This window comes from Ambystoma mexicanum, chromosome 5p, assembly GCF_040938575.1.
Source record: "Ambystoma mexicanum isolate Mex_15411 chromosome 5p, UKY_AmexF1_1, whole genome shotgun sequence".
NCBI lineage: Eukaryota > Metazoa > Chordata > Amphibia > Caudata > Ambystomatidae > Ambystoma > Ambystoma mexicanum.
In genome coordinates, this window is record NC_090930.1 from 1,217,853,525 (window position 1) to 1,217,997,703 (window position 144,179).

Here is a 144,179-nt window from a genome sequence, read left to right on the forward strand (position 1 = left end):
GAGATGTTCACTACTTGGTCTTACAACAATGTGTTGCTATGAATATTTGTGATTTGTCCCACGGATATTGGTCCACATAGTCACTTAGTGTTGAAGATGTCATGAACCAAGGCATGATGTCATGTATACACTAATAGGAGGTACATGTAGTGACTGTGCTTGGACCTTTGCCACATTGTCATGATCCTTGTTTCTGACATATATGTGTGTGTGTGTGTCTGTATGTTCATGGTGCACAAAGCTTTGTCAAGCAATGTTTGAAAGGGCTTGAAAGATGTATTAATTTGGGGTATCCATGGGAGGTGGCCATGAGTGCCAGAATAGGTTTTGTGAGGGTCTGTGTGCACCAACATTTCACCTTGTTATCAATGACAGATAAATGGCAGATTTCCCTGCAGCACCAAAACCCTAGCAAGCTAAGGTGAAATTGCTATTCCGTTGCTCTTGCGACACTGTTCCCAGCTAAATGTGGCAGTTGTGGTGCCACTGGTAGCTGTGACCTTAGGTCAGGAACTGTGGAATGCTTTGGCCCCTGCTTACTGAAGTCTTCTGCAAGACCCAACAAGACTCAATGATGTCCCAAATGAAGGTTGGGCTGCACAGTAGTACATCCGCTTAGTGGCCAAGACATCTGAAGTGGGAAATGGGAATGCCAAAACTACACGCAATGCTGCTCCAGTGGCTCTTTGTGTGGAGTTGTAATTCTGAGTCATTTTGCTAGAGCGGTCGAGAATAATGGTAATAGGGTGGTACTTGGGCATCATCATACGTTTGTGGATATCACGCCTGTAATTGCAGCAGGATACCGGCAAACAGTGATACCGTTACCAGACCCTGGTCTGACGGAATTACCTGCAGATTACAGGTGCTGTAATGCTGGTAATTCCCCTTTCCGTGGAGTCTCATAGGACCGCATGGGGGGAATTCGCCGGTATTACTGGCAATGGTATTGCAGGGCCTGTAATACCGGCAGTTTTTAGCTTGTAGGGGTCAGATTTACCTCCAGTGGCGGTAGTGGACAAATGGCGGTAGCGGAATTCTCACAACTTTTTTCTTACACCACAAAACTTTAAAGTATGAAAGGAGGTTGTTGCACATAGGTAGACAAAACTTACTCCATACTACACGTTTGAAATGTGTGTCTCATCTTGCTGTATGACACTGCCAATACATGTCTTTCCCATGGGTAGATTCTTTCTGTGACTGTGTGCATGCATTTACTTTGCTTTGCCATGACGGTATGTTCTGCGCTTTCCTAGTAATCATAGATCGCAATGGTGGCTCAATGGTCCGCAGCCGTCCTCACACAGGCCAATAGTAAAACATGTGCCTGCTATTTGTCGATAAAGGGAAACTGCCAAACACATCAGTGTGGACTCACCTGTCATTACATTGCCTCTGTGCATTGATGGAGTGCAGGGATGCCAGTTGTGGTATGCATATTATGACTGGTGGTCCGATCCGGGTCCCGCGATGGGAAGCTTGTAATCAGCCCTGATGGAATGAAGGGGGCCGGTGACGGTCCCGTACCGGCCCCCTTCATTCCGTCAGCCCAAGCCTCGTAATGCGGCCCAATGTGTTTTATTTGCTTGCTTTTCAGGGAGCTTTTGCAAACTTGGCAAATTCGGATTACTGACATATAACCCCTTCAAAAATGTTGTTGGGGGCCTAGGGAACTAGACATAAGGGCTTTGCCACATGTGTTTTCTTTTCCATGAATAAAACTTTCCCAGGCCCAACATGCTTTGAGTGATTTCAAGACATACTCTCCTTGCGCAGAGAACACTTCCTCTCCAGCTATCGCTCTTCTTGGCGCTGCGCCCCAATACAGTTGAGTCCCATGATAAATGTGGTCCAATTGTACACATAGTTCCGCTAAACTTTTCCTTCTCATGCCTTTCTGTGCACCTTATCTATTCCTTGCCCTCATCCCAACTATCTACTCGACTTTGCTTCTCCATACCACTCTCTGACAGGCAGAATTCAGCACCTCGATGCCTTTGGGCTGCTAGTGCTCTCTATAAATTCAAATAAATAAATACATAAAAGCACATTGAAGCCATAAACTATGGCAGGAGGCGCTATGCAAATGCGAGATAACATAACATACTTCATTTGTATTTAAGTGTTAGTCTTTTGGTCAGATGTGAATTCGACATATCTGTGACTACCACTCATAGAATGTATGGCATCATGATATGATATGATATGATATGGCATTTGTAACGCGCCTATACACAAGCGTTTCAAGTGTTTCAAGGCGCGACGAGGCAGGGAGGGGGAAATGGGGGAAGACAGACAATGATCCTACTGGGCCAGGTGTCATTCAGATCGCGCAAGTGCATGGGAAGGGGAAGGGAGAAAGCGCAAGGGGAGGGGAGGGGGTAAGTGCAGTACAAGGTAAGTATATATAATAAAATGAATAGGGCCAGCTGGTGGCAAGTGCAAGGTAAGTGCAGACAAGTGCTGGGAACGGGGGCTGTAGGGATACAGAGACAGTCCCGCAGTGCAGGGGTTGCCAGCGAGGCAGTGCAAGTGCAGAGTGGCTGGGCCCAGGACCGAGGTCGGCGAGAGTGGCCCAGTTGCAGATTCGGTGCAGATTCAGTGAAGAATTAGCAGGGGAGAGGGAAAGAGAAAGCAGAAGCAAAGAGGAAGGTTTTGAGGTGCTTCCGGAACCGTAGATGGTTCTCCTCAAGTTTCAGGGAGGCAGGAAGGCTGTTCCAGAGGGAGGCCCCTGCCGCGGAGAGAGATCTACCACCAGCTCGTTGCTTCGAGAAGCAGCTGACCCTGAGGGAGTTGGAGACGGATGAGCGAAGGGCTCGGGAAGGAAGATATTTAGGAAGAGAGAGTTGAAGGTATTTAGGCCCCAGGCCCCAGAAGGCCTTGTGGACAATGCAGAGGGTTTTGAACTTTATCCTCGCAGCCACTGGGAGCCAGTGTAGAGACTTCAGTCCTGGAGAGATACGGTCCCTGGGCTTAAGGCCAAGGACAAGTCTCGCAGTTCTGTTCTGGATGAGTTGCAGAGGGTGGAGAGTGGAGGCAGGCAGATTAAGATAGAGGCTGTTACAGTAGTCCAGCTTTGAGAGAACCAGGGCTCGTGAGACAGTGAGCTTCTGGGGGAAGGAGAGGAAGGGAATGAAAGAAATACTTTGCTATGCAGGTCCACTGCAACAAGACTAGTTTCTTCAGAGCAAGTGCTGCCATGTCATTGTTCGCTTCACATGCATGGGTGTTAAAAAATGGTGAGGTGTAGCCTCTTACTGTGGTATCCTGGTGCTTGACATCAGACGCCGGCATTGATGGATGGGTCTGTGTCTTTTGTTTCTACAGTCATAGCTGTTCCTTCTGTGGGAAGGATGGTAATGACATGGCACTCATCTTTCATTTACATTACACCCAATTGTACAGAACTTGCCGAGTGTGAAGCATCTATAGATCACTGTCCTTATCGCACACCCTATCACTTTGTAGAACAGCTCCATATGTATCATGTACATTTTCCAGTGAGGAGCACATGCAGTGATTGTGTTGTTATGTGGTGTGTTTGTCATATGTTCAATCACATGATGGTGTAGAAATTAGATCATGGTGTGCCCGGTTGAACCATTGATGTGTGTTATAGCTGAGCCACATGTTATCTGGCAGACCTCAGTGGGTCTGCAAACAGTCTGCATCTATGCATTAGATCGAATATTATCCTGGGCTGGCGGTACTCTGTGACTTAGACATTTCATCGCTTCCTTCAGTGGGTAAAGGTAGCCAGGGACTTGACAAATGCCAACAAATGAGTATTGGCATTTTAAAGAAATGGCAGGGAGCCAGGCCCACTTGCTTGTGCTCATCATGAACCTCCACCTTGGTATGAACAGCTGCATTCATTAGCTCGCTTTTGTTTACAGTCGACCAACACGGCCCCACGTCATGTGTGTTGGTTTTCATACAGATAAGCGTAGGGATCTCTCCTATAATTTCAGCAGATTGCCATCAGTAGGGTGTAGAGACATATTCAGAGACCGTGATGTATGTGTAGGTTGTGTAGGGAAAAAAAGTAGTTCCACCAGCCCCAGGTTATCTGATGTAATGGGGTATTTTCTTGACAACATTCATTTACTCATGAGGGCACACTTGAGGCGGTATGTTGACATGTGCAGAAGGGCCAATCCCTCGGTGTGGCTGTGTGCTATGATGTTAGGGAGGCAGTGGAACCCTGACATCTTTCTTCTACGCTGTTATGTAAGGAAAGGGGATTTCCGCAGATGTATTATCTGTGTTTTAGTATTTCTTTCATGTTTTCTACGTGCCTTTTAGGATTGGCGTAAGGCCAGCTAATATCCCTTACAAATTTTTGGTCAGTTGATAAATCAGACTTACTTCCACTTTCCATCGTGTAAGCCATATTTAGTTAGACAAGATCCGTGGGGAATTGGGGCGGCCATATTGGTTAAAATGTCATATATAAAGATCCAAACAAAAAAAAGTCTCGAATTTCTTAATGCAGAATGAACAAAAACGTTGAACCTCAATCCATGAGGTTGCTTGAAGGGAGGAGAAGGGGAAGCCAGAATCAGGCTTGTTGGGTGGGAGACTGGTGACAGTAAGGATTGGCATGGGGGTGATGGATACTCCTGCCTAATAAAAGGATAGTTCAAAAAAGTTCAGAAAGTGCAGCGGAGCGCAAGGCATGCGCCAGGTACGGAATATAAACAGATAAGCTTAGATTAGAAAGCACTGAGGCATACTAGTAACAGCGCTTAGAAGCAACAACCCAAGCAGAAGCTCTACAACATCAAGTCATATTTCTTTTCTACGTATCTTCTTATTATTATCTTTAAAAAATGTGACGTCATCCTATTTCAATAATTGTTCAATCTATACAACAATCGTCCCTACTTCATCCGTTTAATAAATGCCACATATCTACATGATACATATATGTTTTTAAATTATAAGTGCATACGTATCAAACTGTAATGCACATTTATTGAATGCACATTTCTTTCACGGCAACAGCCTGCCAATATTTAATAATGTCAGAATTTACTGTTTCGCTTAGCTTTCATGCATTTCTGGAAGAAACAAAAAGATTATTCTGAATATTACCATATCATGTGACAAATGGGATGAGGCCAGTGCTGGACTGGCCTATAGGGATCTCTGGAGAGGCCTCTGCACCCCGGGCCTCTTTTGTGTGGTAACCTATATTATTTCCACATTTTCTCATAGGAATAGGGTTGGGTTTGCTGAACATGTGTTATATGGGGCCACTATGAACATTATTTCCAAGGCCTCATTTGGTTCCCAGTCCACCCCTGGATGAGGATCACAGAAAGTATTGCAACAACATGTTCTGATGAACACCCAAGTTTACATACTCTGGCATTATAATGATGACGCGTATGCATTTTCACTTCCACATAGCCTTCATAAAACTATCACTTGTCAAATTGTGTCTGGAAAATTGCAGCTCAGCTAAACGTGTGCAATGTTCAGTATTGTGCTAGTTGCCCGAGGCAATGCCTGTTTTAATTGAAACATATACAGCGGCGCTGTCCGACTGCCTACAGCTCTCTCAAGACAATTTGATGTCTGCCCAGGAGCGCCAAATAGTGATTTATTTGTGCAAGCAATTATCTATCAGGGACAGGGACTTGTGTTTCAAAACTGTGTGCATTTGTTCATTTGTGACTCGTGAAGCAATTCCTTATGATTTGTGAAATTATTGCATGCTTTTCTCTAGTAAAATTAAACAATGATATGGCCAGTCCTAATGCATGTAGCCACACACCCTCTGACAAATTGATCCATTATGTGGAATATGCTGTATGTGTCAATTTGCTGTGGGCTTTCTACACATTTGCATTCTGTTCACACTTTTAAAACGCTAGGACATTTAAAAGATAGGCGCACTTGGATTTCATGCCAAAACCATGGCGCAAAAGTAACATGTTCATCCCCTAACTTTGTTCCAGCAGTGCTTAATTTGTGGGGGTGTTTGCCAGGGATCAGACCTGGCACGTATTTCAGAACCCCAGCACTTATTGTATCAGACTCAGTTCGATTGTGATGTGGTGTTTTGGCAACTTTATTATTTTAACTGTCAGTCACCTAAGAAGCACCTATAACATCAGAACAAAATGTTAACAATGATTGTGTTTGAAGACACATTTAAACATTTGACTCATATAAACAATTGACTCTTATCAAGGCACACCAAGAATGTTATTTTATGTTATGTTGATTGGAATTTGTAAATCACAAACCCGCCATAGTGAGTAAATCCAACAACGCCAATGAGCCAGTGGGAGATGCAACTTTAGAGCCCGTTTCATGGAATATTTACACGGTTCAAAGTGACTTTGCACTGTTGAAAAGTGACTTTGCACTGCTGACACAAACCCAGATTCATGGAACTGTGCAAAGTGTATTTTTGCAGCGCAATGTACGGGCAAAGTCCTTTTGTACTGCAAAAATGACTACGTGCTGACTTTGCCTGGACTTATACACTTATACACTTTGCACGGTTCCATGAGTCAGGGTTTCTATCGGCAGTAAAAAGTCACTTTTCAGCAGTGGAAAGTCACTTTGAACCAGGCAAATATTCCATGAATCGAGCACTTAACCTCAGACCTATTGGCTCTGTGGTTGCCATGGGTGGTGGCAAAAGTGAGCGAGAAGCCACCCGTCCCGATGTGTCATGGGTGTGCTAGAAAGTATTTGAGCCCTGGCACTTATTTGTTCACAAATTAAGCTCTGGTTCAGTGTAGAGGGATCCTGAGTCTAGTAAGGAGGCAAGTACAGCACTTCACTTTACTTCACTGATAGCTTTAAGTGTAAAGGAAAACGCAAGCACTTAACTAAACTACATGCCCAGAAATATATAACCCCATAACATGTGATCACGAAATCTTACACTTGCATGCAGTCTATGATCACATGCCCTCTCTCTGAGCCCTCCCCTTTATTTGTTGTCGAAGAAGAGTAAACTCCTTCTTCTGCAAAAAAAGGACATGATTGGAAGGCGACTCCAGCAGATTGACAAACAGGCGCAAGAGTTACTGTTATTCTCACTCAATCACTGGTCCAGCCATGTAAAGATAGAAAACAGATACAAGCACATTATGAAAGCTTATCTTCAAGTAAGCACTGATGAAAAAGTACATCCAGCTAATCTTGGAATGGCAATGATATGATATGATAGGTTATTTATAACGCGCTTAACACCCAGAGGTTTCTAAGCGCGGAGCCTGGGGATCAAACCTGTGTTGTTCCATGTCGTCTTGCTTCCAAGACGAGCATGTTCCCGCTGAGCTATCCTCCTGGAACAATAACTAACAAACCTACAATCAGATGATAAAGGACATGCTCATTTTCTAAACCCTTTAGTGCAAATGTAAGGTCTTAGCCATTTGCACCTTACTTTTACAATCTCAGGAGCCAGAGAAGGAGCAACATACAGAATCCCAGCCTCATTTTAAATGAATTACAGTGGTAAGCCAGGGTGTAAAAGCGCAGCCTAATAGTTTAACTTCTTAATTTACATCTTTGCTCCACTTCCATGTAGTGAAAAGACAGAGGAGCACAGAGTGGAGATAAGATGTCTGCCGTGCATTCCTCCTCTATCTTGTCAGTGCGTTTAGTTGTACATCTGTATGAGATTGTCATGCAGGCATATGATACGGCATTTATAACGTGCCTGTACACAAGTGTTTCTTGGTGCTGTGATGTCCACGTGACACACGGTCTGACGTGGTCAGAGTAGACCGCGTGTGCATAACAAATAAAGGTGACTGAGAAAGCCTGCAAAGGCAGTCTCCGCTCAGAAACTGTCTCAACCGTCTCTGTGTCCCTCATTGCGCTGCGCCATAGCGTTCCCTGACAGCCAGGCCCTCCCTGCCCCTACTGTGTCCCTCATCACACTGGCAACAAGGTGGAGAAACGAAGCCCACCTGCTGCGGCCCCCATCTGATAAGGCCCAGTGCTGAGTTGGCCCATTCCCATGCTCCAGGCACCCGAAGACCTGCTTTCTCACCGCAGAGTCACACCCTTCCCCCACACAGTGCCTGGGTGTCAGATGAACACGCTGGAGCAAACAGTAAGTGCTGCAATTTTAGGCCAATTGAACACTGGCAAGCGTTGCCTTCAACCCACAGGCCACCCAAGATCGCAGAAGGTACACCTGGCCCCAGAGGTCCTCACAATAACCCCACAATTGTTTAGCCATCCTGCAGCACTGGTCTCCCAGGCCATGGCCATTAACCTGCAAGCAAGCAACCAACTGACAGTGTTGCAGCCAGCTCTGCACCCCACCACTGGCAACGCCCAAGCCACAGGTTTGCTGATGAAGCACCCACCCTACAAGGAAATCCAAAAGCAAGTGCACTGCCCAGCACATGGACAATATGGCCTAAACCCTACCAGGAACAACCCAAGGCACCCAGGGTGGGAAAAGACCCCCCACCAAGCACATGTGCTTCCCTGAGCACCTAGCACCCGACTGCTGCACAAAACCACACTATGGCGGAAGACCCAACTGCGGCACCGCCCAGGCAACAGAACCAAAACCCAGACACCAGCATGTGGTTAGATAGCACGCAGGGCACTTTATGAAGCCATTTGAGCCTTTTGGTCCCCGTGCAGGGCTCTGCGCAGAGCTATGGGTCCAGCAATTCGAATTGAGCCTCAAAGCACTTGACGTCACAGTTGAAGAAAAGAAAAGGACATTTCTCATGCTCAACATCGGAACCATTGCACTCAGACATTTCAACGCACTCCAGAATCGCGGCATAGAAGATGACTATGAGATGGCGAAAGCTGTCCTCACGAGAAAATTAAAGCCCCAACTAAGCCCGGACTTTGAGCGCTTTAAAATGAGCCAGGCCAGACAACACCCACAGGAAAGCATTGCCGACTTCCATGGTCGGCTGCAAGAGGTGACCATTGGCTCCGACTTCCCTGACAACGAATTTGCAGTCAGACAGCAGGTCATACATGGCCTCTCCTACGAGAAGCTCCAGAAAACAGACAAATCTCCCGCTAGACACCATCCTAGCCATGGGGCGACAATGGGAGAGGACGGTTGAACACGTGGTGGAAATGGAGCAGATGCCACTGGACACAGAAACACCACCAAACAGCATGACCACCACCAATGCACTGCGGCAGAACAAACCTCAAAAAGAGCAGTCAGAAAGCAAGCTCAGAGAATGCTTATGGTGTGGCGCCCAACAACATAAAGAGGACCCTGCCCAGCATACAGCACCATGTGTTACAAATGTGTGAAAGTCAACCACTACGTATGCTTAAACTCCCAGAGAACCAAAGAACACTCACACCAGAGGAGATCCCAAGACTGGAAGAGCGACCCAAGGTCCAGGAACGCACAATAATACCACCCAAAGCAACCAGACCGCCGCCAGTGGAGACAGCCCGACCGGACCCATGACACACAAAAAGGATGGGCCTGGGCAATCAAAGGGGAAGACACCGACAGCAGCAGCAGTGATGATGACCAGTCGGGCAGAGAACTCCCCAGACCACGCAAACCGATACCACAATTCAAGATTAGAAAAAGCCCACATGATCTCAGCGGTCAAGCCGGCCCATGGCAAGGAACCCCACAACAGCAGATCACACCGCAGTTGCACAGTCACCGTCAGAGACATCCCGTTGGCGATGATGATTGACACTGGCGCCACAGTGAATATCATGCCGACCACAAGGTTCGACAAGCTGGACCCCAGACCAATCCTGTGGTGGAAACCTCTACTAAAACACAGGTGCATTCCATAGACATCCTCTATAAATGCTGTTAGCAAAGCATACTTTGCATACAACATTTAAATTGCTTTATATAACAGAGAAAAACGAAAGCATGCATTTTACTCTTTCATTTTTCACTCAGTAATGATAACTTGCATTGGACCCAATATCACGTATTTGTTAACGTTAATGGTCCGCTACATGCAAAGTGCACTTTTTACAAACTTAAAGAAATTACAAATACAGTGTGAGCCAATTCTCACCTCTGTGATCCCATAGATCAAGGATTATCTTGCACTAAATTAGAATAATGCATCCACATTCTAGGCCAAGACTGGAAACAAGTAATATAACATTGAGGGAATTTCTCCATCTCTAATGGGAACTGGAGAGAGTGAATAAAACAAAAGCAGGTTCCCAACAGGAATTAGTTAAATGTATTACATCAAATAATTTCATGTAAGAGTAAATCAAACCCTGAGTAATAATAACTTTGCTAATGTATTGCAAACAAATATCATTTTTTTTCACAGATCATTCAAAGAATTTGACAACATTCAAACACAGCAGTTTATATGTTTAAACACACAATGAAAAAAGGAAAATTGAAAGCTCCAGCAAGTATTTGCTGTGTAAGATGAAAGCATACAACACAATAGAAATACACATGTAGCACAGTTGAATTAATATGTATAACGGGTACTATACACAGCTTACCTCCCCAAAGCATTCATCAATGAATAGACTTGGAATAGAGTTGTTGAAACTGGAATTCCAGGCCAATAAACTGCTTTCATGATACTCTCAAATGTAACCGCTATATTTATAAGCAAAAGCTCCAAAGGAGGATCAAGCGTTGAAGAGCAACATATCTCTTGTGACATAATCTCTCTCAACCAGGGTGCCACATTAGGTGAGGATGCCATGATATATGACTTCTATATGCAAATCATTAACTGGGTAATGGCCAAAAACCTCAAACTCACTTGCATCCATTCATAAGATTTAAGACAGTGCACAACTAAATGATATGAGCCCATGCCGTATACACTACTGTTTGTACCCCCGTTTTACTTCAGCTGCAAATGGTAATAGTCACTCTTCATGGAAAAATCTGTGCTCTTTGTTCAATGACCTGACATTAAAATGTCTTCTACAAGAACACACCCACTAGATCATTGTAGGTTTGCTCAGTAGCCCTCAAATCTGAGCTGCTGATTATCGAGCAACTGCTGTACTAAATGGAGAAAAGAATAACGCGGTACAGTGGAAAATAAGGGCACTTCATTAATGAGACAATATTCCAGAGAGTGTTCCCAAATCTGGCTCAGCTAAACCTATCCTTTCCCCTGAAGTACCACGCATCAGCCATTCCAGGCTGACCAAGGTGTGCTTTGCGTCTATGCTATTAGAGAAGCCTACAAAATATATATGAGCACTTCAGCCAGCACTGAAAGGTCAGGCACTCAGTAGAGTTCCCCGATATCACAAACAGCACCTGTTCTGAAGGCCTGTTTCTCCACCGAGGGATGGATCTTGCCTGCTGCGGCTAGGTGGATGATAAAATCATTAGAAAGTTCCAGCGAAAAGCAGAAATAATGCAGGTGACAGCTCATAGAGAGTCACTGGAAACAGCCACAATCTCTCCCTCTTCACTCTGCAGCCAATTTTCCTTTTCTTTTCTTTTCTTTTCTTCTAAAATGTATAAAGCTTAACCTTAAATACTACAATGAAACTGAAATAAAATAACTTGAAAGATGGGAGCAATAAGGAATATAGTTCAGAAAATGTGCAAAACACAACCTACAAGAATAGTCAAGGGCTTTACAAAAGTAAGGGCAATCTGCTCGTAGGTGGAAAGAAAGACGAAATCAAGCAATCACATGGCTGCCAGGGATACTACATGATTAAGGAAGCTCACCTGACTTAAAGTTGGGATCTCCTGGTCAAGAAATGGTGCACTCCTGATGGCCCTGCATCCACCGGCAATCACCAAAATATCTGCCATAAAATTCCACAACTCACCTCACATCGTAAGGAAAATAGAAGAAAGGAAGGGTGATCGGGTTTCAAAAGGCTGTTCATCGAAGAGGTTCTTGGGTAAAGAACAGAGTGAAGGGGGAAGGGAAACGATATGAGGACCAGTGCATGGGACTTTGCTGGCTTCCAGTCTGGATAACACCGGATCCTGGATGCTGGTCCAGAAGTTAGATGAAGGAATCAAATGTTGGATCCAGCAGAATGAGGCTAATGATTGGAGCATGTTTATACATCCTATCAATGTGGAAATTGAAATGCAGCTAGCAATTCACTGGATTTCACAATGAGAACAAATAAAGGACAGCCTCCACGAGATGTCAGAGCAGATGGCCAATTTGGAAAAAACTGATGCAGTGTGGCAGGGTGTGGGTGCAGAAACTCAGTTATCACCTAATTGTCAGAAAATGAAGAAACATCCAATATCACATGGCACTATACTTGTCCATTGATATCTACTATCAGAGTTTTAAAAAAGACCTATGGGCATGTCACAAGGTGGGAGGGGGGTGCCTGATCTGGAGGAAGCTAGCTGGAAGAATTGAGTCTACCTGGATTGGGAAGATGCAAGCCACTACAAACACACAGCTCCTTTCTTCTTTACAAGTTGAGAAACAGAGCAAGGGTTTCCCATGTTATAACATATACAAATATGTTAAGAGATCAGATCGGACGGAGATCATCCAACATCTTCATGACATCATCAGCAACCTGCGCGTAGCTGTCAGAGTACTACACCAAGCAGAAAACTGTATGTCTAGCAGAAACCTTTTTCTAAGTGAGGGGATCCATCTTCATCTTGTATCCTGGCTTGCAACATTATGTGTTACTACTGACTTCTGCAATTGTATTCACTCTCTACTCTTGATTCTCCACTCTTTTTGACTGCTTACTCTCTGTTCTCTGCTCCTTTCCCTTCTCCCTTTTCCTATCTCCACCCCTTACTTCTTCTATGCACTTACTCTATCAGAATTATCCCTGGACCTCATATGATAGCAACCTCATCTGTTTCCTCCACCCTCCCATTACTGTTTTTTCCTCCCCACCCCACTCCAGCACCATCTGAAATGTCGTCAGGCCTAGTATGATAGTCACTTGTTTTGTTCCTCCCCTCCCTTTCTGCACCCCTCTCCCTCACCTTTTGTTTTACTCCAGCTCTACCAGAAATGTCGTCAGGCTTAGTACGGTAGTCGCCTGTCTGTTTCCATTTCCTTCCCACTCTCCCGCTCCCTTCCTTATCTATGTCTTAGCTCTTGCACAATCTGAAATGTCGTCAGGCCGAGTACGATAGTTAATTTCACATCCTTACTGTTCATGGCCTGTAAGAATGTCATTGTATTTTCCCTTGTTCCCTCCCTTGCCTTGAACCGCTTAGAAACACATTGTGTAGGTGCTATATAAATTAACTATCATATATCATATCATTTCGTGATTGGGTAGAGCTGCCCATGAAAATAAGATCATCCATTTGCTAAGCAGGGACTAAACCTGGCAAGCAGTAAACAGGTCTGGACAAGGAAAAGTTAACAAAGGTGTCATGTTGACGTCCCCATGGTAATGGGGGGGGCGGGTCGTGGAGAAGGGAAATGACGCGGGGAAAAGGGGAAATGATGGGGGGCAGAAGGAGGGACCGTTTCACTTGATGCTTGTGTTTAATAAAGAGAAGACTTATACTGCAATCCTCCGTGTCCGACCCCTTTGTGCATGTGTGCTACGTGCATCGCCCGAGGCTCACTCACGCCCTGACACTGGTGACGAGGATGGGATAGCCTCCTGCATAGCACAAGCAGACCGGAGTTTGAGGCGAGGGCATGTGCAAGGCAGCACTATGGCCCGTTGCCCACACTGGGAACAAAGGACACTACCCCAGCTGCATGCGCCAGAGCGCATTTAGAATGTCAGAATCCCGCCGGAAAGAAGCCGTCACAAGTCGCAGATCCGGAACAATCCAAACGTTCCATCCCGGGCCACAGTCGTGAATGCTGGGCAGAAGAGGACGCCATGTTGCAGGCACATGTCCAGAAGAAGAGGGAACAGTCTGCTATACGGTAGGCCGAGGCAACAGACCCACCAGAAGGGGATATCTGAGCAACACCCCAGCCCCACATGAACACTAACAAACAGATGATGCTTGTGCCCGGAGAGGCAGCCATCTTAAGGGACGGGGAGAGCAGACACAGATCTCTCAGAAGGAGTGACATGGAGGGCTGGAAGCCCTACAGGGAGTGGTGCTCGTACCCCAGAGGCAGCCACGTCCTAAAAAGGTCAATGGATAAGATAAAGGAAAGACCAGGAGTTCAGGATGTCCGGTCAGGACAATGATCAAGGCGCACAAGCCCAGGGCTAAGGACAAGGCCTCCATGTGGCAGACCAAGTCCCATATAGATTACCCAATATGCTGGCAGCTCAGATGCCAGGGACATTTGACGTCACCGACACCAGCAATATGGGGCCCAGATGGAGCAAGTGGATCAGGGATTTTAACCTGTACATGGAAGCCACCGGGCCCATAGAAGATGCTCGCCAAATATGTTTACTGAAGTTGGCAGTTGGTTCTGCTACCCAAGACATCATCGATGAAATGCCCCCCAATTCCATCGACTCTATTCAAGACCTGAAGGGCGCACTAGCAGCATACTTCACCCCCCACCAGCCCACACCAATGTGGACTTTGAAAGACACCTATTCCACAGCACCAAACAACAGCACGGAGAGACTATGGATGCCTATGTCATGCGGTTGTGCGCAAAAATGAAACATTGTGACTTTGTAAATTATTCCAACACCGAAGCATTAAGGTCCCAAATGATCGCGTGGTGTGAATCTCAGACATTCAGGCAGAAGTTACTCCAAAAACAATGCACCCTGGAGGAGATACTCGCGTTAGCTCATGCAGAAAGCGCCATAGACTCTCAGGTGGAGAGCTTCAATAATCCCACAACAGGAGAAAGCATCTACAGACTACAACCCGAAAGAAGGTCAGAAGAACTCTTATGTTATAAGTGTGGATTTCAGTATCCCCATGAAGGAGTTTCCCCCACCATCGGTCAACGGTGTGCCACATGTGGCGAGGAAGGGCACTTCAAGTCGGTGTGTAGACTCTTCAGAGACAAAGGAAAGGATTGTATCAGACACTGATGTTTCGAACTCTGAAGGGTCCCAGGAATGTGAGACCGGGGAAAGGTTGGCCAACCCTGTGTGCTCACACACGCAGCGGGCTCGAAACAGACTGTGCCGCTGGATTGAAGAAATAGGCTAAGGAGCCCACCGCAGACGCTCGCCTGTTGCGAACGTCCTGGTAAATGTTTAAAAAGGGGGGAGATGTCATGTTGATGTCTCCGTGGTTATGGGGGGTGCGCCGTGGAGAAGGGAAGTGACGTGGGGAAAAGGGGAAATGACGGGGTCGGGAGGAGGCACAGTTTCACTTGATGCTTGTGCTTAATAAAGTGAAGACGTGTATTGCAATCCTCTGTGTCCGACCCCTTTGTGCACAAGTGCTACGCGCAGTGCCCGAGGCTCACTCACGCCGCGACAAATGGGAAGCCAATGCTATGAACCATTGTGCACATTTGTTTTTTTTAAACTTCATATATTTTACAGGAGCCAAATAGTCACAAAGAGAGGAGAACGACTGGAAAACAGAAACCAATGTAATGGCATCAGAATGAAAAGAGAGATGCGTTTTTGCAGAGGATATCAGTCTCTCCGCTAACACAACCGAGGAACGGTTCCTACAGGAGTGTATGAGAACAGGCGTGAAAAGAAACAAGCAAAAGTCATAGGAAATGGCAGGGACAGTCTAGTGGGACAGTAATCTCGATCTTCACCAGTGGAGGATTTGAAATAAAACATACATCCAACATGGTATGTGTTGCTTGGTCACAGGCCGCCATTGATCAAGTTTGAACATGCTTAGCTGATGGTACAGCAGCTAAGCCAGAGGAATTTCTCGAGATGCACGTTAAAAGCCGTGAGAAAAATGCATACAGCAGAGGAACACATTGTGTGCAACAGAGGCAGGCAAGGACTACAATTGAGAACTTTCTACAGGTGGAAACATTCAAATGGTGAAGCAAGATAAAGCTGGCCAAGAGCCGAATATCGCTTAGAGACCCTGGCCTTTCCCAGTAGGAAAGGAGTGATATACTCGCCAATCCCAGTTTAATTGAAATATGCCTTCCAATCCTCCACCTACCTTACCCAGGCAAACACGTCTAACATCCAGAGACGCACCACACGTGGCAATCATCTAGGTTTCAATATTTAATGAAATGCCCTAAGCGACAGCTGAACATTCTGTTATTGTTAATACGGAGCGCACATGTTTAATATGTGACAAGTTAAAAGCTGAAACACATGCAAGCTCAATAAACGTTTCAAAATAAGAGTAACTTAATGTCAAAACGATGTGTAGGCTGATCAGGAGGTGAGAACTGGCACACAAATATCATGTTTGTTGACAAATGTGATGAAGAATGAAAATATTATAATGGAAAAGTGCTGCTATGATTCACTAAACAGGCACACAACAGATGATTCTCCACTCTTAAACTTGACCCCCTTTGACTGGAAGCCCAAGGCTCGGGTGCCCTGTGGGAGCAGATTAAAAAGAACAACCGGAACTGCATCTAGTGCTGTCATGAGCTGCTAACTCAGCTGTTTGTATGCCTATATATTCTGTTCTGACCCAGAGTGGTACCCACAGTACTTAATTTGGAGCCACATGCTTCAGACTGACCTGGGTCTCGCATCTACAAGCCAAACATCAGAGATTTATTTAACTGAGCAAAGGCCACTCTTCAATAATTATAGCCTCTGGGGAGATATGGATAGTGAGGTGGAACAGAGAAGTTGCCATGTGCTGCCCTCGCCCCTGCAGTTCTGTGTGGCTGCCAATTTCCCACTCAACCGCACCGATTCCTACTGCTGCTTCAGTTACTTCAGCGCAGAGCAGGACGTTTAGGCGCGCCCATTGGGGCGCCTGACATTTTGGTACGGCTGTTTTGCTGCAGGTCTTCTTCCGCGGTACAGGGACCGTTAGGCGCAGGGCCGGCCTAAATAGCGGCCGCGCACTGGGCAGTGAAACAAAAATGGACGGAAAATATTTGGCACGCAAATTCCACCACCCCACCACGCATGCCTCATGTCAATGCCGAGGGGGTAGAGAGGAAATTGGGGCACCAATTATTTTTTAACTCCCCGCTACTGCGACAGAGCACAGAGTTAATCTCTTGAATAGGGTGCCGATGATAATGCAACACTGCCCTGTTCTAATGAAAACCGCCCGCTCCCGCACCAGAGCTGGAGGTAATCACATCAACAGGGAACCGATGCCAAAGCATCAGCGCCTTATTGTTAGTAAATGCGCTCTGCTCCAGTGCTGGTTAGCCTGGTACCCGAAGAAGAGCCGGGCACATTTAATTTCAATAAGGTGCTTGCTGTGCCTTCTCCCACCACGCCAGCCCAGGGGACACCTTGAAAGACTCCCCCGAGCTGGCATGATGGGAGGCTAATGGCGCCCCGGGCAGTCGGTCGGGTGTCCTTGTGTTAAGGCCGGCCCTGTTTAGGTTCCAGTATATTTCGGCACAGAGCACTGCATTCTGACCTCGAACGATCGCTGTCACCTGAGAGCACTCATCCTTAGATCCATGCTGTAAGGAAGCCAGTCTCTTTTGGCGTAGTTAATGCCTTATTTAATACAGAGATGTACATATATCCGAATACGACAGATTAAGTTCTGTGCTTCTCTTTATTACCCTGAGACTCATTAAATTAACACTTTGTAGCTCATTTATATAGCTAATAGTGCTTATAGGTCCAATGGTATTAAATACGCGATGAAGGCACACTATTATTATGTAGTCCGGAATGTAATGTGGCATCATTTCTCTTACTACTATATTTTATACTTTTTCTCTGGTCACAACACTTTTCATTGAGGAGTTAAACTAATGGTTCACTGCGCTGCATCACATTAAGGTGGATACATCATATAACCTTTGCACTTGCTCAAACATGAGATCTCCTCTGCCAACACAGCATTTGCAATGGGAACATTTGGCCGGAGGGCCATTTGCACAATGTCAGCCGCATCTAACCCATCCTCGTGCCAAATGACCAGTGCCACATTGGCTTTAGCACCATTCTGGCCACACTGAAAGAGGCTCTGTGGCCAAGTGGTACACCAAAACGGCTGGCGCCAAAAGGCTTGTGCCAAAATGTGGCATGCTGATGCGAAGGTGTCGCCCTCCGCTCACCCTGGATGCTCAGCTGTTCTCTTTCTTTGCACTGATCACTTACACAGATGCAACGCTTCTGCTGATTTACCTGGATGCGAAACTCCAGCCGCACCTTGTTGAACTCAAAAGAGATGACATGTAGACTTAGCCTTTCCTCCCAGAAAAGAGCATTTCCTTCCACACTGGTCCACCACCTACTAACTTCGGTGGGGATATGGTTTGGTGGAAGGATTGTTTCAGAGGACAGAACCTGTCCCTAGGTCTGCTTGCACCCGCCACCTTTCACCTGTGCGTAAGGTGCCTGACAGCCTCTTCCTAAGGGCGTTATGGACTGTTGTCTGCTCGATTATCGTCCTTATAGCCTGCTTTGCATTATTTTAGAACCTCACCCATAATTTAACTCTCGCATATAGCACGACATTGACTTAGTCACCAGTTCACTACATGTTATGGCCGGTTATAGTATAGGATCTTTCACTATGGTATTTTGCATCAATGCCTAGTGTTCAAGCGCCTTGAAGCAGACATAAGGTGTTTGATAGCACTTACCAAAACATACAAATAAATTAAAAATAGAGAAGTGGCACTGAGTTTATGAAAAGGGTGCCATAAAGTGCAACATTAGGCTTGGGGGTGTAATCATGTTTGCAGACTTCCCACCCCTGTTTTGAACTAAGATGCCTTGTCCTCTATTAACAGTACAAGGTCGCTGCAGGCCTGGTGAAGAAGGATAGACAAAGGTTGGACTATGCAGAATAACCTTCATAATAGCCTCAACACTACCAAGAATGTTTCTTAAGCACAGGCTTTGAGGCCTTCCTGCAAAGGGCAACACAAATCACATAATATGGCATGACATAACGCAATCTATTGTATCATTCTTCTATAACATTCTTGTGTAACTTTGAGGGGTTTCCAGAGGGCCCCAGTACTAGCATGAGTAGTTGTGTGTTTGGTGAAGGAGAGAGGCTTATCTGCCCTCCCACACCCACCTCCATAAACACCCCACCAAAAGCAACATTTACTTCCAGCCAGCAGCAGAGGCTAAACTTTTCATTTCAAGGTGCCATTTCCTGTCCTTAAGTGGAACAGTTTGTAAGAATTTGTACACTGCTATGGTGAGAATGTTCAACTGTCAAATTGCCCTGTAGCTGGCTGGTTCAACATGCTATGGGGAAGAGCAGGAAGACAGAAACAGGGAAAGGAAGCACCAACTACCATTTTGCTTACTTGCATATCCCCTAACACTCTAGAAATAGAAACACAAAATCAAATATCAGATTTTTGCCAGTATATTAATTCAGCTCAATGAAATGTAAAGAAAGATACAAAGTCTAACCTAACAGACTCGTTTTTCGTTGAGTGCTTATCTGGTATGTTGAAATCTGTCAATCCCTCTTCTCCGAATGGATAAGATGTTTCACCAAATATGTTCACAAACAATATTATTGACCTAAAACCAAAATAACAGTCATAGGTTCCCAAATAGAGTCTTGAAGTAATATTCTATGTGTATAATTGGAAACGTGCATTACAATCTGAGTTATATATGTTAAAAGTAATACAATGCACTCCTTTTATAAATACAAGCTTGATATGAATGATAAAACTGTGTTGTATTCATATTCCTCTAATTATGTGAGCATATCGCTTTCCAAAAAGTCTTCCTAGATCAAGGGCCTGCTTCCTTTGAATCTTCAGATGTTAGGGACTGCAACTCCCATCAGCCATAGTCAGCAAAGTCAATAGAGTTGGCCATGGGGTTGTAGTCCAAAACATCTGGAGAGTAACAGTTTTCTGACCCCTGGTCTAGGTCTAGAACTAGATAAAGGTGTGTTTTTAATATGTTTTAGCACCTGTACCATAATACGCAGCTGCTACGTTGCTTGATACAAAAATAATCCATTATGACTAGTTACCCAAAAGCAGTTTTAATGACGGTCCTAGGCACAAAAACACACATCTTGAAATGGCAGATTTTATGTTAGACTGTCAATTTCGCTTAAAAAGCCAAATTCAAAACTGTTAGGAGTTGGATCTGAACAGCAGGGCTCCTTTGATATGTGATCCAAATAAAGTGCAAAAATGTACTCAAGTCGAGTATACACAGTGCAAGAAGGTACACTGCTTCATTTCATAATGCAGCTGGGAGAAGAAATTCAAACAGTACTGTGCTACTGACCTGGGTGAAGGAATTCTCAACTCTACCCCATGCTGAGACACTATTTATACACCATAACATTAATTACATTTTGGGGTAGGTCAAAATAAATGATTGGCCAGTGTCACTGAGCTTCACAAGGGACTATATACATTAGTTAATGCCAATTGGTGAAACCATTTCCTGGAACAAAACCCTCCACCATCCCTTCATGACGTCATGATACCAAAATATCACGACCCTTCGTTACATCACTTAAACAGACAAGCAGGAAAACTCTTAGCTGTAATTCGCTAGTACAACTCGACACACAAATAAATAATAGTTGCAAGCTAATTAAATCCTTTGTTTGGAGATAGCAAGAGCTACCGACATCGTTACACCCCATGGACAACCAAATCACAGCCTCCTGATTCATTCCCCTCCTCCTGCGTCTTTCCCTTGCATTTTGCCAGCTTTAGTTGGAAAAATCTTAGCAGGACACTGTTGATGGATTTATGTTTCTCATATTTAATCCTCTTTTGCTATTGTATTTGCAAGGCCCTCAGTGCCCAGTGCCCTTGACACTTATTGTGTTGGACTGCACCTGGGGTCTGGCTGGAGCTTTCTTCCCATGAGAAATGTTTCCCTTGGCAACAAATAATTAGCTACTGTAGGCTTATTCGTTTCTCAACCTTGGTGAGCTAATCCACTGTTTCTTCGTGTCACCAGAAATTCAGTTGAACTGTGATGTGTCCTTTCAAACACTTCATAATAATGGCTTCTATCAAGTCTGCCCTGGGCCTGCTAAAACATGGCCATACTATAGTTCATTAATACACCTAACACTTAACCTTGTTATACTCCTATTTTACTCCTAATACTTCCTCTAGTTATTTCAATGTATATGTGTTGTTAATACAACCCAGGAGCACAATTCTGCTCCACCTATGCTAATAAAATAAAAGACAGACAAAAAAGATCTATGTGCTCACATAGCAAAGCGTGCATAAGTGTGCTTTAATATATTTCCCTGCACAGCACCCTGCTCCCTGAGGTATGACACACTAGCTGTATTGTGTGTGCATCGTGATCTCACCATCCATGTTACTTTTTGGCGTTACTGCGTTACTTCGTTAGCTTTTACGCACCCTCTCCTCCCCCTCTGACCACCGCTGGATTCCCCCCTCCCCACGTACAGATATGTTATTTGAAGAATAAAGAATCTGTCTGGGAAGTCAGTCTGAATTCAAACCAGGGAATCACAGCAGGCTGGCGGTGAAGCATAGGTCAGCAAACAGAAAATCAACAGAGTGAGTCTACTTAGAGTGCAGGGACCTACAGGCGCACGCAGAAGTGGCATTCAGAAGGTGAAGTGGTCCCTTAGCATAGAACATAACTATTCAGTCACTGAGATCATGAGATGCCAGCTGATAAGCCTAGTGTGTGTGTGATATAAACGCTGATAGAGACTCAATGTGCATTCTTCATAGAGCATGTGGTAGCGACCATAAGTGTAGTGCCATTAAGGAAGCAGCACCAGACTCATGGCAGACTCACTGGAGTGTGAAAGGGCTTTTTTATTTGGAAGGAAGTCACGTCACAGCTCATCGAAGCTCTTCAACCCCTTAAACGGAGGAGGTAGGACCTCAACCAACACTACACTAAAAAGGCTGAGCTTTCCAACCTGAGAATGAAAGTTACAGGCTGGGTCCTTGCTCAGCAGCCATCAGCATTAGAAACAATACATGTATGCACTCAGAGAGACGTGCCAGACGAGGTACAGTTAAAGAAAATACGATCAACAGAATATGTGTAGATTTCATCTAGCTATTCACAAGTTGTTTTTTTAGATTACAACCTAAAATGTTCTTTAATAAGTTGCAAAGCCCGTCACACAAGCCTGCAAAGAGGTTGCAAAAAAATAATATTTTAGTGAGGGAGATATAGGAATCAGTTACATCACGAAAAAGGGGAATCACTACTCTTGAAGGCTTATCAACTGATTTCTATCAAGCATTGAGTGCATATTGAACCTCTCGCGTATGCAGTTTATATCAGGGATACAAGATAAGGCACATCCCAAGAGTGATGTAGTGCTACAACATGATCCTCCTGTTAACCGGGCCACCCACAGACGTGTGGCAGCGCACCCTCAGAATTCCTAAACAACATTGATGCTAAGATTTTAGTGTAACACATGGGCTCCGTGACCCTCAGTGGTGGTGAAGAAAACCTCCACAAAGGTCAAACAGGCTTTCCCACTTAACATCAAGGGAGAAAATAGCATCCAACATGTTCTGGACATCTTGCAACATAAATCAGTGAATGCAACAGGATTCCCTGCTGAGCTTTGGTATAATGGAGCCATTTGGAAATAACAGATCACAATGTTTTTTTTGACATCCGTTGACAAATTACCTTTGACAACCTCTTATGTGATTCACTGAGAGCCGTCTACTCTAAATCGTGCACACCAATAATGCCTACTGTCCTCTGTTGGAAAACGACACACTTCACAAGGGCACTGAGCAGTGTTGACCGCTATCATTGCTGCTCATTAAGATCTCCCTAGAACCACTGGCGACAAAGAGATCAAAACATTCAATATGAGTGTATTGCAGGTTGAAAGTTAAATGCCTCACATTCACGGATGTTTTGCTGTTCATCCTCTCTTCTCTTCATTGTCCTATTCCACCATTGCCACCCTAACACAAGAGTGTGGCTGACTTTCAGGCCATAAAGATAAAGAACGACTCAAATAAAATATTTGCTACCAACCTATCAATAAATATCAGAGGAAATAAAACTAGATTTGGGAAAATGGACTAAAATCAACACCATAATCAATGCTCATCTCGCCCAATGAGCAATGCGAAGCCTTTGAGGGAATGTGAACAAGCCATATAACAGCAAGATCTAACCAGATTCCATCAAGCCCTTCAAGTATTGTTTGCAGGAGAACAATAAAGAATCACTGGGCTGAGTGGTACTGGGGCAGCTCTCATTGAAAAGGAAATAACTAGGAAGGACGCTGCTCACTGATAATGTGAAACAGCTGGCTAGTTCACTAAACTCTATCATCTTTACAAAACCAGATTTTCATAACTATGCAAAACAAAGGAATGTACAAATCCAACTGGGGAACCCAGCCCTTATTTGGGAAAACAGAACATGCAAATGGCAAAACAATATTGTGGAATGACTAGTTTGACACAAGTATGTCAAGCATTCACAGTGTTTATGAAAATGACAGAACAGTTTCCATCTGTACATTGATAACACGTAAGGGTCGTCACAACTGGTCCTAATGAACTATTTCAGGATGCATAATGCCCTGCCCTTTCCATTGGTTCCATGTCATTTCATCGCAGGATGTTTTTTCGCGGGGTTTTTTACTGCAGATTTTTTTCGGAAAAACTCATCACATTTTTTATTTTTTTATTTTTGGGGGGGTTAGTCCCCAAACCCCCATCCCCTTTAATTTTTTTTTATATCTCCGTACACCCACACCCAATTTATATAATTTTTAACCCCATCTTTTTTGATGCTTTTTTCAAAAGAAATCTGCGGTAAAAAAACCAGTGAAAAAACAGCCGGCGATAAAATGACATTGTACCTTGCCATCTATGTTTTTCCACAACCCAAAGAAGATATCCTGGCACAACTTAATGACCCCTCACGCTGAATAAACACCGCCCAACTATTATCAATGGATGGTAGGGGACAGTCTAACCCTCACAGAAAAATATCGGAAACACTGGGAAACGGAGTTCTCAATCTCAATCAATCTGTTTATGTTGGAAAAGAAATCCATACAACCAACACAATTACTTAACAGGAACAAATGTGGTAAGTATATAAGCAGTTTAAAAAGTAAAATGAATCAAAACTTCTACAATACAATTCAATTTTTAAAATAGCATGTGGCATTCAATAAAAACTATACACAGAATGACATATAATCAGTACAATCACGTTACAATGGCCCTCATTACGATACTGGCGCTAAACCATGGCGCTATTAGCACCATGGCTGGTGCTGGTATCGTAACAAGTCCGGCAATGTTCAATGGGGAAGTACCACCCCATTCCAAGGTTGGCAGGGCGGTAATTCCCCATTGAACATTGGCCCTTCCCCATTCCGATTTTTGCCCCACAGGGCTCAATGGGACTGGGGAAGGCGGTAAGTACGGTACCGCAAATTTCAGTACCGTACTTACCTCGAGAGTCCCTTCGCGGGTCCCTATTTTAACGGGTGGTCTAGACCAGCCGTTCAGGTCGGGTCCCGCAAAGGGACCTCGTAGTAAGGCACTAAGTGTTTAACAGCGCTGCAGCCTTTTACGGCTCCGTTAAACACTTAGCGCCAGGGTCCTAATGAGGGCCAATGTATCAGGTTCCATAAAAACTACACACCAACTAACATGTATTATATATATCATAAATTTAAAAAAGACACAGGACAGATTCAGAGAACAAATTAACTGGCATCCACCGTTTCCTTGTGTGTGTGAATTGTTCTATATGACTGTATAATGGCAATTGTCTTGTTTGGTAAAGAGCACACATATCTGTATGCTTCCTTACACTGTTTGACCTTTTCTGCTTTGAGAATGGGAATGAAGTACTTCCTATGTGGAGATGTATTAAGGGGACAGAAAAATAAAATATTTGACTGTTCCTCCACCTTTGTCATTCCTGCACTCAGGACAACTACTTACGAGAGTGCCACTCAGTCTGGAGGCAGCCAAGCCATTGGGGAGGAGGACAGCTTGGCCTCCCAAATGTCCCAAGCTAGCCACAAGCCAAAGGGTCATGTGGGAGCCCCAGGAAGCGGTCCCCGACTCCCACCTCAGACTCACCTTATTCCTCGTCTCCTCCTCCACCCCACCCGCTTACCCCTACAACATGTGCCACAAAATCATGCCCACCCTCCCTAAGCATGACATCAACACATACACCCCATCAAATCCCCCAATGCCCCTTGTACAGTCACTCTCACCTAATAAATGTATGTACTGCATTAATAAAAATAATCTCTACCACAAGCACTTGCTGTCATGACTTGCAAGATGCAGAGACATGGCATGCCTATGTGTGGAGCAAAGTTGTGATTGTGTAAGTGGAGGATTGGGGTGAAACACATTGTAAACACATTACCACATCCAAGCACATACATTGCACATACAATATAACTACACACATCCACATGTACAAAGGCAATGGATCATGTACCCCTCAGATGTTCCAGCAGTTATGCATCCGTTGGACACATCCAAGCATCAGTTCAGTGGCATCAAATGCTGAGCAATATTGCAGTTCCATCCCCATGTGTATTTATTTTGATTGATTTAGTGTGCATTTGTAAGGCACTTATACATCAAGTAAATTGTGTTTCAAAGCACCCAGAGGGCAAAGGGCTCACCAGCACCCTTGTTTCCGCACCGGCAAACTACAAGTCTGCCTGCCATGGCCTCTGTGCCCGACCGGTCTGATCCTGCCGGGCGCAGCAACCACAGTGGGCAGACTCTTCACAGGAGCACCGGCACTGTTGCTAACAGTGCCAGTGCTCCCATGTCACCACTCCCATAGAGTCCCAAAGGACTCTGTGGGAATTAACAAACACACCGGCGCCTGACTTCCTAGCCGCCGGACTCATAATGAGCGGGTGGCACTGGGAGGTCAGGTGCCAGTAAATTATTACGGGTCCGGCGGCAACCTGCCAGTAGCACTGGCTGGGTTACCACTGGACCTGTAATGAAAGTGAGAAAGGGAAGGATTCCTTTGAGGAGGTGGAATTGAAAGTTGGCCTTCTTGGGAAGGTGCTGGATGTGATGGAGGAAGGAAAGGGAGTAGTCGAAGATGACTCCAAGGTTTATGGCTTCAGATGAAGGTGAAGGGGGGAACTCATAGAGGGTGGCCAGAGGAAGAAAGAGGGAGCGGGATTCCCAATGGTAAGGATCTTAGTCTTGCTGGCATTGAGGCAGAGATCATTGGAGGGACACCAGGACTATATGGCAGATAGGCAGTTGGAATGATGGAGAAAGTAAGGAGAGGATCAGAGGGAAGTTTGAAGAAGAGTTGTGTGTCATCTGCATAAAAATGAAAGTCAGGGGAGAGGGTGGACATTAGGTGTGCAAGTGGAGAAAGATAGATGTTAAAGAGCCAGAGAGAAATGTTGGATCCCTGGGGGATGCCACAGGTGGAGATTGAAGTAGGAGAGGAGAAAGAGCCCAGGATAAACTGGGAGGCATGGTCAATGAGGAAGGAGGACAGCCAGTCCATTGCCCGCTCCGAGATATCAAGAGTATTGTGGAGCCAATTCATGATGATAGAGTGGGTCACCATGTCAAATGCAGAGGAGAGATCAAGTAGAATGAGAACAGCAGGAGATTTAGAATCAAGAAATGCAAGCATTTCTTCATGTGTGTTCAGAAGCACAGTTTCCGTGCCTCTGGATGCTCGGAATTCAGATTGATTGTCGTGTAGGCAACCAACAAGCTCAGTATGCTGTGTCAGTTGGGGGAAAGACCATCTTCTCCAAGATTTTCCCAAGGAAGGGGGTGATAGAGATGGGGTGATAGTTAGTCAGACAAGATGGTTATGCAGAAGTTTTTTTCAGAAGGTGGCGCACAAGAGAGTTCTTACGGGAAGAGGGGAAAGACCAGTTAGCAAAAGAGTGGTTGCACAAATCGGCAAGTGCAGGGACAAGAGAGCCAATATTGTCCTTAAGAGTTTTGGAGGAACAGGGGGGGACCTTTTTGGAGGAGACCTTCATAGAGCAGACAACCTCATCAGACATGGTAGCAGAGAAGAAGGAGAGAAAGGCAGAGGGGGTGAGGGATGCCATAGGTGGCAGGTGGTGGGGGAAGGGAAGCAGGAAAGGGAGACGCGGTTGCTGAGGATGTCCTGAGTTTTTGCAGTGAAGTGTGTGGCCAATGCATTCCACAGGGCCTGAGAGGGAAGAGGAGAGGTGGCGGAAGGGTTGGCTAGTTCCTTACAGATTTTAAAGTGTTCAGCTGTGTTGTTGGATGCACCCGAGATGCAAGCCTGGATGTGAGCCCTTTTTATGAAGCGAATGGAGAGTCGTTATTGCCTTTAGAGCAGACGACAGGCCAGTTTGACAGAAATTGAGCCTGATTTCTGCCACTTCCATTCTGCAGCTCTGCACTTCTGTTTAAGAGCTGCAAGTTTAGAGTCGTACCAGGTGTTTTGCTTGGAGGAATGTTTCAGGCAGATCCTCATGACTGGGGCAAGTATGTCAAGAGTATTAGTGATGGCAAGATTGAGGTTGCTGAGCGTGGAGTCAGAGGTAGAGTCTGCTGTGGGAGAAGAGTGGGGATGAAGGTAGATGCAAAGGCAGCCGCTGGCACTAATTTAATTGGACGGATGTTCGTGAACAAGGTTGGCAGGGCTGGGGGAGGTGTGGTCAGATGGCAGGGTGGACCCATGTGGCAGGAGAGGAGAGAATGGTCTGGCTAGGAGAGTGGGATGATGAGTGGGGAGGAGAGCAAAAGATCAGTGTGGATGAAGGCATTGAGGGTGTGTCCAGCCAAGTGGGTAGGATCAGAGGGGAGAATGGAGAGGGAGAGCGAGGTGCAGAGGTCACGTAAGAGAGTGGATATCATGATTGAGGAGTCAAGGTGGACTTTGAAGTCACCCAGGAGAAGGAGTTTAGAGGTGCATGTGAGGAGAGAGGAGGAGAAATCAGCCCATTCAGAGAAAAACAGGGAGGTAGAGTATCAAACAGGTAAGAGTATGAACAGCTCTCGGTGGCTCTAGTTCTAGAATTGTGGTGTCTGGTGTGCAGTGTAGCTGGTACAGTGAAGTCCTACTCTTGAACTAATAAAATACAAAAATTAACAGGTTGTGCTAGTTAAAGGCATGGTCTAGTAAAAATGTTTATTGTCCCTACGGGTCGGCCATGTTTTTTTAAACCTAAGGGGCTCGATTTTAGAAAACATTCCTATGGACCTTACCCGAGTTTTCGTCCATTAAATGCACATGAAAACAGGCACCAGGGAGCTGCCATTTTGTGATAATCCTATCATTTCCCCCATCACCCTGGATGACCTGCTTTTGCGGCACTAAATCATATCCCCCGCCCCTGAGCCTGTCATCAGCAGACTCGTACCGCCCATTTCCCAACGCCAAAGCACGTCTTGTGTCAAAATTCACTGCGCTTCAGCTAATGACGTGTCGCCATGGAAATGGCAGGACGCCTCTTTGCTCAATAAGTATAAACAGACCGTTTCACAACACACAGAAGCAGATTTTCGATTCCATTCCTCTCTCTGTGTTACTTAGAGTATTTTGTGACTCGTTTCTGTGCTCTGGTCAACTACCTTCGCCGCTTGTAGCCGGTGTGAACACTTGTACCATCTCGGTAAATTATTTTACTTTGTATACCACACAATGGCTACAATAATGCCCTAGATGTACGAGCCTGAGTATACCGAGGAGGAACTACTGGAAAGGGAAGCGTGCGAAAACGATGGGGATTCAGACGGCAGTTGGCAGGACGAATCAACAGATGAAGAGCCTGGGCCTAGTCGCATGGACGGCGTCTCCACCTGGTGCACATGCAATCGGTGCGAGCTAATGCCAACCGAGGAGGAGAACTGCTGCTGCCGAGAAAACCCGGGATGCCTGGCCTACATTTCGGAAGGCGAGCCACGACCGCAATGCATCACCGAGCTGCCAGACTTCAGGGCAGCCTGCCTCAAACGGGCCGTGTTGAGAATAAGGATGGTGCTTATGCACGAACTTCGCGCAACTGTTCGTCCTCATAATCCGAGTAACGAGTAAGTATACTCTGCTTGTCATGCCACTCCTATTTCATGTTCTTCTACTATATCCAAAATTACATCTACATATCATTGTAACGCATGTAAGTCGTTCAATAGTGTGCATTGTCTAGATAGCATTTGTCCGTGCAGAATGCCATTAGTTACAAGAATTGTCATTGACAACAAACGTTTATTAAACTTATCTTGGTCATTTAAAAACAGTTTGTTTCATTCCTTTTCACAGGTGGTACAGGCTGGTGGCCTATCGTTCATTTACATGGTGGCTCCACGGGAGGCTTGGACACTGCGTTCAAAGAGTGATACCCGCCTGTGCCGTTCGTGCCATTAGAGAAACGTTCCCAAGTGACAGCGGTCAGTACAGGGGATTTTCTCTCGCTGTGCTGCAACCTGACCTGTATAATCTTTAAAGTCTTGTATTTTTGTGTCATGAAAATAAGATACAAAATAAAACACCACATATATTTTAACAACGGTTGTTTCGATTTTTCAAATGAATCAAGTGTGTCTCCATTCAAGGATGGACGTCAGACATCTGTGCTCCAAATGGGTGAAGGTCTGGTCGCTGTGAAGCAGGGTGGTCACTATCTATCTAAGCTAACATAACATATTCTCGATAATGCATGCACTAAATAACACTTGTTCAAAGTCTTTCAGTAGGTTATGTCTCTATAAAAGTCACACATATATCTATACTAAAAATTACCATTGGATTATACAGGCCTTAGGGTCTTGACCACTATAATACACCGGTTGAAGTGTGGGTCTGTGCTCACAAGAATCTCCGGTATGTGGCATTTGTTATTGATAAGCAACGATATACTATCAAAGGCGGTTCGCGCCAGTGGATGAGCGCTGGCATGGGGGGCTGTCAGGGGCGCGAAAGGCCAAGATGCCAAACTGCATGTACACTTCAAAAGGTATCCCATGCCAATGGGCCATTGCTCACATGGCCTCCTCAGACCCCGTGTCTCCAGCCAGGCCTCCCCTTGAAGCAGGCCGCCCCCCTGCATTCCACATAAGTGTGTCTCCATTCAGCAGTATTCCTGCGCCTTATCTGCACGCCCCAGGCCCATCCATCTCACCCCCCTCTATCAAAGGTCATTCGCACCCGGGGATGAACGCTGGCATGGGGGGCTGTCACGGGCGCGAAAGGCCAAGATGCCAAACAGCATGTACACTTCAAAAGGTATCCCACGCCCAGGGGCCATCGCTCACATGGCCTCCTCAGACCCCGTGTCTCCAGCCAGGCATCCCCTTCAAGCAGGCCGCCCCCCTAAAATCACGACATACATACGTCATTCATTCACAAACACACCCCTGTTTCTAAAACTTTATAAACCACTTGATATGTCTCATGAGAACATCTTTGTTCTTTGCAAGTCAACTCCTGAACGTGCTACCTGGCAACCACTGAGATCTACGTTAATCTGCTCGTAGTCGTGCTATCCGTGAACGTCTGTGACCGCTTAGAGCAAACCCATCAGTGTGCTACCTGTGGCCACCCACCTATTCTCCTGCAACATACTGCTCTGCTTGCTGAATCCAACTGTTTGTTGGTCAAGGTAAGGCCATGTATCCTAGTCATATTTCGCAGATTTTTAAATTTCTATCTATTTGCGAGTAGAGTGCACAATAGTGCTATGTTCATTGGTCTCATTGCTATTGACTTGTGTTTCCATTGCTATGCTATCAATAGATCTATTTATTTTCATCTGTGTCTATTGTCATCGAATTACATCCTTCGGGGGTCCAGTCTATAATGTAAGCATGTTTCCTTCTCGTGCAAGACAGACCATCCAAGGGACGAGTCACATGTTCAGATTTTAGTCACATCATTTATACATTTCTGCAACTTATGCAAATACTAAGCCGCACATAATGAACTGGTATAGTTCCTGCGACCAAAACAAACCTTGCATTGATCATTGTATGATTCATTTACTTTTGTATCAAATCTTTATTCTTGAAGATTGTATAATAATGTCGATATTTACTTTTCAGATTTATCAACAATGCCTGCCTGTTCGATTAGCGGTTGCCCTTCAAAGATCCATGCGAAATCTGAAGGACTACAATGCATGTATTCCCGAAAACTGATGATCGAATAAGAGAATGGGTCAGACATTGGGGATATCCACTGGATGAGCTGGAAAGTAGAGTCCAACAAGTCTTACAGGACAAGAGAGGTTATTGATACCGTATCTGCAGCCGGCACGTTTCCTTGGACATGTACACAACATCTTGGGTAACAAAGAAGAACAAATGGCGAACGACACGGAAATTGCTCGAAAACGCTATTCCCACTCTATTCGTCCACATTCCGCCACCGGTGAGTGTAGTGTCCGGATTTAGCTTTAGGCCTTGCGGTAGTGTGTAGGTAGCCGAATGGATTAATTGATAATGTAGGTGTTCTATCCCTTGTAATAATTTCAATATTGATATGAGTGTATAGTTTTTTGAATAATGACATTTATCAATATATTCTTTTTCATTTTCATAACCCACAAACGCAATGTATATATATGGGAACAGGGAACTGTGCTGTATTGAGCATTTTTCAAGTATTCTGTTGCCTTACATGGCTATTTCTAATATTGGCATTTCATTATCAATCATTAATTTACCTTTACAACTTCTTGACTATCCCTTGAATCTGAAGCAAGAACATTCTACATCCTTGACGTGGTCGCAGTTATCAACCACTTCTAGCGCGTATCAGGTAATCTTACTAGGCTAATCCGCTACAGACTTGTTTTATGCATGTCAAGTAATAGTTTTATTCTATCGTGTAATTATTTTACCAAATGTTTGGTTAGTGCTTTCCAATTGATATACACCTTAGTTATCGTCCACTGGTGTTTGTTTTCAGTTATAATTAGTGTTATCCATACTAATGCAAGTACTGTCTTTCAGGGAGATGCTGAAGCGTCCGCCACATCTACAACATTTCTAGATGTTCTTCACCAGCAGGAGGTATGGATACTGACAGCTCCATCGAGCGTCATCATAAGAGCTGGAATTCTTGTTGTTTGATTGTTCTACACAATGGGCCTCATTACGACCCAGGCGGTAAGTTACCGCCTGGGCCGTGACTTTACCACCATGGCGTAAACTACGTTTACGCCATGGTGGTTGGCGGATTTACCGCCCCATTCCGACCTTGGCGGGGCGGTAAGTCCCCAATCCCCATTTACCCTTCCCCATTCCCATTTTTGCCCCATAGGGCATAATGGGAGTGGGGAAGGCGTTAATTACGCCACCGTAAATTACGGTGGCGTAATTAACTCCATGGTCCCTTAGCGCCATGGATTTTAACACCTGCTAAAAGCAGGTGTTAAATCCGCCATGGCGCTAAGGGACCTCGTACTCAGGCGGTAAGGGTCGGCGCTGTTTACGCTGCCGTAAACCCCTTACCGCCTGGGTCGTAATGAGGCCCAATGTTTCATTTGTGGTTAGCCGTTGATATGTACCTGTGCTGTCGACCCCAGGTGTGTGTTATGTTTTCACTATTGTAATCCTCACTAATGCAAGTACTATGTTTCAGGCAGTTGATGGAGCGTCAACCCCTGCACTTGATGCAGAGCCTGACATTCAAGTAATTCCAGGGGAAGTGGAAGCGGGACCATGCGTATACGAATCGGCGCAACAGCTTTCGAAAGTGCGCACTACATTTGCAACATCCATAGATATTCTTCAGCAGCATGAGGTATGGATACTGACAGCTCCATCATGCATGATCATATAACGTGATTCCATTTGCTATACTTTCTTCCCTATTAACGCCAGTGCTGTGTTTCAGGGAGACGACGAAGCTTCCACTACAATCACAACATCCCATTTAGATGATGCAGATGTAAATAAATCGGAGAAATAAGTCGATGAAATGTGATCATATTTAGATTTTCCTTGATTCTTTTAGACAATGCATCATTTGTGGTTATCTCTTTATATGTACCTGTGCGTTCGACCCCAAGTGTGTGTTATGTTTCCAATATTGAAAACCATACTAATGCAAGTACTGTGTTTCAGGGAGACGGCAGAGCTCCCACTACAATCACAACATCCCATTTAGATGATGCAGATGTAAAGGAATCGGAGAAATAAGTCGATGAAATCTGCATACTTATTTTTCCTTGATTGTTTTAGACAATGCATCATTTGTGGTTATCTCTTTATATGTACCTGTGCCGTCGACCCCAAGTGTGTGTTATGTTTCCAATATTGAAAAGCATACTAATGCAAGTACTGTGTTTCAGGGAGATGCGGATGCCTCCTCTCCAATACAACCATTCATGGCAGTCCATGCAGAGCCAGAGGTATGGATACTGACAGCTCCATCGAAATAGATCATCACTGGTCGAATACTTGTCGTTTGATTATTGCACACAATGTTTAAATCGTGTTTGGCTATTGAGATGTACCCGTGTGTTTGTCCTCACGTGTATTTTATGATAACAATATTTTGATACATAGTAATGAAAGTACTATGTTTCAGGGAGACGATGGAGCCTCATTCCGTGCGCGTATGCGGATACAGAAAATATAGTCATTGCAGCGCAAGAGGAAGGGAGGACATGCAGAAACGAATCGGAGCTACAGCGTGCAGATGTTGAAGGTCGAGTCAAAAAAGTTGCAAAGAAAAAAAACAAAAAAAGGTTAGTTACAAACAGTTCATAACTTTAAAAAAATGTTTGTGCTGGGGACTATTTTATGTTTTTTTCCAGTCAATTGGACTACACTTTATCTTGTGTTTAAACTGAACATCCCTTTTCCAATCTCTCCTCCAGTTACCCGTGGGTGTAAGAACTATACATACACAGACAGTGAAGCGAATGAGAGATGTTGCTTGCCAGACCATGTACTATGGAGGAACTATTAATTGAGGCGAGGCGTGTTCAGGCTCAAGATGCTCATGTCCAATGGCCAGAACATGAATTAACTGTGTTTGGAGACTAAAGCAAAGTTGCATTGGACCATAGCTACAGTGCGACCGCACCACCACAAGAAGATGTTATTGAATGTATTGAAGATAGCTCTGAAGTAGTTGCAGATCAATTCACAGAATCTACACCCGCCAAAAATTTGCCACCCAAAAACCTGTCGACATTGTTGTGTTCTCCCATCAATGTTGAAGTAATAGATGTCGAAATGACAGAGAATGAACCAGCCGCAGCATCCATAGACGCATCAGAACTTGATATCAGCGATATTACTTTCCAATGTGTTGAAATCTCCACAACGTCACAGGCCGAAACAACGTTGACGCAGGAAGACAGTCTAATGAAAGAGAGCAAATACATTGTATTCGACAGTTGTTTGATGGAAATTATAAGTATGCTGAAATGTGTGCATTCCATTAGAGGGAAAGTATGCGGGAAGCCATTGATTAATGTGACACGTCAAATAAAAGGCAGTAACATCAAAATAAATGCCGCCTGTAGATTAAATCATAGGTTCTCATGGTCTGCACAACCGATGCTGGGGAAACTGCCAGCAGGCAATCTACTGTGTGCAGCTGCATCACTTTTTAGTGGCTCCAGTTTTAGAAAGTTAGAGGCTTTCTTTCAGTTTGTGGGACTCCATTTCATTTCTAAAGCGCTGTACTACATATACCAACGTGATTATCTGTTTCCGGCCATTAGTCATGCTTGGAAAATTGAACAATTGTCTCTAGCAAGTACATTCGAAGGTAAACGATTCAGGCTAGCCGGCGATGGACAGTGCGACAGCCCTGGATTTTCTGCCAAGTACGGCACCTACCACTTTCAGGACATGGATAGTAGGAAAATTGTGAGTTCGGTGGTTGTGCAGGTAACACAATGTACATCGTCAGTGGCCATGGAGAAACTAGGATTTAAAAAAATAAGTGGAATATCTACAATCAAGGGGAATGCACATCGACCTCACAGCCACGGACAGACACGTTTCAATTGCCAAGACAATGAGAGAGCAGTTCCCACATATTAATCATCAATTTGACGTATGGCATCTTGCTAAATCAATCAGTAAGAAAATCTCGGCTGCAGGAAAAAAAAAAGGTTTTGAAAGTATTTTGCAGTGGTCCCATTCTATCACCAACCATCTTTGGTGGATCTCAAAAACTTGTGAAGGGTCAGTGGAAATACTACTTGAAAAATGGCGGTCACTGATGCACCACTGTACCAACGTTCACCGCTGGACAGCAAATCAACATTTCCACCAATGTGAAGATGGCCCTTTGTCCCCAGAGGAGGCACGGAAGAAGAAGTGGTTGATTCCATCTTCACCGACACACAAAGCCATTGAGAAGATTGTTTTCGACAAAACTCTATCAAGAGATTTGAGAGGACTGACAGAATTCTGTCACACAGGAGATTTGGAGGTGTTCCACAATATGTGCCTAAAGTACAGGCCAAAGCGCTTGCATTTTAGCTTTCGGGGCATGAAACATCGCACTCTACTAGCGGTCTTGGCCCATAACAGCAATGTCGGACGTGAACAATCTAGGACTAGGGGTAAAGTAAGGATGCCTCGCTACACTAAGGTGTTTTCAAAACGAAGTAAGCAATGGGTGATCAAACCAGTCTATGATGAAATGCAGTTCGACTTTGTGAAAGGCTTTATTGTTGCTGTGTTAGAGAAGCACAGATATGGAATTTTGGACATTTCTGTGCAGAGCAGTGATCCATTGCCACCGAACATTGCGACTGTGCCATGCCCACCCGAAGCACAGCTGGTTGTGAAGTACAAATCCCGGTTTAAATAATTGCAATACTATTGTCTTTTTGTAAATAAATGTTATTGTACAGTGTACCTGTAACCCTAACCCCTAGCTTCACCATCATGGGTGGCGAATAAGCTGGGTGTCATCTTTGAATTCTCTATATTCACCTCATATATGTGTATGTATATATTTTTCTCATGTCTCATCTCATGTAAATGTAAATGCTGCGCACTGTTGCACACTGTTAACGGAGGGGAGGCTTGCGTATTGCAAATAATAAAATAAACAAACAAAAAATAAATCTCACTTTTAACTCAACTCCTGTGGTACTTTATACTTTCCCTGACCTTCCGCCAAAAATTAAATGTCTCAATTTGGGCTGCAAAGCTCGCAGACAACGAGGACAAAATTGGGGCACTTAGAACGCGCCAAGCGGGCCGTGGCATTTGGGAGAGAAGCCAGTTCGCATTTGCACATTGAGGTGCACTACATAGAGGGATTCTAAACTTCAAGTGCTCATAGATGCCTATACTACATGATGTTGCAAATAAAGAATGTGAAGGACAGCGGCTTTGATTTTCAGCTCGCGCCCAGATGAGGCCCACAAATCGCACTGGAAGTATAAGGGTCTATTGTTTTTTGACCTTGAGACAGGGACCATGCCGAAAGAACTACATTTGAAGGGAATGCGCAATAACGTAAGAGACGATAAGGCAGAAAATTCTTAAACTAGACCGAATTTCATTTTAGTTCAGTATACGAAAAATCGTTGTCAAGAGCACGGTCCGTTTTACAGACTGCATTACGAAGAGACACAATGGAAATTTCAAATATAATGTAAGTAAATCTTTACACGCTTTTATACCGGAATGAAGATTTAATGAATGGATGCATGAATAAATGAATGAATGAAGAGCTAGGAAAAGCAAGGAAAACGTGTTCGTAGTGGGCACATGGGCATGCAGGTCCACTGGTCTCACCGATCTCGGTCCTTGGCCCAGCCACTTTTCCCTGCACTGCCTACCTGCACTACGGGACTGTCTCTGTATCCTTCAGCCCCTTCTCCCGGCATTTACCTTGCACTTGCCACCAGCTGGCCCTATTATTTAATTTGTATTCAACTAACCATGTACAGCACTTTTACCCCCCAGCCCCCCTTCCCCATGCGCGATCAGAAAGACACCTGGCCTAGTAGGATCGTTGTCTGTCTGCCCTTGTTCCCCACCTGCCTCATCGCGCCTTGGAACACTTGAGCATAGGCGCGTTACAAATGCCATATCATATATCATATCATTCCTCACGCATGTAGACTAACTGTCGTTTATCATTGTGTGTTGGCCTCGATTTATTTCGTTACTTTTCGCATTGATTTTAGAGCCGAACATACTCCATTGAACTATCCTTGCAAGCACATAGTTTCTGATCGGCTGTAATAAATAAAATGAGTAATATTAATGAAGATCGGCTGGCGAGACTAATTATAATTTTTTTGTTTTCATAACAGGTATTTGCTCCCCTTCTGCTTATTACGAAGAGACACAATGGAAATTTCAAATATAATGTAAGTAAATCTTTACACGCTTTTATACCGGAATGAAGATTTAATGAATGGATGCATGAATAAATGAATGAATGAAGAGCTAGGAAAAGCAAGGAAAACGTGTTCGTAGTGGGCACATGGGCATGCAGGTCCACTGGTCTCACCGATCTCGGTCCTTGGCCCAGCCACTTTTCCCTGCACTGCCTACCTGCACTACGGGACTGTCTCTGTATCCTTCAGCCCCTTCTCCCGGCATTTACCTTGCACTTGCCACCAGCTGGCCCTATTATTTAATTTGTATTCAACTAACCATGTACAGCACTTTTACCCCCCCGCCCCCCTTCCCCATGCGCGATCAGAAAGACACCTGGCCTAGTAGGATCGTTGTCTGTCTGCCCTTGTTCCCCACCTGCCTCGGCGCCTTGAAACACTTGAGCATAGGCGCGTTACAAATGCCATATCATATATCATATCATTCCTCACGCATGTAGACTAACTGTCGTTTATCATTGTGTGTTGGCCTCGATTTATTTCGTTACTTTTCGCATTGATTTTAGAGCCGAACATACTCCATTGAACTATCCTTGCAAGCACATAGTTTCTGATCGGCTGTAATAAATAAAATGAGTAATATTAATGAAGATCGGCTGGCGAGACTAATTATAATTTTTTTGTTTTCATAACAGGTATTTGCTCCACTTCTGCTAATGCCATCGGTTTGAGACACCAGCAGATGGCTTTTACAGTAGACACTTGCAGCTTCGTGTGAACAACTGGGGCACACTGACAATTTTATGGGAGTTGATGCCTAGTTGATGGAACAGCCTTGCGGTTCACCGTGCTTCCAAAGTGCTTTTTTTAACGAAAAGCAACACCCTGTGTACCATGGCGGATACAGATAAAAGAAAATAAATGGCTTTCGGAGTTCATATGGCAATTGCTGAATATTCTCTAAACATTTAATGTCAAATAAATGTACTTTACCAAATGTACCGTGTTGCTGTTTGATTTTAAAGTACAGTTTCATATTCCGAATTGTGGCGCGCTGTGTTGTGAGATGGTCTGTGTTGGTTTCCGGGTTCTGTGTGGAGTCACGTAGAAGACGACTGGGCGCGTTTGCCTACGCAGCACAGTAATGTCACGGAGAGAGGCGGGGAATATGAATGTTTGGATAATGTCAGGCTCAGGAGCGGGGGAATTGATTTAGTGCCGCAGAAGCAGGTCAGCCAGGGTGATGCGGCAAATGATAGGATTATCACAAAATGGCGGCTCCCTGGTGCCTGTTTTCGCGTGCGTTTAATGGACGAAAACTCGGGTAAGGTCCATAGGAAAGTTTTCTAAAATCGAGCCACTTAGGCTTAAAAAAACATGGTCGACCCGTAGGGACAATAAAAAATTTTACTAGACCATGGGCCTCATTACACGGACGGCGTTAAGGGTTAACAGTCACAGTTAATGGCAACGGTGACCGTTAACCCTTACCGCCGTACTACGAGGTCCCTTTGCGGGTTGGAGGATTTAACGCCTGCTTCTTGCAGGCGTTAATATCCAACCCGCTAAGGGACCTCGGAGCTAATTACGGCACCGCAAAATTGTGGTGCCGTAATTAGCGCCTTCCCCATTTCCATAGAGCCCTATGGGGCAGAAATGGGAATGGGGAAGGGCAATGGCGGAAAGGGGATTTACCGCCCCTCCAACCTTGGAATGGGGCGGTAAATCCCCTTTCCGCCAAGGCGGTGCCGGTATTTTACCGGCATGGACCAAGGTGCTAATAGCACCTTGGTCCACCGCCTACCGTGTAATGAGGCCCCATGCCTTTAATCACACTTGCCCAAAAATATGATAGCAAATGATTAACCATTAAATATTCCTGGTTTATTGGAATCCACTCTTAAGAAAAAACAGCCAACATGTGTTTCAACATTAAGGGCCTCATTACGACCCAGGCGGAGGACCATGGTGCTATTAGCACCATGGACCATGGTGCTATTAGCACCATGGTCCATGCCGGTGTCCGCCATGGCGGAATGGGGAATTACCACCCCATTCCGAGGTTGGCGGGGCGGTAATTCCCCATGCCGCCATCGCCCTTCCCCATTCCCATTTTTGCCCCATAGGGCTCAATGGGAATGGGGAAGGCGCTAAGTACGGTGCCGCAAATTGCGGCACCGTACTTAGCACCAAGGTCCCATTGTGGGTCCCTACTTTAACGGCTGGTAAAACCATCCGTTAAGGTCGGGTCCCGCAAAGGGACCGCGTAATTAGGCGCTAATAGGTTAACGGCGCTGCAGCCTTTTACGGCGCCGTTAACCCATTAGCGCCTGGGTCGTAATGAGGCCCTTAGTCTTTCTCAAGGCAATGATCACTAATTGGATGTCCCCATGTGCCTTACCGAATTCTTCTGGTTGAAAGGGCAGTTAAAATTGCCTGAGTTGGTAAGTCGGTTGTCTGCTTATATACTTGGTCTTTCAATTTGTGGTGCTAGTATTTTTGCAGATCAGTAAAAGTGCATGATCCTTGAATGGATTAGGTAACCAGTTAGGGGGTCACTTACAGAAGTTCTGCATGTCTTAGCACAACCTGTTAATTTTTGGTAGAGTATCAACATCAGTATACCGATCTCCGACATACAGAAACGTGCCTTACATACATAGGCTGTACAAGCTCAATGTCAAATAGAGGATTGACCCAACAGTGTCCTCCTTCATCTCAAGCAACACTTTCACATGCAAGCCAGCATGACAAACAGTGAACATTCACATTCCACATCTGCCACACGCACCTGTTACAAGACCATGATCTGTGGGCAGACATGGAGATGCAGGCCATGCCATATATAATATGCACACATCCAACACTTATAGCTGCAAAGTCATACAAACATGTGTGATGCACACAAAGACTGAGCCACAAGGTGTGCAGACCGGACACACAGATATTCAGCAGTCCAGGCCTCAGCAAACACCTAATGGAAATGTCATTATTCTGAACATACATCAGCCTGTCTGTGTCACATAGCTATCATGCACTTGACATTTGTAGTCAAAGCCTACAAACTCAGCCACTCATCAGGGACAGGTGACCCCTGGTGTCACCACTCCAAAGGACTCTTGGAACATGCAGATACATGCGAGATACAGCGTATCACACATATCCCCTGAATGTACACTGCATCACATTCCTGGCTGACAGGGTCAAGCTGTGCTATCTTTTCAATGGGTGTAACATATTCCACTGCCTCCCAGTAGAAGGGGGACATACAGCTGGGGAATCTGCATGTCTGCATATCTTTGTGCATGGGAGAATTAAGTCTCACTGATTGCAGCAGTCCCTGTATATATGTGTAAGCCGTGAAAACACCCAGCCAGAGGTGGATTGCCTGCCAACACATGGCATACCTTCTGGCTCGGTTTAGGTAGATTTTACCGCAAACAAATGGTCGTAATGACAAAAAGTGCAAAAAATGCTACCACCAAAGTTTCGAACACCAAAAGTTTGTACCTTTGGTGGTAGCATTGCAGGTAAGTATAATTTTAAAAAAAGACTGCGGGGGCTGCAGGGTTGTCCCCCGCAACACCCCACTCACTATACAGTGTGGTATAGTGAGCGCGGTGTTGCGAGGGACACCCCCGCAGCACACCCGTAAAAATAAAAAAATATATAAAAAACAGGGGCTGCGGGGGTGTCCCCCGCAACACCCCGCTCCCTATACTTCACAGTATAGTGAGCGGGGGTTGCGGCGGACACACCCTGCAGCCCCCGTAGTATGTGTGCTCGCATGAGAAAGGTGCAAACATTTGGTAGTTTGCACCTTCCTCATGTGAGCGTTCCGACCGTGGCCAAATCAGCCGCGGTCGGATCACTCGGATTCTCTGGCTCAGTCTGGTGTCATGGCAGCAAGGAGCATGCCTAGCAATCATAGCCCTCCCTCATCACATAAAGAGTGACTGTGCCAGTAGACATTGTCGAGAGCTGACATGGAAGGGAATAGGAAACATATAGGAGGCAAGGATGCCACAGACTCATAGGAGGGACCCTCTGGTCTTTGCAGGAGGGTCATGCGGATCAGGGGAATGCAGTCCACTGCTGAGGACACTGGTGCCTCAACCACCAGGGGTGTCCCAGAGGAAGGTGCAAAAACACACGAATGGGGACTCCAAGCAGAATATATCCACGACCGTGCCTGGAAAGAACACGTATAAAAAGCAACTAAGAGGCCGGGATATGGACCTTGTTTAGGTGGAAAGCAAGACTGCGAAGTGTTTAGCATAGCCTAATATAAACATAACCAAGTGACCACATCACTTGACAGGAGGTGAAAGAATTCAATTCACATCCATAGTACATTAGAAAATATATTTATTAATTCATTAAAATATACCATAAGAGTTATAAAATCTCATAATGTATCAGAAACTGAGAACAATAAAAGACAATACAGGAAACATAAGCAAAAACTGCTAATAGTTCATTTGGATATAGTGATTAATAAATACAATTCACCACAGGCCTCATTACACGGAAGGCGGTGAGCCATGGCGCTATTAGCGCCATGGCTCATGCCGGTAAAATACCGGCACCGCCTTGGCGGAAAGGGGATTTACCGCCCCATTCCAAGGTTGGTGGGGCGGTAAATCCCCTTCCGCCATTGCCCTTCCCCATTCCCATTTCTGCCCCATAGGGCTCTATGGGAATGGGGAAGGCGCTAATTACGGCACCGCAATTTTGCGGTGCCGTAATTAGCTCCGAGGTCCCTTAGTGGGTTGGTTTTTAACGCCTGCAAAAAGCAGGCGTTAAAACACCAACCCGCTAAGGGACCTCGTAGTAAGGCGGTAATGGTTAACGGCCACCATTACCATTAACGGTGGCCGTTAACCATTACCGCCTTCCGTGTAATGAGGCCCACAGTGTGCAACAAAACCAGACCCACTCATATCACCAATTACTCCATCCATACTACACTCATACATGCCTAAAATGCATACCTAAAATACAATGGTGATCACAAAAAATACACAAAATGTACATAAACATAAACAAAAGAATTATTGCACAAAATGTTGTAGCACCATTCACACATTCTAGTCAGTAGTAAGCACTATACTGCTAGAAATAAAGTTTCTCAAAGTTAGAAAACTTAATTTGTCAGATTAATTGACAATTAAATCAGAACACGAATCAAAAGACCAATCAAAAAACTGACATGTTTCTTTCCATCTTCATTATTAAGTCAATTGTGTGGAAACTCATCAGGGAAAACGAAGACCTGAAGTCTTCGGGATTGAATGGTACAGGATTGTCACAAAACACTGTATGGCTGTCTTGACCTGCCACCTAAACAAGAAAACAGAAATTACTAATCTCATACCAAATAAATTCTAGAGATCAGTATAATTCTGTAAAGCTTATTAATGGGTGTAATTTCAAGGTCAAATGACCTAGACCGAGAAGATTCACCTAAATGAAGTCACAAACAAAAATGAATGGACCAGCAGGGTTTGGGAATAAAAAAAAAATAATTCTGGCCCAATGTACTATGTAAGAGAGTAGAAAGAAAGAAATACACCTATACTGGTATCATGGTGTCACTAGGTGTAGTATCTTATTCCACCGATCATGAACAAATCACTCAAGGTATAGTAGTGACAAACTACTTAGGATGAAGAAGGTCATAGCACTCTCCTTCTAATATATATAAACAGATACAGCACTGTTGTATTTAGAAAGAACAAAGACAACTGGCAAGAGCCTGGCAAAAATAAGCCACCGCCCACCCTCAATCAAAAATTAGTAAGGGAAAACGGGTAACACTGAAGTAAAACAAAAAAGAGGAAGGTGCACCACGGGTTAGCGGAACACCACAAGGCCCACCGACAGGGCTATACACTGCCAAACGCAAGGTTCCCACTGCCCCTGTCGATGACATCATGGCCACTCCTACAAATGTTCAAAAAGAAATAGGCTGTGGACCCACTTTTTTGGTTATCGTGGGCCTGGCTCATGAGGGTGTAACAGAGATATGGGGAGTAAGTAGAGTCCAAGCTACCTCACCCTTAAAGCTCTATGGTAGTCATTGACACGCATAAACAAGGAACTAGTGTAGCATGATTAGATTACACTAGTGTAGCACACATGTAGTTAAAACCAAGTTTATTCTGAAACAGAAAGTAAAAAATGGTGACAGCATAATATAACAACAAAGTAGTGTATGCAAAACCATATCCAATTACAGTTCGCCATTTTTTACTTTCTGTTTCAGAATAAACTTGGTTTTAACAACATGTGTGCTACACTAGTGTAATCTAATCATGCTACACTAGCGTCTTGTTTATGCGTGTCAACGACTACTATATCGCTTTATGGGTGAGGTAGCTTGGAGTCTACTCACTCCTACAAATGCCATCCCCCAAGTCCGGACCGGGAGGATGAGGAGAATGGGGACCTCCAACCACATGGAACCTGCAGAGAACCCCATTGTGTAGGGAGCCCCTGCCTCACCACCAGTCATGACTGCTCCCATCATGCAGTCAGCACTTGCTAATCTGACCCGACACACCGCAGGACAACTCTTCACCCTCTGGTGATGACTCTTCCTCGTCACCTGCTGGGGTGAGAAACCTCATCTTCACCCAACTAGAGGTAGAGTTCCTGGGGGTAGAGATGCTCAGAAAGTATGGACACCTCACTGGTCACTACTCGCTGCACACCGAAGTGGCAGCTCGAGTCACGTCCAAGCCCAATATTGCAAGGCACTTCAGCATGCTTGGGGTCTCGCAGTGCAATTCCAAGGAGGTGAAGAAGAGCTGAGACGACATCAGGCAGGTCACGAACATCAAAGCACGGAAGCAGCTGGGCCGCGGTCAGATGATCCACCCTGGCCCATGCTGCACGCTGCACGCCCACATCAGCCCCCTGGAACTCCAGGTCCTATGCTGGATTTGCCCGGGGGACTACAAGAGGGTCTCATGCATCGACAGGCCCTTGCATGTGCCTGGCAGGTGTTCTCAGATGATCTGCCACTACGGCCAGTCAATGATTATTGTGACATGCCTAATGTTCCACGGGTTTGTGTGCCACATGCATGTTCTCACAACACTCAACACATGATAGCATTGTCTCAAAATTAGCATGTGCCAATGTGTCTTGTGTCTGTTGCCCATGTAGATGTCTTGTGTGCTGTACGTCCCTTGGTGTGTGCATTTTCTCATGTGTCCGTTTCTCCTCCCTTGCAGCCTCCATTGCCATTGACCCCATAGCACAGGACAATGACCGTGTGTCAGAGCTGTGATTCACCCACAGGATGCACACAAGGAGGAGAATTGAGGCATCAGCGCTAGAGGCCCAGGTGTGGCATTAGGAGGCACAGGAGTAGCAGCAGACAGGGTTTGCAGGGCCATGTAGCCCCCTAGGGACTACAGCAGCACTGTCTAATGCATCTAATATGCCTCCTCCTGCTCCACCTTTCCCCCACCCCTCATCCATGTGTCCCCCACCCTGATGCATGAGGCCATCTCCCCTTCCTAGACTGTCTCACGCTCTTATTCGCCTGTGAGAATAGCCCCCCTTCCGGAGATTGGGGCAGCACTAATGCACAGGGAGTGTACCCATCCTCCTTCCCTGAATCGAGCATGTCCATGTCCTGCAACACCTGCAGGAGAGGGGCCCACCCTTCCCATTGTGCCACCCGGGCCATCAATGCTGGTTGCAGCTCTGCTGCCACCTATGGAGAACACTGTCTCCGCCCCAGCAACTATTTGCACTGCACCTTCATGGGAGCAGCATCATTTTACCAATGCTCAGGTCCCATTGCATGGAGGTACCAGTGCCAACTTATAGAAACAGTTGGTGGGGGTCCTGCATGCGGTGGCAAGGGAGGTGAGGGAATCAGGGGAGAGGCACTTGCACGAACGGAGGGCTTTGAGGGAGGATGTCACAGGGCTGAGGTCCAAATTTCAGACAGACAGAGAGGATTTGAGGGTGATCAAGGATGCTGTCTGTGTCAACCGACATCTATTGCCTCAGCCACTCTGACTCCTCCTATGCTTAGGGGTGGCCAGCGGGGACACAATGAGGGCCCACCCATCTCCTTTTCTTCCATCTCGCCAAGCCAGTGGCCCCTGCATGATAACTGAGGCAAGAGGTGGTGAAGGTGATAGTTGTGGGGGACATTTATTTATTGGGGTCAGAGGTAGACCTGTGATTGAATTTGTTATTGCCTATTGTGTCCATCCCATTTCATTTTCCCTGTGCAGTGTGTCTTCTATATTGTTTATTTTTCTTCATGTTTCTGTTGCCCACTTGTACCACTGATTCCACCTGTGAACTTTACCCTCACTATGAATATTTCAATCGCCTGCATTGAACCTTACATACATTTATTCCCTGGAGATGTTCGTGTGTAAAATGTACCCTATTGATTTCCACACTTGAATACAGTTTCTTCCATGTGCCATACACGAATCCTGTACATTTTGTCACCCTACAGCAAAAGAAAACTTGGAGCATCCTCCTTCTCTCACCAAGCCCCGAAAACCTGGAACGACCTTCCAAAGTACATACGTAACACAAGAAACCACCTAGTATTCAGGAAACTACTAAAACGTGGCTCTTCACGTCATAACTAGAAAGACCGGCCACAGGGGCACACACACAACTAAAACATCGATGAACGAAGAAACAGACCCTGATCCACACCAATCGATCAATGGAAAAACCTTAAGGAAAATATCCCATGACATACCAAACGACTAATCGGGAGACAACCGCAATATGACCAAAGACCGAATACGTAGCAAGACAATGACAGAAACAATAGGACAACCCATCAATAGGACCATGACCCTAAACTATAGCCATTCCCATCAGACCTAATCATGGCAGACAGCAAGGGAACAGGAAACCCGCACCACTAAGCTCCAATCCAGAGGGTGAGAAACAGAATGCTCATCATTACAAAATGTCCATCAATACTCAGTGGAAGCACAACGCGCCATCACACACAAACTACAACTACACAATAGCCCCAAGGAAGTCACCCCACGGAAACCAAAGAACCAACTGAAAGATAGTCATGACAGGAGGAAACTAACAATGGAATACACAGGCTGACCAAAACGGATGCGCTAGGACGCCCCATCAACAGCACTCTGACCCTCAACCATTCAAAGCCTCAACCGACCCGTGTCACACTAGATAACAAGAGAATAGATATTACCTACCCAGTTCCATACCCGAAGAAAAGGTTCATACACACCTGTCATTCCATACAACACCCAATATGACACTGCTGGACCAGCGCAGCACCAGCACAGCAAGACGGCCCACGAGGAACCAGCAACAACCCCACCCACAGGGATACAGCCCTAACAGAACCAGAAGTACCTGAATCAGGATACAGACCCTACCCTCAATCTTCTGCATACTTAACCCACACAAAGCCACACAACCATCTCTCTCCCAGCAATCCGCATGCACTTTACCACACTGCATCAACAACACATAAACATCACCTACATCACACAAGGTCTCGCCCAATCTAATACTTGCACCAAAGCCCAGTACTTGGTGTATACCGAGCTGAAGCTTCCAACAGCACACCACTTCCCCCACTCTCTTTTTCCCCTCCTCCCGACTAACCCTACCCGTTCTCCTTCCGTTTACAGATCCGCCAGAGCGCCTGAGGTCCAATTCCGTTGGTGACGGTGCGCTATATAAGTACCTTTAACATAACATAACATAACATACCATAACATAACATAACATAACATAACATAACATAACATAACATAACATAACATAACATAACGTGTGTGTACTTTGTGACCTTATAGAATGTGTTGAATGGAAGGATGTGGAGCATGATCATGCACATGGTCAAGGCTGGTATGTTATGTGGAATGACAGTGTCTGTGTGATGGTGTCATGATGCCCTTTTGCATCCGTAGGTATTCCCGGTGAGTGGTCCTGTGATGAGGCAGTTGTTCCACTCCATTGATGATGTGTACGTCAGGTCATACAGCTACTGTGGGTAAAATTTGCAGCTATCGAGGTGGGCTGCCCATGAATGGGTGTATACATCTGGACAACATCATCTTGCGTGGGCCAGTCACTACATGCCCATGGTATTCAATAGGGTGGGTGATGGGTGAGTGGGCATGAGATTGTGGAGTCATGCATTCCTGTGTGTATCTGCCATTGCCTGCCTACATCCTGTTGTATCACACTGACCATGGACTTGCCTGCTATGTGGCTAAGGTGAATGGGGCCTTGTTTATGGCACCCTTTTGGATTGTGGGTTGAAATGCTCTTCTGCAACAATGAAGAACACACTGTTTATTGCATCCTACCTGAATTGATTAGTGGAGAGGGGGTCGTACATTCGATAATTCATTAGAATTTGTGTGAGGGTCATGAGTCCTTTGCCGGATGACTATGTATATGGGTGCCCTGCTCTGACATTCTATTATTTTGCATAGAGAGGGTGTGGAAGCGGTGTACCATGGACATCAGGCTGTTGCGCTTCAGGATACATTCAGAGTGCAGCTGTGTGCGTTGTGAGTATGCATGTACCTGTGTCTCCCACGATGAAGGACTGTGTGCATTGTGAGTCCTTGCATGAACATATGCCTGTATGTGATACCGGATCAGCGGCGGACTCGTGCACAGGGCAGAGATGTTGTCACAAGTCTATCCTTCGGGGCCTCTACAGCTGATGTAAGTGCATTTCTTTACTAGCATAGCTCCATGCCTGTGTCTTGCTGCAAGTTGTGGCGAGGGATGGGTCTCATGTCCCCTTTTGGATTCTGACTGTGCCTACCTGGTCCTTGTCCATAGATACATTGTTGCTTTCTGTCACCATAGCTGAATATTTGACCCAGAAAATGGATTTTTCCAAGAAGTGACTGCAATTCATCTGCTGTTTTGCTGCTTATTGTTGATTATGCATAGTTACATGTATGGGCTGATTTGCCCACACACTGTATTATGTATGGTAACTGACAATCATGCTACCTCTGTAATGCGATCTGCGTGATTTGTAATAAAGTGTTCAGTCGTCTGCTGGTGCCATGAACATGGCTGCGTGGTGTACATGGTGGGTTTTGCTCGTGCTGGTGCTCTAGCGCAAACGTGGCTACTTGCTGCTTCTCTCATATGCATGCTAAGTAGTTATGCAGGGGTGGTGGGTGCAAGCGGGTTTGTGAGAGGGTGGCCATTCCTGGGGAATCATGCAGGGGTCTATTTGCAATCTACTGGTTAAATTATTGTGGGGCTTTATAACATGTCGTTTAGAGGGGCGTCTTACATCAGGTAAGTAAGGTGCACTGATGTTCACTCTTGTGCTGTGTTGGTCATCGGCTGTCATGTTGGGTGGAGGGATTTTGGGATCTCACATATGGGTAGGTGTGTTGTAGGCAGTGGGTGGGTGTCGTGCTGCACATCCTTATGCGGGCGTGGTGGAGTAGTTGCAATGGTGTGGGTGGACCTTTCTGGTGTGTCAACTTGGTTCAAAGTAGTGCCCTCTTCCCCTGATCTCTAATGCCAGACGGTGCAGGTATTCAGTGTGCATCAGCATTTTATGTTCACCACCAGCTCTCGCTATCAGTGTCCTTGATGCCAGCCATGTGATGTCATCATGAGTTGTGTGTTCTTTAAGGAAGGTATCAACAGTAAGACAGACACAAGTGACCACAGTTCAAGGGTGTTTATTGAACATCAACAAGGGTATGATAAACTTCTATCTAATCCTAGATCTACAGATGGGAGCAAGCTATGACCATCAAATAATAATAATTCGGTCCTAGTGGTGTCTTGTCAAAATAAAGGGGCATATACTAAAAAACATTGGCAATCCTTACCTCTAAATACAAATAGTGTGGAGTTAGTGTTTATGAAAAATAAAGAAGTGTTCACAAAATGATATGTCAGGATGTTCAGGCTGTTGGCCTTCCTCTCCCATGTTTTCAGCATGGGACAAGGCGATTCACTCGAGCGTAGCACAATCTCTGGCTTCTTTAGCATGAGGATCCTGTTCAATCATCAGCATCAGGGCCTTCTGTGCCCAAGTCTCTTTACCTATCAAAGTCTCTTCATTACAGAGGGCCTGATACGACAATACAAACGCAAAGTTCCTTTCCTCTTACAAGTACTCAATTCAGGTGATTTCCCATTCACCCCTGATCCGCCTGAGCTGGGCTCAGATCCCTTTAATACAACAATCGTCGTTTTTGATCCCCCTCTTCTGGACTCAGATCCTCTTTCACAATGTTCATAGAATATTCTTTCTCGAATGACTCATGGTTCACCCTGGATCCCCCTCAGCCGGGCTCAGATCCCTTTCTTAATGCGATTAGTCTCCCTCAGCCGTGTCCGGACCACTCTGTTTACGGTATCTGTCTTTGCTTCAAAAGCTCAGTCACTTATCTGCTGTTTAATTATAGTTGTTTCACTTGTCACATATACTACATACACTGCTCTATTCAGTTTTACTCTATACAATGTTGCCGCTTGCAACCTTGACTTTAACAGACCGGTCTGGAATCAGTCTCCCCAACTCACTGGTTGTGCTGACTTTGTTGGTGCTGCTTTGTTGTAGGAGCCAAGGACAGTACCACAGCGGCAAACAATCCTCCCCGCCTTGGCTATTGATGCGGGAGAGCCCCGGGTACCTCTGACACATAATGCAGTTTTCTTCAGCTTTGATTCCACGGCTTGTGTTTCATATTGTCTAAGGCTCTTGAAAGTAACAGTCTTTCTCTCAAAAGGTCAAGGGCACTTCCCTCCTTGCAACCCTCTTTGGTCTTGCCATTGTTCTCCTTGTATTAAACTGGCATCTTTGAACTGCTGCTTCCTCGTGTGCTTTGCCTTGCTCAGAGTGTGCTTTTGTGCTCCGCGTTAGTCTGTTTTCTTTTACAGTGAGATGTCCGTGAAAAAGTGTTTGAGTTTGTAAAGGGCAGGGTTGAGTTCCTAAGTATCCTACCTGGTAGGATGAGGAAAAGGTGTCACAGGGAAGGGGATATTGCGTATCGCCGTCCAGTGTCCTACTTCCACTCCCCGGACACCTCTCATCCAGGTGATCTTCCCACGTTGGTCCAGCCCCAGGAACTGGATGCGAAAGCAATGCACGTGTCCTGGCCACCTGGATGACAGATCCCTTGGGACTATCGGGTGAGACACTTTCAGTTGATACATACTGATGTTCAGCTTGTTGTGGCCTGCAGTTACAGAGCCTTATGTCATTATTGCACCCCCTGGCTGTTCCTCAGCAATATACTTTTGGAATCCACACTCTGGTCACTTGTGTTCCCCCACCCTTTCATGCAATGATGTTGTGTCTGCCTTATGACTTTGTACTTGGTGGGACCAGTGCATCTCGTTGGGTGCTTGTTTTCACTTCACCAGGCCTAGGTCCATCATGTGTGCATCCCAAGGTCCAGTCACTCAGTGTTCCAGTTGTTTCTTGTGCAATTTTGGGTGGTGAGATATTTGCTTTGCTCACTCCATGGGGGCACTTTGAGACACATGCTCCGATTGCACGCAGTGTCCTGTCCATTCCATGCTTATGTAGTGTGGGCCAGTAGTAGTCCATGCATGCATGTGATGTCATTGGGGGTCAGGTTCTGGCCGTGCATATTGACAACACAACTATGCAGTATGAAAATGGGGTTTTCCCCATTTGTGCTCTCTGATGTGTCTCAGTGTACCTCTGCCCCTTCTGCACAAGTACCTTGTGAGTAAGTATTGTGTGGTGCTTTCTTGCTATTGCCTGCTTCCGGGTAACTGGTGGATGGCAGACGTTGCACCCAGGGATGGCGTATTCTCTGCTCTATGCATGACTTTTCGAGTAAGTCAATGGGTTTCTGTTGGTCCTCCAGTGTGACGTCTTAGTCACAGGGCTGGGGAGTGTTTAGACTCTATTGGACTGCACTGTAGTTGTGTCACAATGTGCCATGCAAAATCAGTCATTGTTGTGGGTACAACATGCAGATGATTGGTCATGTGTGTCATGTCATGTAGGCTGCATGTGTGATGGTTTGAGTGTAAGTGTGGACAATGATGATGAATCTGGTTGTTCTGAAGGGCACATGGTGGTTTGAGTGCTGCTATGTGCAATGGAGTTGCTGTTGATCCCAGCTTAGTCCATGTCCTTCCCTTATGAGATTTTGGGGATGGGCAGTACTGGTGTGGTGGAATCGTTGTATGTATGTATGTATGTGTCCAATACTTTTTCATACACTGCAGGGCTGTGTGTGTGGAGGCGTGCAAGTTTGCTGTTGGCAGGAGCAGATATCTGTTTCCATAGGTGTCTCGGGGAGGTGATTGTGTGCAGGGTGTGCCTGGCACTTGTCATTCTTTCATCATGGGCACCGTCTTGTGTGCAGTCACTTTTCCTTTCAGGCAACAAGCATGCTAATGTGAAGAAGCTGCTGACCAGCCACTGCCTCACTCGCGCTGTAGTCGCACCAGGCTCCCCTCGCTTATCGGTGACCTGGCTCATGGCTATGGCCTGAGGTGATATACTAGGTCTGAATGTACACCTTTGTGCAGTACGATGTTATGAGGGAGGCAACAGGCATATATGATGTCACCCATGATGTGTGGTTTGTACAAGAGAATACACTCCGAGTGATCGAGGCATCTGAATCGTGACTTCAAGGGGTCTATAGACCACTCAATGATTCCATGCTGGCCGTGGGTGCCATATTTTACCTTTACTGTTGTGTCCTGGTGGGCCGCCTGCTGGGTGTCATGTGGTAGGGGCACAATGAATAACAGGCATCACATGCATGAGGAAGGACATGAATGGTTTCAGTGTGCATTGGCTGTTCCTTTGTGTGTGGTGTTGGATGCAGCTGGTTGACTTTGTCCTGACTGAAGCAGAATTTAATGAATTTATTTATCACCATACCGAAGCATTTCATATTAACGATCATCCCAGGATGCCAGTCATGTACATACTTCCCAAGATTCATAAAAATTTGACAAGCCCACCTGGGCGTCCAATCATCTCAGCAACAAACAGTCTCCTAGAACCTCTCGCTAAATATAGAGATTTTGTAATCCAACCACTAGTTCAAACTACAAGGACCTATCTTATAGATACTAATGCCTTTTTGTTGAAAATTCAGTCAATAGAATTTTTGACAGTGCAAAAAGATATTCTATTTACTTTTGATGTAACCAGCTTATACACTAACATCACACATCAAGCATGAATTGAAGCATTAAATGGTTACAATTGTCAGACCCAAAATGCAGTGCAGATTAGATCACTGTACTGAGCTCCTCAAGATTGCCTTGAGTAACCATTTCTTCATGTTTGAAGACAGATACTTCATACAAATAAGTGGAACATCAAAGTGAGCGGCAATGGCTTCCAGATATGCCAATTCATGAATGGCTTATTTGGAAGAAGAACATATTTTCAATCGGATTTACTAGACCAAATATCTAAAATCTTACTATTGTTTCATCAGTGATATCTTTTGAATTTGGATTGGATCACTGGATCAATACCAGGAGTTTTTTTCACTCCCAGAATTAAATTCACTAGCAAACACAGTACATCTTCACTGGAATTCCTAGACATGGAAGTCTATGTGAAATAATGCATCTTGAATATAACAGTTTACACTAAGCCTACAGACAAGAACAGTGTTTTACTTGCTTTAAGCTTCCATCCAAAAATATAATTGAAAGTATTCCTTTCCAACAATCTTTGAGGTACAAACACATTTTTTCAGAAAATCAACAATATACTCAAAAATCCTGTGAACTGAATGATACATTCTTGAAGAGAGGCTATTCTAAAGTGAATGCTGAACAAGCAGTTCAGAAAGCCAATGAATTCACAAGAGAATCCAGTCTAACAATCAAGGTGAAAGAATCCAAATTGGATGTAGTCTATGTAACAACGTATTCACACCAAAGTCTGCAAATAAAGAAGATTCTGAAAACCCATTGGAAATTACTTCATCTGGATCCAATGATTGCCCAAATGTTTCCGACATTGCCAACTTTTACATATCAGAAAGGTCAATCAATACGTGATTTAGTCATCAGAGCAGACATTGGAGGTCATTACAACCCCGGCGTTAAGGGTTAACGACGGCGTTAACCCTTAACGCCGGATTCCCACTTTAACGCCTGCTTTTGGCAGGCGTTAAAGTCCATGGCGCTAACCCGCCATGGTGCTAATTACGCCGCCGTAATTTATGGCGACGTAATTAGCGCCTTCCCCACTCCCATTATACCCTATGGGGCAAAAATGGGAATGGGGAAGGGAAAATGGGAAATGGGGATTTACCGCCCCACTCACCTTGGAATGGGGCGGTAAATCCGCCATCCACCATGGTGTAAACATAGTTTACACCATGGTGGTAAAGTTGCTGCACTTAGCACCAAGGTTGTAATGACCGCCATTACCACACCCAAAACCAGAGTACAACATTATACACGTAATTGTCAACATTGCAATAACATTATCAAAAGTAACTCAATTAATCATCCATATAAAGGCAAAACTATGTCCCTTCACCATTCCATGACTTGTGATTCCACCAACGTTTTCTGTGTCATTAAGTTCCCATGTGTCATCTTCTATGTAAGTATCACCACAAGTAAGAGCAAGACGCGTTGGACATAAATCAAGTCCAACGTTAGAACTGGATCTGAAAAATCTACGTTATCACAACACTTTATTCAATTACATCATACCGTGGCAGAAATGCAAGAAATCATATTAGATCAAATTAAACCCCAAAGACGTGGGGTGATTTTGTGAGAATGTAACTCCAAAAAGAAATTGTATGGATGGAATACATAGACAGTTTAACACCACAAGGCATGAACATGTGATTCGATCTTAGTTGTTACCATTCGGGTTTGGGTTATCACAGCATGATTAAACAATATCTAAGAATGTAATGGACACAATTTGAATGATCGTCTGATTTAACAACATATGGCGGAAATTGAATCGTAACCTTTGTTGCAAACACATTAGTGAAGAGATGTACATCTGATATTGTGAATGATGTCAATGATATATGTTGTGGCAAAAATGTAGTCATCATAGATGCAAGTCTATTGCAAAATTGATATTGTAATGTATTTGACTTGTATGTGCATATTAATCAAAATTATGGTTACCTGATTATTGGAATTTGTATAAAAAGTAAAAACATGGAAGTGTTACTGATTTGTTCTGTGTTAAATGGGCAGTAAAAGATTTGGGGAAAATGTGTTCACGAAGAGACACCTGTATCTCTCAAGCTCACTTCAGAGTAGTTGCTGGGCTATGTATGCTTTGACTTAGTTTCCTTACTAAGAACATCTTTTTGGTATAATTTGAACCTATATATTCATTTTCACACTATATGGTAAAGATAAATTGTAATGCTCAATGTATTCAATTTGATGAAAACTTGCTATTATGAACACATGTACCATACAAGCACAGTATAGATAGGGCACTTTGGAATAACAACACATTTAGGGCCTGATTCATGGAAGTGTTTTATAATGGCGCAATCGCATAGGAAAGTGTTCCATGAATCAGGCCCTTAGTGTCTATCAAGTCATTACAAAATGGCTGCAGAATTTTGGAGACACATTATTGCAATCATCCCTCACGGCACAATCTCACTACTGCGATTTATAAGACACATGTATTCCAGCGAGATGGTTGTTTTGGTGCACTAGCAGATCACAAAATAATTCAGTATTCAGAAATACTCTTGGATTGACAAATCCTCTTTTTTCAATCACATTCGATCTATTCACAACTACTGAATTGATATACAATATGAGGGCTTAATGGAGTGGATAAAATAATGAATCATATAAATGACTATTATCGGTGATAAGCACACCACTTGAGTAGGTCTGGTACAGAGTAGCATTATGCTACATTCAATTCTATGTCTATTTGGCCATTACAAAATGGCCATCGATTCCTGTAGATGCAAATATGTAACTTTTGCCATCATATCACATGATTATTGCGAAGCACACGCAGTTCATGTGATTCAATTTACTGAATTAAGGGCGGGTTCGGGACTAGAGGTCGCTTGATAGCTTCTTTCCATCCCATGCCCATCCTTTTTAAGGACATTACCAGGTAAGGCGTCTCTTACAAATTCGGGAAAGGCTGTGTAGAGAATACAGACCCAATGGAGACAGGATAATTAATCTAATTCATGAACCTTGTTCTGTTTCAGGACCATGGCTCTTGTTAGCGCCTCATCAGTAGAGGGAGTATGCCTTAAAATGTCACTCCACGCGAGTCAAAGTAAGTTGATCTATATAATCCTAGGATTATATTTACAACATCCATTTTAAGAAATATCATTCTAGTATCTATCAACATCTGATCGTATTTTACATTTCAGTTTGCGTTATTTGACATAGAGAGTGAGAACAGAACTTTGAGTAATTTCTATATCTTGTATGATTAAGACGCATATCAATATACACAATAATTATTTGATAAGTTATTGAATACAATGAGAGGTTATAACAATCTTCTTTACATTATCTCCATTAGTTCATCAACACCGGAGGTTTTCAATCAGTGTAAACTTTTATTGAGATTGTTGTGTTCAAGGCACAACTATGACTCAACACGGTCAGTACATCCTCATGAGATGTTTAGTAATAGCGTGGCGTGTACTAACATCCTTATTAAGAGTGAGGGTCCATTTATTTGTTTAATTCCAGGAAGAGAAAGAGTTCCATTCACCTGAAGAAGGGAGAACACCATCCTGAAACGTGTAGTGAGATCAGGAAACCCATTCTTGTACATAACATCTCAGGGACAAATAAGGGGACCATTCCTATGTGAACTCAATCTATTCACATTGTTTCATAAGATGTTAAATGTTGGTTGTAATATCCTTGTTAAACGTTTTACTATTATGAAGTCATAACAAGCGAATGGAATATTAACCTATGTGCATGATTTGCAAAAATTGCATATTCTCTTTAAATGAAATTGAGAATCTGTCCTCATATAATTGATTCTGCTTTTCCTTAAACATATAAAACACCAGATTTTCTTATTCAAAAGAATGTTGTTAAGTTTTGATTTATCTTTACTTGCTTACTTGATTTATGTAATCACGTACATCCGTTTGTATGAAAATATTAGGGATTGTTCCACAAGAGTGCCTTGATATTTCCTTGATTAATTTCATGCAACAGATTTTTTGTCCTGACTTTATGTGCAGCCAGTGATGACGTGCATGTGCGCGATGGTCATGTGCCTGTGCCCGTGTCTGTGGATGTGTGTGTGTGTGTGTGGTGGAAGGTGGTGAGAGTTGCAGTACTTAACTATCAGCCAGATGTCCCCATTGTGTCCAGCTTCCACCTGCGCACACAAGCCAGAGACTCAGAATATGTGGCTGTCATGGCCGGAATTTGGCATACACATCCATGAACAGCCCATCAGCATTGCAGACCAGTTGAATGTTGATGGAGTGCCAGCGGTGCCGGTTCTGGTACATGCACACTCGCTCCTTGGAGGGGGTGCTACTGCAACATGGGTGCAGTCAATGACACCAATGACCCCATGGAATAAGTTCACCACGTAGGATTCATGAAACACCTGTATTTGTTGAACCTGGGCTAAGTGCATGTGGACATGGTGTTGGCTGCATGATATGATACATGCCATGACCTGGCGCAGGGCGCCTGTCTGTGTTGCCTGGGAGAAGCCTGCAGTGATGCTACTAGTCCTCTTGAGAAGAAATGCAGGGCAGCCAAGAGCTTAACATATTCCCTCATGGCATACAAACGCACAGTAGTGGGGTGCAAATCACCATCCAATTCCTGCAACATGACAATGATGGCATGAGGAGGGAAACAATACCTTGTGTAGAATTCTGTGTCGGCCATGCCTAAGAGGGTGGCTCTGGTGTGGAGAGTCCACTCCCTCCTTCTCCACATCCCTGGCTGGGGTGTAGCAGCAGCTGCAGCAGCATTATCATGCCATTCCTGCACGTAGAAGGCTTTTGCCAAATCGCAGAGATCCATTTCCTGGGATGGAAGGCGTGGAGTGGGGCTGCGTGCCTTTATTTCGGGATGTGTGGCGTCATAATGTGCATGCATCATTGCTGTGGTGATTCGTTTGTTCTTGTTTGTGTGGGATGTTCTGCAGCTGTGTGAATAGGGTTCAGGTGTGTCTTGTTTGCTGGCATTGTCTGTGTGTTTTGGATGGGGGTGTTGTTCCTTTTTTGTGATTGTTGCATTGGTTGCACATATGGTGTTGCATTATGTGTGTTTGATTTGTTCTGTGGTGTGTTACGGGACATGTGTTAGGTTGTTTGTGTACTGTCTCCTCTCTGTTGTCTTAGTGGTGATTGCAGGTGTTGCTGTGTATTTTCTGGTAATTGTTTGGGAGAAATATGAATTTGCATGTGTTCTTGTGGTTATTGACGCCTTTTCATCTTTGTGTAACTTCCACCCTTGAAAGACGTTCTGCTTTGTGGTACGGTCTATTCAAATACTTCCACCTTCCTGTGTTTTTATTGAAGGTCCTTTTAGTAAATTTGTTTACGTTACCACAACATAAGTTACAATGCAATTTTGCCAGAAGTTGGACTTACAACTCGTATGTTGCTTAGTAAATTTAGGCCATATATGTAATTATATAGTATTCATATTTTTTTTAAATACCCATACTTAGAATTCTTATAATATATCACAGTACATAAGTGCATGTACTTTATTTTACATGTGCTTTTTAACACTTTTCATTTAGAAAACAATACTTTTATATGCTGTTTTCATAAACAGCACAACAGAAAATGTAAAACTGTACATTTACCATTTTCCTAACAATCAGAATTCAACATGTTTCTATTTCTATCGATTCCTACCATACCTACTGTATATAAATATTATATTATCTTAAAAATATCTAAAGCACATGTGCCACACTCTTGTACATTCTATGCAATAGACTATTTTAATTGCTTGCTATGAAACAAAATTAAATGTATTTCTAAAATATATACATATTTATATTTTAAATGCCATTGTTTAATAAATACTACCAAATACATGTTCCACAAGTACTCATATCATCCATGTGTACCCATGTATTGTTCTATGTCATGTTCCTATTGTATACGGAAATAACTTATGTATCAAGAGAGTGAGACAAAATATTTTAACATACATAATTAATGATCTCATGTCTAATGTCACCAGTGATTCCATCTATGATGGAATCAGTGATGGCATATATGATGTAATTAGTGATGTTACCAGTGTTGTCACCAGTGATGTGATCTCTGATGTCATAATTGTGGTCATACACTGTGCAACAGAGGGCGGGTAATTAAGGTGGCTTTGCCTGAATTGTCTGCCGAATTGCATGGGTTTTGGTGTGTTACATGTTCACCTTAATGTCTCTTTAACTAAGGTTTTTTGACTGAATTTGAAAGGTTTGTTGCAATGTATTATTCATCTTAACTGTTTTCAAACTAAACGTTTTTTTCAGTGAATTTTAAAGGTTTTGTTGCTATGTATGTTTCACTTAAATCTAGCCACCTTACCTTTCTCTTAATGAACATTTCAAGGGTTTTGTTATACTATAGTTTCTTTGGGGCCCACTAGCCATGACCTTTGGCCATGGCCACTGTAAATGTTGCACCAATATGTTTCTTGCGGGCCACTAGACATGATCACTAATTACATCACACATTACTTTACTGATGGAATGGCTGATGACATTGATGATGGTTTCACTAATTACATCACTGATATCACTGGTTTGATTAATTACATTTTGAAATAGGACAACTCTGTTTTGTTACATACCATATATGTACATATTTCATATTTACACAATACATTGTATTCTTCCCTTGTTTCTTTACATGCCGTGTACAGTGTACATTGTATCTGCATACAGAGATTATTACAGTGAAGAGTAGTATGTAAGCATTACATATATTGGAAGGTAATCGGTTATATTGGAATACAAATTCATAATTTATTTTCAAAAGCAATGACTAAAAATATTACTAATACAACTGCCATGTCTATAATTAAATATTTACTTTCTAATCTTTATTTATTTTCTATAACTGTAATTATGTATTATAAGTAACTCATTTTTATTTTGTATGCTAACCAAACTCTGAATTCTTAGATTGTATTCTATCACAATGCACACAGGCACACCCTTTCTATTACATGTGATCATTTGTTTGTAAAACCTATAATTTTTTCATGTAATGCTATTACAATAAAGAAAATGTTTCATTTAAATTGCTACATTTACTATTTTCATAGCACATTAAACATGTTCCTACTTCCATCAATTCTTATCTTTTTTTACTACTTCATAAATGTATTGTATTATGTTTGAAATGCCTGAAATAGAATTACCTAAATCAGGTACTTTCCCTACATTTAAGTATTGTAATTGATTACTAATACATACATTTTAAACCATTTGTTTAACCTTACATATTTTTCTTTTAAATTGTATACGTTGATAAGTACTACAAATCAATGTTCCACTCATAAAAATATGGTACTTCTTTATTAGAGTATTGTTCCACAGTATGTTGTTATTATTGTGTAGTGCAAAATATAAAATATGCATCGAAAGAGGTGAACAGGGCCAGTGCCTATGTATCTGTCAAATATCTTAAAAACGACTGGATGGATTTACCCAAAACCAGTCAAGGAACTTTAGTCAATGCTTTTTGCTCAAGTTATTTCTTAATTGGTCCTAATCTTCCCAGTGGTTTCTGCGCTATGGCTGTTCAAATACTGCAGCTTTTCTCATTGGGAAAATGAATGGCAGCCATTGAAAACAAAATGTGTTTATTGTTTTTTTAATGATGTTTTCATTATCTTTTTTTACAGAACATTCACAAAACGTTCAGTTTGTTGGGGCACTTGACAGACATTTTACTTAGAAAATTCCATCCAAATCTATCCACAAAGTCAAATGTTATTAGCCTCTCTCAGCCTACCGACTGCAAAGCTCAAAGTCTGATATAAAGGTTTAAAGGGGCAGGGGAATCCCCTTCTCTGTCGAATACTTGAAAAACGACTGCATGATTTTCCCCAAACCATTCAAGGAATTTAAGTCAACACTTTACGCCTAAGTAGTTTCATCTTTGGTCCAATCTACAGTGTAAGCAGCAAAGCAAATCACTTTGGAGCACCAAGAGGGACAAGGATACAAAAGGAGAGAGAGGAAACAGAGGAAGAGAATATCGCATTTACTTCTGTCCTGAGGGCCACAATTCTTCGGAGTCTCTGCCAAAAAGGTACATTAGTGCATATGGCAGTTACATCTTTGAATCACATCATCTTCATAGGCTGTTCAGGAGGGAGGAGAGCCCTTGATTGAGGTCCACCTGATGTCACTGTTAGGCTTACGGTGGAAGGAGTGGAAGGAGCCCTCAAAGGGCAATGGTCCACAATGGGTAGTGGATGTGCAAGGTGCCTCCTTAGACTGGGACGGCAAGAGGTCTGGAAGACCTTCAGATGGGGCACAGGAGGCAGTGGACAGTGTTGACTAATAATTGGAGGGATGTAAATGAGTGTTAATGAGCTCACAAAATGCCTTCTGAAATAGTAGGGACTTGAGGTTTTACCTGAAAAGGCATTCATTTCACCAGACTCTCAAGTCTCTTGCGAGTGTGCTCCATTTAAACCATCCTACTAATTCCAGTCTCATTTGGATTTCAGAACACATGGTAGCCAGTATTAGCTGAAGTGTACAATTTCAGGTCTTTGGTGGTTAGTTTGGGACTAGAGTAAGAGATTGATCTCTGTACTTTCCTCTCCAAAAGCCTCAATGTCTATTATTATCTCTTTTATAACCTCTACTAATTGGAAATACATGCAATGTAAACATTACATAAGCAGACGCTTATCGTCCCCAAACGATGCTTTTCGTCAGGTTGTGCCAATTAGATAGAAATATGTAATAAGGAAATCAACTAATGGATTGTATACACAAGATTCAGTAGTGAACAACCAGTATATTTGTAAAATACAAAAAAGTGGTGCTTACCTAGTGCCCCAATGTTAACTTTTATCTTTTGGGATATGAAACCATTGCCAGTCATCCATATCTACAGCAAATTCCATGTTTTATAAACATCGCCTTTCTATTTAGACATACCCTACATACTGTTTCAAATGTTAAATGTTTCTTGGAATACTTCTGCGCGCCAACCTCTGCTTTCTTATTAAGCCTGCTTTCAAGGTAACACAAATTCTGAGAAAGCTGAAATTGAAACTGATAGGTAATCATACTTACATTTTAATTCCCTAGATTGTTCCTTTATGGGACTGTTTTATGTTGTTTTATCGCCATCAACTTTGACTTTACTCAGTTCTCTGAATCCTTCAGAAGCTGATAACGCTATTCCTGCAAGCTGTGTTTAACAGTACTCAGAATACTATGCTCTGTTTTGTATTAATTATCATTGCATGTTTTTCTCTTAGCAGTTTTCCTGATATCATTAAGCGCATGTTTGTTAATCTACTATTACAGAATCCTGCTCTTAGTGTTTTCCTTTCGAGCTACTAAGTAATATCACCAGCCTACCTTCATTTGGTGAGGTTGCAATCTCATATTGAAACCTTTGATCTTCTTAGATATTATCATCCTGGATTCCATTCAGGCCACAGGACTAAGTCCATACTCTACAGCTGGTGGGGGGACATCCTTGAACCGCTGATGGTGAATGTTAGGCAGCATTATATGCAGTACCCTTTGGGAACACCACAAAAAATGAAAACTACAAGTGGCAGTACAAATTCACCTTTGGTACAAGCCTGTACTACGCAGTAAAAGTGGTAGCGAAGGCTGAGCAGCCAGACCGATCTCAAGAGCAAGTCAGCAGTATCAATTTTTACACAAAGGGCAGCAATTACTATGATTCAAACAAACACTGACTCAAGGTTTCTGAGTAAAAGAATATACATTTATTTACACATCAGTTGTATAACATCTCACTAAAGTAAAGCAGTTGAAAAATCACGTTACTAATACACCACACCACTCCCAATAGATTCTGGACAAGTTGAACTCAAAATGGCATATGAGAAAAAAGGCACTCCAGTAATTTAAAAAGGGAGGGAAAACAAAGTTAGGCTAAAATGAGCAGGACCAACAGGTAAGTAAGCAGGGCAATCTAGAAAGAGGAACTACAGTGATGCAATCAAATCAAAAAGGCTTAGGGCCATAGTCAATAGGACAAAGGTCTTTTGCTCAAGATCACACAGTTCAGGGTAGTTTGCGGTTAAGTCTTTGGCAAATGTTCTGGATGAAGTTGGTCAGCAGAAAAGTTGGTTTAAAGAGAAGAGAAGAACAAGCCCTCGGATTGGTGAAAGATTTCACACACTTTTTCCGCGGCTGGATGAAACGAACAATCGGATTTGCACAGTGCCTTTAAATGGAGAAGACGCTGTAGCTGACGTGGACGTTCCTGGCAGTTCCTGCAGGCTCACGGTTCCTGAAGCGACTGTCGGACTGACACAAAGTAGGAAGACTGGAGGGTCCTGCACTGCCCAGGGAAGAAACCAGCAATAGAGCAAAGCAACAAATAAAAGGTGCACTCTTTAAAACCCAAGCAGGGTCCAACCTTCCTGGCTATCTGGCCCACTGTAGCTCTGTACAGCAAATTCAACCAGAGGAGGGAGTCCTGGCTTGCAGTTTGGGTCAACTGGTTGGTCCCACCAGCTCAGGGAAGAAGATTCCTGGAGGATCCACTCTGTCGTTGGAGTCTGAAGGTTCGGACATGCAGCAGGGCTTCACCGGATGGTTCAGTCATTGTAGGGGTCCTCTTCTGTCATCTGCTCATCAGTTCTTTTGTTCCAGTTGCATCTCTGCCTTTCCAATTCCAGAAACCTGCTTTTTATGCAGTTTACCCCCATTAATACAGCCTGGCTGTCAATCACACAGCAGGGTGGCTTTCCCGCAGGACAGTCACCACAGCCAATCATGTCAGAGTGCGACATGGGTCTCCAAGTAGACACTGTGCAGTGAGTCCTAAACCCCTCCCTCACATCCTGCCCCCCCCCAGACATACAGGCACCTAAGGAGGGCTTCTGCGTGGAAACCTGCGAAAAGACGGTGAACAAAGGAATCAAACCTGGTTTGGCGTGCAGAGTAAAACACGAGAAAGTCTTTTACAACAAGAAATGGCGAATAAACCCAGCTGGAAACCAAATAAAACATGTATGGTCTAGCGGGTTTAAGTTTGAGGCTTGCAAGATAGCCTAAAACAATACTAAGGTTATTTAAGATAATCGCGGTAGGAAAAATAGGGTAATTACCACTGCCACCCGCTGAGTCTTGTTGAAAAGGGAGCGAAACAATGCTCCAAGAGAAACAGACAAAAAGGGATATCTAGTAAGCCTTTCCAGTACTCTATGCAAGATAGGGTGTACTGGGTCTGTGGTTTTACAGAGGATAATAAAGTTAATGGAAACTTTATGTGTTCTGGGAGACAGTAGTCAGTCCCAGAAAATGGAGTCTGAGTTGGGAAGTCTAAAAGACAACCCTGTGTCACTGCACTGAAGGTGCTGTGTAACACACAGTAAAACGATGATGCCTGTGGAGTAGGTGAGGTTCCACAGTCTATGAACACAAACATTTAAACACACCCAGCAAAACACATGTAAGAGCGGGAGAAAAAGGCTCACACTCTTACCAGGTGAAAAAATAACTCCCAGAAATCCAGCAAAGCTTCTGAGGGACTCAGTAGGTAAGGGAAATCAGCAATTCTGGAGAATTCTCCCGAACAGTGAGCAGAGGTGCTGCTAGGGGGAGTATGATATGATATGATATGATATGGCATTTGTAACGCGCCTATAGACAAGTGTTTAAAGGCGCGACGAGTCGGGGGGGGACAAGGGGAGACAGACAACGATCCTACTAGGCCAGGTGTCATTCAGATCGCGCAAGTGCAAGGGTAGAGGGGAAGGGAAAAGTGCAGGGGGGGAAAGCTAGAGGGAAAAGTGCAGTACAAGGTTATAGCATACAGGATAAATTACAAGGGCCAGCTGGTGTCAAGTGCGAGGTAAGTGCAGACAAGTGCTGGGAAGGGGGGCTGTAGGGATACAGACACAGTCCCGCAGTGCAGGGGTTGCCAGGGAGGCAGTGCAGGGGAGAGTGGCTGGGCCAAGGACCGAGAACGGTGAGTGGCCCAGTTGCAGATTCAGTGCAGTTTCAGTAATTTTAGCAGGGGAGAGGGGGAGAGAGGCGGAGGCAAAGAGGAAGGTTTTGAGGTGCTTCCGGAACCGGAGATGGTTCTCCTCAAGTTTCAGGGAGGCAGGAAAGCTGTTCCAGAGGGAGGCCCCTGCAGCGGAGAGAGATCTGCCCCCAACTCGTTGTTTGGAGAAGCGGCTGACCCTGAGGGAGTTGGAGGCGGATGAGCGAAGAGCACGAGAAGGAAGATATTTAGGAAGAGAGAGTTGAAGGTATTTTGGCCCAAGGCCCCAGGCGGCCTTGTGGACAATGCAAAGGGCTTTGAACTTGATCCTCGCAGTCACTGGGAGCCAGTGTAGTGATTTCAGTCCTGGAGAGATACGGTCCCTGGGCTTGAGGACAAGGACAAGTCTCGCAGTCCTGTTCTGGAGGAGTTGGAAAGGGCGGAGGGTAGAGACGGGCAGATTTAGGTAGAGGCTGTTACAGTAGTCCAGCTTCAAGAGAACCAGGGCTCTAGAGACAGTGAGCTTCTGGGCGAAGGAGAGGAAAGGAAGGCTACCTCTGAGGAGATGTAGTTGGTAGTGTGACTTCTTAGAGACTTCGGATATGTGAGGAGAGAAGGAGAGTGTGGAGTCGAAGATGACCCCGAGCTAGAGACAGTGAGCTTCTGGGGAAGGATAGGAAAGGAAGGATACCTCTGAGCAGGTGTAGTTGGTAGTGTGACTTCTTAGAGACATCGGATATGTGAGGAGAGAAGGAGAGTGTGGGGTTATTTCCCAAGGTCTTTTGGTTGTAGCCCTAGATAGAAGCTCAGGGGCAACCAAAAGGCTAGCTAGCCTCAAGTCCTAACAGTCCTGACATTAATGGAGCCCCGGATCTTTCCCAGACCTAGCAATGGTGAGGAATCCTACCTGTTGGTACTGCCGGATCTCTTGCCTGAATGACTTTTGATGTGATGAATCATGAGGAATTGCTTTTCATTTTGGAATTGAAGATTATGTCAGATTTGTTCAATTGCTTCTTTTCTGTTGTATCTCAAACTGTCAAATTATGCCTTTTCAGGTGAGACCTACTGCCTATGAGATGTAATGTGTCTCACAGGTGCTTTCTTTCACCCACTCAGTTTAATTTATAGGTCGAGAAACTGGGTGATCTGACTGGCGATTTTTTGGGTTATCTGTCATTCAATATGCTAATGACACACCAGTTACGCATATGTATCGCCACTGGCTGAATATATGCCACCTGCGGGAATGGCTTCCTGTAATCAGGGCCACAATGGCAAGGGCAAAGCTCATATTCAATTCTTCCACAACAAAGTTTGTACTGTTGGTTCCAATAATTCAACACCTTTGACTCAGTGGTGGCTTAGAACTATACAGACATGGAATAGTTTCTTCATTAGCCAACCCTGCCAGTGCCTGGGTTTTCTCCTTAATCCAAATTTTAATTCGGAGCTCATGTAACAAAGAAAAAATCTCCTGGCTCAATGCCAGTGTGTTCTCCGAGGCGCAGAGGCACTAACACTGCTAAATATCAACAGTACTAATATTTATCCTTTGGAACAACTTACAGAGAGGCACACATTTTGCTAAATATCAGCACTACATCAAAATACATTTTGGAACATTGGAAATATCTGTGATTACACAACAATTATGTAACAAGATGACTTTACAAACTGGAATTGGGCAAATCTATTGGAGCAACAATTACATTGAAAGTTAGGGAACAACTTACAGAAACACACATTTCGCTAAATATCAGCACTACATCAAGCAAAATTTTGGAACATTGGAAATATCTGTGATTACACAACAATTATGTAACTAAGGTGACTTTACAAAATGGAATTGGGCAAGTCTACCGGAGCAACAATTACATTGAAAGTTAGAGCACTGCAATTGGAATCTGATGATCTATCAGTGAAGTAACTGCAAAATAAGTTTACGTTTCTTTTTGATCCAAGCAATTTATGTATACCATTTGTTTCAGTAACCTATGTTACACTAATTAAAATTGCACAAAATACTGACCACATCAAGACTCTTTTTTAGGTATGAGCGCAACAAAGGTCTTGTAGGTTTCTTTCAGTTATTCATGGTCCTGACCAGTCACAGGACATAGCCCAAGTAAGCAGTTCACCAGTAAACTTTACATTACCAATGGGATAGCGCCATAGCTGTTGAAGACTGGACATACAATATTACCCATTGCACTCATGCACGTGGATGGTTGGATCACCATATTGTTCAACATTTGAAATGAGGCTTTATAGCCTCCCAAGGCTGTTTTTCATATAGCTGCTTGATTGATAACAGATGGGTGCAGGTCTAATCGTAAATACCTAGATTCTGGCAGCTCTCAGTTGATTGACTTTAAAATCCAGCTCTTACTAAAGCTGGGCTTTCTTTGACATAAAGTATTAATGCTACACCAATTAGAATATCTGTTGTCTAAACTCCAACTGTTGGCCAATCAAATTCTTCTATGAGTTATCTATACCCAAAGTTGTAAACACTCAGAAATAGCAATAGGTTGTTTTCTATTGCTGCCCCTTTGTTTCAAATTCTTTGCCTATTTCTCTGAAATTGTATCATGTATTGTCTTCTGACATCCTTTAAAACGTTATATTCTGTACTTTTGTTTATTTTAATTATGTGTTGCATGCTTTATCCTGTTGTTCTTATTTCTGATTTGTGTTGTACAGCCTCCATATGCCCTTCAGTCTGGTTTCGAATCATACCAAACAAAAGAAAAGAACTTTGAAATACTAAAACACAAATTGCACCAACATGAAAGAGTTGTTGGTGTTTAAATTCATCAAGGCATATCTTTTGTTTTGACCAAGTATAAATCTCTATATTAACGGCCCAACTGTATAGCAATTCCTTCTTGCCTCAGAAAGTAAATTGTGGACGGAAGACAAGGGTCACAGAGGTTTGGTAGCCATGAAATAATTTATGCTCTAGAAAATGTGGTTCCCCATAGTGGACACAGTAATTGAATCCTTGCTCCAGCATAGTCAGGATTGACAGTGCTTGGGCATGTACCCAAGATCTGAACCCCCAACTAATGTTGCATCTCCCATCGCCATCTGGGAAAATGTCAATGTTGATAATGGTAATCAATGATGAGTATTCAAGATATCCAAGCTACACACAGTATCTTCAACAATGGCGTCTTCAGTCATTCCTTCCCTGGATAAAATCTTCTCTCGCCATGTTGTTCCACACGTCTTGAAGTCTAACAATCGCCTGCTAATTTATTGTGCCAATTTCAAGTCTTTCACTACCTACCTTTGGAAGAGAGTCCCTCTTTCACATCTGGTGAATGGTCTCATCAAACGATTCATGAGCTGTGTCAGAAAAGTTAAAGAAGCAAGCAGACTCAGAGGGAACCCACTCTGTAGAGCACTCTGCCAGCTATTGTGGAACTACCAAACACTACCCATGACATAAGCAACAGTTGCTCTTAAGAACACATGTTCAGATGCATGTTCAGAACGTGGATTACACATGTGACTGACAACATGGAATCCCATTGCTTGTTCCCACTCTGAAAAGAAAGAAGCAACAATATGCAGAACTTTGCTTCATCAAATTCATACTCTCAAAGATATGCCTGTCTTTCATCCCTGTCTGTTGGACATTTTCCTACCATAATCATGGCTTGCAGGACTGGTCAGAATTACCTCAGCGCTCTGCTCATTTCTGAGAGTTTGAACATAAATTTGGGCACACTGTCAGACTATCCTAGAGAGAGAACATCATACTAGGAGAGTTTTAGACAAGTGCACCAATGTATGACACCCCTTTTGCCCTGCCAGAAGACTATGAACCTAAGGTTCAAAGATAAAGTAACAATATTTAACTTCACTATCAGCTGATTGGAAACAATGGACTAAGGATCAATATTCCACGAGGATATCCTGTTGTAATTCTCACTCATTAGCACTCCTGACTGATGGCCCTGATTTGAGATGGTTTATCAGGTGTGATACGGTGACAGAACAAAACTGCAATTATCGATAGATAAGTGCAACCCCTCCAATCATTCATGAACTACTTCACGCCTAAGAGCGCTGACACACATCCTTTCCAAAAGGGGATAGCCCTACTCAAAGGGCATACATTATAGACAAATCACGGTGCGTATATTTAAAGTTCATTTATTGCATTTATTATTCAAATTTCATTATAATTCATATATTAAAAAAACTATTTTAAAGATACACATATCACATCTAGAAAAAACACATATCATATTGAAGCCAGTGAACACATCTCACCCATCCTTACTCACATCCTCTTTCCTCCACATTCATACCGTCCACCATTCGTACTGTGCAAAAAAACACAATTCTAATAACTCTATTCTAAAAGTAGAACACCCATCTATTAAGGCTAGAATTGTGTTGTATATTTACAAAAACATGTTAGACACTGAAATTTTCTTTCACAAATTTAAACAGGGCAAATGTTCAAGAAAGCTTGCTTGCGAACATGTATCAATTGCCATCTTTTTTTCAGAACTCAAGACGGCCCAACTAAGCGCACTGGGCTCTATGGTGTTGTCTACTCGAGTTTTGGACACCAAAATAGACATAGACTACTTCTATCTGGTGCACCTCATGAGGACATACATTTCTTAGATACCAAAAACCAGTTCATATTAACATAGTACCGCTTGATATGTAGTACGTGTCATCCAGGTGTTCAATATACAACTTCTTTCCATTTAAAAGAGGTTCATACTTCTATCAATCAACCTGTGTTACTGTGGAAACCACTTGTTGTTCTGGCTCACTACTTTCGAGTGGGAGGCGGCTTGCCACAGTTGTTCATTGGGTATGATTAACAGCTCCACAGGATGCTAGTCCCGTTCCCCATGTTTCTTCAATCGGGTCTAACCCTCCCGTTTGTGAGTCCTTGTTGCATGTGTCCACAATTGCTCGTCCTTACGGTCCACGCTGCACCCATGTCATGCGTGAAAGGTTCTCCTCCCAATTTCGCCAAAATCGACGACAGGGCACAAACAGAACATAATGGTGTACAGGACAAAATGCAGGTGAGAGCCTCACAATGCGGCTTGAGGAGCAGTCACATTCCCCGCATTCCGTATCTTTCCCTAATAAAGTCTATGGTTAAAGTTTTACTTTTTACGCATGTTTACTGTACACATCGACACATGTCAGTGCATTATTTTAGGCAGAGATGGATTCTTTACAAGTCCCTTTGATAGAAGTCATGTGAAGTAACTGTTGGTAACCTCATTTTTAATGGCTGATTCTGCCGAGATTCAAATTCTTAATCTAAAATCCCAAAATGCAAGAACGGCTAGTTTTAATGAGCTACAAAATCCCTTTCACTCTGCTGGATATCTAGTTAAAATATCATGTGGTGGTGTTGAGGGTGGCAGGTAGAGGAGGGTCTGAATTGACCCTTAGAATAAGTGAGCTATCAATGGGGATTAGAGGGACAGTCACAGGTATGAACATGTCCAACTGAGATCTGCCCTCTCTATGTGCAGTCATTGTAATCAATGGGATAATGAAAGTAAGGGAATGGTGATGTGACACATATCAATGGCAACAGTAGGCAGGTTCAGGTTAGGCTTGGAATCCGTTGGTACGTTCTTACTACTGGAACAAAAGAGTGTTTCAATGTAGTTTATGTTTTTCTTGCATTATTTTTGCATAATCCCAAAGGCTGCTTCTTAAGTCTTTTCCTGACAAAAACTAAGTTGCATGTTACAGGAAAAATAATTAAGAGGCCTCAGGGTGCCTGTCTGCAGTGCGATTATGCTCACTACACATGTGTTCAGTTGGTTTCCACGTTGCCATTGCAGCTGATGTGCATTTTTAATCACTGAAACTGTATCACAAGTTACTCATGCACACAAGTGATGATCCTTCCAATGTGACAAAATTATTACTGTTCAGCAGGAGACTGGGATGTGGAGTGGTTTCTAAACTCTTACTCAGCCACACACCACTACTCAACCAGTGATGATCTCAATCCTAAAGGTGAGGCATGCACACCATGAATAATACACTTCTAATAACTTCTTCAGGTATCACGGGGAGAGGGCAGGCTATACTCTCTAAGAGGGATGTGAGTCAACAAGGAAGAGTTCAAAACAACAACAGTACTGAAGTACCAACATAGAATAAATGTCCAATCAACGTTCTATACAGGTATAAGTTTTAAATTAAACTAAAAATGCAAACAAACAATTGAAAACACTATCATAGCACTCCAATAAAGGATTCAACAGAATATGCTAATTTTTGGATCAAGGGGGCACTCAGGGTAGGGAGACAGGGTATGCATGCAATTGACTTTGTAACAATGTGCACATTTAAGTAAATAGCTGTTAAAAAGTTATGGAGCAGGATATTATTTGTCACCAGAGCCCATAGAACTAGGCTATGGGGACAGCACCATTGTTAGATACCTATGGGAGAGTCCTATGTCTGACCCTATCAAGGGGAACCATGTATCTCAGAGAGCATGTGGGGGAGTGGAGGGGTCCCCTGTCCCCATCTCCATGCTATGTGTGGAGCCAGACACATTGGTACCTCTGCCTCTGTCCCAATGCCTATCAGCCTCTGTCATGGCCAGGTCTCTATTTTTGATTTTCTTAGCTGGTTACCAGAACACTACTGCTACCAGCATTCAGCAAACCCCTCTGAAACTTGGCATGGAATATGGGAAGCTGCACCATTTAAAGAACAACAACTTGCACTACAAGTTCAACAATGCATGTGGGCCGAACTGAAGGGACCCAGCCTGGAACAGGAGGAATGGACTGGCTATCAACACGGGAATGGACTAAACTTTCCCCTTCAGAAGTTGAATAGGGGAATGAACACCTATACCACAAACCCCAGACTGGCTATTGGGAAGCAGCAGTGGAAAAGCTAGAACCAGCAGGGAGTTGCCCAGCATTATAAGAGATGATGGAACCCTCTCCAAAACCTTGAAGGCAAGGACCTACTGGATTCAGGAGGGAAACATTAATCCTGTGTGCCCCATGGACCTCATGACAAAGATGGAGGCTGAAAAGGGGGCTAGGCTAGAGGTATTTTTGAAGACTCGTAGTGAACGCTGCTGCCCTAATGGGATAGCTCAGACAGTGATACACCAAGGATATCAGATGACTAGATAAGCCAATGGGAGCAAAGAGAGGCTTCTATGAAGGAAAGGGAGGGCTTTAAAAAGTAAACAGAGTCAGTTGGGAGTGAAAGGTGAATTGGTGAGATCAAAGAGAAGATGCAGGTGGACCAACAGACCAGAGAAGAAGGTTTAGCAGCTGGAGGCATTCTGAGAGTAGACTTCAAAGTGTTTATAGAGAGAGGAGGTAAGGTGGTGGGGGTGGGAAAGGATTACCAATTGGGTGTGAAAGATAAACAGGCCGATTCATGGAATGAATGTGCGCTGACATTTTTGGCGCAAGCGTGCAAAAGCATGCAAATCGGAGTGCAAGTGCGAAAATTGCAGCAAAACCCACGCACAGCGATTCATGGAAGTCTGTGCGTGTGTAAATCCCTGGATGTGCGCTAAAATTCTGCGTGGCGCACGCTGGCGCACACGTCTCCAAACAGCGTGCACTAAGCGCACAGTGAAAGCGCACATAGCGCAGCGCACACAACAAAAGTAGGCGGAACAGGGGTCGTAACACGCGGAATGGGGAACAACGCGTGAAAATGAGGGCGTCACGGGGGAAGTACAGGAGGCAAATGCGTGGAATGCCCACACGCGCCTCTACAACACGTATTCATGGAATCGAACAGGGCTAATGCGTGCGCCAAAAAAGACGCGCTAATCCGGAAACACGTACGCCAGCAGGAAGCAGACGTACGTGGACCCGCGCAGCATAAAAGTGCACGCAAACAACAAACAAGCTCAGACGCCAAGATGAATATACCATTCCTAGCAGCAGTGGTATGAGTCTATGGGAGGTACATGTTTCCACCTCACATAATACTCGCCCTGGTGAGTGAGTGGGAGGATGACCTTCCATCACCCACCCTGTGTTCCCAAGCACTCAGCCCCCTGGAGAAGGTCCTCAATGTACTGCATTTCTTGGCCACTGGATCATTTCAGCGGACAAGTGCTATAGTGGGGGTGGGGGGGTGTCACAGGCCACACAGTCACGCTGCATACACCAGGTGTTTTCCATCATGACTGCACGCCCATCAGTCCGCAGGCACATATTCCTGCCCAGAACACCTGCAGAAAGGCAGGCTGCCATCCAGGATTTCTATGGGGTGGCACAATTCCCCAAAGTGCTAGGGGCCATTGATTGCACCCATGTGGCTCTACGTCCCCCCAGGGCATCTGAGCACATCTATAGAAACCGCAAGCACTGGCATTCCATCAACGTGCAGGTAATATGTGATGCCAAGGGAATCATCACCTCAGTATATGCCAACTATCCAGGGTCCACCCACGACAGTTTCATTTACAGAATGTCAACTCTAAACCGGGACCTAGAAGCTGGGCGGCATGGCGATACATGGCTGCTTGGTGAGTATAAATGCAACTGCACATGCATGCATGTCAGATACTGAGTAATGTCACAACCCCACTAATGATACCCATCACCACCTCCCCAGGGGACAGTGCGTACCCTCTGAGCACCCACATGATGACGCCAATTCAGAACCCCACCACGCCACCCGAGGTAAGATACAACACAGCCCATATTGCAACCCGGTGCATAGTGGAGCGCACATTAGGAGTGCTCAAGTCACGCTTTCGCTCCCTTTACCGCTCTGGTGGGCAGCTTTTATATGCTCCCCCAGTAGTGTGCAGGATCATAGTGGCAGCATGTGTCCTGCACAATGTTGCAACATGCCGGGGCCTGCCGGTGGACATGGTGGTGCCCCCAAATCCTCAACCACATGCACGCCCGCTGTGCATGGGAGGGGAAAGGGCACGTGGTGAGGCAGCCCGTACACAGCTGACAATCAATGATGATGACATAAGGGACACTCAACTGTCACAACCATACCATCCTGAGATTGGTCATCTGGAAGTGTTACATTTTGTGCATCCCTACCTACCCAAACACCACCAATGCTGTGTTATCAAAAGTCATACATCTATGCTGCTAAATTCATTACATCCTTGCTAAATACAACATGAGAACAGCGCCATGTCACCCAACCCCTCACCAGCTCCACCACCAAACACACCATGGCATGTCATGCAATGTGAAAGCAAAAAAAGCAATGCACAAGACCTGACAAAAGTGTCACAACGTACACTGTCCTTAATGGAAACTACCCCCACACAATATGCTCCCAGTAATGTATAACTAAGAGCACACATTACCAAATACTTACCACCAACACAATGCTGCAACACACCATGGAAAAATGCAAAAACATGACAGTACTAAGTTCAAGTAGTGGTAGTCTTACAACCTGAATACGCCAGCACATCGACCCATTACAACTGTAGAGTGTTGCTGCCACGCAAATGTCTCATGTACTGCATACAACATGAACTGCATCTGCAAAGTAGACGGCCTTGGGAAGACATGAGGAAGGAACCTGCAGATTAGGAGGAAGACATGGATGAACAAGCACATATCAATACACCATGCAGTGTACAATACAACAACAATATCCACTAGGGATGTCTACACAGTATTGACTACAGACTGCCCACACAGATCATGGGAGCCCAACGTCACTGTCACACCCTTTGCAAACCCATGGAAACGGGAAGCAGGAGGGGTGTGTGTCTCAAGAACCCAAGCATCTAACCCAAACTCAAGACAAGCCTGCAGGTGCCCAGCAGGAATACAGTGGATGCCCACAGGAGCCACACAAGGCAACACACTGTAAAAAAAAAAAAAAAAAAATCAAAAATCAAAAATGGCCATGTGAGGGCCAAGGGGGGTGGGGGAGGCCACCCAGGAGGTTCTAGGACAGGGTGCACACCAACACCCACCTGCGTGGATGTTGCGGAAAAAAAATTACCTCCTTGGGCTCATGGCCTGCACGGCTATGCCATTGTGGGAGAACTGCTGTCGCTCTGCTCATCCTCTGCTGCTGCATCAGTAGTGGGTGGCACTATGGGAGGCAGCCCACGCAAAGCCCTGGTATGGTCTTCTATGGCAGCAAGCATGCAGGTCTGGAAGGTCTGATTCTGGAGGATTAAAGTGCGGAGATCCCCATGCAGCACATCACGGGGTGCCTGCATTTCTGCACGCATGGCCTTGCTTGATTCCTGGATGTTGCATGCAGCTCAGCTGAGAGCGAACGTGTGAGCTGCTCCAGCTGCTGTTCTGCCCTTAAATTACTGGAAGCCTCAAGTGCAACCAGAGTCTGCCTGAGGTTATGTAGTTCTACCCTCAGGGCTTCCCTGTGGCCCTGGGACTCTATTGATATGGGATTGTGCAGAGTCTCCAGTGCTGCTCGTCTGTCCCTGTTGGACGCCAACATGTCTTCCCTGTGTGATTGGCAAATGGAGTCTGTTGCCTGCTGTTGTTGCTCCATCTGCCTTTCAGGGGGGATAATGGAAGTGGCCACCCTATCCATTGCCTGAGCCATCATTTCTACTGATGCTGCCTGTTGGGTTGCCATACCGTACATGGAGTTTTCCCATACAGTATTGCCTGGTGGCACACGGCCACCGCGTAGACGGGCACCACACCTGTTTCGGGCAAGGTGATCTGCACCTTGCTGTGCTGGCACTGCCTTAGGCTGCAGGACTGCATTCCCCCTCTGATCTGCTGGCCCAGGAACAGGATCAGATGCTGTGGAGTGTGACCCTGCATCCGTAACCACCAAAGAAGGCAGACATACCAACACTGACATCCCCATAGACGGTTCTACCCCTGGTGCAGGTGGGTTAGACAGAACAGAATCCCTGCCAGAAACACTTACCTGTGACTGCACATAAGTCTCATCATCCAATTCAGCACCTGAATAGAGGTCTGGGGAGGTGCACCCAGAGACACCCCTGGACAGTAGGGTCTGCAGTAACATTGGGTTTTCACCCACCACCACACCACGTCCCCCACTGGTGCCCGGCCGTGCCTGAGATTCCTCCTGGGTCTGCACCAACTCCTCAACCTCAACAGCACCAAGTGCGTCATCACCTGCAAAAACATGAAAGACAACAAATGGAAACAGGCATGAGCACCATAGCACACACATAGGCCGTGACAAGCCAGAGATTCAGTACATGATTTACACATGTCCCACATGACTATAACCCTGCCATGCATGCCCTGTCAAAGAGTTGGAAGTGGAGTCAAAAAGGCAGACACTGGGGAGAGCAAGATGGAAATGCAACACATGTGCAGCATGTTGGGTAGCACTGGCATCACATATCAGGCTGTGAGTGGCATGTGCAATACACATACATGACACATGCCACCACACAGATGTCATGTAGCATAGCCACGGTAAATTACCAAACTACAGCAATATGTCAGTGAATGAGTACTGTCACACATCCATGTCACATTGACATGATGCGAAGATTGATGCTGAATAGTGCTGCAAAATATGCATGTGCCACACACTGAAACACATCCAGTGTCCAATAACACAGTCATTGTGGGCTGATCAATGGTTGGTCACTTTAACATTACAGGAAACATCTGTCATCTTCCACATGCAAACAGGCCCTAATAAAACACTTCTGCAGCCCAAAACTCCATCGGCCTGAATGGTGAAATCATTAACATAACCAGGTAAAAATAGTGGCCCAGTGTGGGCTGTAAACAATGACCGAAGCATATCACATATGTATCACACAGAATAATGCGTAGCAAAAATGGGAGAGTGGAAACAATCAGCCTGAATGAACCCTTACAAAATCTGAACAATGTAGTTGCAAGATGACAGTTCAAGGTAAAGTGCACTAATGTGGGCCTAATTGGCAACTGTGGGTAGAAGGGATACAGTCATACCCAAATCCAAGGCACGTGAATGTATGGGAGGAAGCAAATGGGTGACCCATAACACTCAGGAGTACACACCCTCACCTGGCACTCAATCAGAACCCGTCACCCAAACAACATACACATGGATTACACACACACGCATGGGCACTCACCGGACAATGCGTCGTAATCAGGTAGTTCTCCCACACCTTGGATCTGTTCCTCTGTGATGAAGGTCCCAGCAACAGACTCATGTTCAGTGAGTTTGTTGTCCTCTTGTGGAGACCCACTGCCAGTCACCAGAGTAGCGGCATGATTTGAGGCCAGCTTGTTCTTTGCTCTGTGTTTCAGGTCATTGCACCGCTTGTAGCAATCATCAGCTGTGCGCCTCACAAATCCAAGTGCACTTATTCGGTCCGCGATGGTCTGCCAGTGTGCCCTATGTTGACCAGGTGTGGTCTTGCACCCTGCAGTCACCAGCATTTCGCGGCTATGTGCCGACACATAGCTCACAAGTCCATCAAGTTCGAGGTCATTAAAGCTATGCTTCCTTGACGTGCCGGACTGTGTAGCGGTGTCTGGGGTCTCAGCCTGTAGTGCCAGAGCACCCTTCTTCCTCTTCTTCAAAGGTGGAGCTGAGCCTCAGTGGCTTGCGCCGCTCTGGACAGTAGGGGCAGAAGCGCAGGTGGACTGGGTACTGGGAGTGTGCGAAGGCACAATGACCATAGGTCTTGGTGCAGGCATTGGCTGAAGTGTGATGTTGGCAGGGGCAACGTCAGTTTGATGGGCCAGGACCGACACTGTCCCGGCTGGAAGACTCAGAGCTGGGGTGGATAGAGCTGCAGCTGCCCGTGCAACATCCCCACCCTGCCTACTTGGGGCAGCAGATGACATCGCTGCCCCAGATCCACGTGGCCTGGTGACACCAACTTGCAGCGACACACGTGGCTTAGACTTGCTGACCTGGAAGTCAGCCTGGGGGTCATCCTGTGCCGGCTCAGGTGCCACAATGTGCTGGTCCAACAAGGGCTGAGCTGGGATGGAGTCAGCCACGTTTCCCTCAACCAGGGGGTGGGGGGCATGGGTGTCCCTGATTGGTCCTCCACACATGGAGTCCTAGGGGCACCCTGCAAATCCTGGCCACGCCCCCTACCGCGCCCACCACACCCACCTTTTGGAGGTCGGCCACCTTTGCCTCCCTTACCGCTAGGTCGCCTCCCAACCATCGCACTGATGTTGTTGTGCGTATGGGAGTTGCAGTAAACAATTGTCCTGGGCAATTGGGGGTGAAAGGGGTAGGGTAATAGATGGAATTCGTACCCTAGTGCTCTAGCAAGGCTGTCTGTGATCCTTGGGGGAAGATGACGGGTCACGCAACGCACAGGCACCCCAAAAGCAAAACGTAACGTGCACGCAACCCCTCGTAGACCACGTGTGTGGAAAAATGAACCTGCACTACGCTGTGGCACCCAGAAACACAAAAACAAGCATACGCGTGTTACATGCAGCCTACAATGACCTCTGAAGGGGTACGCGACACACGGGGCAAGCACAGTTGGTAAATGCGTGCGCGACCCTGGAAAAAGAACATGAAAAAAACACGTGTGTGCGCGTAGGCAACACACCCGCCAAAAGAAGAACTGTACGCTGTCTGAGGAGACAGGACAAAAGAAGAAGTGAACGCTGTTTGAGGAAACAGGCCCAAAAAAAATAAAGAACGCTGTCAGAGTTAACAGGGAGTACGAACTTGAAACGCTGTGAAGTAATCGCGTGTGAACCAACAAGAAGTACAGAATTCACCCACTCGCTCTCCATGAAAAGCACGTACAAGGGAATGGGGTCCTACACAACCTTTTAAAGCAGCCCACACATACAGCGTCACTTACGCGTGTACGCGCTAAGGCCCTTTCCTCCAATTACACAAGCTGACACTCGGACGTGCAGTTTTTGGACATGTACAATGAACATGCACCCGTGTTGATGGTAATGACTACGCGCGTCACGTCACTTACGCGCGAAGGCCCTTTCCTCGGATTACACACATCCACACGCGGATGTGCAGTTTTTTCCACACGTGCTGAACCACTATGCCCACGTCACAAGGGAAACGCCTGCGCGAGTCACGTCACAGAAGCGCTTACGTGCTAAGGGCCTTTGGTCCAATGAAACCGCATACGTGTGCTGAGGAGCTTACGCGCGAAGGGCCTTTCCTCGAATTACACGCTGACGTGCAAGATTTTCATGTGCCAAATCACTCCGTATCAAGCTGGCCACACAACAACACACGGAAGACCACGCTCCTGCCCAGAAGGCCGAATTACTGCCCCCCAGAGCCCAGAGCACGCTCCCACCTGCCATCTGCTGCTGCCTGCCTGCCTGCTGCCCACGTGCCCTGCTATTTGGTGCCTGCATGTCAGCCAGGGTTCCAGTTGCTGTGTCCACCCCTGCTGGAACAGAAGACTCCCGACTGGGATACCATCGCTCCACAGCCCAGCCCCAGCACCCAGGTCCCCACCCACGCCATGCCTCAGGGGTCGCCATGTTGGGGCAAACACCATCTGAGACCACTGTCGACCCCCAGCCAGAGAGGCAGAGGGCCACCAGCTTCAGTGTGAAGGAAGTTGGTGTCCTGGTGGAGCATGTCCTGGGGCATTTTGATGCCTTCTTCGGAACATCACGCGCCAACAAGGAAGGACGGGAGAGGATCTGGGTCGAAGTAGTGGTTGCCATCAACGCGGAGGGGGTGGCAACCCGCGACATCAAGCACGTCAAGAAGCGCTGGGAGGACTTGAGGTCCAGGAACCTCTACAAGGCCCGGCGCCTTGCGGAGGGGGGCCGGGTCAGCATGAGTGACATCCAGATGAGGGTCCTAGAATGCGTAGGCCCAGCGCTCCACGCCCAGATCCTGCAGAGGAAGACCCGTCTGGAGTTGAGCGGTAAGTGGCCAAGCATTAGTGTATGAGACAGGGCTTTGAGACAGGGCATGTTGCAGTGTGCTGGTAGTCTGATACTTGCCTGTATGTGTGACATAGGCCATGTATGGATGTGTGTGTGCAGCGACATCATGGTCATGCATGTGAGACCAGTAATGTGTGAACCACATGGTTGGTGCATGAGTTACAATGCAACATGGGTAGCTGTATGGCAAATGCACACTTGAAAGCATGCCAGTGTCTGTTCTTGCACATGGTGGGGGTGTGAGGGATGGGTGCTGCTATCATGTACATGTATGGTGCATATGTGTGTGTGTGTCTGAGAAGTGTGTGTGTGTGACTTAGGTATGCCATGTATTCATGACACATGTCTGTGATGATGTGTACATTCACTCATGCAGTGCGGTCACCGTTGTATGCACTGTGTCTATCCACTGTGTCTGTGGTGTGCAAGGCATGATGCATGACCCTCCAGTGATGTGTGTGCATGGGATCAGTGTGAGCCATGATGCATGTGAGTTTGAAGGCAAGATTTTGGTTAATAGAGGCCCTTGTACATGGATGCTGGTGTTGATTGCAGGCGCCGTGCCTGTTCATGCATGTGTGTTGCATGCATTCACCCATGTGTTGTGGAGGGACAGGATGGAAATGATGTTAGACACTGCCACTCATGTGTTTTTGCTTCCTGTCTAGGAGAATATTGTACTGTACCCTGATGCTTGTGTTCTATGTCTCCCTCTATGCAGCGTCAAGTGAAGAAGAGGGCGGAGACAGCGCTGTGGAGCCAAGCGGCAGGGATGCCTCCAACGGACGGCGACGCAAGGCCCAGCCACCCTCCCAGGACTTGCCATCATACGGGAGCAAGGGGGCTGGTGCCGCGTCTGCCACTACGGCTGTGGGGGAGAGCCGGGTGCTTGCAATGGCGGAAGACGGTACGTAGACATCCAGGTTGGTGGTCTCCACAGAGGAGGAGGAGCCCGCTACTGAGCCGCATCTGGCGCCTGGTGGGGGTAGTACCACTGGTGCAAGTGGTACAGTCCAGGGCCAGGGTCAGGAGGCAGCACAGGTCACCGCGGAGGGGCCTGTGCATGTCCCTGCCCTTGACCCTGTGACTGCACCACCATCCACCAGCAGGGATGCCCCGTCCCAGGCCCGTCCGCAGGTAGGGGAGAGAGCCATGTCATCTGCCTCTCCACTACCTGCGGACGAGGGGTCCCAGGACCGTATGGGCTCCGTCCTGATTGGTGTCGCGTTGCGCACGCCTGACATTCGTGATGACGTGTGCTCGTCCTGGGCAGAGAACACACGCCATCACGAACAGCAGCGTCGCAACGTGGCACTGTTGGGAGGGGCCCTGGTCGGTGGGTTCCTACATGTGTCGCGCACTCTGGTGGACCTCTCCTCCACTGTGAAGACTATGCGCCAGTCGTTCTCCCTGCCGTCTTTCGGCCCAGATTCCACCAGGGCCCTCGTGGACCTGGCCCATCCAACACAGCCAGCTTGGTGGAGCTCACATCCCTGCCACAGTCAGGAGTCGGCGGTCCAGCAGGGGTGGACACCACAACTGGAGACAAGCTGATAGAGGATGTGCAGGCACCATCGGACAGGGCACATGGACAGCAGCAGCAGGAGCAGGCTGTAGGTGGGAGCAATGATGGATCGGGGCCATCAACATCGGAGGGGCAGGCATCGGCCAGAGGGCAGGAGGACCCAGGAATGGGAGTGTCTTCCGTGTGGCAGTGGTTGGGCCAGCGGATAGATGAGGAGCAGCGTCGGCAGGAAGAGGCGCGGCTCACCATGGTCAGGACGGAGTTCTCCATGCGTCGGCGTTGAGGCGGGCAGAGTGCCTCGAGGCAACTCGCAGGGAGTTGGAACAGGCCATGAGTGCCCCCCTGTGAGACCTCGGGCCAGGGCAGAGGCCCGCCTCCGGGACATCGACATGGAGTTCAATGATGCCCTGGCCCGGGACAGCACAGAGTGAGCCGCAGGACTTGCCCGCCGCCATTGTATATAGTTAGATAGTGTTAGGTTTCCTTTCTGTTTTTGTTTATTTTGGGGCGATTGGACAATGCACCACGTTTTTGTATATAGTTCTTTATTAGGTAGTCTTTTTTGTAGGTTTCATTTCATTTGTTGGGCTCATGGACCCTGGATTGGTGATTTGTACATAGTTGAACAGTGGATTTATTATTTTTTTTTCATTTCACCATGGAGCAATGATTTCACTTATTTTTTTCCCTTGGATTTGCTTTGTTGGACTGAGACTTTGGACACATTTTCATTTGGATTTCTTTGGATTCTGATTTCATATTTTTGATTATTTTCTGGACATGCTGCGTTTTATTTCTTCTTCACATTATTGTGTGTTTTCTTTTCATTACATTCATTTTGGGTTCCATACATTTTTGTTTCATACTTTGATATGTGGTATTCTCTCATTGATTTCATGCATGTCATGATGTGGGTTTTCACATTCACTTGCACCCATTGTGTGTGTGTGATGGACATGTGTTCATTTACATACTTGCCATTCGGGTTGTATCATGTAATGGGCATTTCTATGTGGGTGGATGCAATACTTGGTTGGGTATTTGGGCTGGGGTGGCGTGGGGTGTGATGTGGCTGGCCAGTAGGCCCATGACCGAGGATGGTCATGATGTGGGGGCAGGAGGACATGTGTGGGGGCCTGCTGGCAGGTGCCCCTGACTGCTGGGGTGTGGGGGTGCTGGGGGACATGTGTGGGACATGAGTGGCGGCCTGCTGGCAGGTGCCCCTGACTGCTGGAGGGTGGGGGTGCTGGGGGAAATGAGTGGGGGCCTGCTGGCTGGTGCCCCCGACTGCTGGGGGGTGGGGATGCTGGGGGACATGAGTGGGGGCCTGCTGGCAGGTGCCCCTGACTGCTGGGGGGTGGGGGTGCTGGGGGACATAAGTGGGGGCCTGCTGGCAGGTGCACCTGACTGCTGCGGGGTGGGGGTGCTGGGGGACATGAGTGGGACATGAGTGGGGGCCTGCTGGTGGGTGCCCCTGACTGCTGGGGGGTGGGGGTGCTGGGGGACATGTGTGGGACATGAGTGGGGGCCTGCTGGCAGGTGCCCCTGACTGCTGGGGGTGGCGGTGCTGGGGGACATGAGTGGGGGCCTGCTGGCAGGTGCCCCTGACTGCTGGGGGGTGGGGTGCTGGGGGACATGAGTGGGACATTAGTGGGGGCCTGCTGGCAGGTGCCCCTGACTGCTGGGGGGTGCGGGTGCTGGGGGACATGAGTGAGGGCCTGCTGGCAGGTGCCCCTGACTGCTGGGGGTGAGGGTGCTGGGGGACATGAGTGAGGGCCTGCTGGCAGGTGCCATTGTCAGCTGGGGGGTGGGGGTGCAAGGGGACATGAGTGGGACATGAGTGGGGGCCTGCTGGCAGGTGCGCCTGACTGCTGGGGGTGGGGCTGCTGGGGGACATGAGTGGGAGCCTGCTGGCAGGTGCCCCTGTCTGCTGGGGGGTGGGGGTGCTGGGGGACATGAGTGGGGGTCTGCTGGCAGGTGCCCCTGACTGCTGGAGGGTGGGGGTGCTGGGGGACATGAGTGGGGGCCTACTGGCTGGTGCCCCTGACTGCTGGGGGATGGGGATGCTGGGGGACATGAGTGGGGGCCTGCTGGCAGGTGCCCCTGACTGCTGGGGGGTGGGGGTGCTGGGGGACATAAGTGGGGGCCTGCTGGCAGGTGCCCCTGACTGCTGGGGGTGGGGGTGCTGAGGGACATGAGTGGGACATGAGTGGGGGCCTGCTGGCAGGTGCCCCTGACTGCTTGGGGGTGGGGGTGCTGGGGGACATGAGTGGGGGCCTGCTGGCAGGTGCCCCTGACTGCTGGGGGATGGGGATGCTGGGGGACATAAGTGGGGGCCTGCTGGCAGGTGCCCCTGACTGCTGGGGGTGGGGGTGCTGAGGGACATGAGTGGGACATGAGTGGGGGCCTGCTGGCAGGTGCCCCTGACTGCTGGGGGGTGGGGGTGCTGGGGGACATGTGTGGGACATGAGTGGGGGCCTGCTGGCAGGTGCCCCTGACTGCTGGGGGTGGGGGTGCTGGGGGACATGAGTGGGGGCCTGCTGGCAGGTGCCCCTGACTGCTGGGGGGTGGGGTGCTGGGGGACATGTGTGGGACATGAGTGGGGGCCTGCTGGCAGGTGCCCCTGACTGCTGGGGGTGGGGGTGCTGGGGGACATGAGTGGGGGCCTGCTGGCAGGTGCCCCTGACTGCTGGGGGGTGCGGGTGCTGGGGGACATGAGTGAGGGCCTGCTGGCAGGTGCCCCTGACTGCTGGGGGTGAGGGTGCTGGGGGACATGAGTGAGGGCCTGCTGGCAGGTGCCATTGTCAGCTGGGGGGTGGGGGTGTAGGGGGACATGAGTGGGACATGAGTGGGGGCCTGCTGGCAGGTGCGCCTGACTGCTGGGGTGGGGCTGCTGGGGGACATGAGTGGGAGCCTGCTGGCAGGTGCCCCTGTCTGCTGGGGGGTGGGTGTGCTCGGGGACATGAGTGGGGGACTGCTGGCAGGTGTCCCTGACTGCAGGGGTGTGGGGGTGCTGGGGGACATGAGTGGGACATGAGTGGGGGCCTGCTGGCAGGTGCCCCTGACTGCTGGGTGTTGGGGGTTCTGGGGGACATGAGTGGGGGTCTGCTGGCAGGTGCCCCAGACGGCTGGGGGATGGGGGTGCTGGGGGACATGAGTGGGACATGAGTGGGGGCCTGCTGGCAGGTGCCCCTGACTGCTGGGGGGTGGGGGTGCTGGGGGACATGAGTGGGACATGAGTGGGGGCCTGCTGGCAGGTGCCACTGACTGCTGGGGGGAGGGGGTGCTGGGGGACATGAGTTGGTGATCAGTAGTGCTAGGTGACATGTGACTTGGCTGGGGGGGCATGCCCATGGTGGATGGGCTGCCTGCAGGACATGACCAGGGGTGCAGGGTAGTCCCCTTTGGTGTGGGCTGCCTGCAGGGGCCGTGGAGGCTGTAGAGGGAACACCTGGGAGGATCCACACTTCCAATTCACGTGTAGGACTCCACGCGCACCCCCCAAATACACGTTCCCCTCTCCAATCGCGTGTGAAACTTCCTGCGCACCCCAGGAATACACGTACCCCACTCACCTAGGGCCTATCGCATGTGAAACTTCCTGCGCACCCCAGGAATACACATACCTCACTCGCACAGGGCCTATCACGTGTGAAACTTCCCGCGCACCCCAGGAATACACGTACCCCACTCGCACAGGGCCTATCGCGTGTGAAACTTCCCACGCACCCCAGGAATACACGTACCCCACTCGCACAGGGCCTATCGTGTGTGAAACTTCCCGCACACCCCAGGAATACATGTACCCCACTCGCACAGGGCATTTGGCGTGTGATACTTCCCGCGCACCCCAGGAATAAACGTACCCCACTCGCACAGGGCCTATCGCGTGTGAAACTTCCCGCGCACCCCAGGAATACACGTACCCCACTCGCACAGGGACTATCGCATGTGAAACTTCCCGCGCACCCCAGGAATACACATACCCCACTCGCACAGGGCCTATCGCGTATGAAACTTCCCGCAATCCAGGAATACACGTACCCCACTCGCACAGGGCATTTTGCGTGTGAAACTTCCCGCAAACCCCTGTTATACACGTACCCGCTCCAATTGCGTGTGACACTCCCTGTGCAGCGGGGTACGTGTATTCGAAGGGGTGCGCAGGGAGTTTTACAGGCGTTTTCGTGGTTGGGAGCCTGTGCGCCATGTACAGGATTTGTGTGCTGTGCATGGCGCACAGGGAGGGGATGGGGGCGTAACTGGCGCTGCTGCAGGGTCGGAAATGGATTTTAGCGCACACAGCTGGCGCAGAAATTCGCACGCGCACACTGTGCGCCAGCCGCGTGCGCTGAATTCTATGAATTACCCTCAGAGTAGTTGGAGGTAACTTTGGAGGGAGGGTAAGAAGTAGGTTGATAGAAGAATAGAAACAGAAGGGAGACGTGACAGCTATGGGAAGGAGAGAAAAAGCAGGATAATGTTGGAACAACTGAGATTCAGAAGGAAGCGGATAGGGTCAGAAGGGAGTTGGCAGGTGGAGACAGGAGACAAGAGAGAGGGGAACAAACCATGAAATGGAAGGTCGTGAGAAGGGAGAGACCATGCAAGATCATTTGGAAGTGAAGAGGTAGGAGAAGTGGGAGACAGCAGTGGGGCCAGGGAGTCAAGTTTATGGAGAGGGGAGCGATCGGTTGCAGGGTGGTGACAGGAGAACGGGGAAAGAATGGTGGGACCCAGAGATGACAGCGAGAAATAGAGAGAGACAAAGAGGAAGCTAGAAATGGGAATGGATAGGTCAGTAAGTAAAGTGTTAAGTGCCCGCCATCAAGAGAAGATGGGTGCCAAACAGACTAACTCTAGGTGCCATAGGAGGTCCCTCAAGAGGTTATAGAGATAAGGTCATGACCTTTAAGGGACACTTTCAGGACTGAAATTTTAGAAGGCAGATTATTGGGTAACAGTGTTCTTGCAATAGGCAGCCTTTCCAAGCAACAGTGTCCTGTGTGCTGCGAGAGCATGTACTGTGTCTCTGGGGAAGGGTGAGGCCTTTGTTTTCCCTTCCTATCCAGGAAGGTTACCATGGACATGTGCTAGTCTAACCCTTCAGCGGGCTGAGTCCTGGGAACCAGTTTCTACGCAACAGAGGCCCTGTCCAACAGTAGGTAGGTCCAAATGCTCCCCTGAAGTGGATAGGTGGGAGGTCTTTCTCCTTCTTTGGAAATATTTATCTTCACCTCAATGGCTGAAAACCTTGGGCAGACTGAACTACAATAAAGTAACAGTTAAATCCTTATTTTGATTGAGCCCCAATATTAATCAATTACGGAGGGCGCGGAGGTGCCCTTTCATAGTCATTTTGTCACAGAAGATTTGTAAATATCAAGCCTTCTTTAAGATGTCTATCTCAGCTATTGAAACACGACTATTGACTCTTTGAGGTCCGCTCCTAGAGTGCCTTGTCTTTAGGAAGTGTCATAGGAAGGAAGGTGTACGCACAGATCCAAAATGGCAGGACCCTTCCTTAGGAAACAGATCCTCTCCCAATCTCCACTATACCCCACCCCTCTGATGTCTGCCTGATAGAAGAGACTCCAGTCATTATCTCCCTAGTGTGACATCCCCTCTCTGCGGTCAGAGTTTCCTTTGAAGTAGCAGCTCCCACACTGCTCCAGGGCATTCCCTGTTCCCCCGAGGAGCAGTCAGACCTTCCCAGGCAAGGAACAAAGTAATATCTGGAGAGATATCTCAAGCCGTAGACACAGACTCACAAGAGTACTTGAAAATAAAATGGCATCATATGTTTTTGGCAATGTATTTCCACATCGGCCACTATATCAAACCAGGCATAACTTGATATGTATTTAACCAAACTTCGCCCAGGCATAGGTCATACACAGTTAACATTTGAACTGTTTGTTTACTTTCAAAGTGGTTTCCATTTTTACGCTTAAAAAGGCCAATGGCAACATTTAGAATGACTTTTGTTCTAGACCTTCAAGCAAGACAGCTATTGGAGGGCACCTTACTGGAGTAGGCCTGACTGTTACCTCAATTTCCTACACAGCTTTTGTATCTGATTTGTCAACCAAAAACCTGCACACACTTTTTAACATCTCTCACCGGCTAATATTGTATTAACAAAGTGATATTTGTCGACAGAGTACTGAAAGATGTGACCGGATTTCCTTAGTGCCAATTACTCTTTTAAAGGAAAACTACATGAGCAAGGGTTACTAAGTTTCTTTGTGTCCCAATTTCCAGCTGTGCATACATTTATGATTGGCACTATGTGGCCTACCTAGTAATGGCATGCCAATTACTGAATTGAAGCAGCAATTCAACAATGTGGTGTCGTATATATGGATGTCAGTAGGTTCAATTAAGCACCCAATGGCCAATAGAGGGCTCCCTGAAAATTAGACTGTGTAGCAGATCTGACTTTTATCACAGACTCTATTTTCTGGCTATTCCAAAGTTTAAAACAAATCAGGGAGATTCGACCTTGCAGATGGGAATCAGTCACATCCACACTCCTATTTCTTAACTGATTATACAGGAGTCTTCTGACTGAAGTTTTGCTGTACCATTATAACCACAGTTACTGTTTTAATGCCCTTATGTAAACACAGTAATTTAGCCCATGCACTAATTACAAAAACAAACTTCCATTTGTTGATATTACAGAAACCTTTTATTGGCGCACAATTCATTAAACGCACTCTCTACAAAGGCTTTTCGATAAACCGGTTACATATATGTACAGACAATGCACAGATTTGTAGTAGAAGCCGTATTGGCTAGTTGGGCTTTATTGCTTTTATTGTATCCTGGCCACCTGCGCCCAAAAACTCCACCGTGACATCACATAAATCAATATCAGATAGTTGCAAGTAATCAAATGTGCAGATTTTACAAGAAATGACTTTTCATATTTATTGCACATAAGCAGCCAACACGTGTTTCGACCCTGTCACAGTCTTCCTCGGGGCATGTCCTGTTCGTGTATCAATGTGAAAAATCAAACGCCTTTGCAAAAGTAATCTAAAATAAGTCACTCACTCAATATGCGGCTCAAATGCCCATCCAATGTTCACAGCCTCACCTTGTTAATATGAATGCAGGGTAGTTACCCTCTGTTGCATGATACTCGACTTCAAGTACATCACCTGGGGTTGTTACTCCCTGATCCCTAATTGGGTAAAGCAGCGTTCTGTGTCGCACATCAGTAGGTCAAAGATGATCACAGGAGCTCCTGTGCCACGCGGAACTCTGGTTTACCACATTAGTGATCTGGTACTAACAACCCCAGTTGATGAACTTGAAATCGAATATCTTGTAACAGAGAACAAACCTCCCATTCGTTTCAGATTCAAGTTTTTGGTGGATCCTAATATACAGCAATTGTCAATCCTCCTCTATAGAAGAAATGCAATTAATATTATCAATATAATGACTCAATATTAATTTTGTTTGCTGTTTGCGTAAATAAGCTGCTTCTTAACACTAGGTTACACATGCACATGCACAGGGAGAATGTGAGTTAAATGCATTTTTTTTTTCACATATGGTCAAATACATTAACAGCTAATTATGAGAAGCAGACAACTTCCACTAAAAAGAAATGCACTCACTATTAAGTATCCCAGAATCCTTAGGCCTAATGTTCACGTCGTCGAAATTTACACGATTGGGACTTATCATGCTTAAAAGTACTGGAAGTGCAAAAGGAAGGTGCAAACTGCACGCAAAAATCAGCTTTACACCTCTCTTTTATACTCCGCAGTGCAAGTTGAGTAAATGCGGCCTGCAGTTTACGTGTGGCAGGCAGCTTTTACAATGGATTCCTATGGAAACCATCTGCTTTGTGCTGGGGTGAAAACCAGGCAAGCACTTATGCAAGCATGAAAATGTCATGCAGTTGCATTTGTATCACAGAGAGGATGGGGAAGGCCGAACCGGATACTCCACTCTGTGCCCCTCACCGCCATCCAAAGGAATGAAAATATGGATCTTCATTGAACAGGAGCACATCTATGTCCACCTTAGGTTTTCCAAAAGTCATTCTCCATTTAAATTTAAATATATGTGTAATGATTACTAAAAAAATAACGAAAAACGAAAAATCGAGTTTTTAAGAAGAGTGCTGTCAACAACGCAGTAAAGGAAACAAAACAGGCGGCACCGTGCAATGTTGAACAAAAGAGGGCGAGTGTCATAAGCCTAGAAAAGAAGTGTGTGCCTGTGCGGGACTGTCAAGAGATAATGCAGACAGAGAATTTTAGAGAGACAGCTTGGCATGGATGCCCTTTCCATGACCGCTGAACAATTCTCAAGCCAATCTGCTTGCTCCGCCACTCCATACCAATAAAGAGGCAATGAGCCCTGAAAGGGATATACAGTGTAATGCTGGAATCCGATATAAAGTAGCTGGCACGAGCCTGCGAGGATTCCAGGCAACACAAGGCAAGCAAGGTCCCATTGATGGATTTATTGCTACTTTTTATTCCAGTAGGCTGCTGGTAAATCACGTGCAGACATGATGACCTCGAGACGTATGACGAAGAGCGTTAACGATGGGGATTTGTCTAGCCAAATAATGGTGAGTAAGTGCGCTCGATTTAGTGTTCCAAGTCAATATGCCGAGAATGCTTTGTACTGAGTGGGACGCCACGCAAGACCGGACCAAGCCAGCTGCTGTGGAGCCGGGGCCTCTGACACGAGTTCACCCTCAAGCAGAGGCCCCTGCAGGGAACGGCTCGCCGTCACGCTCCCACAGGACTGCAGAGCGGAAATGGCCAGAGACAATGACGTCACATTGGCGTCTCTAGGAATCAACATTAGGGGGGCATGCCAGGGAGCACAACTAGAACGACACGGGCATGGTGGAGGCCAGGGTCGGACTGGGACAAGAAATAGGCCCGGACAACAAAAAAAAAGTGGCCCACCCCTCGCCTCAAAAAAGTGGCCCACCCCTCGAAAAAGTGGCCCACCCCTCGCCTCAAAAAAGTGGCCCACCCCTCGCCTCAAAAAAAGTTGCCCTCAAACCATCATCCGTGAATCACGTCAATTCATGACTTTTACAGAAAATGCTACATATTGAGGTCCACAGCTCCGAGGCACAGGAGTGGCATGAACCAACCACCCCCACTGCGGTTTTGGGACCTGCTGCAAGTCAATGCTTATACAGGGCTCCGCAACCCCAGCAGGGAAGGAGGGTGGGGGTGACGATGGTTGGATAGATGGGGAGGTAGGTAGGGAAACCGGAATGAGGTTTAGGGAGAGGTCAGAAAATGCTACGTATGGGGGCTTCATGTGTCTGTTACATTACAACACAACTCATAAAATAACATTACTTTGCATACAGTTCTGTGGGCTTGTATGAATTTGTTGCCCTGGTGTAATGGATGTGCCAGTGGTTTTTGCTCTTGGCACCCTATTTTAATTGTGTGCTCCAACAATTCACGGCCAATCACACTCTTCGAAGAACAACTACTGCATCTCACAGAGTAACATCAGACCCCTCCCTCCAGACAGCGCCTCTACAGCCAACTTACACATCACCGCCTATCCCTGGCCCCTTTCGGGATACCAATGCCCCTATGCCCTCGACAAAGACACTGTGGGGTGCTTCCGAACTGCCCACAGTCAGCAACAAAGGCTAGCTATCAACCGGGGTCAGACTGGGCCATGCAATTGTCTCAGGCACCAAAGAAAAAGTGGCCCGCACTTGCAAATGGCTTTTCATTCCTTTTGTGATACTGTTTGAATAGTACCCTGGGGGGAGCTTTTTTGATAAAGTGACATGCAAATTGTATATTTTAAAGAATATTTATTCAGCAACACTGGTCAAAACTACTAGTCGCAGTGTGAATTAACTCATCAAACTGGCCCACATGGGCCAATAAGGGTCCCACTTTGGCCAAAAAAACGGTCCCACACCAGCATTTTGTGTTTTTGGTTGGGCCTGGGCCTATTGTCCTACAGGCCAGTCCGAGGCTGCTCCCAGCTCAACTGACTTTTCAGTACTGACACTTTTTCTCTCATCTTTTCCCCCAGTTGCAACCCCTCCCCACAGAAAAAAAGTCATGTTTTACCATGGGCAGGTCCACAATCCATCTCTATCAAGGAGAGCAATGTAGCAGCATGCAATACTCTTTACCTAACTATTCATGCCAATGAACAGGTACAGCCAGCTTCCAAAACGGATACGGTTACATTTCGCTCATGCCCACATTGCCCAGTAACAAATACAACCAGCTCTGATGCCCAAGGGGCCGTACAGCATAACTGGTACAGCTTGCTCCCAGCTCTGGTAAAGCCAGCTCAAACACAATCGGCTCCTGATCATTCTCTGTGACCGTTGATGTACCCATTTAGTAACAGGTAGAGGAGCGAATTCCCACATATGTCAGGCAATAGATAGCGCAAGGTAACACCATTTCCAGTAACAGGGACAGCGAGCTACTGCTCACGTCCAGTAGCTTTTACAACCCAAACTCCTCGCACTCATCACCGGAACTATTAAAAGCTATAGCCTTCAACATGCCCAGCCCCACCCCACCCCCCTTAGCTCACAATGTCCATACTATAGGCTCCGTTTCGAAAGGCATGTAACACTGGAAACTGAATGCGTAAAGGTAGGGAGACTAAGCATGACAGCATGGCAGTAGGGCAATACATTGGCCCATGGCTGTGACACCTAATTCTGACTGCTGCCCTCACCAAGAACAGCTGAGCTCAGTCTTGCAATAGACCAGTGAAAACATTATGACATACTTGTCGGATGGTGGAAAAATGAAGCTTGTAACTGGATCAGCCCCAGACAGGTCCTCAGAGGCATAGGCCCCTCTGGAGTGTTCCCAAGTTCCTTATGGGCCAGTCTGCCACTGTCATCCTCACTATAAGTATGGTGGTAACAGGTGGCATTCCAGAGTAGCGCCTATCTTGCTGAAACACACGATAATGGCCTTTGCAGCCCATGCATATGCTGCCTGCTTGTTGCCTCATCTTCAATGGAGGTCTTGCCCCATGCAGTATTACCACTTGTCCCCATTGCAGTTTAATTGGCCTCAAAAGCGGGCAATAACTTGTACTTGGCACCAACCCTAAATCAGTTGTAGTATTATCGTAGCCGCATGCAGTAAGAAGAATTCAGTTGAGCGGTATTACCATAGTTGATACGCCAAACTTACAATGTGGCGCAGAATTACAGAAACGGCTTGTCTCATGATAGAAACAGAGTGTAAACATAGCGGAGTCCATGCTGGACACACACAAACATACACAACATTTGAGGTGCACAGAGATGGAGCCTGGGGCACGAGAGAGACCAACAAGGGCAGGAACACAGAGGGAGCCTGGGGAGGTGGGCTGGAGAAAGAGAGGCCAACAAGAGCAGGGACAGAGATGGAGCCTGTGGAGGTGGGCTGGGGCACGGGAGACCAACCAGGGCAGGAGGAGAGATGGAGCCTGCGAGGTGGGCTGGAGCAAGAGAGGCCAACAAGGGCAGCAAGAGAGATGGAGCCTGGGGAGGTGGGCTGGGGCACGAGAGACCAACCAGGGCAGCAAGAGAGATGGAGCCTGGGGAGGTCGGCTGGGCCAAGGCAGGCCAATAAGGGCAGAACCTGAGATGCAGCCTGGGGAGGAAGGTAAGTTCTAGAGGGGCAAACAAATGCAAAAAGAGCGATTGATGGGCCCTGGTGAGGGCTGGGGAAGAACACAGGTATGCTTTTGGTACTCAGGCAGGAGGCAAAAAGAGAGTGGGTGTATGCAGGCAGAGGAAGTGTACGGTAAGGGTGGGGTCTAAAGAAAAATAAGTTTGGACTATGGAGTAGGGATATACACAATGAAAGGAAAATGAAATCAGAAACAGACACTTGGGGACTTAGCAGGGTAGGACAATAGTTTGAAATGGATAAATATTAACACAAAAGAGAAGGTAAAAGTCGAAAAATAAACGGAAACAGAAGTTTGCAAGATAGGTTAAGGACAAAAAAAGGTGAGTCTGAAGAGAGAGAAATTAAAAGACGATGGAAACTATAAAAGGCAGGTGTGCAGAGGAAACTGAGTAACATTTGAAGAGAGAAAAGGAAGAATATTGAACATTTTAAAACAAATGGACAGAAAGCCTTCGGTCAAAGAAGAAGGAAAGATGGAAAGACTTGAGCTGGAATTGGGACCAGGACTGGGGAATTACCGGACTCGGGAAGATTCGACTCATTTGTTCGGTGAGAGGGTAATAGAGAGAGAGGGGGAAGGGAACAAGGAGGAAAGGAGGGCTCCGGTGTCGGGGGGAGCCCCTGGGGCAGAGGTACCACCTCGTGTCAGGCTGCAGGGGTCTACTGTCTACAGAAGGTATACACGCGTGAAGCGAGGGAAGGAAAGGGTTTGAGAAAGGGGGGCTCAGAATATGGGGCGAGCCCAAGGGTCTGGGGGAGCCCCATCCGGCACTTCAAGGTAACGTTGTGCACCATTGAAAGGAATGCGTCGCTTACGCCTACACATATAATGGAATGGTGACTAAAGGTTTGTGAATCCCAGGCTAAATATTAAGCTATAGATCTGGGCGCTATGCGTTGCAATGTGTTTGAAAAATAAGTTGGAGCTGGCACAGTGGCACCCAGCAAGCAGATGCAGCCGCAGAACACACCACACTGGGGCAGTACAAGCTGCTCAAGCGGGGGTGCATCACATCATTCCTGCATTTGGGATTCATAAGCCAATCAGAAACCTGTGTTATATCTTGTTGTACTGAGTCAATGGGATCCATGTGATCGCATGATAACGTTTGCCTTTGGTGCCACAGAGAGGTTAGCTGCCTTTCTGCAGATGGCTTCACTGTCTGTCATAACGCACATCAGTATTTAATAATTATTAAATGGCGTAGATGCACATCTTTTAGGGAGTGCTAGTGGCCTATAGCAGCTGTGGTAGAGTGCCATTTTGGCAGGGATTGGCAACTGACCATTGACCAACATGTTGGAAGTTTTGAATTGGTTCTCCAATTGCTTTGATTCTCTGTCCAAACCGGAGGCCGCTATTATGCATTAATCTCCGTGGCACGAGGGTAATGAGGGATGGGTCTGAGCGGGATGTGCGAGTGCTGAGTGCGTGTGCGCATCACTGGCACAGCAGACCTGCACGGTAAACCCAGGATCAGAGGATCAGAGGCAGCAGAAGTGGGCAGCAGCAGTGCCTCTGCACCCCCACCCCAGGCACACTCACATGGCATGGGGCACATTTACAGTGCCCAGTGAACACCCCTTTGGCATGCGGCGGCAACATAGCGCCCAGAAGCTCAGAAAATGAGAAAAGAGCCAATGAGTTCCGTGGCACGAGGGTAATGAGAGATGGGTCAGAGCGGGATGTGCGAGTGCGTGTGCGCATCACTGGCACAGCAGACCTGCATGGTAAGCCCAGGATCAGAGGTTCAGAGGCAGCAGAAGTGGGCAGCACTAGTGCCTCTGCACCCCCACCCCAGGCACACTCACTGACTCACATGGCATGGGGCACATTTACAGTGCCCAGTAGTGAACACCCCTTTGGCATGCGGCAACATAGCGCCCAGAGGCTCAGACAATGAGAAAGGAGCCAATGAGTTCCGTGGGACCGTGGCACGGGCCAGTATCATGAAGATCATTGTGTTGGAGCTCACGGACATCCAAAGGGGGGGTTCGGGAGCCGAGGGGGGTCTCAGCATCAACCCCCCAAATAAGCAGCCGATTCCTCCCCCTCCACTTTTCTATGCCTTGCCTTGCCTAGCAATCCGCAGGAACCAAACCTGGAGGCCCCCCCGCCCCGACCCTCCCTCCCCCTTCCCCTCTCTTCCCCTAAAAAAATCCACAATCCTTGACAGCAGAAAGGGGGCGCAGGATGCCCGGGTCTCCCTTCTCGATCGCTACCTCTCTCTGCTCTGGGAACGACGGTCTCCCCTCCCTCGCAAGCTACCTCGCTCTCGCTCCCTCAATTCCTTGCTACCCCTCCCTCCAGAAAGAACGAGGGAAAAAAAGAGAAGCGGGCAGGTACTCTCCCCAGCCCCCTCCTTTATTTCCCCGGCAGAAGGTGCGAAAATACAAAAGCTCCCCTCTTCCCCCCTTTTCTGCAGCAGCCTGGAATGGACACTTCTCGCCACCAACTACTCTCGCCGCTTGCAAAGTGCATTAATAATTCAACCCCCACCCCCTTCCTGCTCAGAAACTCGAACCCTGCTTCTTCGCTGCAGCCTCGCGCCAAAGGAGCCCCCTACTCCTTTTCTCTGCCCCGGGTTTGGCCCCCACCCTCTAATTACATACAAAATAACATTGGGTGAAAATACCACCGCAGGAAATCGGAAAAAAAAAATCAATGCATCATTTTCAAAGAAAAAGTCACCAACCCATGGGTAGGTGCTAATCGACGCCCGCCCCCTGCCCACCCCCAGGGAAAATAAACCGCGAAATTAATGCAGATGTGCCAGGAAGGGCTCGGGTGGGGCTGGGGGGTGGGGGTAGTATTCATCCCCTGCTCCGTTTGTATTGCTCCAAGTGAGGGCTGTGCGGCGGTTGGGGGGCGAGGGGGCATTTCGCGCTCTTCCTTTTTGGTGACAGTGCAATTTCAGTTTGGCTCATGCGCCACGCATCACTGCGAGGACACGGTATGCTATAGCTGGCAACTCGGACTCACGAGGGTAATGAGGGATGGGTCTGAGCGGGATGTGCCGTGCGTGTGCGCATCACTGGCACAGCAGACCTGCACGGTAAGCCCAGGATCAGAGGTCAGAGGCAGCAAGTGGGCAGCAGCAGTGCCTCTCACCTTAGCAGTTGCTCAGTGTAGCCAGCAGTGTGTGCGCTGCGCACTGCGCATCACTGGCACTGTGGCACACAGCTGCAGACCTGAACCCCCACCCCAGGCACACTCACATGGCATGGGGCACATTTACAGTGCCCAGTGAACACCCCTTTGGCGTGCTTCAACATAGCGCCCAGAGGCTCAGAAAATGAGAAAGGAGCCATTCCAATGAGTTCAGTGGCACGAGGGTAATGAGGGATGGGTCTGAGCGGGATGTGCGAGTGCGTGTGCGCATCACTGGCACTGTGGGCACAGCAGACCTGCATGCACCCTCACCCCAGGCACACTCACATTGCATGGCATGGCAGGGAAATCCCCTGAAAAGGGACGGTGTGGCTGAGACACAGGCACTTGTTATGCATGTTTTTCCTCAGGCTCTGCCCTAATGTTTACGTTGCTCACAGTAGTCCCACTCCTTACCTCAGTGACTGGCTGGCTGTTGGCTGGGCTGCTGTCTGTGGGCTGTGTGGCCGGCACTGGCACTGGGCACTCCACTGTCTGCTGGCCGCCTCAGTGCTGCCTTGTGGTCCTCCTGTCCTGTGTGGGCTGTGGGCACTGGTACTGTCGGTCTCGAGGTCCACTGCAGACGGTGCGTGCTTGGGTGGGGGCTCATATAGCAGCAGCCAGCAGCATAATGTATGCATTGGCGATTTGGCGGCAAATTGGGTGGGCAGGCACTGCCTGCCCAGCCGAATTTTCATTGGGTCCAGTTATTCAACTTATTCGTCCACTGCGCCGTCGGCCCTGGGGCCCAGCCCAGCCCCCAGGCACAAGTTGAAGACAGTTGCTTTCAACTTTGCAAAGAAGTGTTACTTACTTCCTGCAGCAAAGTTGAAAGCAAGTGTGAAATGTGTCACTGTGTTCTTACAGTGCCGGCCCCAGCTCAGCAGAGCCCTCAGTCAGCCCTGCAGGCAGGCTGGAGGCTCCACCCCCCCAGGGTCAGGAGGACTCGGAGGGGAGGGAGGCAGGTGTTACAATTGCTTTGGTGTGTGTTTGCAATTGCTTCAGCCTGCCTCCCTCCCACAGATTAAACAAGTCGTTCTCTCTGGCCGCCGCAGCCGCAGGCCAGAGGCTCGTGAGCTGGTGAGCACACACACGGCAGGCACACCGGCCCCCTGAAGTGGCACTGGCGGCACAGCCGCCGGCCTGGTGGTGGCCCAGGCCCACCGACGCGACGCCGTGAATGAATTATGCACATGCATCTGCATCTATCTGCATGCATCATAAATTATGATGCATGCATGATGCAGATGCAATCATCAAAGCAAGGTAACATCTAGTGACTAGTGTTACCTTGCTATGATGATTGTGCAGACTCTCACTCAGATAGTGTGCCGCCGGCGCGCGGCGCCTCCCCCTCCTGGCTCCTGCCTCCATGCCCTGCCTCACTGGCTGGCTGGCTCACCCAGCCCAGGCGGCTCACTCACCCCCCCCATCTCCATCTGACTTGGCCGCGGCCCGCGAATACTCGCGACGCGGCTCAGCGCACTGCAGCGCACACACGCACACTAGGCCGGGCCCGGGGGCCTGCCAATAAAAAAAAAAAAAAAATTTGAAATTTTTTTTTTTTTACAAAAAAAAAACGGCCCAGAGGTGGCTGCCGGAAAACCAGCCCCAGGGGACCCCAAAGTCGTTCGGCCACGGGCCGAAAGACCGAAAGGGCCAGTCCGACCCTGGTGGAGGCACAAACAAATAAGGGTCAATAGGCCAAACTGGTTTAAATAAACATATGTTTTACCAAGCTATTTGCATTTATCAAAGAGGTGCCATTATGCAAGTTCAAAATGGCCCTTAAACGTTACAGTGTTTTTCATTGAGCACATTTTACCTTGATCTGTTGCCTTCACATTAAATCAATTAATGAAAAAACACTTAATAGAAATACCAGTCTTCAATCACCCCCAACTCTGGCCATTCATTGTGTACCTTTAAGGTCCAACCCACAGCACATTGAAGTTCACCCCGTTCAAACCTACATATTACAACTCCAATATAACAGTTCAATGGTCTTCCTTAAAGTGCCCACTCAGTGCGTTGACCAGATAGCACTACAATGTTCCCTGTAAGCATTCTCCATTTTTCAAGTTCAATAACATAGTGTTTTTATCTTGCGCTTCATGTCATGTTATGTTACATTACATTTCTACCGTGCACTATCACCACCTGAGTGGTCCCCTTGCACTCTGGCGGATTGGAAAAGTAAGAGACTAACATAAGATAGTAGGATTGAGCGAGAAAAAGCATAAGAGAGCTGTGATGTGCCGCTGGCAGCTTGAGTTTGGTTTACACCGTTCGCTGAGTGTAGGTGTGAATTTTCAGTCAGTGGTTGCTGTGCTGTTGGCAAGGCTGTGTGTGGTTTGTTTCATTGTGGCAAATGCATGACTAATCCTATCGCCATAGTAAGTGTTATTCCTAGCCTAATTAATGGTAAAGTACTTCGGTCTTGTATAGCTAATTTCTTAACTTTGTGGTGGCCTCGTGCCAGTAAGATAGCTCTGTGGGTTGAGCGCTCGCTGATGCAATCTATGTGTGATCTGCAGGTTTGAATCGTGGCAAGGCCAACTCAGCCTATCATCCTTCCGAGGTCGATATGGGAGTACCAACTTTGGTTGGGATGATACATGTGTGTAAATATGTTCTATGTACAGCGGTTTGGCGAAAGCGATATATAAATAACAAATTGTTATCATTAATTCTGCCAAAACAAGAGTGGGCGGTAATAAGGGAGAGGCAGATGCAAAACATGTGTTATTGCTGAGAGTTAACTAACAGTTGCAGATTCCTGACTGCCGGCAAGGTTCTATCTGGTAGGTAGTATTGACACTTAGGTATGTGTCCTATCCAGAAAGAAAATCTGAAGCTCTAATAGATGCCAGTGCTGTCACAATGGGGGAGCCCCTGCCATGGCACCACATGTGATTTAGTCAAAGATCTAGCGGGTGTTTCTCTGAGCTCTGAACTGCTTCCTAGCAGGCATACATCTGACTGTGTGTTGTGGTCTGTGTGTGTGTGTGTAGTTGAAGGGTGCTGGTAGAGAGAAAGGCAAATCGTTTAGTTGGGGAAGAGGGAGGTGGTCTCAGGCAGCCAAGGAGTATTTTTATGGGAATGTTAGGACTAGACGGAGTAGAGTTCAAGACATGCTTTTAGATATCCATATGAGATGGTGCTACTTTTGCAGGTTCTACTTTATGATGATTGTGTGGTTGTGTCTGGGTCTTACGTCTGATGGGGAGAAACAGTTGGGGAGACTAAACCTACTGGGTTCTGATCTCCATGGTGTTCTTGATTTAAGTGTTGTGCACAGGCACACTTCACATGACATGACAGTGGCCCAATGGGATCATTGGGAGATATTTGATATATGTGGAGAATTAAAAAATACATATATATATGTGCGCTTATGTAGGCGATCTATCTCACATCAGCTGAAATGCACAGACATTTAATCTTATGCACCTCTATTTTCATGTTTTGAAGGATTGTAGCCAATATATTCCACCGGAAATTCATATTTCACATTATAAAAGACAATACATCTCTAAGTGCGTGTCACCTTTAATTGGTAGGCGATGTTCGGTTGCAGTACACACTAATTTGTCCTCATTACTTTGGGGGATTGTGTCCTGCAGAGTCTGGTTGCAGTAAAAACATTTACCAGATTCAGTTGTATGTACTGACAATCAAAACTCTGTTTAGAGAGGATCAAAAAGAGAGAGAGGATCAAAAAAGAGTGCATCTATTTAATGGGAAAGGTCATCCCTGCATGCAGATATTTCTAAAATAATGGTTACTGCACATCCTCAAAAGCGTTTCACCTCAGATTTCGGAAATGTCAGTCTACAAAATTCAATATTATCATGCTGCCAACCAGGCAACATGAGTGTCCAGAATCAGTCTGGAAGAATTGGAAGTGTTGCTAGCGAAGGAGGTGGGCATCACTGTTAGTTGAAATCCTCAGAGTGAAAGTAAAAAGGTACGCTAGCAGTTTGACCACCTTATGAGCAAGAGCAGTGCCATCAGAAAGATTTATCTGTGAAAGGCCCTTTTAGTCTCCATGTAGGTCCTCTCACCGTACACCTATACCAACAAGGACAGGAAGTGATAGGGTATCCTCAAGAGCCAGGTGTACACTTTTGTGAAAGGGAACCAGGAAGAGAGTGTGGCCACAGGAGGAGTAAGCATTCCACTGCTGGTAAGGGTGTGCAGACTCATTAAAAGTGACCAGCAGCTGAGTCGATGCTGAGTCGTGGTCTTTGGAGGTCCTTTGTGGCCCTGTGTGGAAGAGTGCAGTCTGTCTACACTGTAATTTGAGGAGGAGGAGTGACAATATAAAGATTCTGGAAGAACACAGAGCGTTCGCGGAGTTGTGGCTGAGTCGTGGGCTTTGGTGGTCTATGGCAAGCATAGGAGGAGGGCCCTGCTCTGGAGATGCTGACTTCCCTACTCTCTTAGCTCCTCAAACTGAGACCCTTCAACTGACTGCCCACTGCCAACTTTATGGCACTAGATTGTCAGCTTATTAAACGGTGAACTGGGTGACTGAGGGGTTGATCTTCTTCCCTTTGAGCCCAGTTCACGGTGCGGAAAGAAAGCCAACATATTGCGTTAGTCAATTTGACATTTAGCTGCACGCACCAAACCCACTTGGCTTATCGTGAAAACTTTTCCAAATGTCTAAATTACGAAGTTGAAAATTGATAACTATGGAAAAACGGGGTGCAGTGTTAAGAGCACATGAGGAGTCTGAAAGGTTGAATGAAGGTTTGCAACCCAAAATGGAAAGGGCTCCCTTGGACTTAAATGTTGCTCAATGTGAAGTGGAAGCTATTGTCAACAGATGCCTAAATTAATCTACTGTGGCACTTGAAGCAGACAATGCAGCTAAAGGAGGAGTATACAGTGACAGGCCTATGAAACAACCAACACTCCTGGTCTGTAATCTGAGGTCTTAGGGAACGGCTGTGCTCCAAACTGGGTGAGGGGGTGGCTGCCCCAGAGCAAGGCGAGAAAAGGAGAAGCTGAATCAGCTTTGGAAAAAGCTCATGTAACATTTGCAAATCCCAATCCCATGCCCAAGAGGCACAGGAAATCAGCAACATGCAAATCTTCTCTCCTTCAAATAATAAAAACATGAGTGTGCTAGACCAATCCTTTGAGAGACTTTGTAATGACATGGACTGTATTATGGATCGTTCTCTTCAAACCTGTAACAAAGGTACTTACCACTATCACCCAGAACATGGAAGGTCAGGAGTGGTCAGGAACAAGATCTGAGTCCTCTAAATAGCTCAATAATCAAACATCAGAACGCTCAGAGGATGGGACAAGGCCAGAATCGACCACTAAATGACAACTATTTCACCCCCAAGAACATTACGCTGCAGCAGGACTCTAACATCATGCCACAGATGGAAACTTTAGGCCCAGCCTCAATCTTAGCACACCGCCTAGTGCTGTAAACTCTGCTGAGGCTCAATGACACCACCAATGACCCTACCAACAAATTCTCCTTCACTAAAACTACCACCTTAGAGGTAGAGAAAACCATCCTTTCCCTCAAACCTTCGAATTGCAAAGGTGACATCTGCCCAGCACAACTAATAAAAGGGTATTACCCAAATTGTTCGTTTACAATTGTTCGAATGAACAATTGACCGAATTTAAAGTGTCACAATTGACCTTTTCACAATTGACCGTATATATATCGGTTTGGTAATATATAGGGGTTTTGGGGGATTTGGTGTTGGATGGGGGGTTGTGTGGGGTTTCCCCCCACATATATGTTACAATTGACCTTCACAATTTGGTCAATTGTGAAAAGGTCAATTGTCATTCGAACAGTTGTAAAACGAACAATTCGTATACAACCAATAAAAGACGCCGCCAGAGACCTCTCACCGTTCATTTCCAAACTGATAGACACCTCCTTCGCCACAGCTAACATCCTGGGTAACCTAAAACAGTCATGGGTGCTCCCACTTCTCAAGACGCAGACTCTAGACCCCCTCATCCCCACCAACTATCGGCCCGTTACTATGGTACCTTTCTTACTGAAAATACTAGGCAAGGTTGCCTATACACAAATTCAAAGACACCTTGAACTACATAATCTGTTGGGAGCTAGACAATCTGGTTTCCGTCCACTCCATGGAACTGAAACTGCCGTTATTGATTTAAAGACCCAAATAGATGAACTGAGAGATCAAGGTAAGACAGCACTCCTCCTTCTACTTGATCTCTCAGCTGCTTTCAATCTAGTGGGCCACAAGGTCCTTTGCAAACACTTGGACACTGCTGCACACTTCTCCACCCATGCCACTAAATGGATTGAATCCTTTTTGAGCGAGAGAACAATGAGAGTCTTATCCCCTTCGGCAGCAGCCGACCCTTCACCAATCACGTGTGGAGTCCCTCAAGGCTCTTGTGTCTCACCGACCCTATATAACATATTCACTAAACCCCTCTTCGATGATCTGGACCTTCTAGGTATCACCTACACTAATTATGCAGATGATACACAGATTCTCCGCCCGCTTTCTGGGGATCACAGCAAGGGCAGGGAGTTGGTGAATAGGGTGTACCTCATTATTCAGGCATGGATGGCATCCCATAGCCTCTGCCTGAATGATGATAAGACCGAGCTGATCATCCTGGGCACGCAGGCCAATATCAACAAGTTAGGCAAGGACTACTCCATGTTTAATATAGATGGCAATTGCATTAAGGTTTCGAGAGAAGTAAAAACACTAGGTTTCTATCTCGATTCCACAATGTCTTTCACCAAACAAGTTACCTCCTTAGCTTCCCCTACAGCTTATACCTGTAAATTAATAAGAGCAGGTAAACCCTTCTTATCTAACGATAGCTGCATGATCCTAGCGAGAGCCTTAATATTATCCCGACTTGATTATTGTAATGGCCTTTACAGTGGTGCTATCAAAACTATCACCAAAAGACTACAAATCTTACAAAATAATGCACTCAGAGCTGCTCTAGGCATAAATAAAAGGGAACATATCTCCTCTATCAGACACCAATACAAATGGCTCTCCACCGACAATAAAATCCATCTAAAAATGTTCTCCTTGACGCACAAAGCCCTCAATAACGCTGCTCCTAGCTACCTGATGGACAAAATAAAAAGAAAAATCTCCAGTAGACCTACAAGAACTCCCAACTCCAACTGCTTGGTAATTCCTAGATTTCAACTTGCTAAAATTGGCGGCACCAGTTTCCCTGTGCTAGCCGCTAAATGGTGGAATGCCCTACCACACAACTTGAGAACAGACCAACCTTTCTCAAACTTTAGAATTAATCCTATCAAACACCTCAATGACAAAAATATGTAAGATACTGATAGACACTTGTGTTATGCTACTTTATCTGAATGTATATATGTATTATTAGAGATATAGCACCATTGTAAATAATTATAGTAACACTGTATATAACTGACCGCCTCGCTTTATAGCAATGCTTCAACTTTTTGTTCAGATATGCTCCCTGCTAAGTCTGTACATACCTTCTCTTTATCACTGTCAATTATGTAACACTGTAATTCTATGTAACATTGTAATTCTTTGTAACACTGTAATTATATGTAACATTGTAAGCTTTGCATATTCTCTTCACTGCACCCGGTTACCTTTGGGTCTGGCACGCATTACAAATAAACAAACAAACAAACATATGATAATGTTAAAGAGGCAGTGCAAGAAAATGCACTAAAGTTATATCCTTTGGACCAGGGGATGAGAAAATTGTTGGGCGCAGAGGCAGAAACCACATGCCACTGCAAGTTGGGGGGTCCTGTCTACAAGACTGCTGTAAGGGCTAAGGAAGTGGTCCCCAGCAGGGCGGAAGCCCAACATCAAGAGGTGGCATGGATGGAAATAAGGGATGGTCAGGTGGAGTCACAAGATACTGCAATATCAACTAGTGAATCTCCGGACAGCCTTACACCGCTAGTTGAACTGTCTCAAGGAAAAGGAAACCTTGATGGATGTACCTAGTTCGGTGGAGATACATACCATCACTGACTCAGTAGAAGAGGAAAGTGGTTGAGCGGTTTGGATAAGAGTGAACAGACAAAAAAGAAAAGGCATACACCAAAAGAAAAAAAAGACCAAAAATCTTCCAGCCCCAAATGGCAAATAACAAAGTAAGTCAAAATATTCAATGCCCTATCGGAATAGGCGAGAGACCCAAGTGACTCAGCTCAAAACTCGCGGGTCACTAATTTAGGAAATAAGGGAGTTGCTACCAAGACAACAACTAAGAAAAAATCAATCCAAAATAACAGTGTTTTTGGAGAACCCTGACATACTTAACACAGATGTTGAGGCATTTCTGACCCCGGCACCAATAGTACAAGATCTGGCAATTGTTACATGAACCAAGTCAGGAGGTCAAGCCATAACAGATCTAGAAGATTGGTCCTGGCTTGAAGCCGCAATTGAGATGTTTAAGAAAACAAAATCCAAGCAGAATCTGAGGGAAGCCCCATAAAAGTAATGTTCTGTAATATGTGCGGCTCCCATAAATTAAACGGCCACTCTGGAATGGACCTGAAGCAGGCTAGTATGATCCTATTACAAGAAACCATGGTCCTATTCACCTTTGAACTGCAAGGCCACTCCTACTGCAAACAGAGTCCCAAAGGGTCGGCCTACAGGTGGCCTCTCAATTGCCATTGATCTGAACTGTGACTGAACCCACTTTGAGATAGAGGTTAGGTCGAAAGACCTCATGGCCATTAACATTTATCTACCACGTCTAAAAGCAAACCTATTAATTGTGAATGTATATTGGAACCAAGCAAATACCCAACTCTCTGATTTACATTTGGATCTAGATATCTTGTTTACAGAAGGGCTAGGAAGGGGCAAAAACGAGTACATATTTGTGGCAGGGGACCTAAATGCAACCTGTGTTCAATTACACCCTGCGGGAGGGCCTCCCTCCACTGATAAGAACAGTACTCAAACCATACAGCAGGGGGTGGTATGGGACCAATATCTAGCAACATGGACCTTCAGGTTTGCTTGCCAGGGGAGCAATCTTTAAATGGGTTCCACACATGGTGTAGAGGGACTAGGAGAGCCTGGATTGATCACCTTTATGTGTCTACTGACTTGGGCTGCATATGTGACCCCCCTGGTTAAGGGGGATGCTCTTGGCAGTGCCCATATCCCTTTTATCCTGACTATGCATTTGCCAAACTCCACTTGTCATCTGGAAAATGGTGCAGCATTTATTACACCATTGAGGGGGGACTGTTGGTAAAATTGAATGGTAAGGTGTGTAGAACCTTTATGACCATATGGGAACATGAGATGATAAAGATGGAAATGGTGGGAGATAGGATTGACGCTAATAATTATAAGCAAATATTTCTAGAATGTACGAAACTTCTCTCCAGTAGAGGACAAAAGCTGGGAACTAAAGCCCAAAATCATGTTTATGACACAAGGCCCAGACAAGGCCCAGGGGGCAAAGCAGGCCAAGAGAAAAGCAATTAAAGCCACTCAAAATACAACCAGTGTGTCTGCATATCAACAGGCAAAGAGGCAGATCTTATTTGAATATAAACATACCCTAAAATCTCTCCGCCGTGAAAGACACATTAGAGAAAACCAAGAGGTTATTAGGACCCTTATTGCAAACAACATTGTTAACTTCTGGAGAATGATTTGGGGAGTAATGAAAGGGCTGCAGGATCTTATCAAGTGTGACATTAAGGCACAATAATGGGTGAACTATATTACCAAAAATTACTCTCTACCCAAAGACGACAGCGATCAGTTGAATCTAGACAATCTGGGGGGAACAGACATCTCTTGGCTGGGAGATGAAGGCATCTTATGGGCCATTTTTAAAGTAAAACCAGCGAGGGCTCCCGGCCCTGACCATATCCCTCCGGTGTTAATTAAAAGCAAGCCAGAGGACTGGGTCAATCCCCTATGGGACTTATTCAAACACGTCAACCTAACACTCAAAGTCCCTCAACCAGGGAAGAGGGTCCCATCATTCCAATCTTCAAGCAGGGAGACAAGAGGGACCCTAAACATTTCAGATCCATTGCCCTCTTATACTCCTCTAGTAAAACATTTGGAACCCTTTTAATGACGGCCTTCAAGGCACTGATCACTTCACAAAACTTGCTTTAACAATACCAGATAGGGTTTAGAGCAGGCATGGGGACCTCCCTATCTGCGCTGATCATCTCACACTTGCTTGCGGCTGTAACAAGCCAAACGGTCGGCACAGTCTAATTGGCATCGATAGATATGTCGAACGCCTTCGATATTCTAAGTAGATTGGTACAGCTCCTGGCTTTATTACATACCAACACCACAATAACGGTCAGGGTGAGTAGGGAAGGGGCCACGACGGCCCAAATAGCTACTTATGTTGGTCTGCAGCAGGGCTTTGTCGTGGTGCTAACCCTGTACAATCTCTATATGGCTGACTTTAAAAAGGTCTAGGAGGGAGGTACCACAAACTCAGCCAAACTTGGTTCTGTAGCCCTTGATTGGATCACCTTCGCAGATGACATAGTCTTGTTTGGCTTGACACCAATTGGGCTGCAGAGGAAGTTAACCCTCTTCTGTAATTATGCTGTCGAAAACAACCTTAAGGTAAACGTGCAAAAGTCCAAGGTTATGATCTTTTCCAACAAGAGGCGGCCTAAGACCATGATATGTTAGGTGGGAGAAAATCCCTTGAGAGAGTTTAGTCTATGAGATAATTGGGCTACAACACCTAATAATATTAAAATAAATAATAATAATAATAATAATAATAATAATAATAATAATAATAATAATAATAATAATAAAAGCTCTAGGGAGGGTTGGAAACACTCTTGGCAAAAATGAAGCGGGTTTACTCTCAGCTGTGTCACTTTTCCTCAAAACCCCTGCTGCAGTACTACTTATTAAGCGTGGAGCCCACTATGGAGCCCACTATGTTGTATGGCTTAAATATCTCACTATGCAATCTTGGGGTCTATCTTAACTCTAGCCAAGGCATGATCTGAAAAAAAACATTGGGTTTAGCAAACTGAGGACCAAACTCAATTATTAGACATGAGTTTGGTTTAATCTACCTGGCAACTAGAGCTAAGTGGAGGAAACTGCCAGAGTGGCGAAAGTACTTAACTCGCCATTCATGTCCCTTTATCAGACAAGACAAGAGCTTTGGGCTTTACCATCAGAGAATTTAAGGTACAAGTGACCAAAACACTCTTGGTCATTGGCTCCTCCAGGGAATAGCTTATTACCAACCTGGTCTCAGTGAAGAAAAAGCTCTTCAAACATGACTGGGCAGTTGCTACTGATCAGTTGGCCACATAGGCTATATATGGGGAGTATGCAAAATTCCACACAAAAAGGGAGGAGATCCCCAAATATATTCTCATCTTCCCATGCCCAAAAATGCGAGTAATGTACCTATGCTTCTGAATCAATCAATTTCCCACATTAGAACAAACAAGCAAGTGGGAATTGGTTTCGGGAAACCAGGCATATAGGTTCTGCACAATATCTTCCAGCATTTGGGGAGGAACAAAAAGACATCTTGGGACACTATGTGTGAGTGATATTATGTGAACTGGCCTCATGGGAGGTCAACAGCAAAGTCTGATATTTGATCTGCGTGGCTTCTTGGCTCTATTAATGAGGAAAATCGAAGAGTTAAGAACTAGTTTAAACATGCTTAATTCAATGGACGATTCAATATGTGATGATTTTAATGTAAATAATCTTAACAATGATAACTGATTTAATTAATTGTGAGTTGATTCACTTACCACATGATTTCTAAAATGATAATTTGTATTTTTATTTTTATCTTGTATGTAATAGTGAAAGGTTTTTCCACTTGCTGTTCAAACCAAAACAGTAATACGTTTTTATTTTTTTAAAGTGACCAGCAGCCTTTGTGTTTCACCCCTTTAAAAGTCTGGTGACCTGTGGAAGTTTGTAGGTCAACTTTGGGAGTGCAAACCAGCATCCTTGTCCACCTTTTCATCTCTGCCTAGGCCACGCTTTCCCTAATGCCCCTGCACAAGTGTTAAAAGTGTCCATGCCTCTTTATACATTTTCTATTTTCAGAAATAGTAATCATTTTGACCTGCCCAATGCCATATCGGGGTATTCCAGGACTCAGTTGGGAAGTGGGGAGTGGTATAGAGACATATGTGTCATGGCAGTTACGTGCCCTTCCTCTCAGAATCCTTTACCCTTGCATGAACAAATCTCCTGAAAAGTTCCAAAGGTTTGTGGGACTCGAACCACCCAAAATTCGGGTAGTTTGAATTTTGCAAGAACCAGTTCACTCATCCCTAACTACTAATCCTACAACTGTGAAAGGAGGGGGCCTTATTATATGCCACAGACATTGGTGAGGACAACGACATTCAATGTTGGAGTGCGGGGGAGGTTTGGAGCAAGCACATCTGCAGCCAGTAGTGAGCACATTCATATATGTATTTATATATCAGTGAAAAAACTTTGTTAAAGGGGCGTTATGGTTCCAAGTAAAACCAAAAAACCCCTGAAATTCGCCAGTTATGGTAACCTAAGCAACCATAACTTGCGCCACCACCGTGCACTGCTAAGACTAACACCCACGACATCAAAGATGACATCACAAATGTCATTGATGACATCACTGATGACATCACATGTGTATTTACTTTTCATAAAATATGTGTACAAGGGATTCTTATTATAATGTTGAGAAAAAAGTGTCAAGGATCATTGCAATAAATATCATACCCTAATTAGTGCATTGAACGATGCATTGATATAAATAGCATTCTATTATGGGGTTCTATCTAGTACACTAAGCTACTCATGCAGAGACATAGCATTGTGTGCAGCGTACAAGATGAAGGTATAATATTCATGATGTTGATATGTTGAATAATGAAATGATAATTGTTTTATTAATAGATTTTTGTGTACTGTGAAATATGTAATAAGTAGCTAATAAAACCCATGTATTACATAATTGCATTACTACAGACAAAACACAAAGAGACAAGAACACATACACATATGGGTATATACAGGGAAAGTGAAGTTAGCAAAAAAGCAGAAGTAGTAGCAGAAACAATTCATAACCTAACTGATTATTATCATGCAAATAAATGATTGCTCTGTTTCAAAGCTGCTATTTACCCTATGTATATGTATCACATGATGTGATTGGACCCTAAGGAAAGTAGGGTGAGTACAATGTATACAAATATGAACATATACAGGGAAAGTACAGCCATAAAAAAAACAACAGAACTATCAGAAAGTGCTGATAACTCTATTGATTATCTTTATGCACAGAAAGGATTGCTGTCGTTCAAGCTTGTGTCTTACCCTATGTATATGTTTCACATGATGTGACTGGACTCAAAGGGAATTACTGTAAGAACCTACTTGAAGGATAGGTCTACAAATAAAATAAAATGTTTAGTTTCTGACTGTTATTGAAGAAAACCATGTGGCCTAGATATGTCAGTAAAGGAAAAAAGAGTGAACCAGGCATGTGATGTCATCAGTGATGTCATCAATGACATTTGTGATGTCATCTTTGATGTCGTGTGTGTTAGTCTTAGCAGTGCACGGTGGTGGCACGAGTTATGGTTGCTTAGCTTACCATAACTGGCGAATTTCCGGGTTTTTTTGTTTTACTTGGAACAATAACATCCCTTTAACAAAGTTTTTTCACTGAATTTCATAGGTTTTTAGTAGCACAACTTAACCATAACGTCCCTTTAACAAAGTTTTTTCACTGAATTTCATAGGTTTTTAGTAGCGCAACTTAACCATAATGTCCCTTTAACAATGTTTTTTCACTGAATTTCATAGGTTTTTAGTAGCACAATTTAATAATAATAACTCTGACTTTATGTGCATATCAAATTGAACATACTGAACCCCCTCTACTGAGTTTGATGTCCACAAACTCTTTTAATGTCCACGGAGATGTTCGGACAACAGCACCACTACCCAAAAACTCTAGGGGGTATATTTAATTGTTATATCATAACATATTAACATTTTACAAATTCACAAACCAGCACACATACACATTATATGTAGTAATACATAAGAAGTGTAACCCATATATGTAACGCACTAACCATTCATTTAAATACAATATGTTCTAAAATGGAATATACCAAAAGAAGAAAGATAGGCTTCCAACATAATTACCTCACAGACACTCCACAACCAAGAACAACAGCAGATCTACAGACCACTTACAACATACCTTACCTGAAATAGTAAGTGTACTGCATTTTACTCATATATTTATAAACTTTCTGTATTAAATAAAAAAAGATATTATGTTTTTTTCCTCACAGAAATGTCTAGTACTCTGGAGAGGCTAGAGCAGCATTTCCCACATGAGGACATTTCAGAAGATAGTGAATCTAATGGTAGACACTTTATAATATATACCATTTAATTATTATTATTTTATATAAATTTAACATATATATATTTTTTTGTACAGAGCATACCAAAATAGAAAGTACTACAGAAAAAGATGTTATGGATAAAACTCTTCACAGCATACATGACAAAATGGATCTACTGTTGGCTAATTTTAATAATTTAAAAAACTTTGTGGAAGATCATTTTAAACAAAAGACCACATACCATTATCCCACATGTACCTGTCCCCCCTCACCATATCCCAGTCAATTATCCCCAAACCCTCTCTGTGAACCAAAACGTTTTGATGAGACTTCCATCCCTTCTTCACCTCATACAAATCCTGTTGAAACCCCTAATTCTCCTATTTTTGCTTCAGTTTCTGCCTCCCCTTCTCTGTCATACATTAATCATACATATTAAATAAAGTGACATTTTTATATTGGCCCTCATTACGACCCTTGCGGAAAGTGACTGACCGGAGCGCCACAGCGTAAATAGCGTTTCGGCCATTGCACGAAGGAGCAAAGTGCGGCCCATTCCGACCCATCGGGCACGAGCACCACGCCACGGCGGAAGTGCAAAGTCTGCGATGGCGGAAATTACCCAAAAACGGCCCACACCGCCGCCGTACGGCGCCCTAGGTGCAATACCGCCACCCCTCTTAGCGGTCACCGCAGTGTGCGCCTACCGGAAAGTACGGTGACCGGAAATATACGGAAACGGAAGTTAAAACATGGGCCCGGAACGGGAAACATCCCGGCGTACACCTATAAAAACACTAAAACCACACAACCACTAAAATCACTACCCTGAAACACACCCCAACCCGTCACCCACCCTAGCGAAACCAAGAAAAATGGGAAAAGTAGCGAAGAAAGCGTGCGACCGCAAGCGGCAGGTCCACTTCTCCCGTGAGGAACTCACCGTGCTAACAGAGACCCTCCAGGAGAATGCTGCCGTCGTCTTCTCCACGCAAATGACCAGAACGGCACTTGCAAACAAGAAGACCATATGGGCTCTGGTGGCACAGCGGGTAAGTGCGGTGGGGACCGCACCCCGCACCCCACAGCAATGCCGCAAGCGATGGGACGACCTGCGGATACGCGTCCGCAGCATACTCTCTGCCAACCGCAACATTGCCACAGCCACCGGGGGAGGTCCTGAATCACCCATCAAGTTGACCCCCTGGGAAGAAATCTGTGCCTCCACCATCGGAATGGAGAGCATAGAGGGAGTCGGAGGGATGGAGAAAGGAGTGCAGACATCCGAAGATTCAGGTAGGTGGGCCAGATAAAACAATGCCAAATCCACACAGTCCATCCATGTGAAGTACCATGCGTCCACATAGTGCAACAGAAACACATGTCCAGGAGAACGTCCACACACATCGGCCTGATAGCGCACGTTAAAACCCACAATAAATACATAAATAATTAAAAACCCCTAATACACGCACTACACGTGCAGCAGGCACACCCTAACTGCAGGCTGCCAAACAACTGCACCCTCACTCCACACACAAATCAAAGCACCTCCAAGGCCCCGACCCAAATCACCCTCAGGTACCACCCCAATGCATGTGATACAATGCCATTCCAATTCCCACAGACCCATCAATAACCCTCGCCCTCCTTTACTCCACCACAGGGTCCGATCCAAACGACGAGCTACAGGACACCCCTACCAGCACACCTGCAAAGAGGGCCAAGACCAACGGCCAGAGACCCTCCACCTCAGCTGCACGCATCAAGACACGGCAGCAGCACAAATCAGGTGGCAGCACAGAGGAGGGAACATCAACAGGCACCCCAGCAGCCAGCATGCCCACAACACCACCACCACAGGTCCCCCCAATGGATGCCACAGAAGGCACTGCCTCTGGTGGCAGCAGCACCATAGGTGACACCCCATTGATGGCAGCATGCTCGGACACAGAAAACGGGGATGCCGAAGTCAGATCCATCCATGACCTGTCCCAATCCCCCTGTCTGTCCCATCCCGTACAACATGAGGATACCACGCAGGGGCACCCACAAGACGACGACTGGCCATCCCCCACAAGCCCTGTGGCAAGGCAACATGAGGACAACAGCCCCTCTGTGACACCCCCACAAATGGCCATGGCCCAGCAGAGGCAACAGTCCCTCGACCAGTTGATCGAACAACAGCAGCAACTGGCCACACTCCTCAAGGACCATGCCGATGAATGTGGGGGCACTAAGGCAGACATAGAAACATCAACTGAGACACTTAGGGCAGAAATGGAGAGAGGTACAGAGACGCTAAGGGCACAAATGGAGAGTAGCACCGAGAGCCTGAGGGGGGAACTGCATGCGACGTCCAAAGACGTATGTGCCGAACTAGCCGCAGTGCGCCGTGTGCTCACTGAGCTCTCGCAAACCCTTAGGGACATGCATGGACGTGAGCAGGCAGACACATCATCCGTTGCAAGTTCCGTCCAGGGCAGCCCCCAACGTAGATCTGGAAGGAACCTGCGCTCCACAGGCAGGGGTGCCCCTGATACCCGCAGAGGGGGCATGCAATAGCGACAGCCCACTGACAATGAGCATCTTTGGACACTGGTGTTCGGGGGGGAGGTAGGAGGGTGGAGGGGGTGTGTTGGGCTCACTTGGGTGGCGGGTCGATAGGGTGTTCAACATGACATCACATATGCCATAAAAAGTGCACGATCAACCAATGAGATGTGTGGACATTGATCTTTGTGTACTAGGCCATCATAGGCGTACAGTCCATATTGTGCATGTCCCAGACACACGCAGTGCCACGAGTCCCGTGTCCATGTATCAGCCACCAGGCGTGAGTGCTAGAAGCATACATCAATGAGATGCTGACGAATGTCACGGGCCTCCGGTGCCTCGCAGACTCCATGAGGTGCTGCCACATCCCCACCCTCATCATGACCATCATCAGGTGCTTGCAGTTCTGCGTCAGGGGGCATGGGCACATTTCTACGTACGCACATGTTGTGGAGCATGACACATGCCATCACCATCTTTGCAACCTTCTCATGGCGGTACAGGAGTGCCACGCCAGACCTGCTGAGGCAGCGGAAACGGCCCTTCAGTAGGCCGAATGCCTGTTCTATGACTACACGGGTACGTGAGTGGGCATGGTTGTAGTCCTCCTCATGCTGGTCCCGTGGGTTCCGGACTGGTGTGAGGAGCCATCTCTTCAGTGGATATCCAGCATCACCTGTATGTGGACGAGAAACGTATGATGTGGAATGCCATTGATACGTACGCACACCCCCCCCCCCCTTCCTGCCAGGTCATTGCCAGTTCACATACCCCACATCATCATGCATGTAATGAGACTCACCGAGTAGCCAGGATCTGTTCCCTGCGTGTCGCTCCATGTAGCGGGGTATTGTAGAGTTCCTCAAGACCATAGAATCATGGGTTGATCCAGGGAATCGGGCACAACAATGTGTAATGATCCTGTTGGAGTCACACACCATTTGTAAATTCAGGGAATGAAATTGTTTTCGGTTGCGGTACTGGGCCTCCATGGCATGTGGGACGACCAATTCAACATGGGTGCAGTCGATGGCACCAATGCAACCCGGTATGCCGCCAAGTGCATGGAATCCCACTTTCGTGTTTGTAATTTCCTGCTCCGAGCGTGGTAGGGAGATGTAGTCGTCTGCGTGCTGCAGGAGGGCATCGAGCACTTGCAATAGTGTCCGTGAGAACAGTGGCTGAGAAATGCCATGCAACTGTCCGACTGTGTGCTGGTAGGTGCCTGTGGCCAGGAAGTGGAGTACAGACACCACCTTCAGTAGGGGTGGGATGGCGGTTGGGCTATCTATCATGCTGACAAGGTCAGCCTGTGTCATGTCCACAATGGCGGCTATGGTGTCCCGGTCCAGACGGTCGAGGGTGTGGATCTGCTCATCAGTGAGGTTGAACGGATGTGCTCGGAGGCGTGGTATTGCGGGCTGCCTGCGTGGTGGTAGTGGCTGTGCTGGTGGGCCTTGCTGGCCCTGCCTTGGCCTCCTCCTCCTCCTGCGTCTCCTCCGTGCGGCTGGTTGTAGTTGGTGTTCGTCTTCTTCTTGGAGTTGGAGCACTTGCAGTGCTATCAGGTCCCCCAGGGCCAACATCGCGAGTCCTGCCGGTAGCATTTCGGTGTGGTTGTGGGAGGAGACTGGCTGTGCAATTTATGTGTTTTCAGGCTGTATGGCCTCCACCTGTGGTGATTCATTCCACCTGTGCAAACTGCTCTCCCCTTTGGCCGAGCACGTCACGCGCACAACGCTGCAATTCGGGGAATGGTATCTTGCTATTGCTATCATGTATTTGTACCCGATGGCCGTGTAAGATTGGTTGATATGTTCATTCTGCTGTGGTCCCATTGTTTCCCATACTATCTGTGCAGTCGCGAACAGACTTGTGAAGGGTCAGTGGAACGTAGTACTCGAGTAACGGTGGGCCCTCATGCATCACTGTACCGAGTTGCAACGACGGGCGGGGCGTCCCATTCGTGGGTGAAGGCAGTTGCCATTTTCACACACAGCCGCACTCGATGGAATAATTAGTGATTTCAAACGGCCACAGATGCCTTTTCGACGTGATGTTGCAAATGAGGAATTCGAAGGGCGGCGCTTTCGGTTTCCAGCTAGCGGCGAGGAGATGCCCACAGGTCTGACTGCAAATATAACGTTCTATTGTTCAATGTCCTTGAGACAGGGCCCATGGCGAGGGAGCAATGATTGATATGAATAGTTTGGGATGCGCAATAGCTACGTGGGCGATCAGGCCGGCCGTTCCCAAATACATGTTACTTCACAACACTGGAATTACGGGCTGGGGCACTGTGGATTTTGCAGGCTGCATAACGCACAGACTCAATGGATGTTTCTAATGTTATGTGAGTAATTATTCAGGCGTTTTGATCCCGGGATGAGGGAATGATGAATGGATGCATGGGCAGGTGATTTGATACAGAGTTTGCCATGTACAGGGCTTCTTGGGATCTATCCGCCTCCCCTACGCTATGTGATGCAGGGCTGCCATAGTGGGACCATCGTCTATCTGGCCTTGTTGAGCCCTCCCTGTCTCGAGGCGCCCTCAGACACTTGTGTCCATGCACGTTAACATTCCCATCTGATGGATTCTGTTTTGACAGACGCATGCACAGGTACACTCGTTTGTGATGGTGTTTGCACCTCGATATAGATGGTTATGAGTCGCAAGTGGTTTTGGGGTGGTGATGATCCTTTTGAGTGGGCTAGCATGCATATGGCTGTGGATTTCGTGTGATCATTGAAGTGAGTTGTTCGAATGTAGTTCTGATGGCCATTCTGTTCTTTTTCTTTTCTTTTGGTTGACAGGTATCTCCTCCCCTTTTGCCACTGCCATCTGTATGCCACTCCTGCAGATGGATTTTACTCCCGACACCTGCTGCTTCGTGTTAATCAGTGGAGCAGCATTACGATCTTATGGGACGATCGCCAATGGCCCACATGCCCTTACGCAGTACTGGTGGCTCGGAGCAACATTTCGGCCTTTCAGCTGGACTAGTGCCTCCCCATTGGGACGGCCCTGCGGTTCTGTGCGCTTCCATGTTGCCTTTTCGTACGTGAATGTGGCTCTGTGTACCATGGGGGAACAGGGCGACACACAAGTAGTGGCTGGTCATTTCTTGCGGATGCAGCCCACAATGGTGATTAGTGTTTTGGAGTTCATGGCCTGATGGCTGTATGGGCTTGGTGACTTTGATGTGCATAAATTTCTATTCTGATTTGGCCCGTGTAGCGTTTTTCTTTGCAAGTGATGTGGCATATGCCTATTTGGGGGGCGATGTATTGTGAGGAGATCTGCATTGGGTTCCAGCTTCGGGGTTTAGTTGCGTGGTACTGTACTGGGCGCGTTTGCCTACTAAGCCCGTGAGGTCAGGGATGGGGGCTGCCTATATGACAGTTTGAATGTTGTCATGCTCAGGGGCGGGGGATTGGGTTTTGTGTAACAGATGCCGGTCAGCCAGGTGGACTGGTGGAATGATGTGATTTTCGGAATATTGCTGGTCACAGGTGCCTGTGTTTGCGTGCGTTTCTTGGTGGGGGACTGTGGTCATGTCCATTGGGATGGCTTCTGTATTCGTGCCATCTGTGCCCTGCAGCTCCCATTGGCCCCTCTTGTGTTTCTTTTGTTCGTTGGCATGCATGGGTGACTTGTACATTTCAATGGTTGCATTGTGACTTCATTGCACCTACGGGGAGTTGTACTTTGTGGGCAGGGAGCGGTGTACAGGCACTCAGTGGGGCCGTTTACGGTTGATTCGCGATGCCGTACTTCTCGCCATGGCGGAATGGTACATTACGCCATGCCTGATGGCGTTAGGTACATGTCCGCTAGGGTCGGAATTGGCGTACCCTTGCGCCATGGTGGTGTTTGCGGTTTGGCATGGCGCGCGCGCGCGTGCTTGGTGCAGTTAGCGTTGGCGTTCACTACGGTGTCGCTAATGGCTTCGTACTTTGCGGTGACGGGTCATAGTCGCACCGAGCGCTATTCGATGGCGGTATTGCATTTCCGCCATCGTTTTCCGATTTCCGCAAGGGTCGTAATGAGGGCCATTGTGTTCTAATTCATTTCATGTTTTTTAAAAAAAAAAAAGCAATTTAGGTGTCCGCGGACAGCCTGGGTGTCCGGAATGTCCGTGAAGAAATTAAAATGGAGGTGTCCTGAAGAACATTATACCTGTCCGTACTGTTTGCTAGCAAGTTGAAACTGTTCTAAGAACACTCGCGGTGTCCTCAAATGTTCGTAAATAAACAAAATGGGGGTGTCCTGAGAACGGTATGACTGTCCGTTTTGTTCGTAGGCAGGTTGAAACTGTTCTAAGAACACATCATGTGCCCTATAATGTTCGTAAACAAACGACATGGGGTGTCCTTAGAACACTAAACCTCTTCGCAGTGTTTGCATGCAAGTTGAAACTGTTCTAAGAACACACACGGTGTCCTGAAATGTTCGTAAATAAACAAAATAGGGGTATCCTAAGAACGGTATGCCTGTATCCGTTTTGTTCGTAGGCAGATTGAAACTGTTCTAAGAACACATCATGTGCCCTATAATGTTCATAAATAAACGAAATAGTGGTGTCCTTAGAACACTATACCTCTCCGTAATATTTGCATGCAAGTTGAAGCTGTTCTAAGAACAAATGCGGTGTCCTGAAATGTTCGTAAATAAACAAAATAGGGGTGTCCTGAGGATGCTATGCCCGTCCGTATTGTTCGCAACCAAGTTGAAACTGTTCTAAGAACACATGTGGTGTCCTCAAATGTGCGTAAATACACAAAATGGAGGTGTCCTGAGAACGCTATGTCTGTCCGTATTGTTCGCAAGCAAGTTGAAACTGTTCTAAGAACAAACGCCTGTGCGTAACTGTTAGTTTGACGTGTGACACACTTTAAATTACTTCCGGACCCAAACAGTGTCCGTAGAACATCAACGCGCATGCGCAAACCAATGTCCGTGCCTTTGTTGTCCTGCAGACAGCCGCTCTCTTCGCGGACATGTTCACGAAGCGATCATGTGACTGCGCCCACGCTGATCGTGTGTTCTGAATGCGGACACTGTTCGTGTCCCCGAACAATTTAAAAGTACATTTTCAAGTAATCCACAATATTTTTCAATAAAAACTAACCATAGCACAAGTCCCACATACTAATTCTGAGTTTCTACGTACTTTTAAAAACTTTTTGAACCTTTTTTTGTGTTCAATCTGTCCGCGGACAGCGCGCCTGTCTGCGAACCGTGTACAAGCACCCCTATAAAAGACCACGCCCTAGAGCTTATTCTCATTGTGTTTCTGGCTATTCTACAGAGCACAGCGAATTTTACTGCCACCTGCAGATTTCCATCTTGAACCTGATGGCATCCATGGCTGCACTGCTGCCACCTGGTGCTGCATCTGCCTCAGCACCACCGCCACCCCCTCCACCACCACCACCTCCCCAAGGGCCTGAAGAGGGGAACAGGAGTGAGGATGCAGAGGAGGAAGAAGAGGATGACAAGGATGAGTTAGTTGGACTCCCTACTACCCGCACTCGGCGTGAGTCTTGGGTGTGGCGGTTATTTACCATTCGTGGGAATGGTCCTAAGGCTTGTGCGAACCAAGTCACCTGCAATGAGTGCAAAATGGTACTCAGTCGCGGGAGGCTTGGTTCGTACAGTTTTGGGACCACTACCATGAAGCGACACATAAGGTCATTTCACGCTGGGGCCATTCGCAGGGTTGTACCTTGCGAGGAGCGTAGCAGGTTGACTTCCTCTACTTCATCCTCCGTTTCTGATCCTGTCACCACAAGGAACACTCCTGTGGGACAGCGTATTCCTCAAGCTGCCTCACAGGCCATACACAATGCTGATGACCCTTACCTTTCGAGGGTCACAGTTGTGTGTATGTACTGCGACACAGTACTCTGCAGGGGGGAGCGACTTTGCAGTGCTTTTGAGACTATCGTCTCAGAGCACGAGAAGATCTGCTCACTACCCAAATAAAACCCACTCTACATCTTCCTCTCTCAGCGCGCCCTTTCTTATCCCCATGGTTGGTGTCCCCCCTTTACCCTCCTTTCCCCTCCTCTCCTAGTGTGTCTTGTATAAAAAACCCAAAAGAATATAAAACAACAAAAATAAAAAAAATAAGGCTCTTTTCAGAGCTGACAGTCTGCGGACATCTAAAATTTTGGGGTGCTACCCTATCATAACCATTGCAATTTTCTCTGGGAGGAAGTGGTGGCTCTGAAAAGAGCATTTTGGTGGCGTTTGTGTTTGAAAAATTATAAATTCTCAACACCTACTACAAAATGGATGCTGTAATTCTAAAAAAGGTCGCAATGCATTTGGTATATTTCTCAGAAAAGTCTGATTGCCAGCATAAGTTAGATGGACTCCATCTCTGCGAAAAATGTATGCACTACGAAACATAATATTTTCATTGTGAAAAAAGGAAATGCCAAAATCTCTTAGAAAGGCACAAACAGCCTTATTGGCATTGCACCTTGCTTTCTCCATTTGTGGACCAAATGAAGAAGAACGAAGCCACATTTGTCTCTGCGCAATCCGTGAAAAAATTACTTGAGAATTTGGAAACATGTCCATGACCTTCCCAAGTCCTTCTTTCATTGCAAATTGCAAAGAAATTCCAGACACATGTCCTAAACTGTTCCCTCCACAATGAATTATAATTATATCTGGGTGTTGCTCTGTCTCCAAAGTAGCATAGAGAGGTAGCAAGTCCAACCACTTCATTCCACGTACTCCATGCCAGTGTACTTTCACATGTGGAAATCCAAGATCTACAGCTACTCCACAGCTTTCTGCATGCACCTTCAACCAATGTATCCACGAATCTCCCAAAATCCAAACAATCTGTTTTCTGAAACACACAGCCATAGCTATCTGTTCTTTTCTCAGTAAAAAGAGTATCTGAGAAACTCTCTACTGGCACAACACACCCACTAAACTTTCCTGACCAATCCCTTTATATGCTCATTCTAATTTGCATGGCTTCCCAAACCAAAAATCCCCGGATGTAACACCCGATGTCCGCGAACTACCACCATGTCCACAGACATATCGTAACATGGACAGCCCTTCTACCATTTCCACTTCACTCCCTGTGCCATTCCCTCATTGGATGTAGCTAAGAAGTCACATGACCATCTACCAATCACATAGAAGACCTCTACATCTAACTGCATCATCATAGATCAGCACCTTGAGTACAAGTGTCATTTCATTGGAAAGCACCTTCTACAAGAAATACTGTACAAGTCTCCAAGATTTCTACTTGCAGCTCCATGCATATCCATATGCATGAACACAAACTACAGGTATGCATATTTTCTGTAAAGTACATTTACACTTCTCCATATAAACAGATTAACTGACTTTTAGCTGTATAATCTGTAAAATGAACTTACTGTCTTTTTTTCCATCTCCTAAAATCAACTGTCACTTACAAACCTTTATACTATTTAATTTCTTTTTACACACACATATTCAAATCATGTTGAAGTAACATTTTTTAAATAAAATATATAGACTGCATATAATCAAACAAAATTGCATGCACACACTATGTTCAAATCTCAAACAACAATACTTGTACAATAACATAAACATTTATTTATTTATTTGCTTACTTATATTTATATAGCACAAACAGCCCATGACATTGAGGCACTATTACTTGCAAGAGCTTAGTTACAGGAATAGTGGTATTCACTGGTACATTATGAATTTCTCAAGTCATAGTAAAGATATTTTGTGTGCTACAGTTAGTCATTGCAATACAGTTTATTCATTAAGGACATATGATATGTATTCAACTGGTGCGACATATGTGAATAAGATCGTTTTAATGGTTTTGAGGAAGGCGCTGAGGATGCCGTAAAAATGTTGGCAGCATTGGAAATGTCAACCTTTGGCTACATTTCCAATACAGAGAATTAACAGAAAACATGCAGCAATCTGCAGATCTCACTTATGCCAACATCTTAAAAAGTATCAGAGTTGGTATACTATCTAAAGAAGCACAAGCAATATTGAAAACCCGGCACATTCATGCACTTTATGGCGATAATGCATGTGCTACAGATGTTATGGAACAATTACCCCATAAAAATGTCAATTGTATGGCCTTAATGCCAACTCTTGCAAGCTGTTTCAAATTCAATGAAATAATGTTAAATAAAGAAATGCAAACAATAATGGAAATTAGCGCCACAGACAAACTAGATGTACATGGTATGACACTACCCATGTGTGAGCAAGCCACAACAAGACTAAATAGTTTAGAAAATTCAATCTCCAACATAGCTGGGTTGGAAAAGATATTAAAATTATCCTTAAATTGCAGAGTAATGCTTAAACGTAACATTGACGTGGACCAAGGTCTAGTTAATGGAGCACTGGGTACAGTTGTTGGATTTCAAACATACCCACGTGACAACAAGATTCAGTTTGTCAATATTCTCTTTGACAATCTTTCAGAAGTAAAAAGGATAGGACACTCAACAGCTCAATTCCTTCTCTTCAAAGACATGTATGTACGCAGAGAACAATTTTCTCTAACTCTTGCATACGCAGTCACCATTCATAAATCACAAGGTCTTACCCTAGACAAAGCAATGATAGACATTGGTAACACAATCTTTAAAGAAGGCATGAGCAACGTAGCACTATCACGCTTATGTTCACTTGACGGTCTATTTCTAATCAACTTTGATGCAAGTAAAGTAAATGCTGATATTCCTTTCATTTTAGAATACAATAGACTTTGCGCACTATACACCCCCCATCTAAACACATATTCTGCTCCACAAAAAGTAAAACGTTGTAAAAGAAAACTAAATCAAACATAAATGCAACAGGACGTCACTGCATATCCTCCAAAGAGAATAAAAGAAACCAAAACTTCATCAAGTACCACAAACATAAAAGAACCAATTAGGGAAAGTAAACCAGGTACTTCATCAAAGAAGGAAGACAAACTCTCAAATATAGTTGGAGTAAGTTGCTATGCAAATGTAGCAATGAATATTCTATTTCAATTGCCACCAATTGTTGACAACATTTACTTACACGGTACAGACCGATTGTGTCTGCAAATGTTAGTACTTCACAGAAACACAACAAACAATCCTGACAACACGTATACTGTTTATGGAATAAGACAACAATTGGACTACTGTGCTGGAATGGTTAAATTCACTATAAACGCACAGGAAGATCTACAAGAATTTCTAATGTACTTACTACAAGTACTGGAAAATAAAAAACATACCTATAAATGAAATCTTCCAGATTTCATACATGTGGAGACATACATGCACTCTCTGCAACAATGTGACACAAGAACAAATCCCCTATGTACGCTTTCTATATATATCAATACCTAATTGTGAATCCATTCCATTTCAGCAACTTGTACAAAATGCAAACCATGGTAGATTATGTACTACCTGCAATTCGGATAATCGCTCCACCTTATTAATACAAACACATAGTAAATACGTAATACTAATGCTTCTACGTTACAATGTAGATGGTACCAAAAACAACGGCAAGCTGACCGGATTCACACATGGCCAAGTATCACTTGATAAGAAAACCTTCACAACAATAGGTATAATCTACCACGCAGGAGCCACAACCAATTCAGGTCACTACACTGCATATATAAAAAAGAAATGTGGATGGTTTGAATGTAATGATAGTACCATTACTCTAAAGCAGAGATTATCAGCAAATCTTTCAAAGCTTATTTAATGTTCTTAAAACTAAAATGTATTAACTAAACTGTACTTAAGCCTTAACTAAACTAGTAGTAAACAAATATAAACTGTTAGAATATTCCAACAGGTATCGACCTGCCCAAATATTCTACAACAAGTAATCAGATAAACGAATACCACTAAATTAGAGCAGAAAATAGATAGTTAGAGTACACCAACTGGTATCTAACTAACCCAAAATTTTACAATCTCCAAACTAATTAATCAATACTGCTAAATTATATCAAAAATAGACAGTTAGAATACGCCAATTGGTATCTAACTGCCCCAAAGTTTTACAATATCCAAACAGATAAATCAATACCACTAAAATATATTATAAAATAGACACATGAATAGACCAATTGGTATCTAACTGCTACAACATTTTACAATATCCAAACAAATAAATGATATTTTGTCAAATGAGAAAGTATATTGTGCCTCCTACTGCAATGAATATATGTATATTGGCCTACGCCAAGCTGCTTGTAAGTCACTTGCGAAGAAATCCGTGTCGCAAGGTCCTGACCTTAAAATCAATGTAAGCCGCCATTTTAGGTCAATCCGCCATTTTAGGTTTGCTTTGAACGTAGAACACTTGTTTAACTACATTGTACATTGTATTAATGTTTGAGAAGACCTGCATAGGGAATCCCAGAATACACAGTTGCCAAGTAGGCTTGTTGACATATGTATTAAAAGCAAACCAGTTACATGTGGATGTGCGAAACTCGGCATGAACCCTAGATCGGTGATGTATTAGCGGAATATTAACCCGAAGTAGGGTTGGACATCGTGTTCTCAAATAGTATAAAAGAGCAATGAATTCTAATGTACAGCGTCTCTCACTGAACACACTGAACCACGCTGGAGTTCGTTGTGTTGCACTGAGGGCCGATAGCTATCTGATTTTGCTCTGTTCTTCGTAACTGGATTCAGTATAAAATGAAGTACTTTGTATGTTCCTTTGTAACCTGTGTTCAGTGTATTTCCTTTTGGGGTACTCAGCCTCGATATTTTGCTTTTGTTTTCACAGTTGGCGCCCGAATAGGGACCCTCAAGATTGATGCCGGATTGTTGAAGGTTGACGCAGGCTATCGGACCGGGATCGGACAGTGTGACAAAAAGGGGCCCCACTGAACGAGACGCGACACCTCAGCAGCGCTGCACGACCCGATCCCTGGATGGTTAGCTTGTGGTCCGAGACGGCATCTTGACGAGGGTCCACTTATCGAGGCGGGCAGATTTGCCGAAATCACCATACACGAGGTGAGATTAGTTAGGTAAGATTCTTTGAAATCCGATCGGACCTCCTTAGGTTTGTTCAGGTGAGACGTGACCCGACTCTTAATTCTACCCTGATAATTTGAATTTCGCGCATTGTATCTGCAGACATAATTATTGACCATGTAACACCAATAATTTGATATGCCTGGGAAATTGTCTACCTGCTTCAGGGCGTTGTTCTGCAGTGATAGACAATCTTTGGAATTTAGCCGTCCCGCACCACAGGAGGGGTCGCCGGCATGTACTATGTACTGTAAGCATGGCATTAGAAGTATAGTATTTAATGACATTTGGCACAGACAAACCAGACATGCCTCCGAACTTCAGTGGCCAATCAATGGTAGTTTTGAAATCCCTCGTATTGAGTATTTAGAGTCAATTCTATTAAAGAAAAAGGCTTGACCTGCAGCATTTCATGTTTTGCAGAATTGGAAAAAAGAAGCGTTGCAGCAACTTAAACGTAGAGAAAAACATGCGTGCCGTCATAAAACGAACGCCGAAAAAGCATTATTGTATGACCAAGATAAACATTCTGAACCGACTAGGAATATGGATAGGGCTTTCTCACTTGGAATTCAGAAAATCTATCCTTCCAAAGACCTCCATGCTTCCGATGAATTCATAGACAAATTGTTAAATGAACGAAGGCCTGGTGCCTCTGTGCCACCTCCGTATGTTCCTCTTCCTGCTGTTTTGCCTCTTCCTCCTGCTATTCCTGCTCTATCTGCTGTTGTTCCCGTTGTTCCTGCTCCTCCTAATGTTCCCCTTCCTCCAGCTCCTCCACCTCTTCTTATCGCACCTGTGACAGTACCTCCATTGAATTTGCCTGCTCCAACTCTTCCAAGTGGTCCTGAGCCGCTTGTAGTCATTCGAGGTGCAGGGTCGAAGGTTATCACTCGCAATACTGTACCACCAGAGAAGAAATGTGATTTGATTGCATGGGCTAAGCATTGTATGGAAAGGGATGATCAAGCTAATGTTTTTGCCACACTTTGTAATATGGATAATTTTCCTGAGAAAAATGTTTTACTGAAGGTTTAGGGATTCATTTATGTGTAATGTGGGAAAAATTAAATAATACAGATCTCCCGCAAGGGTTAAGGGATCTAAATATTTTAGCGTTTTCTAGAGACACTGTGGAGAAAGTAAATGAGCATGTCGAGAGGTTATTTGGGTATAGAAAGGAGTTAGAAAAGTTGCAGAATGAGGATGACGAGGGGGAAAGTATATTGTACAGAAACGGTTCCTTCCTTGTCGTAAATCGATATCTGAGGAAGCACGAATTTGTACGAAGGACGCGCTTAGATGGATTTCAGATATGTCGATAACTCCAGTTGAAGTATATGACACATATAGTCAGTATACGCCAGTAATGCAGATACAGGATGATTGTGTAAAAAGAAAGATTAGTTGTCCCACAGAGTTATTGAGTATTTATAAGAGAGCTTTTTCACCTGACACTCCTTCAACTGCTTTAGCGCTCGATTTAGCTCTGTTGCTTAGTAAGCGTTTGGAGTCACCTACTTCTCAGTTGCCTATGAGAGAGGTTCCCCCGAGATTTGTCCCAAAGGTTGAGATTGCGGTTGATCCTGCAACAAATGTAGTCGCTGTGAACATTCCTGCACATTATGTATCGCAGTTCATTCACGTACCGTTCTCTAGACAGGAAGTGAATAATATTAGACAATCTCTTCATCTCTTCATGATATTAGGAAAAATCCGACAGGATTCTATAAATAAATAGAGTCCGTCTTGCGGTCCTCATTGTTCACCTTAGGAGATATTGATCTGTTATTTCCTGTACTCCTGCCTGCAGATTTGTGGAAATAAGTTAGAACTATAGACGATGTGCCAGGGTTGGGAGATACATGGACGAATATAATTAGACTCGATGGAGAAAGGCCACCTGGTGAAAGACCGCCCCAGGTGATACTAACCTTGCCTGATAGAATCATTGCAAAATTAAAAACTATAATCCGGAGAAAAGAATTACTTGGGACAAACTTATGGCCTGTGTCCAAGGGAAGTCTGAGGGTGCTACCGAGTTCTTTAATCGGTTCGAACAGGTATTCTCGGATTTCAGCGGACAAGACCTAGGCACAGAGTCTGGGAAAAGTTTATTTGTGGACAAATTTGTGCATGGATTGCTGCCTGACATCCAGTCACAAATGATGTCTTCTGAGAGCGCTTGGCAGGCGAAGTCCCAATCAGAAGTACTGCACATGGCTCAGTACTATGAGAACCGTGTCAATAATGAAAAAGATAGAGTTGAAAAACGAAAAGGTGATTTGAAGACTAAAGTGCAATTACAGCAAATTGTTAGAGGCCCCAGAGGGGGTAGTTCTCAGATTAGAGGTCAGTATGTCCCGCAAGGGAATGTGCCCTTGAGTCCTGTGAACATTAACCAGTGCGCCTATTGTCGTCAAGAGTGGTGTACAATGCCTCGTCGAACAACACATTTGGGAATATGGGTAGGCGATCCAGAGGTCGCCCGGGTGTAGGGGGCCCTTGTAGAGGTCAGTTTGCACAGGATCCTCAGCAACCTTTTTCACAGGATAATCAGACTCCGAGTGTGGATACGAGGAACATATTTGATCATCCTTCTGCTGCATATTTATCTGAAGAGCTTCCTTTTGATGACATTCTGTTTCGTTAGGATTGCCGAAAGCACGGTTTGGAACCTACACCTATTCCCGTCAATCAGAAAGGTCCCTACGTTGAAATGATGGTGGGAAATAGAAAACATCTGTTTTTGATAGATACAGGAGCACAGAAGTGTTCAATTGATCATTCACGGGTTCCAAACATTCCACTGTCAGGGCAAACCAATGTTTCTGGGATATATACGAATTGTTCGAACTACAATTGTTTGAATTACAATTGACCTTTGCACAATTGACTGAATTGTGAAGGTCAATTGTTACATATATGCGGGGGGAAACCCCCCGTAACCCCCTATTATATATATAAATATGTATATATAAATATATATATATATTACCAAAGCAATATATATATATATATATATATATATATATATATATATATATATATATATATATAAATATGTGCGGTCAATTGTGCAAAGGTCAATTCGGACCCTCGACTTTCGGTCAATTTGGTAATTCGAACAATTGTGTTCGAACAATTTGGGTAATACCTGTTTCTGTAGGGTTTTCTGGCACGCCAGTTGTTTGTCCAGTTTCTCCGCCGGTACCCATTTCTTTGGGTCCCTTTACGGACCACTGTCCATTTCTGTTCACTTCGAATTGTGGATAGAACTTGCTGGGGTTGAATCTTTTAAAAGAATTAAAGGCAGTGATTTATTGTTCTTCTGATGGAGTGCGCTTGACGATTTCACCACAGCAATTTTCTGTCTCGCAATTTTTGACTAGACCTTTGCCGCCAGAATTCATTAATGTACCAGAGAGCTTATGGGCTGTTGACAACAATGATGTCAGTGTTTTACAGATTGAACCTGTTAAGGTAATTTTGAAACACAGAATTGAGCTGCCACGCATTCCCCAGTATAAGATTTCAGTTGAGGGCGAGCGAGCTCTGAAATGCATTGTTTCTGATTTTGTGCATAGCGGGGTGATTGAAGAAATTTCAGGAAGTTTGTGCAATAGTCCGATTTTACCCCTGTACAAGAAAGGCGATAATGCAATTCCATTCCGTTTCATAATTGATTTTCGTGCCATTAATAAGGTCGTCATTCTGCAATTTCCAATTGTGCCTCATGTGACAACGATATTAACCATGATTCCAGCTACAGTTACTTACTTTATTGTTGGGGATCTAAAGAATGCTTTCTTTAGTATTCCTATACACAAGTATAGTAGATACTTGTTTGCGTTCACCTTAGGGGGAACGCTTGTTCACATTTACTCGTGCATCTCAAGGGTACACAGAGAGTCCAAGCATCTATAGTAGGGCTTTGAAAGAACAACTTGATACCCTTGAATTGTCCTCTACTTGTGCATTGCTTCAGTATGTTGACGACTTGCTTGTAGCTGCTGACTCTGATAGCGCCTGTAAGGAGGGCACTGTGTTATTGCTTATCCATCTAGCTAAGCATGGTCACAAAGCTTCGCTTAAAAAGTTTCAATATTGTTGCCAGGAGGTCGCCTATTTAGGCTATTTCCTGTCAAAGGAGGGAAGAAGATTGACACCTGAAAGAATAAAACACATTTCTGGCATGTCTGTCCCAAATACACAGAAGTAAGTTGGAGCCGTGATAGGTATGGCTTCTTACTGTAGGTTGTGGATCCCACATTTTTCACTAGTGATCAAACCAATGTTGGCTTTGAGAAAGAAGGGCATTTCTTCGCCATTGCCGTGGAACACGGAACACCAGCAATCGTTTGACTAGCTTAAGACTGCATTATGCTCTGCACCAGTTTTGGGCACACCAAACTATGAAAAGGCCTTTGTGTTGTTTGTGCATGAATGTGATGGATGTGCTTTGGCTGTATTATCGCAGGAACACGGAGGGAAGAATCGGCTGTGCGGTTACTTTACTTCCGCCCTTGATCCTGTAGCATGCGCTTTGCCAAGATGTTTGCGAGCTGTCGTTGCTGCTGCTGCGTCTGTAAAACAGAGTGAGGGAATGGTCCCAGGCCATGATCTAACCCTGATGGTGCCTCACTCTGTAGATTTTCTACTGAACCGAACCCAAACGCAACACCTCACTTCTGCACGGTTGACAAGATTTGAATTGATCTTGTTTGCTCCTCACATTCAAATTAAGAGCTGTTGTGTTCTTAATCCGGCTGAACTCCTACCTTTCCCGCAAGATACTACTTGCGGCGATGAAGAGTCACATGACTGTCTGTATACTACCGAACAAGAAACAAAGTGTAGAATTGATTTGAAAGACACTCCTTTGGATAATCCGCAAGGAGAGCTGCTCTGTGATGGCTCCTGCTTCAAACTTCCGGATGGTACATCGACAGCTGCTTATGCAATCACCACATTAAGCACGGTCGTGGAAACCAAGAGAATCATGCATAACTCTGCGTAGGCCGCGGAGATTATAGCATTGACCCGAGCTTGTGAACTTTCCGAAGGGCTTGCAGTAAACATATGTACTGATAGTCAGTATGCCTTTGGGGTGGTTCACAACTTTGGGAGACTTTGGTCAGAGAGAGGGTTCCTAACTTCACATGGCACTAAAACCCAACATGGCTCCCTAATAGTACAACTACTCTCAGCGCTTGCGCTCCCTGTTCAGTTAGCTGTTTTGAAATGTGCAGCACATCGAAAAATTACAGATGACATAGGGAAAGGGAATGTTTTGCTGATCAGATAGCTAGACAAACTGCTACCAATCCCCTTACGGAGATGTATGTTTCAAGGGAGACTGTAAATGCTTATGCAATGGATGAGGGTGTTGGGTCTGTACGGGATATCCAAGCTGATGCCACGTTAGAAGAATCCAAAAGGTGGGCTGAAGGCTTGGGGAAACTTGATGATGACGGGTGTTGGGTGGACATAGCGGAAGGGAAATGGCTACTCCCTGACGCGTATATAATGATGGTGGTCATCATGGCCCATGGTACTACGCATGTATGTGCCCAGAAAATGACAAAGATGTTAGAAAAAGTTTGGGCAAATGACAAAATTTCAAAAATTGCCCAGCACTATGTCCAGGATTGTATGATTTGCCTACAACAAAATGTGGGAAAGGGGACAGCAACTCCAAGGGGAAGTTTTGGGCCACCCTCTGTCCCCTTTGAAGTTATCCACTTTGACTTTATTGAAATGGAACGATGTAACAATAAAAAGTATGTGCTGGTGGTTCATCTGTGCTTTTAGTAAATGGGTTGAGGCTTTCCCCGTTAAAGATGCTATAGCCATGACTACTGCGAAAAGCATGTTAAAGGAGTACTTCCCGCGGTTCGGGCTACCAAGAGTTATCTGGTCGGACAATGGTCCACATTTTGTCGGTGCTGTAATTCTGCAGATATGTGCGGCATTACAGATCGACAACTGGTTCAAACGGCTAGACATGCTCAGAGCGCCGGACTAGTAGAAAGACACAACGGTATCATCAAGAAAAAGCTCACTAAAACGTGTGGCGGCACTAAATTAAAATGGCCGGACACCTTACCGATCGTGTTATTATCCATGCGTACAACCCCTCAAACTAAGACTGGGCTCTCTCCATTTGAGGTGGTAATGGGGTGACCTGCCAATATCTGGAACCTTCCTAAATGTAATTCGGTAAGAAACGTTGAAAATGTGTGTAAAGGATTACTCATGCAATGAAACTAATCCATGAGCATATGTTAAGAACAATGTATTCAAATACTGAACGTAGAACGCTTGTTTAACTACATTGTATTAATGTTTGAGAAGACCTGCATGGGAAATCCCAGAATACACAGTTGCTGTATAGGCTTGTTGATATATGTATCAAAAGCAAACCAGTTACATGTGGATGTGCGAAACTCGGCATGAACCCTAGATCGGTGATGTATTAGCGGAATATTAACCCGAAGTAGTGTTGGACATCGTGTTCGCAAATAGTATAAAAGAGCAATGAATTCTAATGTACAGCGTCTGTCACTGAACACACTGAACCACGCTGGAGTTTGTTGTGTTGCACTGAGGGCTGATAGCTATCTGATTTTGCTCTGTTCTTCGTAACTGGATTCAGTATAAAATAAAGTACTTTGTATGTTCCTTTGTAACCCGTGTTCGGTGTATTTCCTTTTGGGGTACTCAGCCTTCATATTTTGCTTTTGTTTTCACAATGTAAATGCTCCAAAAATCGGCAACAAGTGAATATATGGAGCATTAGCCAGAAATAACAAGTGAACAGTGAAAACAAACAAACAAATAGACTGTTCCATAACAAAAAAACTTTTTTTTTTAATTCAACATGGATTTTTTTTTCTCCCACAAACCCAATGATTTTAGCAACAAACACAGAAACTGAGCAAAATGCACAGTACACTGGTTTGTAATGTACTAAATATGAGGGTAAAAAAAAAAATGTTGTTTATTCAATGTTATAAGTCGTTACAAAATACCAATACTAACATGATCTTTTCTTTTATCACAGAAATGAACAAGAAATACATGTACTCCAGTTACTAAACCAAACAGTAAGTATATTATAATAAGTACAACCATCGCAGCATATCACACCCATAGTGGCTTATAACTTTGTTCCTTATAAGTTTGTTTTCGGATCCCAAAGTTATAAGCCACTATGAGTGTGATATGCTGCGGTGGTTGTGGCCAGGGCATAGAGTCTTGGGAGCATGACTCTATGCCCTGGCCACAACCAGCGCAGCATATCACACCCATAAAGTCAAACATTTTAAATATGCCTTATGGGAACTTTTAATGTCCGCGGACATAATGAGTGTTCTTAGAGTTCCATGTAATAATGTCGCCACAAAAATATCGCCATGCAAAAATATCGCTGAAAAATTGACGTTTTTTGTGGTGACATTATTGCATGGAACATGCGTGGGACATCCCCGCAACCCCCAAACTTTTTTTTTTTTTTTGCCCCTGTCCACATATATATGGTCACCCAAATAATATCGCCACAACATTTTCCCGGCGATATTATTTACGGCGACCATATATATGGCGATATTATTACCTGATACCGTTCTTAGAACACTGTCAACTTGCCAGTGAACAATACGGACAGAGTCCTCAGGGCACCCCCATTTTGTTTATTTACAAACATTTCAGAACGCCGCGAGTGTTCTTAAAACACTTTCAAGTCGCCAGCGAACAATACGGACAGCGTCCTCAGGACACCCCCATTTTGTTTATTTACGAACATTTCAGGACACCGCGAGTGTTCTTAGAACACCTTCAACTTGCCAGCGAACAATACGGACAGCATCCTCAGGACACCCTCATTTTGTTTATTTACAAACAATTCAGGACACCGCGATTGTTCTTAGAACACCTTCAACTTGCCAGCGAATAATATGGACAGCGTCCTCAGGACACCCCCATTTTGTTTATTTATGAACATTTCAGGACACCGCAAGTGTTCTTAGAACACTTTCAAGTTGCCAGCAAACAATATGGACAGAGTCCTCAGGACACCCCCATTTTGTTTATTTACGAACATTTCAGGTCACCGCAAGTGTTCTTAGAATACTTTCAACTTGCCAGCGAACAATATGGACAGCGTCCTCAGTACACCCCCATTTTGTTTATTTATGAACATTTCAGGAAACCGCAAGTGTTCTCAGAACACTTTCACCTTGCCAGCGAACAATACGGACAGCGTCCTCAGGACACCCCATTTTGTTTATTTACGAACATTTCACGACACTGCGAGTGCTCTTAGAACACTTTCAAGTTTCCAGCGAGCAATATGGACAGCGTCCTCAGGACACCCCCATTTTGTTTATTTACGAACATTTCAGGACACCGTGAGTGTTCTGAGAACACTTTCAACTTGCCAGCGAACAATGCAGACAGTGTCCTCAGGACACCCCCATTTTGTTTATTTACGAACATTCCAGGACACCGCAAGGGTTCTTAGAACACTATCAACTTTCCAGCGAACAATACGGACAGCGTCCTCAGGACACCCCCATTTTGTTTATTTATGAACATTTCAGGACACCGTGAGTGTTCTGAGAACACTTTCAACTTGCCAGCGAACAATACGGACAGCATCGTCAGGGCACCCCCATTTTGTTTATTTACGAACATTTCAGGACACCGCGAGTGCTCTTAGAACACTTTCAAGTTGCCAGCGAACAATACGGACATCGGCCTCAGGACACCCCCATTTTATTTTTTTACGAACATTTCAGGACACCGCGAGTGTTCTTAGAGCACTTTCAACTTGCCAGCGAACAATACGGACAGCGTCCTCAGGACACCCCCATTTTGTTTATTTACGAACATTTTAGGACACTGCGAGTGTTCTTAGAACACTATCAACTTATCTACGAACAAAACAGACAGACACACCGTTCTAAGGACACCCCCATTTTATTTATTTACAAACATTTCAGGACACCGCGTTCTCACGACACCCCCATTTTATTTATTTAACAACATGTCAGAACACCGCAAGTGTTCTTAGAACAATTTCAACTTACCAGCGAACAATACGGACAGCGTCCTCAGGACACCCCCAACTTCTTTACTTAAGGACATTTCAGGACACTGCAAGTGTTCTTAGAACATTTTCACCTTGCTTGCGAACAACACGGACACATATTGCGTCCTCAGAACACCCCCATTTAGTTTATTTAGAACATTTCAGAACAGCCGTGTTGTCCGCAGACAAATCGAACACAACAAGAGGGTCTACCACATGAAAAAATACAACATTTAACCCATCTCATACTCTCCCACCCTCCCCAAACACTCTTACACACCAACACACTCTACTAAATACAATTTTTCAACCAAGTTTCACCGCAAATCCAAGATGGCGGGTGCTACCGAAAATCTGATGCGCTTCACGCACTAGGCCGTCCAATCAGTGAACACGTCGCATGTCCACGGACATGACGTAAGCCGATTGGCCAATCAGGGAAGTGTGTCCGCGGACCGAACACAGATATCACTCTTTTTTTTTTTACCTACTTTTTGGTCATTTAAAAAAAAAAACGACTCGACGGATTTTCACCAAATTTGCAAAAGCACGCTTTCGGGACCAAGCCGCTACTCCTGGTCCAAATTTGGTGAAAATTCGTTCAGCAGTTTGGGCTGTAGGCGCGAGCAAAGTTTTTTCCCCATTCAGTCTATGGGAAAAAAAAAAAGTTTTGGGACCCCCCTTATAACTTTGTCCCCCCTGGACGAATCCTCACTAAACTTTGCAAAACAATTCAGAGTGGGCTATATACCAAAGTTTGGTCAGAATTCGTCCAGGGGTAGCGAAGTTATAAGCCGCCCAAAAGTGCTCTTCCAATGGAACAGCAACTTAACCATAACTTCATGGCCACTACGGTGGCCATGTAATATACATATTCAACTCTGACTAGTCCACAAAACATACCAGTTATGTCATCTTAATGTATAACCCATGGAGACCCATGAATCAATAATTCCCAGCACAACCATAATCTGAACTGTGCGCACAACCATGAACCCTGCGACACACTGCCAACCATTTAATCTTGGAAGATATTAGGCCCAACAAAATAACAGTGTGCGAAAATTAAGCAATATGCCCCGAGCCGCGGGGCATTACTGAGTCAGGTAATGCCCCGGGGCCCATAGTTATAGGCCTGAGCGAAGCCGAAGGGCAGACCTGAATCTCCAGCGGGGGATGATGGCAGCGTCCAGCCATCTGTAGGCTCGGAGCGGGGATGGTACTTGCATGTCAGGGGAGTGAGCAGGACATGGGAGACAGAAGACAGCTCATTCTCACGGTTCTTAAGTAAGTGTGTGTTTCTGACACAGAGAGTCAACAGCTTTTAACATTTAAGCTGACTAGAATAGTCGCATTTGAATATGCAGAGGCACCCACAAAGTTTGCCCCTCTCCTGGCGACTCACTACAAGGTTAGCCCGCCATCCGGGCCAGCCCTAGGATTTGCGGGCCCTGGGCGGCAAAAGATGTGTGGTTCCCCTTGTAAAAAATGATGTAAAAACATTAGTCATTAATATCTGTAGTGATCAGATAAACTGATGTTCAATATCAGAATTTTAACTGTTAATATTACGGTTGTAGCAATATCAGGAGAGAGGCTTATTTTGGAGTAGCCGATCGAGTGAGCTGAATCATTTGTAGAGATGGGGATCTCAAAAGAAAATACTGTGACGAGGAAGAGCAGGGCAAAGAGTAATGAAGATCACTGTTAAGTAATCCAAACATATCTAAGGTGATTGCACATTCCAAGGATGTAAGGGCAGGGATTGGTGCTTCCCACATCCATGGACCTGGTAAATCATCACAACAAATGTGCCCTCTGATCCTTTCCCCTCCTCACCATGACGTTTTGCTTTCAGCAATAATCTGTTTTATAAATCAGACCTGAAAAGTACACACATCATAAATAATCCAGCAATATAGTAATCCTTATTGAAATATGTCAAACAACAAGAGTACAAATGTGTTATTTGCACCCAATCTTGAAAACTACAAATACCAGAATGCAATTCCACAAAATTATAAAGAGTGGCTTGTAGGCTGTCTTTCAAGACTTAATTGTAACAAAAGATAATGTGAAATGGTAACCATTTGCATCTTTTGACAAAGGCATTTTCCCAAAAAAAGAGAAAATGTATTTAACACACTAAATGCGAACATATGAATACTATCAATTAATACTATGAATTCCACCCAGTCCTGCACCCTGGCAGTGGCTGCTGACTTTGAGTCAGGCCACCAGCCCGGGTGAGAAACTGAGCCATGCAAGGTATCTCTGCCACCCGCTTTATGTAATGGACAGCCAGGCTTGACCTGTCCAGTTGCATAATTGATGCAGCGGCTGCAATGTGCCCCCATGGCCCTGCCCTGCCAAAAGATGGGGGGGACTTGTCCCCCGTCCCTCCCTATAATTACGCCCATGCTGGCAACCCTGTAAGTCACACCTATGGGAGCGTCCACTGTATTTTTGTGGTATCACCCTGTTGTATAATTCCAGCAAAGGTAACACATAGCCAACTAGATGCGCCATGTCAATAACACTTAGCATGTCTGTAGATGCATGGCACATGTAATAATGTGACATTTCTAGAAAAACGTGATCACTCACGTGCCTACAAATTATAATACGTTGTAGACAGATATTGGTTGTACGAAGCAGACATTTAGCCATAACTGTGTACTCCCCCGAGTCACTGAACAGTCTCTAAATATCATGTTTGTCAGGCATGTACGGAATCATTCATGTAAAACTACTAAACATGTTCCATCTACATTTCCAAGAGCGGCCAGAAATGACACCAATGGTGATCACCTGCCATCAACAATCTTATATTGTGAGACTGCCAGCTGCATCAAACAGGACCTGCACCACCCACAACTCCAGTGGTTATGCTTCCACTGACACATCACCACTGCCACAAAGGCGGAATGCATCACCCCTGCTCTTGTCTCTGTATCTTCCCCTTCAGAAACCTCCATGGCAAGTGACCAACAATCTTGTTACAGCTTTCTACGATTCACAGAGTGGCCAGTTTATGGACTTCACCCACTTCCTCCCCCATATCAGCACCTTTTTAGTTTGCCATTGCCCTGGTAGTTTCTGATGAGGACCTATGCCACATTTAACCTAGGAAGGCTTTGCCAGTGGGAAGAGTAGGAGACTAGGGAGCAATTGCAGGTGCTTCATGCCATTCGGAGAAGCAGCATTTCATCATGGAAACCTGGCCCTGAGATGATCAACACCATTTTTTCACAAACCCACTCCAGACGTCCACAAGATAAAATGTGCAACATTTGTCAATGGGAGACATGCAGGGATAGTGTTTATACACAGAGATTCTGTCTAAGTTTCAATGCCCTTCATTGACAACATCCCAGACTATAAATCCCTCACTGTCATTTGCTCCATCTCTCAAAACCCATCACTAAGATTTCTCCTCATCTACAGGCCGCCATCCTACAGCCCACCTTCACTGACAAACTTGGCAGAGGCAGCTCTCAAACTTTCAGCCACTATCTCAAAATATTTAGAGACTTCAATAGTTGGCTTGTAAAGAAGGCAACCCTACCACAAGGTCCTTTGAAGCAAAACCTACTGCATTTCATGTATTTATCTATTTACTGTGCATTTGTAAGGCACTTATACAGCAAGTAAATTGTGTTTCAAAGAGCCCACAGAGCAACAGGGAGGGAACATGGGAATGAACATCAATTAAAACAATGAAGGATAGAGTAGGACCAACTAGTCCTTGTGAGCATTCAGAACGTGCATGCAAGTGCAGAGAGGCGAGGGGAAGAGGGAGCGGGGAAGTAAGTGCAGGCCTTTCGGTGGTATAGGCCAGGGGGTGACAAGGTAAGTGCTGGGGATGGGCGGAGGCTGAAGGCGATTGGGTGTGGGAGGCCAGGGCCCAGAAGGACACATAAGGGCTCTGGGCACCAATCCCAGCAACTGTGGGATTAGCAAAGGAGGGAGGAAGGGAAAGAGGAGGTGAAAAGGAAAAGCTTGAGGAGCTTCCGGAATTTGAGGAGATCTGGCTCAAGATAAAGAGGAAGAGGGAGGCTGTTACATAGGAGGGAGCCTGCTGAGGAAAGAGATCGGCCACCTGCTCTCTGTTTAGTGAAGCTCTTGACACACACGAGAGTTGGTGCTGGAGGAATGTAAAGATCTGGAGGGATACTATTTAGTAAGAGCAAGTTGTAGATAGTGTGGTCCCCAGCCCCAGGCAGCCTTATGGATAATGCAGAGGGACTTGAATTTGATCCTTACAGCAACTGGGAGCCAGTGGAGAGTTTCTAGGGCTGGAGAGATGCAGGCCCTGTGCTTGAGGCCAGGGATAATTCTTGATGCCATATTCTGGATAAGCTCGAGGGTTCGTAGATACAAGGTTGGTAGATTAAAGAAAAGGCCATTGCAGTAGTCTTGCCTAGAGAGAGCCAGAGCTCTAGAGACATTGAGCTTGTGGGAAAAGTGAGGAAAGGGAGAATTCCTTTGAAGAGCTAGAGTTGAAAGTGGGCCTTCTTGACAAGCTCCTGAATGTGAGGGAGGAAGGAAAGAGAGGAGCTGACGATGACTCCTAGGTTTCTGGCTTCAGATGAAAGAGAGGTGGAGGGCCCAATAGGAAGGATATCAGTCTTGCTGGCATTGAGGCAGAGATCAGTGGAAGTGCACTAGGACTGGATGGCAGATAGGCAGTCAGGAATGATGGAAGAAGTAAGGAGAGGGTCAGAGGAAAGTTTGAAGAAGAGTCATGTGTCATCTGCGTATCACTAGAAGTTAGGGGAGAAGGTGGAAATGAGCTATGCCAATGGAGCAAGGTAAGTATTAAAGGGCCAGGGAGATAGGTTGGAGCTCTGAGGAACTCTACAGGTGGAGAAAGAGTTAGGGGAGGAGAAAGAGCCCAGCATAACCTTGGACAGACATTCACTAAGGAAGGAGGTCAGCCAGTCCACTGCCTGCTATGAGATACCCAGGGTATCATAGAGCTGTTTGATGAGGATGAAATGGTTGACCGTATCCAAAGCAGAGTCAATATCAAGTAGAAAGAGGATGGCTGGAGAGTTGGAATCAAGAGATGCAGGCAGTTCCTCGCAGGTGTTCAGAAGAGCAGTGTCCATGCCTCTGGATGCTCAGAATACAGATTGATGGTCGTGGAGGCAACCGACAAGTTTAGTGTGCTGGATAAGTTGGGGGAAGGTCAGCTTCACAGAGGAAGGGGTGATAGATATGGGGTGGTAGTTGGCTGGACAAGTGGGGTCTGCTTTTTCAGTGGTGGGGCACAAGGGAGTGCTTGTGGGAGGGGGAAGATCCAGTAGCAAAAGAGTGGTTGCAGAAACCAGCAAGTGCAGCGGCAAGAGAGCCAATATTGTCCTTAATGGTTCTGGAGGAGCAGAGAGAAGCCTGTTTGGAGGAAACTTTCATGGAGTGGACAACTCTAGTGACCACATCAGGTTTGATAGGGAGAAACAAGAGAGAAAACCAGAGGAAGCGTGGGAGGCCATAGGAGGCAGGGGGTGTTGGAGGGGGAATGGAAGCGTGATGCAAGGGTGCTCAGGATGTCCTGAGTTTTTGTAGTAAATTGTGTGGCCAATGCATTTCAGAGGGCCTGGGATGGAAGAGGTGAGGAGGAGACTGCGTAAGGGTTGGCTAGTTCCTTGCAGATTTTAAAGAGTACAGCCGTGTCATTGGATACACCAGAGTCGCAAACCTGGATGTGGGCTCTTTTCTTGCCATGAATGGAGAGTCTGTATTGCCTTTGGTGCAGGAAATAGGCCAAGTTTTCAGAGGGTGAGCCTGAGGTCTGCCACTTATGTTGCGCAGCTCTACACTTTGGTTTCAAGGCTCTAAGTTCACAGTCGTAACTGGTGTTATGCTTAGAGGCAGATTTCAGTCAGATCCTCATGACTGGGGCAAGAATGTCCAGAGTCTTAGTGACGGTAAAATGGAGGTTGCTGAGAGCAGAGTCAAAGGTGGAGTTTGCGGTGGAGGGACGGGGGGGTAACAGTGGATGTGAAGGCAGCAGCTGACACTCGTTTCATTGGACGGAAGTTCGTGAACAAGGTTAGCAGGGCTGGAGGAAGTGTGGTCAGAGGGCAGAGTGGGCACAGGTGAGAGGAGAGGAGAGAGTGGTCTGACAAGAAGAGAGGGGTGGTCAGTGAGGAGGAGAGTGAAATACCAGAGTGGATGAAGGCAGCCGAGTGGGTCAGACCAGAATGGAGAATGGAGAGGGAGAGCAAGGTGCAAACGTCACGGAAGAGAGTGGATGCCGTCGCTGAGAAGTCCAGATGGATGTTGAAATCGCCCATGAGAAGGGGTTGAGAGGGGGGAGAATGTTAGGCAAACATATGTTTTATAGGTAGTGGAGATGGTAGTGATGGTATTATAGATGGTGGAGATGGTAGTAGTGATAAGTCCATATGTGTTCAATAGGCAGAGGAGAAGACCAAAGCAGTGACATTCCTAAATGTTTTGTAGATGGGAGAGTATGCCAATGCAGCATTAGGCACATATATGTTTTTTAGGTAACTAGGAATGTTAAAGATGTACAAAAAAACTACTTTTGTTTGCAGGGAACAAATAATTCCAAAGCAATGGTATGTTCATGTGTGATTTTTTTGGTGGAATAGTAGGCCAAAGCAGTCATAAACCCCTCTGTGTTTAGTAAGCAAAATATCATATAGGCAGAGGGGAATGCCAACGCAATGATCAGCTTATGTGTGTTTTATAAGTGGGGAGAAGGCCCAATAAATGGAAGGCAAATATGTGTTTTGTGACCTCAGGACATACCTGCATGAGTTGCACAGGTGAAGATGAAGGTCAATTAAGTTAGACCCTGTGTATGGATTTTAGGAGAGGTAGAGAACCAATGCAGTGTTAGGCACACATGGCTTTGGTTGGAGGAGGAGAAGGCCAAATCAATGTTAGGCAATGTCAGCAGAGGCAAATGGCAAATGTAAGTGCTATTTTAGACATATGTCTGTTTTGTAGTTGGAGGAGACGTCCAAAGAAGGGAGAACTGTTTGTGGATTTTAGGAAAGGAAAAGAAACAAAGCATGGTTAGGCACGCTTGCGTTTTGCAGGTGTAGATAAGGTCCAAGCACTCATAAACATGCAGGTGCTTTGTAGGTACATGAGAAGACCAAAGAAGAAGTCAGAACCTTATGTGTTTTGTGTAGGTGGGGAAATGCAAAGCATTGTTAGGAACATGAATGCTTTATTGGCGGAAGAGTAGCCTAAACAGTGTTAGGACACATGTCTTTGGTCACAGATGAGAAAGCACACGTCTTTTTGGTAGGTGTAGGGGGTAGGCCAAAGCACTGCAAACCTCTCTTGCCTATTATAGCCAGTGTAGAAACCTCAGTCTAGAAACCCCAAGCTGTGTTGGACACACATCTATTTTGTAGGCAGAGCAGGAGGCCAAATGTCTGTAGCACAATCTGCTCATTTTATATTTGGAGGAGATGGCCAAAACAGTGGAAAACCTATGTATGTTTTATAGGCCGGGGAGAATGCCAAATAAATGCTAGCCAGATATGTCTTTTGCTGTGGAAGAAAATGCTAGAGCATGGGCAACCCAGCATGTGTTTTATACTTGGCGGAGAAGGCCAAAGCCGTATGAGGGAAAGCAGAAGGCCAAAGTAGAGAAAGAAAATCCTGAATGTGTTTTATGCAGAGGAGAAGTACAAATCAGTAAGAACCCTGCATGTGTCTTGTAGCTGGAGACGGGCAAAACAAAGAGGCGGCCGAAGCAGTGTTAGGAACGGAATCAGCAAAAATTTTGAAATAAAATGAACAAATGCGTGATCTGGCCAAATTTCGGCTGTTCAAAAATTCCGAACAGCTGAAAAGTTCAACCAGATCACACATTCGGTGCTGGGGCTGCCGGGGTAGCCCCTGCACCCTTGCTCACCATATTGTGAGCGGGGGTTGCAGAGGTGTCCCACGCAGGCATCCCGAAAATAAAAAAGGGGAAAAAGGAGGGCTGCAAGGGTGTCCCCCACACCCTTGTTAACTATATTGTGAGCAGGGTTTTGGGGGGTGTCCCCAACAGCCGTCATGAAAAAAATTAATAAAAAACATTTAAAAAAAAGAAAAGGACCCGAGGCGCTGGTTCCTGATCACCAAAGTGAAAGGGAACAGGCGTTGCAGGGACACAAGGTAAGTAAGGTTGTGGTGTGGTTGGGGGCAGGGGCCAAGTTGTAAATGTTCAGGGGAGAAAAGACCGAAGATTATTTCAGAAAAATAATCTTCAGTCTTTTCTCCCTCGAACATTTGCATCGCGGTATTTCAACCCCGTTCCTTAGGAACACATGTCTTTTGCCGGCAGATTAAATGGCCAAAGCTGAGTTTGGCACATGTCTATGTTTCAGTCACAGTAGAATGCCAAGGCAGTGGGAAGCTAACATATTTTTTATAGGCAAGAGAAGACCGAAGAAGTGTTATACACAAGTGTATTTTGTTAGCCGAGGGGAAGGAAAAAACGTTGACTATTTTGTTGTCAGAAGACAAGGCCTAAGCAGTGTGTTTTGTAGGCTGCGACAAATGACAAAACTGTTAGACACATATCTCCTTTGGAGGCCTGGTAAAAGAACAAAACAATGTTGACAGTCTGCTTACTTTAAGGCAGAATTGAATAAAATGTACATGCTCGAATCTTCCACGGTGCTAAAGTGCGGTATGGAACAAGGCAGTAGGGGGTGAAGGAATGTAACTGTTGGTCATTTCTTGGTTGCTACAGCAACAGGTTTATGTATTATAAAAGCACTGACCATGTGTGAGTCTGTGCGTTTGCCATGCTAATCAATGAGTGGCTGCAAAGATCTTTGTCTGCAAAGGACAGGGGCAAGCAAAACTGGCATTTTGAGAAGAAATATAATAATGCATGAATTGCTGTGCCACTTTCATCAGATGCCTGAATAGAAATCAGGAGGAAGAGCCGGAGGAAGCTGATCCACTACCATCTGAGGCATAAAAGAGAGAATAAAAGACATTACCTCATTAACAGTGACAACATGACTTCTGCCCTGCAGTAGTTGGTAAAGGGCCTACTCTGCCTACAAACTGCTACAAATCAAACGTGATCCTAATCTTATAGGTAAAACATGCCCACTCCTTTGCCTTTTATGGTAGCATGGGCCGAGGGGAGGCTATATTCTGAAGAGGGATGGGAATGTGTTTCAGTAGCAACCCAAAAGCCATAGTATGGCAGTCCAAAATAAAGGGAATCCCCCAATGTTCTATAAAAATAGCTATACTTTAATTAAAAACACCATCTGAAAAAATAACTAAATAGAAGAACACAAAACTCACCCCTTAGGAAAGAACAAAGAAAATGTAGAGATAGACAGATGTAGCACTTTGGGTAATGAAGCAGGGGTGTAAAGAAAGATAAAATCATAAATGTTTGTACAATGACATTTTCTGGTGCTAAAAGGGATTTAAGGGGACCTACACAGTTTCTAGGGCCCAAACGTCTATCAAGGGGGAAGTTATCAGTCAATAAAACCTTCTGAAATTCTTGATCGTTCAACAGCGCCAAACCAGGCATCTTGGTGCTGTTTGTGCAGTTTGTCAAAGTTTCAGGGCAACAGTTGCATTGTTTTGGACGGGTAACAGTGTCGAGCAGGGGCGCACTGTGTATCGGAGGTGATGCTTGAAGAAGTGCGGATTGTGTGGGCCACAAGGTTTGGTTTGACAGTTGGTTCAGATGAGAGGATGTTGGTGAATTGATGCGTGGTTTTTAGTGGGTCGTTCCATGAAATGTTTAAGGGGCTGCTGTTCGTGAGGGCAAACATGGACGGTTCAGAGGCTGATTCAACAATGGAGATGCTGGAAACTGGATGCACTGTCCCCTTCAAGCAGGCTCATGAGGGGTCAGAGGTTGGGGCTCGATGGTCTAACAGGGTCGTTTGGACTAGCGATGAAGATCATCAGCGAAGATGAAGGTGGGTCGAGTGGCTGATCAAAGGTGGCAGATGCAATAAAGAGCTTGTAGTTCGAGCCGAGGCAACGACATGCTCCGCTAGCATGGTGTGGCGACAAACAGGTTCGAAAGTGCAGTTCACCGGTTTAGGTACAGCAGTCACATTGTTCTAAAAAAGGAACAGATGTCAAACAGGAGCTTGTGTGCTCAAAGGTGATGCTAGGAGAAGTGCAACTTTGAAGGGCCACTAGGGGCCAGTTCAACAGTGGGTTCGACAATGAAGAGGCTGCTGGCAGGATGTGCAGTTCAAATAAAGCAGCTCTCAGGTGGTGTCCGAAGTTCGTGGTTCGAAGTTCGCCTTTGGGTCTGATCGATTGTTGATGAAGTTTAGCAATGAAGATGCTGGTAGTTCAAAGAGGCACTTCAAACTCAATCGGTGCAATGATGAGCTTTGAGTTCAAGCCGGGGCAATAACACGCTCGGCTAGTGTGGTGCGATGGAAAAGAGGTTTGGACGTGCAGTTCAGTGATTTGAAGAGCGTTGATTGCCAAAGGCAGCTCCAGAGGGTTCTGAATGCTTCCATGCAGTTGAATGGGCTTGAATAACAATTCAAAATACATGGTTTTATGCTGAAAAAACAGTGATCTTGATGCCTTGACTCTCAGTTGATATGAGTCCTAATCCAGGGATTCAAGGCTAGGTTTCAGTCATTGTTCTCATGTTCCTGCACACAGGAGAGGCAGGCCCACAACTGCAGGTGTCCCTCAACACAGTGAGGTCCTCAGTGACATTGAGGTTGGCAGAGAAGCAGGCCTTTTCCTAACAGAAGTCCACCCCAATGCTCCCTAGGGATGGTTAGGGGACAGAGCACACTTCTACCTTGGCCACACAGTATTCTATCACTGGCAGATGACGTTTGAGAGATCAATTGCATCATCGAGCTGGTTACAAAATATCAAAAAGACACAAAAACGTTTTCCATTGTGTTCCTGTTAAATTGATTGTCCCACTCTTTCGCTGAAAAACATTACTCTAGATGTCTTCATTGCATCATTGAGTCAGCACCTCTCCACAATAAACTCAGTTCCACACCTCTGACCACTTTCTTCAAGCAGTGGAAATGTCATCAGAACACACAATGGGAATGAAAGCCGACCTGCCAATGCACAAGTAAACTAGTAGTCAAGGCGTAGATTTAACGGCCGTCAGTGGACTTGCATGACAGCATCCACAGAATGCCATTCAACAGCAGTCAACCTTATGTATGGAAGGTTTTACCACACGTATCACAGGGGAGATGATCTCTGGGAGAACAGGGACGTCATTTCACCAAAATGCTTGGGGTAGCGGAAGTAACATCACACGACCCATGACCTCTGATGACATCACAGGAAGTGATGTCATGTTAACTCACCCCCAAGTTATATCATGGGAAGTGATGGCACACAACATTTCACTCCTTCACAAAACAGGAAG